This window comes from Labrus bergylta, chromosome 2 (genome assembly GCF_963930695.1).
Source record: "Labrus bergylta chromosome 2, fLabBer1.1, whole genome shotgun sequence".
Classification (NCBI taxonomy): Eukaryota; Metazoa; Chordata; class Actinopteri; order Labriformes; family Labridae; genus Labrus; species Labrus bergylta.
Window position 1 is genome coordinate 5,182,254 of NC_089196.1, and position 122,009 is coordinate 5,304,262.

The 122,009-nt window shown below is 40.4% G+C and overlaps 3 protein-coding genes across 8 annotated transcripts in view; 2 read left to right on the forward strand and 1 right to left on the reverse strand.

The window, feature by feature from the left end:
• The window catches only part of nr6a1a (nuclear receptor subfamily 6, group A, member 1a), a 20,332-nt gene extending 12,063 nt beyond the window's left edge, over positions 1-8,269 (forward strand). Inside the window, exons 3-8 of the mRNA XM_065961946.1 lie at positions 668-893; positions 2,370-2,600; positions 2,710-2,967; positions 4,848-4,969; positions 5,084-5,236; positions 6,101-8,269. Coding sequence (XP_065818018.1) covers positions 668-893; positions 2,370-2,600; positions 2,710-2,967; positions 4,848-4,969; positions 5,084-5,236; positions 6,101-6,231 — 1,121 coding nt within the window. The 3' untranslated portion in view covers positions 6,232-8,269. The remainder of the gene's footprint in view (positions 1-667; positions 894-2,369; positions 2,601-2,709; positions 2,968-4,847; positions 4,970-5,083; positions 5,237-6,100) is intronic.
• Positions 8,270-41,180: 32,911 nt separating this feature from the next.
• LOC109992742 (nuclear receptor subfamily 5 group A member 2) lies at positions 41,181-65,012 on the forward strand. 2 transcript variants are annotated; one of them, XM_065963165.1, is made up of 7 exons: positions 41,181-41,416; positions 43,534-43,655; positions 44,061-44,202; positions 45,489-46,144; positions 56,748-56,867; positions 58,094-58,241; positions 60,914-65,012. In XM_065963165.1, the coding sequence occupies exons 1-7, from the start codon at positions 41,395-41,397 to the stop codon at positions 61,165-61,167; spliced, it is 1,464 nt and encodes a 487-aa protein (XP_065819237.1). In that variant the 5' UTR covers positions 41,181-41,394; the 3' UTR covers positions 61,168-65,012. The 2 variants fall into 2 exon arrangements, with proteins under 2 accessions (XP_065819237.1, XP_029135443.1); XM_029279610.2 differs by having other exon boundaries at positions 43,537-43,655.
• Positions 65,013-65,310: 298 nt separating this feature from the next.
• Positions 65,311-111,996, reverse strand: adgrd2 (adhesion G protein-coupled receptor D2). Of its 5 annotated transcripts, none has more exons than XM_020645486.3 (25): positions 111,473-111,996; positions 111,170-111,227; positions 110,780-111,019; positions 110,068-110,697; positions 104,974-105,096; positions 104,735-104,829; positions 104,148-104,435; positions 99,902-100,013; positions 97,783-97,917; positions 97,340-97,448; positions 96,445-96,550; positions 96,305-96,360; positions 95,970-96,096; positions 95,747-95,850; positions 95,382-95,484; positions 93,729-93,882; positions 88,530-88,663; positions 86,910-87,025; positions 80,714-80,834; positions 72,276-72,317; positions 72,081-72,134; positions 71,730-71,877; positions 71,491-71,549; positions 71,317-71,389; positions 65,311-69,221 (listed from the first exon to the last, which is right to left on the reverse strand). In XM_020645486.3, the coding sequence occupies exons 1-24, from the start codon at positions 111,563-111,565 to the stop codon at positions 71,333-71,335; spliced, it is 3,264 nt and encodes a 1,087-aa protein (XP_020501142.3). In that variant the 5' UTR covers positions 111,566-111,996; the 3' UTR covers positions 65,311-69,221; positions 71,317-71,332. The 5 variants fall into 5 exon arrangements, with proteins under 5 accessions (XP_020501142.3, XP_065819220.1, XP_065819230.1 ...); XM_065963148.1 differs by having other exon boundaries at positions 93,702-93,882; XM_065963158.1 differs by having other exon boundaries at positions 104,974-105,099.
• Between the last annotated feature and the right edge of the window lie 10,013 nt (positions 111,997-122,009).

Here is a 122,009-nt window from a genome sequence, read left to right on the forward strand (position 1 = left end):
GAGAAGCATGGAATGAGAGTGGACCCTGACCAGCTGAAACTCGCCGTATAAGGCAGTGTAATCATATAGCTGCTGATTATTTCCCCATTCAGCGCCGGCTCCATTATGAACACTAGCCAGAGAACAAATGGTCAGGAAATTGCGTGACATGAAGCTAAGTGCCGCTGAGCCTCCCATTCAGGGGGAGGAGAGAGCTGGTCAATTAATTCCAGCTCATTTCAGCAAAGTCAGGACACAGAAAGGCCCAGCTTTAATGAAAGGAGAGACCTCTGTTTCATAACATGGACTGAATTACGGTTTCAGTGTACATGGGGGTGTGATGGAAATGAAAGGGAGTTGACCCGAGCCACACATACAAAACACCTACATTTGCCTGCATGCTAATAGCTTTTCTAAATGGCTTTTGTCTGTGTGTTACCAGCACAGACCCTGCAGAGATTCTTTTTATTTTCAGTGTTTGTATCAGCTAATCAGCTACACACACACACACACACACACACACACACACACACACACACACACACACACACACACACACACACACATACACACACACTCCTCCCCTGTTTGCCTGCCTTCTTTCATTCTGTGGCTCCCTGTTTCATTGTGTCATTGCGTCCTTGCTTGTTTTTAGTGAAAAGCAGCTAGTCATTGCTAATCAAGTGAGTTGAATCAAACTGTGTGTGTGTTTATTTTTTTATTTTTTTTAACAAGTCCTTCTGTGTGTTTCAGATCACAGAGGAGGAGATAGAGCGGATCATGTCGGGGCAGGAGTTCAAGGAGGACGCCCCGGAGCACACCTGGGGCAACAACGGCGACGGCTACCACAGCTCGCCCAGCAACGGCGTCTCGGAGGGCAACCAGCCGTCACCCGCCTCCACCCTGTCATCCAAGTGAGTCGTGAACCCCCCGCCCTCTCTCCACCCACAGCGCCTCCACTCGCTCCAAACGTTTGAGATAATGTGTCGGCCCTGACAGTCTTGCACTGCGTTCCCGTCTCACCCAGACTTTTAGTGAAGGTATTCAGTGAGGGGAAGAATGCCTGAATGTGCAGCTCCTCAGGCTCGCTGATGATGATAAGCAAACACTCGCCAGCGCTATCTGCTGTGCATACTATGGAGACGAGCGCATTGTCTACCTGCACTCCTCAAGGACAAACATTGTCTGAGTACTCGCGTGACGCATTTATTTTAGTGTTACACAGAAAAAAAAAAATGTTTCACAGCCCAAAAAGCTATGCAGAGAAATACTCGTATTATCAAATGATATCTGAGCAGAAATGAACAACAATGACAGAAAACCTTTTCAGTGTGGAGTGTCTGCGCCGTGCTCCCCTAGATACAGGGGTCAAGGGAGAAGTGTTTCTGTCCAGTGAAAAACATATTGATTGAATGAACACGGTTAAGTTTATGTCACGCACTGTAAGGACCCGTTCCTCTGACCAGAAGTACATTTATTGCTGCGATCAAATAATGTGTCGCTTCAGTATTGGAAAATAAAAACTGGCTATGAGACGAGACATAACTAAATCAGCCGGGAAAAAACAGGTGATTTTTCTGAAAGTGTAACACTTAACAGCGTCACAGATAGGAAAACAAAAACATATGACAAACCGCATTGTCAATTTCAGCTAACTCTTAACTCAGTGAACAGACAATCTGATCAGTCGTAGCAACTAAAGGTGGGCAAAAAGATCAATATCTGTAAAAAAATCAAGATTCTTATCTTTCTGAGATTTTAAATAGATTCAAAATCAGGCTAATCAGTCACTCCCGTCTAAGTGCTAATGCTAGCTCTTTAAATCAGTAGAATGCCAAATAGAGGGAAATTCAGCCAGTCTCACAGATGACTGGAGTAGATCCTGAAGTATGTACCAATTCAAAAATAGATTTTGATTCCATGAATCCGGAATCGTTTTGAATCCAAAAATAGATTCTCAATCAACCTTGACCCCAAGAATCAAATCGTGAGACACCCAAAGATTACTCGAAGGGCTGGCAGGAAAAGTTCTGGGTAAAGTCAGAGTGAAACATTCATCAGTTTATGTTCACACACACACAGCTCACCCTGAACTTCAGGACGTTTTCAGGGTTTTTGTTTCTTAAGTGTGAAAGCACAGTGACAGTCAAAATCTACAGTTTCAGGAGCTCAATGATGCAAAGTGATACAGCTTGTCTAAACGTCAGGGACAGAGTCAAACACAGGACACTCACAAGAGTTCTACAGAGGGAAAAGTCCTCGGATGCTTTAAAAAAGATATCAAATCTTACTCTTAGTAACGCGGTCACTGAGTGTGTTTTCCATTTATTGTGGGGAAAAAAACCATGTAATCCAACTGAGTGTAATCTTTGACCGTCTGTGCTTTCCAGTCGCTCTGTGGAGTGGAACGGCTACACGGCGGCCCTCAGGGACCAGTACATCAACACCTCCATGTCCACACACTACCAGCTGCTGCCTCACCTGTTCACCTACCCCGCTCAGTCTGGCCTGCTCGCCCCCCAGCCCCGCAGCATCTACCCACAGTCCCACCCACTGGTGCTGCAGCTGGTGGCCGCTGAGGACCTGGCCCCCCTGGCGACCCCCATGCTCATAGAGGACGGGTGAGCTGCTGCATAAAAACAAACAGCTCATCATATTGTAACCATGTTCCAGGTGATCCGGAGTGAACCTGACAGTTTCCTCCTGTGTGTGTGTGTGTGTGTGTGGCAGGTACAAAGTGACACAGGTGGAGCTCTTTGCCCTGCTGTGTCGCCTGGCAGACGAGCTGCTCTTCCGCCAGATCTCCTGGATCAAGAAGCTGCCGTTCTTCTGCGAGCTCTCCATCGAGGACTACACCTGCCTGCTCAGCTCCACCTGGCAGGAGCTCATCCTGCTCTCCTGCCTGACTATCTACAGCGCGCAGATCTTCGGAGACCTGGCCAACGTCACCACAGCCAAGTACACGCCGTCGGACGATGAGCTGCAGGGGTGAGTGGAGTGGCAGAGACCCAGAGAGGGGAAAAAAAAATGTGTCAGGAAAACGACTGTCGGCAAGCTCATGCCAACAGTAGAGAGAGACGTTTAGGAGAAATAGAGAAAAATACACTCACACCTAACCGTCTACTTCCACTTTAAAACCAATTAAAAAGAAGAACTGCGGTAGAAGCGTGACCATAACACTACTGCTACTTAATGTTTATCTCTGCACTGATACACTCTCAACTTAGAGTGGTTGCACATTAAGGACTCAGGCTCAGATCCGAGGACTTTGACCCCAAAGTCCGGTTCATTCGGTCAGTGTGAACACAAATGTACTCGTACTCGGGTTCGAGAGAGTCCGCTTGAAGAGGTGGTCACGGGCACGATTCATGTGTTCTTTAGTACGTTCCGCGGGAGATGTGAACGCAACCGTGCTCAAACAGTGCAGTGGACCGCTATAAGACGTAATTCTAACCGGCTCCTGATGCTTCAAAAAAACGTTGCATCCGCGCAGCACAGGTTAGCACCGTTTCATCCTCTGAGCTGCACGGTACATGTGGACGGAGGGGGGGGGGGGGGGGGGTGTCTTAGCCTCAAATGACTGTGTGTGATATGAATAGCGATGTGTGTCCCCTCTACTCTGAGGAAGCTTTTAAACTCCTTGTTTGGTTTTATCGCCCCAATTTGACTGATTTGATGAATTGTTTGCCTCTGCCTCCGTTTCTTTTTGAAACCCCCAGACCACATCTGATTCACGTTAAAACAAGCTCTAATAAAAGTCTGATAAAGTGAGAGGTGAACAAAGTCTGAGTCATCAGCTAAATGTAACAAGGTGCATCATCTATTTGATTCTGAGTTGGCCCACACTTCTACTTTGTCTTCATAGTTTATGGTTGTAACATTTCAAAAAGAGCGACTGGAGAAATGACCCTCATTTATAAATGTTTAGGAAAGGTGATATCTCACCTGCACTGACTCATGCTGCCTCCTACCTCTCCTTCATGGAGGCTATCACACTCTGAACATAGAAGAGATAATAAAGGTGATAAATCCCCCCCCCCCCCCCCGAGCTTCACCATTTTAATATTTCACGCTGAAGAAAAGGTGGATATGAGGGGTTAAACGCTGCTCGCTACACTGACGGTAGACGAGCTGCTCCACATGGGGTTCTGTATAACAGCAGAGGGGGGGGGGGGGGAGTTTTGGTTGGACGGAGGCCAGTGAAGCGGTCCGTAAACGGGAGGACTCCTTAAGACAGAGCTGAGGCTAGCACGGTCTGGCATGTGAAACACACACACGTCCTACATTGTTGTGTGAGGCTTTGACTCTGTGTAAATCAGAGCAGAGTTATCTGACCTCATGACACTTTTCACTCCTAATACTCCTAATATACGGTGCTGTTCTGCTGCTTCGCTCAATTGACTCTGAGCTTAGGAGCGGATATCTGATTGCGCGTGACTTCTTTAAAGTTTTGTTCGAGAGATTGGAGCTGTGGGAGCCGGGAAATTAGGTTGTGTGTGTGTGAAATGAAACTTAGCGAATGTGTCCAGCGTCTCTCAAAAAATCAGTGGTATCACCAGGACGTTTGTTCAGCTAGTACAGTAGATCCGACTGATTCCCTCCCTCATTTTCCCCTTGTTCTTTGAAGCATAGAAGCTTAAGATAATAAGGCTTAAGGGTTGGTTGACTGTTCTGCATTTCATCTAATGTGAACAGGAGGACAGTAAAGCTTTAAAAACAGCCTATCATCTTCTTTTATTTTTAGAGAAAACTACATAAACTCAACACCCCTGGAAGTCTTTTCTTAATATGATTATGAAAGTATTTTAGAACGTTTTAGGACATTAAAAAGTTTCCAGTTGAATTGACAGTTCTGTGTGATTCTTCAGTTTCAGCGAGGACGGCATGGAGGTGATGGAGAGGTTGATATATCTGTTCCGCAAGTTCCACACGTTGAAGATCAGTAACGAAGAATACGCTTGTATGAAAGCCATCAACTTTCTCAACCAAGGTAAAAAAAAAATTAAAAAGTACAAAAATGAGCTTTGCTGTTTCTTCGTCCAAAAGTTTAATTTTTTTTACCGTTTTCACTCACATGACTCTCTTCTCACTTGTTTCACCGCAGATATCCGAGGACTGTCCAACATCTCTCAGCTCGAACAGCTGAACAAGCGTTACTGGTACGTGTGTCAGGACTACACCGAGTACAAGTATCCGCACCAGCCCAAACGCTTCCCTGAGATCATGATGTGTCTCCCAGAGATCCGCTGCATTGCTGGTAAGATTTCTGCCTGCTGATAAAAATAAATCTTAAAAAAATAAAATAAAAATGTACTGTACATCCCAATGTAAACCCAATCCCTTTTAGTAGCCTGGTGATGCACGTTTTGACAAATATTGTAAAGACATATTCCTCGCTGTTTGTGGATTAACTACAATTAATGTTATTAAATTATGTAATTAAGTTATTTCCAGCTGTTAATCTACAAACAGCGAGACCTAAGTATTTACAACATAAACAAAGCATTATGATAAGTTTACCAACAGCTACAAACTTAATCGACATCTACTGAACAAACAAAAAAAACAGTGGCATCTATTGGTGAAGTCTTAAACTACAACACAAGGTATTTTAACGGTAATCTGCTGTTGGATTTATTGAATTATCCCCGCTAACAGAAAACAATAAATCAAAGTCATCGTACTTTTCTGAGGGATGAAATCTATCCTTGAGAATGCTCTGCTGCACCTCGTCATCCCCCAAATTATCCCACCTTTCAAAACGATCACCATGACAACCGTCTTTTGAGGAGGACTTTGCAGCTTTTAGGAGCTAAGTGTAAGGTTAGAGTTATACCTGCACAGTTTAAATGTTAGTAATGCATAAACTCCATACCACAGACTGGCTTTTAATTAGAACATCAAATATAGAAAACGGCATCTTCATATAATGTGATGTGTTGAGTTTATTTTCTCCTTTACACTGACCAACGATAAGAATGCAAATAACTGAAACTATTCAGTGATTTTCTTAACGAAGCAGAGATCTGAGTATGAAATTCAATAAAAATGTAGCACAAGCGAAAGCTAAGCTAAGCTAGTCCTGAGCTAATGTTTGGTTTGGTGCTCGGTGTGTTTTCAGGGAAGCTGGTGAATGTACCTCTGGAGCAGCTCCCCCTCTTGTTCAAAGCAGTCTTGCACTCCTGCAAATCCAGCCTGACCAGCTACAGGACCGGCCCGTCGCCCTGCGTGACCACCTCATCCGGGAACTAGGACCCCCCTCTCCACCGGACCCACCCACGTCGAGGGACTGGTCGTCCCTTTTTGTGAATGTGACAAGCAGCTAGTATTTTTTTGTAACTTTTTCTTTATGTATTTATTACACGACAGAGCTGAATGTATGCTGATTTACACTGTGCACATGCTTCTGTACAAAACAAATGCTCGTAGATGCATTGGTCTTTGGAGTTTACAAGTGTGTTTCCAGTTTGCTCGATGTGTCAGTGTTGCTATTGTTAGAGCTAGACTTTAAGAGAGTTTATTTTATTCAGACGGGGACAAATAGACACATGTGACGAGTGTTGTGAGACTACCTCAGGAAGATGTTGTTGCTATTTTCAGGTACCTTTTCTTGCTTTCCAATGAAGAGTTGCCCGGTCGAAAAAAACCAAATCCCTGTGGATGCTTTGGCACCTCAATCAGAGACTGAATGTTCAAAGGAGCTGCATAAATCAAAGATAGAAAAAAACAGTGTCTTGTCACACTGAAAATGCAAAATTGATTATCAAAAGTGAGCTACTTTATCTGCACCGACTCTCAGAAATCCCGCTACTGGGAGGCAGACTTGTCAGTTTAACATTCCATGAGTTAAGGTGACAGTTGTTTGAAAAAGGAGCATACGGGTATTTTATACAATCATAGACTGGGGATATAAGGCTTTATTGCAGGGGAAGGGGAGGATAGCTAGGTTTGCTGTTTTTAGTTATATTGTGTTTTTTTTTTCTTTTTTGACCAAAGTGTTATGCAATGCGTTTCTCGAAAACACACCCATTGATGGGTAGGGAGCTGAAAAAAAAGATTTCTTATCAATGAAGGATCAGAATAAGAGATGAATCAATCTGTGTCAGAGGGGGGAACCCTCTGCTGTGGACAGACGAGTATGTCGCTGGATGTTGATTCTAAATCCTGCTAAACATGCACACTTGATTCTTGAGCACACATGTATGCACAGGGCAGACGGGATCCCACTCTTTGTTTTTTTTTGTTGTTGTGTTTTTTTCCCCCATCTGATTCTCGTCCGATGGCTTGTTTTTTTTGGGGGGGTGGGGGGGGGGTGACTTTGCTGCCTTCAGTGCCAGGAACTTGATGCATTGTAGCCTTTTCTCAACACAGGATCAGCTTTGTTTACAGTCCACTGTGCTGGCTCGGTTCGGTTAAAGGGATAGTCCGTCAAAACTTGTGTTGTTTGACTTTTTGTAGAACAACCAGAGAGACACCAGTTGTTGTTTGAACTGTGAGGAACCAGCAACAGATTTGGTTTGGGGTTTGGATTTAGGACATTCAGTGTTTGCTTACTTTCCTCAGAAATGAAGGAAACTCCAGATTAGAAACCAGTCGGTCCATTTCAAATCTCTTGTGGCCAGTTCTTCTTAGTTTTAGGTCTTCTCAGGCTCAATCAAAATTTTGCACAGACCCTAGACGAGACTTGTTTCAGGTCTGGTCCTCCAGGTTTTTACTGGCTAAGGTTGTCAACATCAAGTTTTTGGGGATTATAACTTTAACTAGGCTAGGAGTGGATTCAGTGTGGTTGATCCGGGCTTAGTTTAGAGAATTTAGATGACTTTCCTCCATCTTGCATACCCTCTGTGACAGATATGCACATGTTTAAAAAGAAGAGAAAAGAAAGAAAAAGAAAAAAAAAAATGCCATAGGAAATGGTCTTTATTTTTGAAGAATGAGATGATCGTTTTCAAACCGCTTGAAGTGTCTTCTTGGATTATTCAAGTTTTTAAGCCATTTCACGACAACAAGATCGATTTCAGATGCAGACAAAAAAAAAAATGCAGTCCTCACAACGACTCTCTTTTTTGGCACACGACGGTGAGGTTCGGAGACCTCGGCCACTGGCCCACCCCGGTGTGTTCCTCTCTCTCAGGTCCCTGCAGACCTGGATCTAAACAGGGTAAAGTGAGTGTTATGTATTGCATTCAGGAGTTCCTCAGTGACCACGCTGATGTACTTGTAGTATACGTAGATGTAGGTTCCAGGACATTGTAGGTCCTCGGTAGAAAGTGTTCCCCCCCCCCCCCCCCCCCCCACCTTAACCCCCCCCCTCTCTCCCCCCCATCATTCAGTGACAGTGGATGTAGTTTAAAGGTGACACATGCAGGGTGGATGTTTCTCTTGGTAGTCTCTCTGTGTGCAGCCTTAAAAAGCACCACCAGTCTGATGCAGTGTTTCCTCTTGAGGTGTTCCAGTTAGCCTCTTTTCATCTTTTGATTTTTATACATTTTCATGTACCTTTGTAGTTATTGTGGATGATGTTTTGGGGTTTTTTCTTGTTCTTTTTCTTTCATGTATTCATTGTCTTTTTTTTTTTTTTTTTTGGGAGTGAAGACAACCCTATCATTTTCTAAACTTGTTTTTGGACATGATTTGAAGACCTCGTACCGTTGTCCACAGTGGTTTGATTAAGTTGGAAAAGTATTACTCAGGTGACGTCAGTCTGGTTTTTAGACCAGCTGACACCCTTTTATGTATCATTTGAATCTTTTCTTTTACAATACAAATGTGATGGTTTGGAGTCGTGTTCACTTCCAAACTTGAATGAAATGACACATGTTTTATTATTACCACTAAGATTCTCAGAGCAGCTACGATGGAGTTTGAAGAGCATCAAGCATCACTCAGGCTTCAGAGGTCAAAGGGTCATTTTAGCTCAATCTCAAAAGACCTCCAATCATTCCTCACTCACCTTTATGGTGTTAGGTCAGATTCAGTCTCCGCCTCTCCAAAAACAATCATGAAAAGCAGTTATGGCTTCACATGCTATCATCCCTGTAACATCATTGACATGCCTCAGATCATGATTTTAGTTTTGAACTTCCTTCTTGGTTTTTAATGCTTTTAGCTTCCCACTTTATACCTACAGCCAGGGACTACAGATTAAGATTAATGATGATTAAAATGCACGCTCACTGACATATAGGAGGAATGATATTCAGATTTTAAAAGGCCATCTTCATATTTGTGTCTTTGCAGTAGAAAAAAAATCATTAAAACAGCCCAACTAACATACTGAGTGCTTAATTTAAAGAGGAAGGGTTTTTCTTTTTTAAATAGAATTGGTCACTACTGTGAGCACCAGCATGAATTCTCCTCCTCCTGTTTCGAGTCAATCTTAGAGACAGAGGCGTCCAAAATGTGAGCACATGAAAGCATCGATTTCCGGCATGTAAGGAATGATTCTGTTGTTTTTTGTTTTGCTGAAGTGACCCTTTAAACCACATAATCTCAGGTATATTATTTTATGGAACAGAAGTCTGAGTGATCCGATGCATCATTTAAAGGAGAGTTGAAAAAAAAAAAAAAGATCCCTTACAGTCTTTTCACCACTGCTTCACTGGAGTTACATCGTGAATTAAAAACAAACAACTTCAGCGGTCAGATGTTGGGCGTCAGAATGTAACGAGATTGCACTGCCGATCCCACTTTTCTGCACACGGGGACACCCACTGGAGGAATGTGCGCTCATGCTTAGTGTAAAAGTTAGCCGAAAAAAAAAACGGTTCAGGGTGGCCCCTTCATCTCCCCGAGTAGCTCCAGGAATGCACTGAACATCACAGACGGCTGAGATCTGACAGTGGAAGACGATCTGACGGGGATCTGTTTTTTTTTTTTTTTTTTTTTTTAACTTTCCTTTAATGTAGCCGTAATATCAATACTGGCTTCTGCTCATCAACACAAAAGAAAAACCTCACCTCGGCTACCTTACTGCCTCTGCTCTGGACTCTTCACTCAGACTATGATACTAAAGTGTTCTTTTTAATTTCCTGTATTTGTATTATTTTGCAGACAAGGGATATGTCATTTTGCAATTTCTCTGTACTAAAACTACCTCTTTATTTGTCATCATGTCGCTTATTTTCAAATAGGTGATGTTTTTTTTGTCTTATTTATTGGTTTCATTGCACCAATGTTCTGTTGTTTTTTGTGTCTCTTTATTTCACTCAGTGACCTCTCAGATTTATAATAAGCGCTGTGACCTCTTTTCTTCCTCGTTGATTTTTTTGCCTCGTAATCGTCTCTACCTCACTTCACCGGCCCGGCTGTCAGCAGCTCGTCTTCTCTCTGACCTCTTAACACCCTTCATCTTTTGATTTAGGGATCCTCTTCCTCCTGTTTTCCTTGTTTTTTTTCTTTATTTCATGTCAAATTAGCATCGCCACTCATTTCACTCCTGCCCTGTTATCAATACCAAAGATGAAAGAATGACAATGTCAGCTTGCCGATAAGGTGTTCTCGCGATGCATTCATGCTGCAGTTAACCAGTGCTTTATTTTCCTGTGTTGACCTTTTTGGAATACGTCTTGTTATCTTGTGAATGTCTGTTTGCTGTGTACACTATATTCACCACATCATGATGTACTTGTGTGTGTGTGTGCGTGTGTGTGCGTGCGTGTGTGTGTTTTATCCCATTGTGCTCCATGATTGTTCACTGTTAAGGCGTTTCATGGTCACATGGAGCGCTAACAATGGGACTACTATCATATCTGCTGATGCAGCTTGATGATCGATTGTCAATCAAAGAATGTAACTGTGGTCAAACTGACATAATCTTTGTTGTTTACATGCTTTATGCCAAGTCACGGGACCCCGACGCTGTGGCACGTGACCACAGACAGACGGACCGCTGCGGCGTTATCAACGCTGCAGTCCAACTCGCTGATTTGGGACGTAAGGACACCAAACAAAGAGGGGGAATCTGAGGAACAGTTCTGCCTTTAAACTTAAATCCTGGGTCTTATTTAGATACTTTCTCACATCACTCCTATGACTTGTTTTTTTGGGAATGCAAAGTTCACAGGTGATCCGAGTTTTTTTTAGTGAGGACAAGACAGAGCGGATGTTAGTTTGAAACCTGATGTCCCCTTCTGCTCACTCAGCGCTGCTTCACAAGAAGTATTTCTGCACAATATGTTTACGATCTGGTCGTCTGACATGGAAGCCCCTTTGAGGCAAGTAAGACAGAAACATATTGGGTGATCTTCTTCTAAAAAGTCTGGTAGAAATGTATTTTAATGAGAGCTGACGGACTAACACAAGTTATTCTGTTTCATCTCAGTCACCTAGAAGAAAAATTTAAAACCCAAAACACCCAAGCCCAGACTTTTTTTTTTCAAAGAGCAAAAAGAAAATTCAAATAATCATGAAGGAAATCACTTTTGTGGGATGTGCTCCTCTTTCTGTTTAAACACACAGCATTAGACAGATTGTGAATGTAAACAGCACTCCTACCTCCATAATGTCGGCCAGAATTTGAAAGTTGATCACTAGATTTCTTTATTTGGGCCTTCCATGTTTTGGACTTCTTCTGTAATTGTCACCACTCCCCCAGATCTCATTGATGTAAACTGATAAAAAATGTCATCATGATTAGTAGGAAGACCTAAAATAAAAGAAAGACCTCTCCTCGTTTGGTCTTGCTTTTAAAGAACTCGTCAGGGCTTTAAGTTTTCTGAAGAGCCCCCCCCCCCCACCCCCACTTTTTAACCCTGTTGTACAGGAGCACAAGATGAGTGAAGAGTGAGGGAGGAAGTGAAAGAGTGTTGACATATCTCAGGGAATAAATCGCTTTACACACTGTTATCATCTGTGAACAGACAATTGAAACGCCTTCATGTTTTCTCTCTTCAGAAATCTCTTGTCTGCTCTTGTTACTTTAACTACCTGTGAAGAATGTGATCCATTACGTGTTGAAGCATGTTTAGAATGTGTTAGGACTTGAAACCAAATAAATGTGAACATTATGCAAGTACAATGATTGTCCTCCATTTGTGTCTACCTTTGACCTTTTCAGAGTGTAGATGATCGTAGAGGCTGATATAATGTTTATCCACTCAGTGGGTGATACATGGAGGGAACACTTGTTTGTCTCTGAATGACCGCTTACTGAGATATCATCATTAAAAAAACACTGTGTGCACGTCTGTGATCCGTTTGAAACGTCTGAAGACATTCATTCACTCAACGCCATGGCAACACAGCTGAGAATAATTCAAACTATTAAAGTATGCCAACTTGACTGCTGTCTGAAAATCACAGGCCCATGATAGGAAAATATTACACATTTATTTAACCAATAGACCAGCTTTTTATTTTGAAATTCCTTTTTTTTTTTAAATATTCTATGTTGAAGTATTTGAATCAGAGCCCAAACCGATTAATCATCCAGCCAATAATATCGTCTGATATTAGCATATCAAGTGGATATATTGCCTGAATTTAACTGAGATATGTTCTGATATTACTACATTTATTCACCAGTAAAAATGAAAAATAACATTTAAATTGTGTATCATTGCACTAAACTGGCATTTCTCTTTCTGGCTGTCCCCAGCAGAGGGCGGTATATGGATTACAACAAGCATTATCACTCTCTAGACTAGAGTGTGAAGCGGTGATGCAGTTTAGTGATCGTCTTGTCCTAATTATAAACATTGCACAAAAAGTAAGGAAATTTGTGTTTGGTAGATTATTTCTTTGTTGTAACAAAGCTTCTTGGCAATACATCTTATACCGTTGGAAGGCCTGTTTATTTCCCTTTAAAATGGTGCCACATTTGTAAGGAACATGCATTTGTGGGATGAGCAGCAGAGCTGAGTATGTAGGTTACGGCCATGAAAAACTTGCCAAATCTTCTCTGCCAATGCCAAACCGATAACAGGGTAACAGCTTTTGGTGGTGTCAGTGTGATGGTGTGGGGTGGCATCTACCTCACTAGAAAAACATGGCTTGTCATCATTCTAGCAATCTCAATGCAGACAGATATGGAGATGAGATTCTGCAACCAGTGGCAATCCCATATCTCCACAGTCTGGGACCGAACTCTATCCTCCAAGATGACAACGCTCGCATTTTAGGGATAAATGCAGTGTGTACAGATCTAGATCTAGATGTGTGTACGTCTAGATCTATCTATCTGTACAGATCAAACCTAGATCAAAGAAAGATATCGGCCAATATGTTGGTATCAGATTTATTTTCTATATTGAAATATTGATATCGGCCCCAAAACTCACATATCGGTCGAGCCCTAACTTGATTTTTTTTTTGCCAGTCTGTTTTCTGACAGGAATTTACAACATGCTAATTCCTTCAGGAAGAAATCTCGGTATCAGTTGTGTAAATGGCCATATGTGTTGTAATGTCTGTAAATAGAAGACCTTAGTGGGACTGGCCTGCGGTGCTGTGCATTCTGGGAGTTGGTGTCTTTCATCCACGAGCCAGAAAGACACTTTCTGCCATTTCTCAGTCAAGAAGGCACCAACTTCAAAATTAATTTCACATTTCTACTACATATATGACCCAATGTCAATACAGATTCATGTTTCAACGGGTGAAGTATCCCTTTAAGTCAACTTGTCAACAGATAGTTGTGCAGTTAAATATCTGACATTTCTAACTCTCAGTTTTGGTCATTTCAGTCTAAAGCTGCAAAACTTTGATATTTTTTTATACTTTTGACAAATTCAACAAATTAACAGAGAAAAAAAATCGTTCAAACAAGATCCAAGAGGCAAGAGATCAAAAGTGTTACAGATGCATTTTTCTACCTAAAAAAAGAAAGAAAGATAGTTTCGCTATTGTACACTCAATGTCTTCAGGTTTTTAATTTCACACACGAGAAAGTTAGGCAACCTTTATTTCCCATCTGTTGAACAGACGTAATAACATCGATGAACTTGGAGAGAAAATGCTATATATAAAAATAAACCTGTTCTTAAGTCCTTCATACAGGAGAGAGAACAAGATCAGATTTAAAACAAAGACTCGCCAGATTTGATTTCACACATGTCTCTCAGGGCTTCCGTATGGCCCGGTCTTTGTGAAAGTAAGCCAGCACATGTCAGGGACAGCTTCTCTGGGCGCAGACATTATCCATTTCTTTGTGTGAACTTAAACTTTCAATTAATTTTCTCCCTTTCACACATGTTCTGATATTCCTTTCGATTGAATGAAGGGAACCAGGTCGAGGTTTAGATCATAGCGCGTTAATTTCCTCCTGCTTGCCCTCTGCCCTCTCTTTCCACTTGTTTGGTGCGCACACCGCACACTTGAGGAAAGTCAGAGTTAATCGTTTTTTTTTCCACAGCCAACCCATGTGACATCAATATTTTCCCCCTGCTGTGAGAGGTGAAATGTAGGAAATGATCAACAGTCAGGTAAAAGTTAATTAAAACTTTTAATAGAAGTGTAGTCATGGCTCCAAACAGCCAGCAGTAAATGTACAAGTTTATGAAAAAAACAAGAGGACCCTCTGAAAGCAGCTTCTTTTTGGTAGATTTGGTGACCCCTTCGGACATTGCCATCATATCTCTGAGGCTCCTGTTCGGTATACAAGCATTGATAAGTCTTCCTTTTAACTAACATCAGTTCAGCTCAGGATATTATCCAGACAATTCACCATTATAGCGTCGTATATTGGACTCTGTTGCTTTGTCCGCTACTTCCACGTTGTTTTTTTTACATCATTTCTTACCTCAAGAGACCCCGCCCCCCCCTACTGTCTGACAGGGATAGTCTCCAGCTGTGAGGAGCATTATGTGAACAGCCAGGTCAGGAGAATATCCGTCCTCCTGAAATGATCTAGATATTTTCAGGAGAGCATATGAAAACAGCCTTTAGGTACAAACTAATATATTCATATATTCCAGCAGATGAAAAGGTTGAACAAGCCAGCTGGTATTTTTTAATGCCAATGTTGCAAAAAAATACATTTAATTAATTGTAACACTACTTTTGGCATGTCCTGTTTGTCTTGTCCGTGTGTCAATAAGCAGCTAAAGGTGGAAGAAAGAAAACATCCACAAAGAAACAAACTGCAAACATCTTTTAAACAGAGTAAAATAGAGCCTGACTGTACGCTGGATTGAAAGAGATATTGTGAGTATTAGATCGTTATCACTCAGTCCAGGATCAAGGCTAAGCTTCCTTTTACAGACGCTAACACTAAAGACATGAAAGAGTCTCAATTTATATCACTAGCTTCTTTCTGCGTACAATGACACGGCTAAAAGAAAACGTGCAGAGATTTAACTGACAAAACAAAAGTCATCTCAGGACCTTCTCAACTGATGATTGAAAAATGTCTAAAGCACAAGGTCTAAACTGTTGGCACGAGGACATGTGAGGCATGTCTGACTACATTTTCATGTCGATTTATTTTGTTATACCAACAAAAACTGGACTTTTAAAACACATGGGTTGAGTTTCTCAAAGTGGGACTGAAATAGCTTGATAATGCAGATGAGGGTGTTTAGCCTACATGCTAGTGTACATCTCAAAGTTGAACCCCATGAATACATAAAACTGGGGGGAAAAAAGGCAAAGCTATCAACATGGACAAAATATACCATCTTGAGTTCATATATTCTGTTTTATTTTGAAATTGACCAGACGCACGCTATTTCAAATGCACAAACATGCTAACAAAGATAATTTCTTTCCCATACAAAGACTATGAGGTGTTCAAAAAAACAAAACAAAGACAGGCTAAGAGCTGAAGCTGAGGCGGGTTTTAAGCCTCCTTGCACAATTAAAAAAAATAACTATTACCCTGTTGAAATGTTTAATTTATAAAGTAATATCACCTCCCAATCTGTTTGCTGTAAGAACTAATCAGACCAAATTAGTTTTTGAACCAGGATGTACATTTTTTTAAAATTCTGCTGTCATAATCAGATCCATTTTTTTAGTGGGTGTGTATGTGACTTCTGATGCTTCTGCAACCAGCCTCAAGTGGACATTTGAGGAACTGCAGGTCTGCATTGGCTTGATTTTTCAACACCCAAGGTTGCCACTTGATCCCTTCACATAAAACACGCACGCACGTACGCACACACACACACACACACACACACACACACACACACACACACACACACACACACACACACACACACATACACACACACACACACACACACACACACACACACACACACACACACACACGTTATCTGGTCAGTGAGTGATGGTTGTCAACCAAGCAGCTGATTGCATCATAAGTGTGGAGCGGGCCGGAGGTCCAGGATGCAACACTTTATCTCCTCAAGGCTGACAGAGGGCCTTTTGACAGGCTGTCCTAACCCCTCCGACCCCCAACAAGCCTCTAATCAGATCAGAGCGTGTCAAGGCTGCCGATCCCCTTGGGCACCACAACACCACTGATGGGCTGGGGTGGGGATTTGGATGAATTTCTTACATGATTATATAAAAGAGCAGGACCTGAGCCTCAATATGTCCCAGGAGATATCCCTCCAGCAGCAGGACGGGGAGTGTGAGGGGTTTGTTTATTTGCCTGGTGTGTTGGTGTTTCTGGTTTCACCCTGGCGCAAAGCAAACACTGCCCTTCACAAATGCCAACTTCTGTGATTATGTTATCTGTACCTCCAGTACAACTTCCTGTTTGTGATGATAAAACCCCAAAATGTTTCATTCAAAGAGATGAAAACCTGGACTGGACCTCAAACTCATAGTGGAACCATCACTTTAATTTCTATCATCTATAGTTGGAATACAATGCTGGTAATAGGTAGGAAATACTGAAGTACAAATACTTAAAACAACTTACATTTTGAACTCAGGCTTTCTACTTTTCGGTAATGCATTCTTGGGAAATGATTGATTATTTTCTTATTGCTTAATCTATTCAATCTGAAGAGTTGCTAAAGTAGAAAAGGAAGAGAGGATTCCTCGGCGCATCCATCAGTGATCTCACACATGACAGATGTATCAGAGGACATTCAAATTCACTGCCATTCAGATGAAGGGATGCTTTAAGAATTAAAAAGAAAAGGTAAATTGTGCATATGTTTTGACAGTTTAAGTAATTTTATGCTTTCAAAGACAGTTTAACGATTGTATTGCTTGCTAAAAGGATTAATTGATCAAAAAGTTCTATTTGTGGCTTTTACATCCAGACTTTGAAGAGATTTTGACAAAAATTCCTTCCATTGTTTGACCAATAAAATGAAAAATAATATATAATATTTATCTAATAATCATTGTACAGGGAAAGACTTTTTCAAGATGAGTGGAGACGTTCTGGAGTGATGACGCAGGTTGATATGAAGGTGTCATTTTAACTGAAGGAGCTGCTCTAGCTGCCTCAGGCTGAAGTGAAGAAGCTGTTTCAGTGAAACTGATACCACATCTGTCCTCAGCAGCTTTCACAAAATACACAAAAAGGGCTGTCAGCATTAATGCAATGGAATTAAGTTCAGAGATTAATGCATTCATTGTTTTAAATGTGCATTAATAGCGTGGAATTTAGTTCCTTAAGCCACTGCAGTGTCTTCCTGCAGCAGCAGACAATAACAACACAGCTGTGCCTTTGAATGTGTCATTACACTTTGAAAAACATCCCAGATAGCTCAGCCGACGAGTTTTAAGAAATCAACATTTTTTGATTTCAAACATTTCACTTTTTCACCATTCCCTTTCTCTATTTTCATTTACTTTCAAATCTTTAGCCAGTTACTTCTTCCATGGTTAAGGTAATGCAGTAACGTTCGATCTATCAGAGGTTTTGTATTTTCTTTCAAAATAAAAGCATAATTTTTTTGTCCAGACAGGAAGTAAAGCAAATTAAGCTTAAACAAATGAAAAATGAAAAACTCTTTAGAAATTCAAAATAAAGTCATTTTAATATATTTAATAAATAAATAAAATTCACAATTATTTGTTATTAAAAATGAACCGATTGACACCCCAACAAAACCGAAAAATAAAAGTGGCACCCTCCTCTCTCAGTGCATCGTCAGTCTGGATAAAATCAAACCCAGTCGAGCGATTTGAGTGATTTTACTTTGTTTAACTCACTTTTCAAGTTCAAATAAAAAGTCCAAAACTTTATCTAGTCCAGTCAGATTTGTGTTTCACTTTTTAAACTAATGTAAACTCAGTGTGCTCATGTTTTACAGCCCACATGAGGAAATTTGATCCTAAAATGTTTTGATATTCTTTTAAGAATTATGATCTAAATAATACCAGTATTTATATTATCTAATGATCTAAATAATAATAATAATACTAATCTGGCTTCACTAAAGGACAAAATCATTAATTTACACATTATTTTCAAGTTTCAAATAACTACTGATTGTCTACGGAAGCCCTAAGCGGACATAAATCCATACCCAACCCCCCTGTGTTCCCTTGATCTTGAGTGATTTGTAGACGTTTTTTGTGATGTCGACTTACAGTGCTTCTTTACGTTCACATTGGTTTCCCTTCAAATGTCAGCGGGTTCCGGTTATCACATCACTATTATAATAATTTTTGCTGACGTATGTCACAAGTGTCATTGATAACAGTCAACATTTGTCATCACGTTGTTGCAGTAGTAATGCAGTGAGGATAAAGAAAGCTGATTGTTCAAGGTTGTCTGACACACCTGAATCACAGTGGAGAATAATCTAGCTCAGTTTCTACATTAGCTTCCTGAATGGTACCTACACAGTGAAGTAACACACTGGTCTGTTTGTACACAGTGAAACATAACACCCACCACCCTAAAAATGGGGGATTATTTCTGGGTTTTATAGTTAAAGTTATTCCAATCCCAGTAATTTCTTTAAAGAGGACATATCATCCCCCGTTTCCACCTTTTCAAACAGTCCTCTGTGGTCTGAATGAAACATCAGTGCTGTGCTTTGGTCAAAAAATAACATGAATCAAGCACCAGAGGAGGTTTGTGACCCTGTATTAACCAGCTCTCTCAGAACGCTCTGTTTTGGTGTGTGTGTCTCTTTAAATGCAAAGGGGGGGGTGGGGTCCCTGAGTTTTCCCTGTAGACATCAATCCTTCACCAGCGAGAATAAAAATGGCGGACCTGGAGGGGAGGGTATTTTTTTACCAGAACCCCACGATGATGTCACAAGGAGAGCAAATTATACACAGAGCATTTTTCTCTGTGTTGTAAGACTTATGCAGACCACAAACAAAGGACTGGATGGATTTATTTCACATTTTGTGGGTCAGTGGACACTCAGGTTAGCCAAATATATGTTCAGAAACACTGTAGAAGTGGATTTTTCAGAATACACTATGTCCCCTTTAAGGATAATTTTGGGGCTTTTAAGCATATCTTAGAGATAGGACAGTGGATACAGTCAGAAATCAGGGAAAGAGAAGAGTGTGGGGAATGACATGCGTGAAAGAAACCACAGGTCGGATTCGAACCCAGGCCCCCGCCTGAAGGACCACAGCCTCCGTACATGGGACTATCCCCAACCACCATGCCACTGGCATCCCAAATTGCAATACTTTTAAGCCCTTCACTCAATGCATAATTTAAACTCAACTCAGTGTTGTCTGTTAAATTGCCTTGCTGTTCTGTCTAATTGTCTAAGGGCACACTCACACTAGACAATCCGTACCATGCCCAAGCATAATTCACCCCTAAAGTCCAGTCCGTTTGACTAGTGTGAGAATTCTGATCCGTACACTTCCTTGGCCCTGGCACGCTATGAAGAGGTACAATTCATGCACGAGCACAAGCACGGGAACACAACGTGGACAGCCTTCATTATGGAGAAAAGTGTTACGGCTGTATCTGACTAACATGACTCAAAATAAGCCACAAAGTCAGGAAAGCCGTCATTTTCTCTGTGTTGTTCTCTGATGTACGGACGCTGACTTGACTGTGCGTCCTATCATTTTAAACATACGGCCTTATGTACAAGAGATACGTGGCTTAGGCTCGGTTAGTCCTGGAGCAGTGTGAGTGCAGACTAGTGGGGGAATGGGGAGGGGGGACAATCGTACTCAAGCACGGTACGGGACAACTTTGCCTAGTGTGAGTGCGCCCTGAGAGGGGTAGGCAGAACGGGCCTAACAGCACTGTGTGTCTACGCCCAAACTGAATTCCTATTTTGCTTTAATCCTCTGTCGTGAATCTCAGCCTCCTGAAGACAAGCTTTGTTGTTTTAATTCATTCTTGGATGTTGGATAAAATGTCAAAACCCCACAAAGAAGTGTTCCCCAAGCTATCCCAACACCAAATGGAGAATGACAAAGACTTCATCACTGCCTTCCACATAAAAAAAAACATGTCCATGTGCGGCTCTTAATGACGTAGCCACTATAACGTCACATGTTTGTTCACTTTCTCTGCGTGGTGTAAACACTGAGCCTCACTGGGTTAATGTTGTTTTAATGAACAACCTTGTTTCAGAACAGGAAGTGTTCTGCGTCAATAGTGTCCCGCTTATGAAACAGTTTTGAAATCAAATCTATGTCATTTTCTAACAGCGCTGATTCAATAAGTCGAGTTATTTGCAGATAATTTGTTCTGCAGGACAAAAAAAACACCACTGTGTGCCCGTGCATCACTCATATCAAATAAAGGAAAAGAGGCCATGCGTTGTGTTTGACTTCGTCAAGCTGTTATGTGATGTTGAAGCAACAGCAACATTTGGACTGAAGCTGTAAAATGTACAGGACTGAAACTAGATATCATGGTGAAATGGTGGTTCGATTGTTTCACTGGAAACTTCTGTTGAGGGAGAAGAATATTGGGAGCAAAAAAACCTGAAATCCTGGGTGAACAACTTTAAATGCATTAACCTCACTCTGCTGCTCAGAGAGGAAGGATGTAGGGGTTAAACTAAATTCCACAAATCATTTTTATTTTATTTATTTTATTAGGACAGTGCACATTAATCAACATATCAGCAAATAGCATCCATGTAAATATGCTGGAATTAGCACCAAAGCTAAATTTCATTCGTAGTCCTAAAGCAGGTACTAACAAAAAAAACACAAAACAATTTAACAATTACAGGACAGCTCAAATAACAGTCTACAGAACAACTCACAGATAAAACTCACAGATAATTTTACAAACACATTGGACACAGTTGCAGCATAAAAAAATAACAGACCCCTGTGTAATTAGCTATTTCAAATTGCAGGATGAGCCAGATGCCACCTAGAAAGGGGCACCTGAAGGGGAGGACAGATCTTAGACATGAGTACATGATTGATTTGTTTTTATCCATTGGTTTGAGTTTTTTACAATGCTTTTTTATTTTAATGTTTAAGTAGTTCTCTCAATCCCTGATATGTGACGGTTATATGTTCCAGGGATGTGTGCCTCTAATAGACGCCTCTTTTTGACTAAATTCACTTCTACGCCTCGGTAGCCTATGCCTTACATTCTCCTCTAGTTTTTGATCTGGTATTTCATAAAGGTGAGAGAGAGATATTCTCCCAGAGGCCGAGGGTTTTTATTGGCTTATATTACAGGTATTTCTGTTTGTAGAGATAGATCAAATGGTATTGTGATTTCAGAAACTCCAAGAATTCTACATTTGTGTTTTTAATTTTACAGTGATTTTACAAACAAGTGTCACATAGTATCCTTCCAGTGTGGATGAAAAGGGAAAGTATTCTTTTACTTATTGATACAATATCGATAAGACTATTTCGGCATCTCCCTGAGACGTGGTTTCCTAATAACACATTTATTTTACTGACAGCTGTAGCCTCACATATTTCCTCTTGTGAAATGTTTCCTGTGATGATGACTTTGCTGAAGTAGAAATAGACACTTATATCTCAAAATGTTTAAACCTGTTCCAGGATTTGAATGATGCTTTGAATAACAAGGTGAACTTTCTTATAAAGTGAATTTATTTGACTGAAATATGAGAGAAAAGTGCAGGTTACTGAATATGAGAAGTAGCTCGCCCATTTTATCATCATTTGATCAACAATTTTTAAAAACTCACATCAAATATTGAGGTCTACAAAAGCTTTGTAACAAGCTACTCTGCAGTTGAAGCGTTCAGGGTAGAGATTACCATAACCCCCCTCCTCCCCCCTCCTTCCTGGTGTAAACACACAAGTTTGGTTGGAGCTTACTGTATTTGCGTCAATCGAACACATGTCAAGGCTGGAACTGGCCGCGCAGCTCTGCCTAAACTCTTCCCCTCTGGCTCTCTGGCTCTCCCTGGCTCGGGTTAGGCGAGCGCGTGCTCCACCACAGTCCTGGAGCGTGCCTTCATCAGGTGTGGTCCTCCTCCCTCCAGCCTCCCCAACCTCCGCTGCCCGTCCTCCCTCCCCTCTGCCTCTCATCTCGTTCCCCTTGACCCTGACCCATTGCAACTTTGACGCTGATAACGGCAGAACGGCCCCGCCATTCCTCACCCCTCGCCAACTGACACACTTCCAGAAGAGGATAACCTTGTTCCCTCACATTTCTCTGATCCTTCTGCTGCCATTTCCTTCTCTCCCGCTCTCTCTCCATCTGCGTATTCATGTGTCCTTCCACACGATTTGTACTTTTACTGTTTACACTTGTTGATGTAAGGTACAGCTGATCCTGATTTGTGTATAGGACTTTTGACTTACTGGCAAACACACGGTTAAGTTTTTGTGCAGCGATCCAAAACCTTGTATTGTAATGGAATGGCGCCATCTTATCTTGTTGATCTCCTGCAGTTTTACAATCCAGTAAAACCATTTGGATTGACCAACCACTTCCTCTTGGAAGTCCTGAGATTGAGTTTCAAAAACAGAGGGGATAGCGCCTTTGCCGTGGCTGCTCCTAAATAGTGGAACAGTTTACCTATCCACATAAGAATGGCCAATCGCTTGACACTTTCAAGTTGATGCTGAAGACCCATCTCTCTTTTGATGGCTTGCTATCCAATTTGTACGAATGAGTATTAGGGCCCCATTAAGGGGAAAACAAATCTGAGATTTCAAGATTAAAGTCATAAATTAAGTAGAATAAAGTCATATTTACAAGATCAAAGTTGTAAATTTAGTAAGATTAAAGAAATAAATTTACCAGAATAAACTCGGAAATTTATGAGAATAAAGTTGAAAGAGAAGAAAGTCATACATTTAAAGTTGAAAATTCTCAAGATCAAAGTCATACATAACGTTTGTAAGATTAAAGTCATAAATTAACAAAAGTTTAAATTCAAATTGATTTCCGTATTTAATATAGTAAATTTACTACTTTATTTTTGTAAATTTACAACTTTGATCTTTGCATTTTGGATTTTTCTTTTCTTCACGTGGCCTAATACTCCACAGTAAATTTGATCTCGGCCATTCCCATTTTTTAAAATATTGCCCAGGTATTCTTTAGCTGTCAATCTGTGTCTGGTTTTATCTCTGTTCTTAGTTCTTCTCATTGAATTCTTCATTTTGAATACTTGTTTTTTTCATGTAGTATGTGGGTGTTCTCGGCCTTTTATTGCAGATTTGTTTTAATCTTTCTACCTGCCTCGGTTGTTCAGGCACTTTGCTTTTTAATGTGCTTTATGAATACATTTGACATGACTCACATTCTTGTAGACATTACCTCGTCCATTAAAAGGAAAGACTCTTCAGTAAAAAACTTTTTTTTTTTGAACAGCTAATTACTAAACCAGCCTGTTGTGGCCTTGGAGTGAATGGGATTTTGGCATATATCTTTGCCTTAACATCTGGTGCTGGTTAAAAAAAAAAAAAAATCTCCCAAAACGAAGCTCATAATAGTAAATTCATGTTCAACATAAATAGTGATAAGACCGGCAATTATCTGGTAGGGAAAATACTTTTAATGGTGCCAAAATGAGTTCGTTTTTTGTCCTTTATTTTCATGAAATGAAACCTCACATTTAAGATCTCTCTCCAAATTCTCAGAGGGCAGGGTTTTTGTCAAGGATTATTTGAAGGGGGTTTGGATAGAGTGTCCAATATTTACACTGTAAGAGGTCTGCAAATGTTTTCAGACTGTGGACATCATCGCACACAGGTGTCAAAAGAAGGGTTTGTAAAACACTGTGAGTCTACTTATGTCAACCTGCTGCTCTTTGTGGTCTCAGTTAATCTATAGCTCATCTTTTGTTCTTAGACTATTATTTGAATAAATCTAAAAAAAAGAAAAACACATGTTGGCTTGTTTGTAATGTATGTGTATCAAACTGTGACATGTTTCTTCCTCTGTGCAAAAGAGCTCCAAGAACAGATTGGATTGAAAAATGAATCTGCAACAACTCCTTCCTCTAGTTTGAGTAAGTACTCTGTTTATGTGTTTCTATATTTCATATCCCCTCACAGTATGCTAGCTGCAGTCATATAGATGCTAACATTTGTAAAACTGGCCCTACAGGTTCCTCATTTGGAGCCCCTTCAAATTTTGCTGACCCAATAAACTGTTTGTGTAAAACTGCAAAAAAGGCAACGTGATACAAATATACACAGCATATCTTAATCGTGACAGCTTGTTATGTGAAGACATATAACAAAATATGACTCATAATAATGTATTAAAGAGGACATAAACAGTCCGACTGTGTTCAAAAAAGTGGATTTTTCGTAATATGTCCCCTTTAACATGTAAAACTGGTGATGTTTCCTGGTGAAGTCCCTCAGTTATAAATATCTGAATCACGTTTTGATGGTGGTTTCCTAAAATTCCTATAAAAACGATTACAATTTGCAAACTGAATAAATTATTCTACTCTGATGTAACGTCATTCAGTCCAGTCAAAGAGTAAAGCCTCAGGTGCTGGTAGCGTAATGTTAAGTGTGTGCACCCCATGTACAAAGAAGGCTATAGTCTGGCTTTCAATCCATCCTGTGGCTCCTTTCCTGCATGTCATTCCCCACTCCCTGATATCTGACTCTATTCACTGTCCTGTCTCTAAGATAAAGGCAAAAAAAGCCCAAAGAAAATAAATCTCGGTGTACTTACTTACTTACTTAATTACTGCCCTTTATGCTTACTGGCATGTAGGGCAGCAACAAAGGATCTCCACTCCTGTCTGTTTTGGGCGAGCTTTTGGATAGAACTCCAGGTCTGCTTCATGTCTTTCAGTTCTTTCTCCACTGTTCGACGCCAGGTTTCTTTGGGTCGTCCTCTCTTTCGTTTGCCTTCAGGTGTCCAGTGTAGGGCGGTTCTAGTAATGTAATCCTGTTCTTTTCGCATGATGTGTCCAATCCATCTCCACCGCCTTCTTTTTATGATGGTCTCTATACTTGGTTGGTCCGAGCAAGTGATTGCAAGTAATTGCTGGTTGGAGATGGTGTTAGGCCAGAAGATACGTAGGATTTTTCTGAGGTTTCTTGTGTGGAATGCCGAGAGCTTGGAAAGGTCTTTCTCTGTCATCCTCAAAGCTGTATAGTAAGGTGGAGAGAACACAGCTCTGGTACAACTTGAGTTTGGTGTTGATGCTGTACTTTGTGGACTTCCACACATTGTTCATCATTCTGAATGTGTTTCTTGCCTTGTTGAGTCGGCTTTTGATGTCATTGCCTGTTCCTCCATCATATCTAACAGTGCTTCCTAGATATGAAAAACTCTTCTGTTGTGGATATATTTACTCCATTTATTTGTATAGGTGGGGGATTTTGTGTGTTTAAGGTCATCACCTCTGTTTTCTTCAGGCTTATGTTCAGTCCTATTTGTTGTGCAAATCTGTTGACACAGGATGTTTTTTCTTGCATATGTTGGTGGGTATGGGAAACCAGTTCCAAGTCATCTGCAAAGTCTAGGTCTTCAAGTGTTGTAAATAGTGTCCATCTGATGCCTCTAGGTTGATCTTCGGTTGTTCTTCGCATCACCCAGTCTATGACGGCATTGAAGAGTAATGCTGACATCACGCATCCTTGCCTCACTCCAGTCTTGACTTCAAAAGTGTGGTTGCTGTTTCCTACTTGGCATGTGAGGATTTATGATGAGGATGATTTCTTGTGGAATCCCATACAAACGTAGAATGCGCCATAAACTGTCCCTGTGGATGCTGTCAAATGCTTTCTCGAAGTCTACAAAGTTGATATATAGCTGTCTTTGCCATTCTGTGCACTGCTCTATGATGTTGCGCAGAGTAAAAATCTGATCGGCACACCCTCTTCCTTTCCGAAATCCTGCTTGCTCTCTTCTGAGCTGCTTGTCTATTGCATCTGAAATTCTTTGTATGATGATTTTTGCAAGTATTTTGCTTGGAATTTACAAAAGGGTAATTCCACGCCAGTTGTCACAGTTTTTTAGGGAACCTTTCTTGGGGATCTTTACGATTACACCCTTTGACCAATCGTTTGGTATCGTCTTCCCCTCCCATATGGATGTGAAGAGTGTTTGAGCAGTTTTCCTGAAAGTTCTGGATGTACTTTGAACAGTTCTGCATTCAGGTTGTCTTGCCCGGAGGCTTTTCCATTTTTGAGTGATTTGATGGCTGAAACAATTTCTTTTTCTTCTGGTGGTGTAGTGTTAACATCAAGGGCAGTCTCAGGTTCCTGTATCTCTGCTTCTGCTGTTGGTGGGGGTCTGTTTAGGACCTTGTTGAAGTGTTCTGCCCACCTTGCCTCTACTTCTGCCTCTGATGTAAGAGTTCGCCCTTGTTTGTCAGTGATCGGCGTATCTATAGCTCTATGGTACCTAACGCAGACCATTTTGGTAATTTTATGAACCTTAAATCTCAGTGTAAAGCCTGATTTATGCATCAGTCAAGTCTATTCGGTGGCTAACATCGCAGGCCTGACGTGCTTCTCATCCAAAACGTCACTATGCGTCGAAACGATGCAGACCACAAGCCCTGTATCTGGTCTACATTTTCCTCTCCTGACTCAAATCACATTTAAAACATTGGGATACTGGGTCTAGTTATAACGAGAAGGTGAAATATTCATTCTTTGTATCATGAACGTCTGTGTGATTAACTTTTAGCCCGAGCTAACAATGCTATTGAGTTTAACGATCCATTCCAATGCCATACATTCATCTCCTCTGATGTTTTGTAGTTTAATCAACTGCTGATCGATATTTATCAGCTCCAACACTAACCTTTAGTGCTCAGTTTCAGTCGGCATGGTTTGCTGTACACGAACAATCAGAGAACGAGGCTAGTCAGAAACTAGCAATAAAACTAGCGCATAAATCACACAGCCAGCTAGCATGTGTACGTAGTGCTCACAACAGTGAGTAGAGTAGATTTGATGTCGGTGTATAAATCAGGCCTGGGGTTATTCTGAAGCAGGAGGTCATGAATGATGCCACATCTGTTGAATCCTGTAGTGGCTGTAGCCCCCACCTCTTTATACCAGCTCATATTATTTAGGGAAAGGTCTAGTCTCTCTAAATGACATGTCAGTCCTTATCAGGGGGGAGAGCAAGACTTGAGGCTTAAAGTAACAGACAGGGGGTCACACACTGTTAAGAGATTGATGGGCTTTATTGTTTGTTTTGGTCTTTTAAGGCTTTTTTAGACTGTATGGCAAATATAACACAACACTACACCGACTGTATATGTCGTAAACTTCAATTAGACCTTACACTTCATGACCATGTGTCCTTGCAAGGATTCACTCTTTGAGCTGAAACTATTTATGTGAATTCCCTGAATGTTTAAGATTGTTTTCTTCATTCTGTCTGTGTTTTATTTCTAATATTTCTTCTGTTACATTGTCATCACAACCTTATGTCATCCTTCAAATCTTACAGGCTTTAAAGTTTTATACCCTTTTCTATAGTGTTGTCTTGTCTTGAATTATGTTGTTAAAAAAAAGTATTTTTAAGGAGACAAAAGAGGAAAAATAATTAGATGTTTCAATGGAGATAGAGCAGCAGATGTACTGGTATCGACTGAATGCTGTGGACCTACCAGCTAAATATACTAAACGGTGTTGAATGGGTGACAGGATAAAGGGTGGTGGATTGGTGCACAGCAGATATATACAGAAGAGCCAGCAAGGTTGCAGTTGAGTTTAACCTATTGTTAATATTAGTATCCTATTGTTAACCAACACAAAAGCTTTGTTCAAGAAAAGGGGCCATTCAAAAATCAGGAACTTTGTCAAGGGCAAAAAAGAGAGGGTGATTTATTATGCACACCAAGCCCACCCACCACAGCGATGAACTGCTAAATGACTTTGGTTTGTTCTCTTATTCTTTAGTGTTCACTCTATCAAAAATCTGTCTGCTCCCCTTTTAGGAAAGAAATCCCTGCCACAGTAAACATGTTTATGTCAAATGTTCAAAAAAGAATCTGAGTGTGTTTTCTTGAGATCTGTGTATTTGTGTGTGTGTGTGTGTGTGTGTGTGTGTGTGTGTGTGTGTGTGCTTGTTTATCTGAGGCTGGGTTTGGAACCACACACTTTTCCACCAATCAAGCTACTTATCTGTCGTCCCTCAACCACCGCCATCCTCATTCATGCACGGCCTGCTCCAACCTCCACCTCAGCGGCAAGGAGTGTGGACAACAAGAACGCGAGGAATACAAAGGAGAAATCCTTCCTGCATATTATTGCATATGCAGTTTTGTAAAGCGTCTTGAGGTAACGGTTTTTATGAATTGACGCTTTACAAATGGTTGTATATTACACATTCTGCAGTATAAAAGCCCCCCGCAGTCTTTGACTCATTGCCAGATTGTCCGTTTACCCACAGTTGTATTAGATCAGGCACATTTTCTTTTATTGTTTTCATTGTTATTAGATATATTTTGGTTCATTTTTGCCTCCACTGGACTGGGCAGCTGAAAGGACACAGGAGTGGGGGACGACAAGCAGCTATGGGTCGAGGCTGGAACAGAAATCTCCGCTGCCGTAAAGAGGACCTCTGCACACAGGGCGTGCAACATAATCACTACACTATCCCGGGCCCTGCTCAGACTCTTTTTATAAGCACTAATTTAGAAAAATTAATCTTGTAAAATGTTAATCTTGCCCTTTCCAATTTTTCCGATTTCAACACCACCAGCCTCCCATATTCCAACACCCAACTCCAGAAACTCAACCTCTGCAACCCTGACAGCATCTGTTTCTGAAGACTCTGAAGAAACTCTGAAAACCCAGGCACTGCAAACCCCACTCTAACCACTCCGACCTGCCTGCCAGTATCCAACTACAGTTACAGACTTTGTACAATAAATCCCTGCTTAACCTTACTCAAAGACCGTCCATGTCTGTATTGTGGGTCCGTCTGCGTTTGTTATAACAGAAGCGTGTCTCCTTAGAGCAGCTCCTGCTCATTCTCTGGCTCTCATAAGTCAGTCCCTCACCCTATGGACCCCCCGGTCCTTACCTCCCTTAAGCTACCTATCCTAACACTCCTACTAACCCTGAACTGCCTCTTCTGACAAATGTGCTTAACAACAAGAAATACTAAACTTTGTCCTGATGCAGGTCACGGACAAACTGCATATTTTGTAGTTAGTTGCTTTTATGAAATTGTTGTTGTGAGTTGTTGTAAGGAATTTGATTCAAAGAAAGAATTTTGTTCCTTCAATGAAAACTGATGGAGAAGATTGTTGTCTGCAATTTTCAGTTTTTTTTTCCCCCCGATCTGAAATAAAAACATGTTAGCACAGCACGCATACTTCTGCTCTTGACAGGCAGGAGGCAGAGCCATTGAAAGATTGTTGTTTGCATTTTTTTGTATTAACTGATTTGAGCAGAAAGCATTTTAGCCCTGCACAGCCTACATTAGTTGAATGACCTTTATGTTGTACACATGTTCTGGGTTTGGGTTTCTTTTGGATAAAAACAATTAAAATACCTTTACAATCTCCTCATGAAGATTCCCTCAAATTTTTCAAAAAAAGTTCCTTGTCCAGATCATAAGAGTCCAGTAAGGAAACAGATGCAGACGTTCCTACTCTGCCTGCTTCTCCTTTGGCTATCTTTATCAATAAGAGACCACCACAGGGAGCATCTTGCTCTTCACAGTGAGTCCTTTAGAGATCACTTTGTCCCTGGGGATATGTTTGATGGCCACAGTGAAATGGTCTGCTCTCCTTAGACCTGAGTATGGGTTTAATGTTTCAAACACTCTTCATTTAGGCTCCAGGAACCAAACAGTGTACAAAACATTTAAGTTGGAATTCCCGCTTTAAATTATGGATGCCTAATCATTTGGTGATACTTTTGAGACTGACAGCAGAGGTCAAGACATATAATATGAATACATACCTTTAACTGTAGAGATCTATGACATCCTGGAAAATGATATTTAGCTTATGGTCTTGCCTTACCAATGATATCCCAACCAATCATCTGCTATATTTGAATGGAATTGTCGTAGTTACAGGTGCTGGCACTCAAACAGCACTATTCAGCCCAACTGCAGGTGTCCAAACCAACTGATGACTTATTTCACGACATCAGAGGTGAAAAGGCAGGTATATGATATGGTTACGTTGTTTTATTCTGTAAAAATAAATCATAAAATATATGACAAGAAAATAGCTAACTTTGGCTATGTAGCTGGAATGCTAATCCACTTGTTTTCAAACTGTTATCAAATAACTTCTGGAAATGAATTATAAAACATGTTTGCAAGTTAGTTAGCTTATGTCATTAGCTATTTAGCTAAAAGTTTAATGCCTTTCTTATAAATTGCACACCTGTTGACAGTGATGATGAAGGACTGTGTACCAGATTCACACTAAGAAGATTATGAAATATTACAATATGACAGCATAGCTCTACCTTTTTTTTGTGTGTCAGGTACACAAGTCAGACTCAAAGACCGCCTGGACTTATGAGGTTGAAGTTACAACAAACTATAATGGGGCTGCAGTAGCTCAGTCTGTAGGACTCGGGATGTAAAACCAGAGGATTGAATATTGTAAATATGTTCAGTTCTTCTTTTTTTACGAGGAGACATTGATCTCTCTCTCCGACTGCATCATCATACAAACGCAGGCGAAGGACCCCGAGCAGATTTGACCACCCGAGCGCATCCTGTACCTTAACCGGCATTGTACGTTTTGCAGATGTTTAAGCATGTAAATGCCTGGATGTTGAATATTGTGTGGTTCAGTTATTGTTTACAACAAGCAATAGTGTCAGTCAGCGGTTAAAATAAACCAGCAGATGGCATGAGTCGATCAGATGATGTCAACAGCTTTGATTTAACATCCTCTTCAATCCTCACCAATCAGTGCAATGCCAATGCAGGTCAGTTATTCACTGAATTCATTTTCTTGTGTAAAATTGAAGGAGCGGTTTGTTAAAGGGAACACAGAGATAGATTAGGGTCTTTTTTGTTTCGACCTTGTAGGATGACACTGAGGAAAACCCCTGCCATGGCTGCTTTCTCTCCATGCTATTGTAGTCATTCTGTTTAATTTCCCTTTTCCTAAGTGGTTTGTTGTGGTTGCGTCCCGGCTCGGTCAAGGCCATGCAGGCTGTTCAGCACAAAATCTTGCCATTCCTCCTCTCTCATTGTGGAATAACCGAGCCCTTGTGTTCTCACCTGTTCACACAGCTCCCGTGTGCTGTATGGATTTACCAATTAGCTGAGTCTGAAGGTTGTGACAGGAAGACAGGCCTTTCTTGAGGGTTTCAAAATCTTTTATTTCTAAGGTACATTAATTGGATCAGTGATTTTTGTTAATGTTCCACTGATATGTGTCTAGAGACTGTGGGTGTCAACCTGAAAAACATACATAAAGGTTAATTAATATATTTTTTTTAATTATACGTAGGTCAAAACTTGAGCACACACAGGATCACATTCAAAACATCGACTGTATATCCAAAATTGCCTCAGGGACTGAAAGGTGAAAATGATGCGGAGGTTCCTTTAACCTGCATTCTTTCTCATGGCCAGAGGGGCACGCCTCCACTGGTTCATTAAAAAAAATAAATAGAAGGTGAAAAGAAAAAGACTTAATTTATTAACTCAGAGAAATCATTTTGGTACTGAGTTTATAGCTCAGTCTCTAGTTTTGAGTCTGCTTCAATACAGCATTAAGTTTCTTTTACAAAGAGTAAGATAGACAATGAGAAGGATATGTTGTCGTGTGCAGCAACAAAATTGGAAAGCTGCTCCCAAACTCCCCAAAAAGATGGCGATGACAAAAAAGGACCACATCATAATGAATCCATACTGCTTCCTGCAAACCACGCACACAAATCCTTTAGGATAATGGTTCCCCAGCCACCAAGAGAGGGGGCTATTTTTTTGTTGTTGCCATTTTTGCGTTTATTAGATAGGATAGCCAAAGAGAGACAGGAAATGTTGGGAGGAGATAAGGGGGGTTGACATGAAGCAAAGGGACCGAGGTCGGATTCAAACCTGGGCCGTCAGCTTGGAGGACCACCGCCTCCGTACATGGAACACTCGCACCAACAAAACAAATGACTTGTTTTCTGCTTCGAGCCTTTCCTACGATAAACTACTATAAATAATGGTGTTGTTTTAAGGCTGTTGTACACTTTTGTTTTTTTCATTTGGATAGGTCTATTAGTGTGTGTGTGTGTGTGTGTGTGTGTGTGTGTGTGTGTGTGTGTGTGTGTGTGTGTGTGTGTGTGGCAGTGCTTTACATTATATGCTTCAACCACTCCCTCCAGGGACAGTGGAGGTCCCCAGTCTCTGGCACCCTTATTTTGGGGGCCGCGAGCTGAAGAGTTTGGGATCCTCTGCTGTTGGGATCATTGGCTTCCTTTATATGATTTTGATTCAAATTGCTTTGTCTCATGTCCAGTAAGAAAAAAAAAACTAATTTCTGACAGTGGTTGAAGAAAGAACAGATGATGTTGCTGGTTTTTTTTTTTAAAAAAAGGTTATCTTAGGGATAATCTTCTCAGTAAGAAAAAAAACTGCTGATTTATATACTGACATTATGTTGCAATGAAGCCCAGACAGACATCCTTGGGCTTTTTATTCCTTTATTTAGAGACAGGGCAGTGGATAGAGTCAGAAAAGAGAGAGAGAGAGAGAGAAAGAGAGAGAGAGAGAGAGAGAGAGAGAGAGAGAGAGAGAAGAGAGAGAGAGAGAGAGAGAGAGAGAGAGAGAGAGAGGGGGAAATTACATGCAGTTAAGGCAATTTTGGAAAAAATGAATTTTACAGTTATTTTTTTTTTTTTTTAAAGTAACTTTTTTTGTGTGCCTTTAATTGAGAGATAGGACAGTGGATAGAATCAGAAATCAGGGAGAGAGAGAGTAGGGAATGACATGTGGGAAAGGAGTCACAGGTTGGATTTGAACCTGGGCCACCCGCTTGGAGCACCAGCAGCGCTCCATGAAATACAATTTTGCTTGGCGTTGAATGCTTTGCTCAAAGGATGCTGCATGGTAAAAGCAAGTCTGACAAACTTTCTTTACCTGATTATCAAAGGACAGATCAGAAGCCAACACAACACCTAAAGGTCCTAGCAGATGACTTGTGATTTAAGGTTTTTAATTATGTTGCTCCAGGGGTTTTGGGCGTGGTGAATAAAATAATTTCTGTTTTGTCATCATTCTGAGACGTCCATCAGTTTATATAGGAAACGCGTGCAAAGGGTTGTTTAATCTACAGCCAACATGTAAGAGTGTTTTTTATTATTATTATTGCTGAAGAAGAAAAGTATCTCCATGGCTCCTTTAGAGAATTCAACAGGTTTGACTTTCTTTCATTTGCTTCACTTTCACACCCGGAGATTAGGGTCACTTCAGATATAGTCTAAAAAGATGATGATGGAGCTGTAAAGTTCTGCACCAATTCTCAATGACAGCTGCTTTAACATTTTTATTTTTTTTTACCTCTCATTTGTTTCAGTGTTTCTTTGGGTGACTCTTGCGGAAAACTTAAAAAAAAATGAAGCCCCATGGATAAAAAAAAAAAATGCATTAAATACTCCTTAAAGTTGACCGCTTTAATACTTGAAGTTGCTTTTTTGGCCAATGAAAATATTTCTGCTCTTTGGGGAGCTCAAGGGTGTTTCTTTAAAGCTCAGTTTTTATCTGCAGGATGACTCATTTAAATAACCCTAACCCTACGTGTTCTTCACGGTAAGACATCTCACGCTAACCTTCATCTCCTAAGGATCAGCGAGCACAGATCCTAAAATCTAACAAATTATCTTTCAGCTCTGAACGTTAAAAAGACGTCCTCCTGGAGCTTTCACCCAGATTGATTGCGACGCTATCTTCTGTTATCCGCAGAGATCCTGCCTCGGCAGCAGAAAGCTGGTTGTCAGTGTGGGGGTACAAAATGAACCAAATGTAAATGATGAAGTCAAAACATGAGGCGGGCCTTAGCCCTTCCCCTTTATTTATTGTACAAATATATCTGGGAGACAGAGACAGAGCTTGTCTGATGCCGGGGCTCTGCTGACGTGTAGCCACAGCACACTTTGCAAAACAAAGTTGTGTCAGAGACAAACAGAAGATAGGCCATGTAGTGACAGAGGGCCCGACTCAGAGGGGGGATTCCTGCTGCAGTCAGCGGGGCTCGTTCTCTGGCCTGTGCTCCCTCGTAGCAGGATGAGCAGATATAGGCTAATCAAGGACCTTGCAGTGAGGTCAGGGGTGAAACAGATTGATAGATAGAAGCTGCAATGTGCCTGCATGTGCTGAGCAAACAGTCTAATGGCAGGAGATGTGCTGTGTACGTTTTTTTTTCAGAGGCCGGGTAACTTTGTCAGGGACAGGCCACGGGTTCACTGAGATTACTAATCTGTGCTTTAAACTCTCATTATATTAGAGCTTCTACTCTCGATTATAACACCAAGATATGAGTTTTAACGTTGTTTTCAGGAAAGTGTCGCCGTGATCGATGACACAAAGGACATTATTGAGTATTGGATTATGTAACATGAACACTTACATCCTTCTTCCGATTTCTTTGTCATCCCACACTTTAAATTACAAAGTGGAAACACAAAACAATGCTGCAGGAGACATGTGTTATATTTTATTTTGTCAGAACATATCTACATCAGTGTACATGGACTGTTATAAACATTTGCAATGTATTACTGTACTACAGATAACTTAGAACAATATGGCTGTTTTAAATGGTTGATTGTTCTTATGTCAGGTCTCTGGATTGTTATATTCTTAATTGTTTGTAAGCCTTTGCAGCACTTGTAAAGCTGCTTTTAAAGGTGCTGTAAAAATGTTTGTTATTATTATTTTTAGTATTAATAATAATAACGTACTTAAAGTCAAACCTAAGTTGACCTTGTTTTTGCACAGTATGACTTCAAATCGGTCACAGTTGTGATTCAAAATGTTCTCTCATTAACTGAGCTGACGTCCTGACACAGCGGCACCGGGGGGCCTAGCTGCTGGTTTGCATATGCAGAGGCTGTCGTCCTCTGCAAGCTGGCGACCTGGGTTCAGAATCAGGTCTGAATTGTGGTTCCTTTCCTGATTTCACTATCTCTCAATAAAGGCAATAAAGGCATTAAAAGCCAAAAAACAAGTTTAAAAAGTAAAGATCTGTCTAGATTTCTGTTTAAAAAGTCTCCAAATATCAACGTTGTTTGTGTTTGTGTTCCCACTGGTCGCTCCTCTGGTCTGGCTGAGGGCAGTTAAACTCCACTTTCTGCTCATACAAATCTATGAACCGCAATGCATGATGGTATATATTGCTTGGAAAGTGACCATCGATTGTACACATCTTTTCACAATGCATTGTGGGATATAATGAGTCCACAATATAGGGTATGATCATGCTCACTCAGAATTCAGACACCACTCCAAAATGGCATGTCCACTATAAAGTACACTGTGCAGTGAAAAATGACTTCAGACACAGACATAGTTTTAAATCCCAGCATGCACCTGTGCCCTCTGCTCCTACATGGTTACCAAAGACATTTTGATTGGTGCACTATGTAGTGAAATAAAAAAAAAACAAATCCCAATCTGAGTTCATTTTATTGCAAAAGCACATGACTGCAGGGTAAAATCAATTTATTTTGAACTGGTCATTTCAATACATCTGCAACCTACTACTGTATGTTGACCCTTTGAGGGTAAATATGAGCCTTTAAAAAACAATATAATATAACCCCTCACACCTGTGAATATCGACACATGAAGAACATCTACAGTGTGCAGCCAGCCAAAGACATTATGTCAATGATTCTGCTGCTGATTGTTACAACAAAGAAACACGTTTTTATACAATCAAAGCAACATCGTAACATATTCTATAAAATTAAATGTGTAAATCTGTTTTAAACTTGTTATTTTTGGTCAAATCTTTTTGTTTTCCTGAGTGGTTTCTGTTCGGATTTAACACAGAGCAAGTGATGAGGCCTTTTCATTTTAGTCTCCTGTAATGAGAGTCACCAGCAGGGGGTGCTCAAATGATAAATGTAACAATTATAAAGAGCTTGACAGTCCTTTTTTGTTGCTTCTTACTGATAACATCTACAACATACAAAATATAAAAATGCTTCTTAGAGCACTAAACATCTAAACTCTTGTCAGATTGAATAAATTCAACCAGAAGCCTGCTGAGAAATTCTCGTCAAGTCCATTTTTAGCTTTGATTGGATAGAAAAGTGACAGGGTTAAAAACTTAAAATAATGATAGGGTTAGAAGACTTGATCTTTAAAGACAGGAGGACGTTGAATCTGTCCTCTGCACCAGGATAAGAGACAGTTTACCCTACACCAAAAAGGAGAACCCCTTTTTTAAAAAAAGTTGAAACCTCCGTGTGGCCTAAACTAAAATAGATTCTGGAGTATTTATCATACTGTCTATATTTTTTTTTATAGCTACTTAGAATTTTTCATATTGTAGTGGCAGTAGCTCAGTTTGTAGGGACTTTAGTTTGAAGTCTGAAGAGTCTTCTGCTGAAGGACCAAATTATGAAATTTCTTTCATGTTTGTCGTTGGGCCTTTTCATGCCCCACTTTTAGAGAAAGGACAGGGTATAGAGTCAGAAACCAGGGGGGAGAGCGAGCGGGGAACGACACCCTGGAAAGGAGCCACAGGTCAGACCCAAACACGGGGCCGGGGCCGCACGCCTCGGGGAGCACAGCCTCTGCACACAGGGCGCACACTCCAACCACTTTTCCACCCGTGCCCCAAAGTATGGAATCTTTGGAATTTTTTGGTTGCTGGAGAGGTGCCGATTAGACCCTGAGCAAGGCGCAGAACCCCCAACTGCTCAGGTGCTCTTTCTTGTGTGCAGCCCCTCACTCTGACGTCTCTCTGTTAGTGCATAACTACAGCATCCTGTTTGTGTATTCCTGGACTTTGCATAATGTTTGTGTAGCAAAACACAGTGAAAACAATTAAGATTTAACCACAGGAATTAATGAAGTAAATCATGTTTTTCTTCTTCTTCAGCACTGAGAAACTACCTCGCTGGGGGCATCTTAACTGTACACGCGTCACTTTCTCTTCTTTCTGGGGTTGACCTCTTAGTGAATCGAGAATTAACAGTAATTAAGATCAGTCCTCTAAAATTACAAACTCTAGCTCAGGCTTTATTTACTGCAATTTAAGGGTCAATTGGTATCAAGGTTTGCATGTGAATGGTGTGCTTTAACACTTCAAGGCTGTGATGGATTATTATCATTACCTTGGACGGTTAATAAAGTTTTGTTTTTGACTTCTGTCTTAGCCACGAGAGTCATTTGCGACTGTCATAGATTTTCTAATGAAGTCTAGTGAGAGCTTAAGAAACATGTAGGGGCCCCAGCTCCTCGAGGGCCGTCGGGGACTCAGGGAAGAAGTTGTGAAGAGGGCCCAGCGGAGGAGAGAAACCTTCAGGTTATACTTCATACTTTGAGCCAACAGTCCATATGATGACAGTAATCAAAGAGAGTGACTGTTTGTGAATGCTGCGTTTCCTGTCTTTACAATCGTACAGCGCTGTGGACCCTCAGCCTTGTTCGTGTTTCCACACATTGACCCTCAGCGGCCACCCACTGCTTCCTGTTCCAGCTAACAATAGACGGTTTGACTTCCCACAGCGCTTACCAAGCAAAAACGTCCTGTCAGGATCAATTAATATTAAAGCCAATAGCATCAAATCTGCTGAAACACGGTGTAGCAGCTGTGACTATAGTCCACATGTGGGCTATAAATACATCCACAATCATTGTTTCCATAAGCAGTGTAAAAATAAATCCACAAGCTGTTAATGTCGACATGTCTGGATGATTAAATAGTAATAATAATACATAGTAGGGCTCTCGGATTCAAATAAACAAACAGACATATCGATTTGATGCAACGCCACAGTGTTCATAAAAGGCAAACTAGAGGGCGCTGTTTCATCACATGGAGATTAAATACTTGTGTGTGACTTGTTGACTCGTTACAGACAGCACAGAAAACACAAAAGTTCAGCAGAAATGTTGTCATGTTGTAGAGAAGATCTGGGGCGACATTGAGATATTTCAAGACACGATATATTATTAAATGTTTCCCACATCACCATCCCTCAAGTATGACAAAACAACTAACACCCTAATTATAGTTGTATAGAATAAGACATGTTCATAATTATATTTAAATTCAGTTGGCACACTGTTGTATTAGATTGAAAATAATACTCCAAATAAGACCAAAGTATGGAAGTTGGTCTGTTAGGCCACTTGAGAGCTGCAGAGGCTCCCTTGAGCTAGGCACCAAACCCTAAACAGCTCTGGCGCACTTCCTGTGTAGCAGCCCCGCTCTGACATCTCTCCACTACACGTCCACAGCTCCTGTTTGTCCATGTGTGAGATTCAGACCTGTGTGTGTGTGTGAGAAGCATGTCTCTCAATAACCTCAGTAAACCGGAATTTCTGCGAGATTAATAAAGTATGTAAAATAACAAATCAATATAATGAAAAGCTTTGATTTTAATGTTTTTTTTTTGTTTTCAGTCACAGCACATGTGCTGATATCAAACCTGATGCTTTCTTATAATTTGACACTTTTTATAGGTGCTACAAATGTTTGGACATTGAGGTTGTCGCAGGTCCAGTTTGACCCGTTTCAAATCAGGGAACATGCACTGCAAAAATTCAAGTATGTGTATATTAGTTTCTCATTAGGAGCACCGGTGGCCGAGTGGTTAGGGTGTGCACACCATGTACAGAGGGTACAGTCCTCAATGCAGGTGGCCCAACCTGTGGCTCCTTTCCCACATGTCATTACCCTCTCTCTCTCCCTCTCCCTGATTTCTGACTCTATCCACTGTCCTAACTCTAAATAAAGGCATGAAAAAGTTAAAAAATAAACCTTTAATAAATACATCTCATTACACTTATTTTAAGCCACAATCAGCTGATAAGCTGACAAGTCCAGATACAAATCTTATTTCCAGATTTAAAAGGCAAAAAAATAATTATTAATAGTCCATTTATTAATGGACTATGTAAGGGTTAATTTTCATTCTCAGATAAATGATAATTCATACAAATAATCATGAATCCCAATAATGGGTTAAACAAAAAGCCTACAGAAAAACACATACACAGGCCAAGAGTGTGTATGAGTATTACAGACGAGGGTATTCTAATTATCTTAATTTTTGTTTTATCTTAAAAACCTTAAAAGGTAACAAATAATATTTTAAGGAGCGGCTGTCACTCAGTGGTAGAGTCGGTCACCGGGGTTTCGATCACAGCTGCAGTCACGTGTTGTCTCCTCGGACAAAACACTGCATCCCTCCTGCTGCTGCGTCATGTGTGTGAATATATAGGTGTGACAAGCTCATGTCCATTTACCATTTTATGATTGAACATAATGTGTTTTTATTTTACACATAGAACACAAAGCTGTGACGGCCGGTTGCCAAAGTGTTAGAGTGCATTTGGTTGTTAATAATGTGGTTTTAAGATGAATTATAGGACATTGATTTCTGCTGCCTCTGTACACGAGCAGCTGATCTGCCATCTGAACAAACTGAGGGAAGTTTTAGTTCGGACAAACCTGAGGCCACATGTATTGACCACTTAAAGAGAGCAGTGATAACACCTTTTGTTGTATTTATTTTGGTGCATATTATAACACTATAAAAGATGATAATGACATGACACAGAAGAACTCCCAGGAACATTTAAACCTTGAACACTTTTTGTCCTGTATAGTTTTCTATGCATGTTTTATTAAATTATTATTAAAGGGTCCTTCTGTATAATCAAAGACATCAGGGCACTTCATAAATATTCAAACTGAAAACACTCCCCACAGATGTTCAGACACAAACGCTCTTTATTTGATCATGAAGCTTGAAGTGAAGCTTTATCAGTGAACTGTATGAACACACGCAGCCTGGAGTCATGACAGAGTGATAGCTGTATAGGTCATATGAAATCCCACAGGATGTTGAACATTGATTTGCAACGTATTAGCCTAAATGAATAAAACAGACCCATTCAGAAGCCACACATCTTAAGCAATGAACACCTTAGTTTCAATGATGAACTTAAAGCTCCTGTGAGGAGTTTGTAGCTGCTTCTGAAACAGACTGAAAATTAAAAGTGATGCCTCTTTTTGACCTTCAACAGTAAACAAGACCGTCATCAACACGATTGACGGTTTCTTTTTTGTTATTTTTAGAGCTGTTACTGCTGTCAGGTGGGGGGTATGTGTCAGACGAGATGATTTACAGCACGCTGTGGTAACTGCCTCAAATTCACACGGAGTGATACATTTGACTCATAAAAGAAACAGGATATGATGTTTTTTTGTGAGTAAACCCTAACTACAGATGTACAGGACAAGATCAGTGAACAGATAAGAGGTACTGCTGTGGTCACAGGGGCTGAAAACGACACAGACCCCCATCCTCACAGAGGCTTTAACACCAGATTAGAAGGTCTGACAACCCAATTAATTTTACCCTATAACTGCTTAAATATCAATAATAATTATCCTGGTAAGAATTATATATTTTAGTTATTTATGAATAGGCCTAAATAATATTGAAATACAACCATGAATGATTGCTTTATGCTTTAACTAGTAGAGCTTAGTTTAAAATAAGGCCTTCTGCGGTTGTTAATCTGAAATAAAACTCTAATTTCTTAGTTTTCCTTCTCCTGAAAACAGCTTCATTTAGCAGTTTCTGTGAGTATTAATTCTCCTCCATCAGCACCGCTCTTCCTCTATCCTGTCCAAGCATTTCTCTCCCGGAGGAGGCAGCGAGCATCCGTCACGTGACGCCGCGTCCACCAATGGCGTTTCAGTAATCTAACTTTAGTGATAAGGGAATCAGAGTAAAGAGCGAGCGGACTGAGGGAGTTTCACTCTGAGATCTTCATGGTCATCATCACGCTCGCAGGCCTATTCACCACAGATCCGCCGCTCTGAGGCAGCATTGTTATAGACAGTGGCCATCCGGATTTGTGTCTTTTTTTTTTTTTTTTTTTTTTTTTACATTTATTTTGTCCTCCTCAGCGGCCGCTGCAAGGCTGCAGCGACAGCTACATCCAGATTGAAACTATCAGACAATCTTCACCGACTGGCTTTTGATCAGATGTTGGGAGATAAATCTCACGGTAAGTCTCTTTCACACAGCGTGTTCACAGCTTCAGTGTCCGTGGAAGAAATGACAATTAATAATGTTAGAGTCATGAAACCAATTTAAACTTCAATCAAGGTAGATGAAAAAGAGCGTGTAGTTTACAAAAAAGGATCCCTCACCTGATTTTTTTTTTTACAATCTATTTAAATTAGTAGTTGTCAAATGAGAATTAGACTATCAGATTATTTTAGCAGAAATTACAGCAACAGTTAGGCCCACCTGAAGCAGCGAGCCACCTTAGAATAAGACGACTCTTTCATTTTTAAAGTAGGCCTTTCAGTTCAATTCAATTTGAAACCTCATTTAAAAAAGAAAAGTTGTGCAAAAATAATAACATCATATATCATTTAAAGAGACGGTAATTTACTCGCAATAGCACTTAAACATAGCCTAACACTTTGTAACACAACAAGAGTTTCAAATGAAATACTCGTTTAAGAAGGAAATAGCGATAATAAATAAATAAATAAATAATTACAATAATAATTTTCATCTTATTCTGATAACCTTTTAAGATGTTCTTTTTCTTTTTCTGATATCTGCCGCTTAATACTCACTCCCTCTGTGTGTGTGTTTATGTGTGTGTCAGTACATATCTGTTCAGTTCAGTTCATTGAAACTCTCTTTCATATGACGTGCTGTGAGCAGCAGTGAAGTAACCCGCTGCGTGTCACTAAGCTCCGCTCCAGACTCCAGGCTGAGTTTAGCACCACAGCATGGTGTGCTACAGGCCTATTTTATTTATTTATTTAATTGTACTGTAATTTCCCATACATTGGCTGAACCTTCTGGGTGAGATGTTTGTGTTTTCTTCTTGCCTAATAAAGGCTTCACCTGCCATCTGTGGTCGGTGCTTGCTAAAAGCAGCACATCGTCCACGCAGCTCTAGCTGATGGATGGATCTAAGAACAGAAATATGACCACGTGTGAACGTGACAAATGATCGTAAAACCACCTACAATTACTTTTTAAACATTTCTCGAAAAAAACATATCAATAAAAAGTTGAAGATTAAAAATTGCTCAGCAGATCCAAAATCAAACGAAAGTGTTCAAATGTATGAATATAAAATCACAGAGAGAATGAATTGTGATTTTTAAAATGTTTGTGGCGTGGATTCATTGTGCGCGCTTGTCTTCTCTTCCTCGCTGCTGTTTTTCTTTTTTGGTTTTTAAATATCCTGCACGTAGCCTATATCTGACCTGATGTGCGTGTACCCCCAACTGCTTTAAAGGAGAAAAAAGTCTATTTATGGAGGCAATAATAGCTTACCCTTTCATTTCGAGCATATAAACGCAGCAGTTATAGCGATCTTTTTCATTTCTAATTTCGTCATTTAATTAATCAGGCTGTTGATTTTTTTATTTGGTTTGTAAGCCCAGAATAACTCACAGCCTATAGTGTGACTCTTTTAATGATGTCTGAAATAATATCCCATCATTCAGATTTACTAAATCTAGAGTCATATTTAGGACATAGACTCAAATGTTCGAGTTCGTATGGCCTTAAATTTAAATGTCCATAAACAGGATTTTCCTTCTTATATGACGTATATAATATATGCATATAATTATAAGTAAGCCTATATAATATAATCGTTCAATTAAAAAAACATTGCTATAGGATATAGAATCGAATGAAGAATAAATATGGAATAAATGAAAGACAGAGGCGTTTTACAAATACATTTCATTGAAAATAGTTTCAACAACAAAAATAGTTTTCACATCAGACCTACTGTAGGCTATGTGTAAAAATATGAAAAACAAGACTATGAAGCTATTTCGCAAAAATAAAACAGCCTAGAAAACGATATTCGGATGACGAGTATTTTTTTTATATTGAATCATAACAGAGGCGCAATGTTTAATTTTAATGTGATAAAGGAAAATTCCATCAGTCATCTGAAATACGAAACATGTATTTAAATCTTCTTAAAAGTCAACGTTAGGTGTGTCATGCATTTCTTATGTAGCTATATCTCTTTATAAACGAGTATAGCGATAGATAGGGCATTATTTGTATTTTACTCTTTAGTCTGTCAGTTGGATTAATGTGTGTGTGTGTGTGTGTGTGTGTGTGTGTGTGCAGCAGGTGTGACTCTGAAGGTTATGGAATACACATACGACGATGACCTGGAAGAGCTGTGTCCTGTGTGCGGAGACAAAGTGTCCGGCTATCACTACGGTCTGCTCACCTGCGAGAGCTGCAAGGTAACAAACACGGAGGGACCCGGAGAAAAAATACATTATTTATTATTTATTATTCATTTTAACCTTTAATGCATCGATTTCTAAAAGAAGCGAATTATTAGTGGCCGTTCACATTCGTATTTTGGTAAGATAGATTACCACCAACTATTATTGTTGTATTTATTATGCATGCCGAAATGTTTTTTTTTTTTTTTTAAATTCCCGTAACTGGCAGAATTTCAAGAGATTGCTCCGTGTTTCTTTTTTGTTTTGTTTCTATCGTAAATTTATTATTGACTTTATTTATGATAATTCATAAAAAAAACGTTGCGTTCTCCCGCAATGCTTTCTCAAAGGCATATTACTGAGGTTGAAGTATTCAAACGAGGTGCATTTTTCTGAAATGTCCTGTCTCTTTTCTAACAGGGCTTCTTCAAGAGGACAGTGCAGAACAACAAAAGGTACACATGTGCGGAGAACCAGGAATGTAAAATAGACAAAACCCAGAGGAAGAGGTGTCCTTTCTGCCGCTTCCAGAAGTGCCTCAGCGTCGGGATGCGACTAGAAGGTACAGGTCACTCTATACGTATACCGCAAATAATAATCATTTTGGGCCTTTTGTTTTTGCTAATATTAGGGGAGACCAGGGTAAATTGTAACAAGGGGTAGCCTAATTGCAAAATACTCAATCCCTCCAATAAGAAACAAGATAGTGATGACACTCTCCCTCTGCCTGATATAAAGAAGCAGGATCATGTCACCATGATAAAAGTTTCATACAAACATCATCTTGAGGTTTATCTTTTTTTAGCATTATTCTATTAATGTTAAAAGTTCAAACTATGATACATTTTAATTTCCAGACCAATAGTAAAAAAAAATTGTCATCAACAATATGCTAACATAGTCTTGCTAGGTTGCTCATTAGCTGATCAGTTTATTTTTAATAAAATCTGGGCTACCTTTGACTCAAATAAAATAACTAAGATTTATTAACCACCAGAATAGTAGCATAGCTTTCTGCTAAACATGAAATCTGCTTTGAATTCAGAAAATACCTGAAATCTAACATTATAAGATAAAACAGCAGAAATGTGATTAATTTAATGTCTGCTTTCATTTAAGTTACAATCAGTTAATATGACATTAAAATTGTCCTGTCTTTTTTTAGTTTATTAGTATTTTTTAGATTATGTATATACAATACATACATTCCACTTTTAATGTACGGAAACACACACACACACACACACACACACACACACACACACACACACACACACACACACAAAAGTTACAATTGCCCCAGTCTTTATGTGACTGGTGTATGATGTATTAATTGCATTAATTAATGTTTAAAATGTAAAACTATGTAGGCCTATTTTCTAGTTTCCATTAAAGCCCATTATCATGGAATAAAATATATAATACCTTTTTTTTATTATTTCTGGGCTGGTGGCTCCCATATTGTGTCCAACACATGGGATGAGATTTAATTCCCAGACAGCAATGCAGGAAAGCACCTGCTTCCGTAGCAGAGAAAAGGACACATTCTTGACTTACTGATAAAGCCCGGGAGACTCCCCTGTTTTAAATCAAAAGCTCTATTTAGGCTACAAGAAGGAGGAGAGCTGCACAGACTCTGGGGAATCTTCTCAGCCCTTAAAGGGAAGCAAAAAATGGCCAGCATGTCTGTTGTTTACTCTGTTGGATACCAGGATACTGGTGGAAAAGGGTGATTATTTTACTAATGCTCATGAAGGAGTGCTGCACAGAGGATCTTGGCAATAAAGGATATTTTAATAGGGTTTCATTTGTAAATCTGTTTTCCACATCTCCTCTCTTGTGTGACAGCGGTGCGCGCAGACCGTATGCGTGGGGGGAGGAATAAATTTGGCCCAATGTACAAGAGAGACAGGGCCTTGAAGCAGCAGAAGAAGGCTTTGATACGATCCAGCGGCTTCAAGCTGGAGAGCGCAGTTCCTCCACCGACCTCTCCTCTGCAGACCGACTACAGCTTCAGCGGCACCCTGCACAGCCTGCCCACCATCTCCAAAAGCCTGCTCCCCTCCACCCCGAGCTCCATCGCCCCCACAGACTACGAGGCCAACCTCTATGGACCCCCCTCCCTGGGCATGGCCATGCAGTCCCACGTGTCCATCACCACTCAGTACCAGTACACAGCCTTCCCCAGCAGGGCCATCAAAGCTGAGTGTCCCGACTACACCAGCTCCCCCGAGTCTCTGACAGGATACACCTACCCAGACATGTACCCCTCTGCCTCACCACAGCCCCCCAGCCTTCCTCCGCTGGTGCTGGAGCTGCTGCGCTGCGATCCAGACGAGCTGGTGGTGCAGAATAAGATCGTGACTCACCTGCAGCAGGAGCAAGGGGGCCGCGGCCGCCTGGACAAGCCCAGCAACTTCAGCCTCATGTGTCGCATGGCGGACCAGACCCTCTTCTCCATAGTGGAGTGGGCTCGGAGCTGCATCTTCTTCAAGGAGCTCAGGGTGAGTCTCATATTCTGAATCTTCATACTGACACATGAACACATGCATTTACTCCTCCTCCAAGTTTTGTTGTGTCACTCAAACATCAACCCTGGCTTATTCTGATCGAGCACAGTCCATCATTTTTTGTATAACATCCTTTCAAACAGTGACATTAGTTGAACCAGTTAATAGGAATTTAACTTTTGTTCACACATTGAGAAAGTTTTTTCAGGAGTTTAATGAAAGTTTAAAAGCAGCTTATGTGACTAGAAACAATGAGAGAGAAGCCATTCAGAATTATGTGTCCCTCTTTTTTTTGGCTGTTGGGCTTTTTTTTTTAACTTCCTAGTTTATCCGCCTGTGTAGAGTGAAATCATCCAAAGTATAACAGCGTTATTAACTTGTATTTTTCATGTTAGAAATTCCATTATTTTGCATTTTATTTAAAAATTGTTTGCTTTTATTTAGAATTTTTGTACTGTCTCAAGCTCAAGGTTTACTTCCTGTTTGGAGACAGGCCTGCAGTAATTAATGAGTGACATCACTTGTTTGTTATTATTATTATTATAATTATATATTACAGCGTTAACCATATTGTTATATGGTTAACGCTGACAGCCCTGATATTGATTGTTTTGTTGTGTTCAGTAATGACTGACCTGAACAAAGACAGATGTTTTTATTTTTCATTCTTACTTCACTACATAATATTTACTGTTTTGATATTTCTGCTCTGAAAAAAAGCAACGATGCTGCAGTAAGGTTGAGCTGTGCTGGAATACAATCGGCCTTGTAAGGGTATCATTACTCACTGTTGTTCGCTGTTTGCTGAACAGCTGATCAGACTAGACACACACACACACACACACACACACACACACACACACACACACACACACACACACACATTGGGATAGTAATTGGACATGAATCACTGTCTCACTCCATCATCTTTGTCGTTTGGTGGTTTTGTCTTTAGCCCCTTTTCAGACTGCCGAGTCAAGCTGGGATATTTATGCCCCTGTGATGTTTCGCCTTCAATCTGAATGTTGCTGAGGCGCAATGGGGGGATGGAGTGATCCCCCCTTTCCTTACTGTCTTGGGAGGTAGTAACAGAGGCGTTACAGGGGTGAGATGGGATCAGCTGAGTCAGCAGGGGGGCACAGTGCTGTGTGTCTATGTGGAGCCCCCTGCTGTGCCGTGCTTCTGCTTCTGCGCTGAAATGCAATGTGAAATCACAGACTGGGGCAGCAATATTACAGCATCGCAGAATCTATATGACTGTACAAAGACATAATGAGGGCTGAGTTTAGTTACGACACTTTTGTAAAAACACAGGCTGAAAGGGGCTTTCATGGCCAATGATACGAACACTCTGCAGTGTGTGTAACAGTTGAAATGATTCACTGAAGCATGGTCCTTTGCTTCATAATCCTTTACTGGATAAATCAATAGTGCTCCTCCTGTTGACAATATGGTTGATTACACTCAAAATAAAAATGGAAGATTTTAATTATTTGACAAATCAGGCAAGTTACATAAGAATTAAAATATTTCCTTCCTCAGCGACTCAATGTAAAAAGGGCCAGCATTGACAAAAAACAAACGTCTTTTAAGATCTCATGGTCAAAGTGATTCAGGCAAATTAGACAGTTCATCTAACAACAAAAGCGCTGATTGTTGCCTTGGATCCTTCCTGTGTTTGGATTCTCACTCCAAACAGACTTGCTCCATTCTGGCTTAAAATCATTCATTGCAAAATGTATTCCGGCTCGGACATGTTGTCATTACTGCTAGTTAGCAGAGGGAAGAAGAAGGCGATATCCTTTATTAATACTATGAGGGAAAATTACTTTGACAACCTTTTATTGAGACATGATACACACACACACTCATAATATATAAATCTGCATGCTTACAACCTGTCTTTGAATGTAATCCAAGCGTAGCCTATAGTGTTGCATCACACCATGTTGTATTTCATCGCATCAGAACATATGCTATCGTTTCCTATCCTATAGTAAACATAGGTTTGCAGATATCACTCTTGTAGCACACTATAAACCTCAACCAGTTTCTTTCTGTTACGGCTATAGCATGCATAGTGTGAGATTTCTTACACCAATACAAATTACCCCCAGATTTTTTGGTTAAGGGATATCATTGGCAGCAAGTATAGTGATATTTTTCAGCTAAAAAATGAGTAGACCATTCCTTTTTGGATTGTACAACATTTGTTGCTCAGATATCGATCTGCAAATGTATTCATGAAGCTGCATAACAATGTCATTTAACGTGATTTAACACTGTCGACCACTTCTATGTGTTGTATTCACCTGCTGCAGAGAGTGCTGAGAGCATTGTAAACTACGAAGGTGAAGCTCAATCTTCTGGACAAACTGAGTGATGACACCTTTCAGTCAACACCTGAAGAGAATTAATGAGTCTTGTTTAATCTGCAACACTTTATTATTCTCTTCTGAGAATACCGGCTGGCTGATGTATATCGCTCAGGCTCTTGTTTTGGATTATCTGCTTCAACAAAATGTCAGTGGAGAAAAAGAGATGCCTCTGTGGAAAAAAATGCAGCATTGACTCAAACAAAAAATAAACAATGTGATGCAAAAAACAAAAGGTTTTCCACATTTTTGCACCCTGGCAGCTTGTGTTCCTGTGGAATAAATGTAATCTAAAAAAATGATTTCACAACATTTAATCTGCCCTTTGTGCCTTGATACCATCCTCACCCAAAGAAAAGACAAAAAAGCGATAATTGAACTCTTCATTTCTGAGAATAATCAGGAGGATGAACACTTTCAGTTTTTGTTACTTCTGTAACTTTCCTTTCCCAGAAACAAAGAACACATTGTTTTACTCAACAGATTTGTTGCATCGTCTTGGACCAATGACAAGAAGGTATCGTCATGCTGCAGGATGCTTTGCTAAAATACTCCTCAGAATCTTTCATTGTCATGGAGATGACAAATCAGATGTGTTGTTTCCAGCTCATATTCAAACGCCGCCCACTGACAGTTTTAGATTTTTATGTAAATTTCCCGACATTACAGAGAAAACTGCCACAGAAGCAAAACTTTCTGTTGAGCAGTAAGATGCTTGCTAAATCACAAACAACAGAACTCTCTCATAAACACAGCCTCCTTGGATGTTTTGCAGAAATGTTACGTCACAGACACACAGGAGTTGCTCGGCCACAGCTGCAACTAACCAATCACGGTATAATAACAACCATGTTGTGCAGGTTGAAACGAATGTTTTAGTCGATGTTTTCTTGTGTCTTTGAATGTTGAGATGCAACAGCTGTTTCACCTTAATTTTTTTTTAACTCTTTAAGAAAAAGGTCTTCCTGGAGGGATTCTTTCATAGACGCTTAGAACAACAAATCTGAGCCTCATTTTCTCGGAGGCATCGCTTCTCAGCATCTTCAGTCCTCTCCAGGCTGACAGCTGGACTGATTCAACCAGTGGTTTTTGTAATAATGGTCAAATCAAAGCAATAATTACAGACTTTATATGCAGATTATTAGTTTTAAAGTCATTCAGATGCATAATTGTTTTCCTGATCACTGGAATGTTTGCGTCACACCTCTGATAACTTAACCTTATCTCAGCAGACCGTTTTTGTTCCACCTTGTTTGTGGCGATGACGCTGGTGAATTATTTATGAATATTTGCATAAAAAGAGGACAGTTTATCCCTGAATGACTGCCTAACAGCTAATTTAAATATACGCAGCACCGACGCACTGAAACGATGTTTACTTTGCAGAGATGTCAGGGTGCATGAAACCCCCTGCATGTGTTTTTTGATTTAGACAAGGTCTCTTTTGATTCATTAACACAGGTTTAGCTGGTGCAAAAGCAGCACAGTCATTTAGTGACTCAGGCCCTGAATTTATCAACAACAGCTTGTGTCACCCCAATATTGGTTTTCAATAATGTTCATGGAAAGTCGGGTCATTATGACTGCCTTTACAGTGTTGATCATCAGCCCAAACTCAGTGAACCTAAATATCTGAAAGGTTCTTACACACGTTTGGGTGAAGGTATCTTATCAATATGTTTTTTGGTGTCTTGGGCTTCTCAATGTGTCACTGTTTCACGCGCTGCATCACGTTGGCTGTGCTATCTGTAACGGTCATCAGTCTCTCGCCGTATTTGAACGCTGTTTTTGTTGCTGTTTTTTTACTCCCCTCGCTTTAAAACGAGATCGCATTCTCAATCTTAAAAACCTCACTTGCCTTTTTCTTGTCTGCACTTTTCTCTTCTTCTTCAACCGACTTTGACCAAGAGAAGCCAAAAGCAGGCAGCGCCTTCTGCTGGTGAAGGGTCTTGAACAATACAAATCATAGATTTTAACGGTCCATATTGAGAATCATTTTTAAACATAATGTGAGGTATGGTTGCATCTCTGCTTGTTCAGTCATAAAATAGGGCTCAGGTTTGAATAAAATAAAACATTTTTTGAAGTCTAGTCAGTAAAATACTTTGGTTTAGAGATTTGTGAGGGAATTCATTTCAGTCAAAAGTCCGAGCAGTGATTATGTTCTGTTCCAAAGAGGATATTGTTCTGTTTCTGTAAAAAAATAAAAAACTACAACCATCATCTTCCCCTAACATTAAGCATGAGCCTTCTGGGCTTCAAAACATTTCTTTTTTAATTACATTTTCACCAAATGTGTAGTTTGAATGAGAAACATTTATACTAGAAGAGTCAATTTTTAAACGGCAAAAAGTATGAGTTTAGCAGACATGTTCATTGAAAAAGCCTCCTTAGCTTTTGAAAAAGGAACATGAAAAAACATCAGAGAACAACCTGTTGAACTTTTGATCCAGCTAACTGTTTGAATATATTCATGAATCTTAAACTGTAAACACTTGGAAGTTTTAATGTGCTGTGTGAGGTATTTGACATACTTAAAAAAAAGCAAATGATAGCTAATCTACCCCTGACAGTCAACATGAAAGTTTACTCCCTCAGAGAAGAGAATAACTTTGGTGTTTTGTTTACTCCTATTTCAAAAATACCTGGATCTGCTCATTTGTACGAAAGACTCATGCCACATAATAACCTCCTGACAGGAAACCACAGCAGGCTTAATGGGAAAAATGGTCACATTCATCGTTTTTCCATTCTTCTAACCTCACTACTCTTCTTTTTTGTATCATCAGACACAGAAACTTGTGTATTCCTGATGCATTTCTGATACAAGTCAGATCATTTTTGTGCACAGTGGACAGCCAGCATAGACAGTGAGAACAAAGCGTGCATATTCTGCCTCACAGAGATAGAGCTGTTGTTCCCTGCGCTGGATAATTACATTCCATGCAGACGATAACGGGGAAATGTCGGCTCTCTGCTGCAGCTCGGCGCTGCACTCGTCTACATTGTTGTTAAATCGTGAACAGAATGGAACCTATTGATTGCGACGGTTCACCAGACGTGGCCTTTGTCCTGCGTTATGATTAGGGCTGGGCGATATGGACCAAAACACATATCTTGATATTGTTTAGCTGAATGGCGATACTCGATATATGTCGATATGTATTTTATTAACAGTGAAAACACATGAAAAAATTAACTACCTGTTTGTGAATTTAAAAAGTAATATTATAAAATAAAAATGTTCCTTAAATACAATAAAAGAGAGAGAGAGGAGGAGCAGGGTTAAGAGGGACAGACAGACAGTCATTATCAGTGAGATGAGAAAAAGGCGACCTGGCACCTCTGTAATGTTATTTTAATGCAACATAAACTAGATCCATATTAAAGATATTGTCTTACCCTATATCTTGTTTGAAAATATATTGATATATCTTAAAAACTCGATATATCGCCCAGCCCTAGTTATGATTGACCTTCTGTTCACCTGTTAAGCAAAGAAGACGATGCTGAGGAATAGCAAACAATGAACATCACAAACGTTCAGCTGCTTAAGGAAATGTACGTGAGACAGTCAATTAAAAAAATGAAAAGAGTTCAAAGAGTTACGCCCAAAAGTAGAAGTCATCAATATCTACTCTGAGCAACAAAACAGAGACGCATCTGACAAATACTTTATATACTTAAGGGGAAACTCTTCTTACAGCGTGTCCTAACAGCATGCAGTGCAAGTCATCATAACAGACAAAATCAGCTCGATTCCATTGTTTCTTACTAGAGTATCCTAGCAGAGTTTTCCCGCCCCCTTTCTGTTCGTGTAAACATGTGGGAGGAACAAAGAACGAGTGAGCTCATCAAGGTGCTGGGATACAAGATTTTCTCTCCACTTCCTCACTCAATAGAACTTGAGATCCAATCCAATAGAATCGGATTTCGTTTTCTCCCTGATATCGGTATAGGTCCCAAAAATCCTGTATCAGTCGGGCTGTAATACATTTATACCGATGCTCAGTGGCAAGGCACTATCTGCCCGATATATCTGTTACTACCAATACATAGTTCTGTTGTTTGTCTCCTGTCTTGTTTTTGTTTTTGTTCAACCCATTCAGACTATTGATGATGTTCAGCACAGCGTAAATTTGTTATTCTGAATCTTAATTTGCTCTTAGCTCGTCCTGTGGCTATTACAGTATGTTTGTAAATGAGACTAGTTAGAGCAGTTTATCATGGCTATCACTGATTATTGATCTCCAAAAATGTCTAATATAAATTTAATGTGGCTGCCTGAATAAATACTTTACATTGTCACCGCTTTTTAAGCTAGCTGAACAGCACGCTGTCACGATGTCTTGGAGAGTTCCAGTTTAAAGATAAATATAAAAATATAATGTGAATGCAAGACTTTTATGATGATTAAATTTCCCAACTGCCGAGGTGCCCTTGAGCAAGGTACTGAACCCCCAACTCCTCTGGTGCACTCCCTGCATAGCAGCTTGTAACAGCTTCACTCTGACATCTGTCCACCAATGCATGTCCACATCCTGTTTGTGCATGTGTGTGAGAAGCATGTCCCTAAAATAACAGAATGTAAACCCGATCAAAATAAAAATAAATCAAAAGATTACATACATAGCATACAGGATCAACACATCATACCATTATGTTACATCCTGATCTAGTTTGACCTAAAGTCTATAACCTTTGAAAATGAACTAAACAATGTTTGTGTGTGTTAATAAGAAACGGGTGAATAGTAAGTTATAAAACAAAATTGTGTTATAATTGGTTAAATTTAGGATGGGTTATGTTATTTCTAACTGTCATGCAGCTGGGCCCCAGAAAGCCCCCCCCTTATTGGTGGCCTTGCACTAACTGATGACATCATTATTGGTGTGGTCTTGTGCCAGGAGATCAATATTTGTGAACAAAAAAAAAAGATTGCTAGGGTAAGTAACTCCAAGATTAACATACTGTAAAAAATGTAAACATACTCCCAATGTGACAAAAATGGAAACTCAATGAACAACAACATTATTTAACACAGATCATATATGGACACTTTATTTCCATTGATGATGACACAACATCAAAAATCCGAACACCTTGAGCAAAGAAACACAGAAGAAACATTTAAATACGAGGGTTTATTGGATTACTTTATCTCTTTTCTTATAATGCAGCATCAAACAAAACAAACAAACAAACTCCAGCATACAAACTAAAATACCACTTTAGACACTCGTGGAGCATTTGTATTGCAGAGTACCACAGCTAGAAGAAAGTAGCTACCCATGAGACAGAGAGACTGATAACATGATAATCAAACAAAGAGAGGCATGATGGGAAATGAAGTCAGTGTAAACCTTCAGAAGAAATGCTCAGGATCAACTTTCTGAAATACTTGATTTTTTGGCCTTCATTAAGCTGACAGCCATGAGAGAGGCCATGACAGTCCAGTGTTCATCCTTTCACTAGGTGTAGCATACACACTCTTTTTTTTAATATCTTTTAATATTTTTACTTAATGGCTGTGAGAGAAAGTGCGAGTCTCACGCGGACAACATGACGCCTTACAGATATACAAACTGATATATGAGGTAAACCCAGTTCTACACTCTTAAGATGGACAGTTATATTGGAGATTAAGTAAAGCCTCTCTCTTAGGGCGCCAGTAGCCTAGTGGTTAGTGTCCTCCAAGCTGGAGGCCCCGGACTTGAACCCGACCTGTGGCTCTTTTCCTGCATGTCATTCCCCACTCTCGCTCTCTCTCTACGATTGCTGACTCTATCCACTGACATATCTCTAAAGTAAAGGCTTAAAAAGCCCCCAAAATAAACCTTAAAAATAGAAATAAATATAGCCTCTGTCTCTCTCTGCGCTCAGCTTGTTGAAACGTTTTCAGAGGGATTCTTTGGCTGAGTGTCTAACTGCTCTTGGAGAGGAAGCGCAGGAGGTCGCTGAGACCTCTTGCTTCCTTAACCCCCCTCCTTTATCACCGTACACCCACACCCCCACCACAGCTCCAGTACAGATGAGTGTGTGGCCAACAAGATTGGACCCTCGCCTCCGCGTCTGATATATAGTTTCATTCAGGTGGACAGTAATTCTGTCAGCTCCGTGTCAGACAAATGTGTGTCTGGGCCTATTAGCAGCTGTGGCTAGAGAATTACATGGCGGCCGTGTCCTTCAGTTTACAGACAATATTGCAGCGAGAAGGAGGGAGGGGAGGCTCAATCTGAAAACACACACACACACACACACACACACATACACACACACGCACACACACACGCACACACACACACACACACACACACACACACACACACACACACACACACACGCACACACACACACACACACACACACACCCATCCCCCCAATGTAGAGCAGATGTGACCAGGAGAGGTGGGGGTCGAGGGAGAGGTGAGCAGGTTGATGAGGTCTAAGACGATGCTCGTAAATACACGACATCTCAATAAGTAACTCACACGTTTACAAACTCCCGGGAATCACGTTGTCTTTTTACCGTCTGTATTTTCATGGTGACATTTTGATAAAAAGGTTCTGTATTTCTGGACTGCCTCTCAGAAATTACATTCAGAACGGTTGTTTTTAGAGAGAAGTAATTCAAACGTATATAATGAAAATATGTGGCATTATCATAATCTGGAAAGTTGCAAATGTGTGTTTGATACGTGAGAGTCAGCAGTGACTTGAGACCAGAGCTGCATGTAAGGGTTGGTATACTGTAGGAAAATGAATAGCCAGATTCTGTGATCTTATAATTAACTACCTTCAGCTACTTTTCAAGCAGGAATATCAGGGATTGATTTGCTGCATATTTGGCCTTTATGAAAGTAAGGGACAAGTGTTTTGACTTTGTGGTGTGTGTAACCAGTTTTAAGATGCCACTTTGGGCTCATAAAATACAGACAAGTACGGACATTTTACTGAAAGAAAGATCAAGTTGTGAAAATGATCGGCAGATTAAATCACTGGTCAAAATGACCATGAGTCCCATGTGGTTGGTAGAGTCGTCGTCTCTCAATTGGAAGGTCAGGGGTTCAATCCCCAGCTCCTGCAGCAACACGTCCAATGTGTCCTTGGCAAGACACTTAACCCTGAATTGCTCCCTAGACTAGAAAAGCTCTCTGCAAGCTGAAGTCCATTTACCATGAGTGGTTGCCATTTTATTAACGCAGCTTCCATGACTTTAACCAGAGTACTGTTTTTGCTTGAACCCCAACTGGCCTGAGCCTGGACTTGAACCTGGGACTGTGGTGTGACAATTTGTGACAAGCCATCCACAAAAAAAACAACAAAAACTGTGAAGAACAAAAATCTAGTACTTCAGTGAATTTAAAGCCGCTCCCAGATTCCAGTTCCAGATTCCAAACAGCCCTGTATCTTATGTCTCAACATAGTTTGGCCTTTATTACGCCTTTGTACTAAGACATTGCATCTGTAATGCAGTGATATTGGTTTCTCAGTGTTTAAATTGAAAAATGCATTTGAAGCACAAAAGGCACAGCATGTGAGCACACAGGAGCTTCACGTACACACAAACTCAGGCACACACACACACAGCTCTGTTCCACTTCACTGGCCCTGATGTCACACATAGCTTTTTTCCCTCTTTACGTTTCTGTCTCTACCTCCTACGTTGGATCAGGGGCAGAACGACTTTCAAATGGCACTCTGTAATCGGCATAAATAACTTCTGTAATCTTTAAAAGAACGTGTTTAGGATATCAAGTTAAGAATTAACAAAAGCCATTTTGAGGAGACAGGTTTAGTTTTTGCCATATATGGGACACTATTAGAGTGAATATATGCATGGACAAAGTAAACCTCAGACTAAAAGCTAAATGTCTTTATAGCCTTTATCAGATTGTGATTACACAACAGACCCGTTATGAAGCCCCATTTAACATCGCTACAAACACTTTGAAGCTCTTTTGGCTCGCTGTTTTTGATTTGCCTATATTGCATCTACCCCCACACTAATATTATTGTGTTTAAAGAAACAGTACCCCCCCCGTAATGCCTCTGTTAATGCCTCTCTTGGCGGTGGTACAGAGGTGGGACGACTTTAACTCGTTTTTAAAGGCAGGATGTCACAGTAGCGTTCAACAGGCAGTCTGAACTGGGCTCATGTCTCTGTGATTCTGACTATGTGTGTTTGTGTGTATGTGTGTGTGTGCGTTTGCTTCCCGAAGGTGGGAGATCAAATGAAGCTGCTCCATAACTGCTGGTCTGAACTTCTGGTCCTGGATCACATTTTCAGACAAGTGCAACACGGACAGGAAGACAGTATCCTGCTGGTGACCGGCCAAGAGGTAACACCTCCCTCACGCACTTCCCATCATCCTCCTGCACAGTGTCCACAAATCTTTGAAGTCATACGAGTCTAAAACTCAAAACTAAACCAGTGATTGTTTTACAAATTATTTTGTGTTTACACTGATGGTATTGATACGTTTTGATCATCTTTTTCAAAACTCAAAACATCGGCAGATATGGATGCTTTTATGCAAAAACAAAACATGTTTATACTACATCAGAACAGCTTCTTAGAGCAGCTCTGACATGCACGATGACCAAACACTAATAAGGTTATAGGAAATAATAAAGACTTTCGGAGACCTTGATGTTAATGTGCCACATTTAAAGCTGCACCAATGACAGGAAGTGGTTAACACTGGCCATCGTTTAAAACTTTAATTCAGACTGACTTTATTAGTCTATTTGGCTTTAGCCTAAAGATTTCGCTTTAACCTCAATATGTTTAGGCACTAGTGGCCTAGTGGTTGGTGAGCGCTCCCCATGTACAGAGGTGGAAGTCCTCTAGGGCCAACGGTGCAGGTTCAAATCCAACCTGTGGCTCCTTTCCCGCATGTCGTTCCACACTCTCTCTGTCCCTGATTTCTGACTCTGCCTCTAAAGAAAGGCATAAAAAAAGATCAAAAATAAATCTTTAAAAAATCTCAATGTTTTGACTTAACGTTTGACATTCTGAAATCTTCAATCTGGATTTTTTTTTTGTCTCTTTTGGGAGTAATTTGAATGTATTTGTAACAGTTTCACTTTTATATGACTCTTAGTGTGTGGACTGGAACCTTTGGAACTAACCACAACACATCAGTTTAACCCTCGTTAACATTTTGACTTCATTATGAAAATGACAAAACTACCAAAAAAAGTAACTGTCTCATTTTTTGGAAATATTGTAAACATATATTAGACATACAGTATATATTTAGTGCTTGTTTTATGTGGTATGTGTAATGGTTTAAATGTGAAGTTCAAAATCGTCATTTGATTGATTTGCAAGTTTAGGAATTTGTTCATTCTTGATTATTTTTGAAATTTCAAAATGTTCTCCAGAAGCAAAATAAATAAATAAATAAAGAACTAACAAACAAACCTTTCATTATTTGTGATGATTTGATGATGGCTCTCAGTCAACAGCAGAGAACAGAAAACTGAGAAATGTAGAAACAATTCCTCCTTCAGTTGACATTTTAATGAATTGAAGAGAAAATAACCCGGACTCTGTTTCCAGGTGGAGCTGTCGTTCGTCCTGTCCCAAGCTGAGGCCACTCTGTCCGGTCTGGTCCAGAGGGGTCAGGAGCTGGCGGCGAGGCTGCGGGCGCTGCAGGTGGACCGCAGAGAGATCGCCTGTCTGAAATTCCTCCTCCTTTTCAACCCAAGTGAGTGTGCCTCACGTTTGTGCTTCATCACGGTGATCACACGGAGTATACTCCATTAAAAATGATTCAAACTCAGTGATGGTCATCGGCAAGAAATGTGACGTAAAGAAAACAGAGGCTGCAATCAGAGCTGATTTGACCTGAGGTTTATATTGAGATGCTGAAAGAGCTGGAACTGTTTCAACATTTAATTATGATATATTCTCTTCCTTTATATATATTTTATGTGAGAAAACATTCAGCATTGATTGACCCGTCTGTGAATAACTGAGTTTACATGTGTGTCCTGCTGATGATTTGTCAGAATAAAAGAGTGTTTGGACGTAAAAAAATCAATCAACCCGGTCGGGCTGCGGGGGCCATACTGATGCTGTCCTTTAGAGGAATTTGAAAAGCAAGTCTGACATCTTAATGAAAGAAATGTCACAATCGCAGATTATCTGCCGTACCTATTTATCTGTAAGGTTACGAGTGTTTTCCAAACTGGCCTTTTTTCCCCTCCAATAAATTCACTTAATTAAATTTCTCGGGTTGACAAAAGCCAATATTAACAAAGACATCCTCCTCCATTGTCCACTAATGGCATTCAAAAGAAGCCTAATGGATGGCTCTCTCACTCGATGGCAGGGCCGACATTCACGTGGCGGTTTGTGCAGATGGAGAGAGCATAGATGTGGCTTGCCCAGATTCCCAGAAGTGTTTGCTGTTTAGCGCTGGCAGAGCAGGAACAAAGAGCTTTTGAATGGTGAGAGCACTTGTCATATATGGGCAGAAAATATTTGCTGTCTCTGCCTGTGGCTGCTTTGCTCGCGCGCGCTCTCCCTCATCTTCAGAGTCAGGTTTTCGGGGGTAATTTAATTGCCCTCAAGCGGTATGAAAAGATGATTCAGAACATTGATTCAAAACATTTAATTACTGTGTGAATGGACTCTCAGAGCTGGGCTCAGCTGATGCTGAATGCTGGTCCACCGGAGGGCCGGGATATTGTCTCACGCACGCACACATCCACCCACTATTTCTTTACATAAAGAATAAACACAGTAAATACTGGATATAAAATCTATAGCATCAATGAATGAGTGCATACCACTATTAAACAGAGACCTTTTAGTTCCTCTTTCAGGCTTCCTGACATAAATTGTAACGTTAGTTTCATAACATTGAAATACATTAAGGGTCATTCATTGAAGAATTTCTCTGAAAGAAAATTTGACCATGATCGTTGAGTGCAAATATTTCACTTTTTAAAGGTCTTAACCTAAACGGCCAAAAGTGCTTTCCATCCAAATGTGCAATACAGCAAACTGTTAAACAGTAAAAACAGTATAACTGTTACAGGTTAGTAATATTAAAATGCATGAATTAACAAATCATCAAATATCCAAGTCTTAATTACAGTAGGCCGTCACTTAAGAAAAGTTGATTCCCAATAAATTGATAAATTTATTCATGAGCAGTTTCATAGTCACATTAACCTCTTTTTCTTTTTGTTTCATAGAATGGCAAAGCTTTGTTTTGAGTCAAAATGTATGTCAGACGCAAACACCAGCCTGACGTATTTAACATATTTTGACATTTTGCCGTCACCAGCACATACCTGCTACCACTCCTGTTTCTCCCGTATTTCAAGGCCACCCCCAACCCCCTCCCCCGCCCCCCCCCATGTTTTGTTATTTCTTGAAATAATCCATTTATACTGTACATGGATCCATACGTTTTGTATGTTTGTCTGAAGACACCAAAGTTGCCAAATAATCAGCAAATCATCATCCACACACAAATTACACACACTCTCAACCCTCTGTCCCCTCGACTTGGCAACCCACCTCCTGATTCAAGGGGCTGTGAGCACAACTGCACTCTGCACGAGCCGAAAGTTAAAACGACAAAATGATTGCCTGTCATCAAGCTATCAACACCACTGCACAGATTATAACCTGGATCTATAATACTCTATACTGGATCAACTGAATGTCTGGACAAAAACATAGAAATTTAAGGTGAATCCCCCTTTAATGTTTAAATGTGGAGAATCAAAAATTAAGAGGAAACTACCATTTGAATGATGTCACAATAGACGATTTTAGACCCATTTTAGGATCGCTTCGGCACCTCTAAATTTCATCTCAGCACTCCTCAAATACTGAGAGGGTTGTGAGCCCAGACTTTTGGAATTTGACATACATTTTTCCAATATCTTGATTTTTATATAAATGAATTAATAATTAGTTTTATGTTTTCCTTCACCAAACCAAGGACAATTTCATGACAAATAAATGCATAAAATACACCAAAATACAGGAAGTACACTGTTTGACGCTTAAAACCCAAGCATGTGACCCAGGATATCAGCTCTGGACTTCACAAGTGAGTCGTCAAGGCACAGCCCCCCCTGTGGGCTTGTGAAAGCTAAATGTTGGCAGGTATATTTGGCTCTGCCACGTTCACTACATTCTTGAATAGTTTTTGTCTTGACACCTCTTTGACTGTTAGTAGGTTGACCAAAAGTTAGGCTGAGATACTTTTTTTTAATACGGCGACCACCAGAGATTGACTTCAAAATTCCCCTTTAGTACCTAATGGGTGACGTCACGGAGACTTTGTCCATGTTTTCTACGGTCACTGAGGCTTTTTCATCATTTGCCCGTGTGTGTGTGTTTGTTGTGTTTCAGACGTGAAGCTCCTGGAGGACCAGGCGTTTGTGGAGGGCGTCCAGGAGCAGGTGAACGGGGCTCTGCTGGAGTACACTCTGTCCACCTACCCTCAGTTCCAGGAGAAGTTCACCCAGCTGGTGGTGCGTCTGCCGGAGCTGCGCTCTCTGAGCTCGCAGGCCGAGGACTACCTGTGCTACATGCACCTGAGCGGAGAGGTGCCCTGCAACAACCTGCTCATCGAGATGCTGCACGCAAAACAAGCGTGTGTGTGAGGGATGCTCTGCTGTCATGTGTGTGTGTGTGTGTGTGTGTGTGTGTGTGTGTGTGTGTGTGTGTGTGTGTGTGTGTGTGTGTGTGTGTGTGTGTGTGTGTCTGTGTGTGTGTGTGTGTGTGTGTGTGTGGGTGTGGGAGGGTGGGTGTGAGTGCAATGAAAGAAAGTCATATAAAGATTGGCACAATAGATCCTCTTTGAAAGGGCTTTTGTTTGGGTAAAAAAAGGGTAAAAATGTTCTTTAGAGTTTGAGATTAAATGAGATTGAGATGAGATTTTCATAGTCAGTGTTTTCATATCCTGCAGAGCTTCATAAAATATGACCTTTAGAAACTGAATTTTTGTACCCTGTTTTAAAAAAAAATCTCAATTCAGATCTGCTGTTGGATTTATGTAATATCCTCTATTGACAAATATTGATCCGGCATCACAGACGGCCAAGCTGCCCAGCTAACATTTACACTGGGAGGAAGATGCTCCCCCAGTCTGCATCAAAAACATGTTGTCAAGGTTACATGTGACAAGACTGTCCACAGCTATTCTCACGTCCTTATAAAACATCCACACTTTCTTTCTTTTTTTTTTTTCTGATGTCCGAACAGTTTCAAACAACACTTTTGGGTGAGCAGATGTTGAACAAACACAGTCTGCAAAACAAAAACAGCTCAGAAAAATTACCCAAAAGGCTCATTGATGAACTCTTCACTTGAAATAGGTCGCTTACATTTTACCCATGCATCCTTTCAGTTGGGATAGACATTACAAAAAGCATCCACTAGAAGGCGCAGTCTGGCAGGGACCTCCACTTCTCTTTAGCTGCCGTCCAACTGACATTCAGTTTCCGTCTGATCTGCGCCCAGCTCTTCAGGTGTCGTTGTCTGTCCCTTTGCTCGGGCAAGAAAAAAATAATTTATGTTTGTAGTTCCTAACCAACTACACAATCTTTCCTGAAACATTTCTGCCCTTTTTCCGAATAATCTGCTTCATTGTGTTTTGCTGGTTTGGCTTAAACTGTTGTCTACACTGCTCCACACTGCCCCCCCCATGGTTTCCGGTGGTATTGCAGCATTTAGTCTGTATCCATAAGCTTCCAAACCGTGCAGAAATAAAGACAACATGATGGCAGAAAGCTCCTTCTGTTTCCATACTGTATGTGTATCGGACATGGAGCATAAATGACCCTACACCTCGAAAAATGGCTGACCTAGGCACCCCACTGGTGACGGATATTCACCCCAAGGCTCTGAGGTCACAGACTGATTATAAATCATGTTGATTGTTGACCTGTTGGAAGTGCAACAGTTATTAACAAGGTCACAGTTTGGACATTTTTAAGCAACAAAATAAGTGGACTTTTACGTACAGCGTCATTTTTTCGTCCACCACTGACCAAGTTTGGCTATTTGACAACCTGGGAGTGAGAGCATGCTGGGTAAAGTCTCACACCAGAGGATGACACTATAGTTGTGGGCACTTTTGTTAAATTCTTGTCGCTCGAGCTAATCTTCACTTTTCATGACAGATTTTGAGACTTCTTTCATGACGCTATCTCTCGATTATTATCAGTGAGAGTATGATAATATAGTAATATAATAGTAAACGATGGGGTTCAACTTAGATTTGTTTTATTGTATAGAGTTGTTAACGTATTTATATATTGAGGTTGGACAAGATAAGGAAAACACATTTTTATTCAGTGAGTCATCAAAACCTTTCCCAACATAACGAGACTGAGAGACAGGAAGAAGGGAAAACTTCAAAAGCAGAAAATAAAGAGAGAGTGTGAAAATGATAAGAGAGCGATGAGAGACAAAGACAACAGTGTTTGCCTCATCATCATTTGATGTGAGGTTCTTTTATTAAATCGTTTGTATTTCCAACACCTTGAGAAACAGTTGACCCTTTCACACTGCGTTATTACTCTCAGCACACTGGATGCTGTGCGGACTGACTGATCAGAAAATTATTTCATCCTCTATGTTATGTTATGTTGATAAAAAAAAACACATTTCAGGTGGCGATTTGAAATGTCACAGACGTCAGCTTTGAGTTTCTTTTAAGCCCTTTACATATGGCACCAGAACGAGTTTGTAATACTAACAGAGATCTCTGATCTGCATCCCAAAAGTAAATCTCACTGCACGTTACCTGCAGCAGTTAGGCAAGCGACGAGGTAATGTTGATTGCGTGACATTACTTATTGTCTGTGATTTGATATTTTTTCACTCTTTATTTTTCTAACTTCACATCACATGATGAGACTGATCTGTAGGAATTGCAGGCTCTAAAACTTCATAGGATTAAAATGTGAACATGATTAGATGGATGAAATGATTGGCAGCATGTGTTATGGAACATTTTCTATCATTCAACAGGTTTGATGATTATAATCTGGTGGTAAAATAATAGCAGAAAAACATCACAGAGCCTTGACATCATGTCCAGAGTATGATATTAATAAATCTTTGTCATATCCAGACGAGTACACTTGCAGATGGGACACACAAAATGCAAGCATGTGGGGTCAATTTAAATTTCACACGAGGTCCCCAGGTCGTGCTGACCCCACGTAAAAGTATGAAGCCCTAAGAGGACACGTTTCAATGAAAGGAAAAATTTACTCTGTGTTCCCATGATGATGAAAATCTTCTCAGCCGTTTTCTCGAGATCCCGCCTTATCAATCAAGTTATCTTTGGATGACACTGCTGGTTGTCGTGCGAAAAAGAGTTCATTTCAGCCAGTTTCTTGAGATCTTAAAAAATTAACTTGTTCTGACGGGAAAACCAGCGTTGTTATCCGATCATAACCAGATAAACAAGTCGAGATCTCAAGAAAACATCTGAAATTTACCAGGAAAACGTAGTAAAATAGAATTTAATGGATGTATATCCACTTAGGGCTTCTGTAGATAAGGTCAATTTAAAACAAACAGTTACAACGGTCTCGCCTCTTCGACATTTGTCCGACATTGCTCTCGGTTGTTGCTGGGCAGCTTCTTGTGTGGGCGTCTCTTATAGTTAACAGTTGTCTACTGCGCTCTGATTGGTCCATTTGTTTTTCAAACGGCCAAACAATTAGCTATCAGTGTGCACAACACAAACGATTTTATTTATTGGACCAATTTATGTCCAGTTGAAAAGTGGAAAATAAACAAGTGAGCACGTTTAATCCAGATTATCTCTGACTGTACGGTCACCAAACTCTCTTCTCGTGATATCTGACATTCCTGTGCTTAGTAATCTCTATCAACAAAATATTTTTTTTCACAAGACACCAGTTCCTACCAGCACAGGCCTTATCAGCCCTACACACAGTATCAGACAGCTGACCTATAGCTCCAACAACACCTGGGCTGCATTTTGTAGCCGTCAGTGTTATCTGTGTTGAAAAGTATCAAAGTGGATTTCTAAAAGTGACCCCCTCCCTTTTTTTATAAAGCACATGACTCTCAGCGATGAAGACAATGTAACTGATGTTGACTGTCACTGTCATTACAGTCAGAGCAGTGTGTGTGTGTGTGTGTGTGTGCGCGCGTGTGTGTGTGCGCGTGTGTGTGTGTGTGCGCGTGTGTGTGTGTGCGTGTGTGTGTGTGTGCGTGTGTGTGTGTGTGTGTGTGTGATGAATATTGTGCAGCTCAACTTTCTCACTGTGGACATTTGAATTTGTTCATTCATGCATTGAATTTACTGTATTGTAGACAATCACTCCGCCTGCCTTAACTTAATGTCTGCCTAATACACACTAATACACACACACACACACACACACACACACACACACACACATACACACACACACACACACACATACACACAAACACTCATACAAACACTCATACACACACACATTACTTCATACATGTTTTCCATTCGAGACAGCTGTTGTGTTTTCACTTTGTACAGTATATTTATGTTGTGAAGTGAAGATCTACTGCAAAAAGAAGATAACATTTCAACTCTATAAAAAAAAAGTTCTCTGCTTTATGTCGAGGTCAAATGGCTGATGTTGTGGAGCTGATTCTCTTGGTATCGCTTTGTTTTTTGCTCTTAGTTCACTTTTTTTATTTCCCAGTGAGTTGACAGTCCATCCCGTCTTAACCTGAAGTGTGCCCCCCCCCCAACAAAAGTAAAAGTGACCAAAACATTCTGTTTTTCTTTGAATTTATTTCATTGTAATAGCATCAAACCAATAAAAATCAGTGAACAAAAGCTCCACTTTGTGTCGGCTGTTATTGCGTAACATTCATCCGCTGTGCAGCGATGATGAAAGTGAGTCTCATAAATAACACAGGCGTCAGTACAGCAGTCATTGTGTGGCCGTTATTCAGCCTCGTCCGACTTCATTATTCACTTCAGTAATAGACTCTCAAACAGTGAGCATTACTTTGAGAAAGTCGACATGCAACATCTTGAAAATAGACATCAATCTCACTGAGACATTCGTTATTTCTTGTTAAGACATTCTCAGAACCTTTTTTTAGATTTATTTTTGGGGCTTTTTATGCCTTTATTGTAGAGATAGGATAGTGGATAGAGTAAGAAATCAGAGAGAGAGAGAGAGAGAGAGAGAGAGAGAGAGAGAGAGAGAGAGAGGGACAGGTCGGATTTGAACCCGGGCCGGGGAGTGAATGCTGAGTGGACATTTTAGGTTAAACATCATTTCTCCGAGTCTGATCCAAATTGTTGTGAGAACCAACCAGAATGAATATTAGTCACACATAAAGCCTGAGAGGAACCTTGTGTTTATGTCAGGGCATTCAGAAAAAGGCAACATGTGGCTCCACAAAGGTTTCAACAATTGATCATAAAGTTTCATAGACTGTATATAAGAAGCAGTCATGGTTACTCAATTAAGTCAAGCTTCAGTTTTAGCTGGATTATTTAAATAGACTAATGTCCTTGTCAGCTACAGTAGGTGTGGGATAAACCCACTTTCAGCTTGTTATTATTAGACCTCTCTACAGTAGATCTACTTTGTCACATACCAAAAAATCGACAAGTTAGCAAGCGGCCAACAGTCAAACGGTGAGAACATTGATGACTTTACAGCTCCAAATAATGCATGCTATCCCTCCTGCTTATAGCGCTTATGATGCTTATGGTGATATCCGCTGGTAGCCAACAGCACCGCATCCTCCTGAGGTGTGTCTTATTTCAGGGATAGCATCATTCGATGGACGCAGCCTACGAAGGGCCCAGCCTTTGTAGCCTGCGGGACCTCTCAGGCAGATGTGAATTATCTACGGAGGACCCCCCGTTTGCATCCCCACCTGTCTCCACCCTTACCCTTCAGTGTCTAAATGCAACCCCTGTTGCCTAGCAACCTCGTCAGCTGAACAGGAACTAGCTGATGTGACTTACTCTGATTAATATCGCCAAATAATTCATCAACTAATGATGACAAATAAAGACCAGACCACAGGTGTTCATCTGCATGAATGAGCAAACAAACTTCCAGAAAACAATGATGAATTTCTTCAAACTTAACATGCGTTAATGATTGACAAAACCGTACATATCTTCATTCCTTATTTGACTTCTGGCTGTTTTTCTTTTTCTTTAGTTTTCTCTTTCTTTATTTTTGCTTCCATTTTGTCATGTTTTGTTTTTTCTACTAGACTGTAAGTGAAGCCTGTAATGCTGTATGCTAGTTCATAATTAAAATGTCAGACTTTGATTATAAGTAAATGTTTAAAAAAATACATGAAAAATACAAAAATGGTATGCAATGAATCTAGGGTTATGTTGGGCCACAAAGGATGCACCTGATGGACCCTTCAAAAGCCAAAGATTGAAGAATGCATTTGAAGGATCCCTCAGAATGGGAGAGCCTTCGACCGCACCAGTCCGCAGGCTGCAGCCCTTAAACTGGGACACACCCCGGGAATGGTCTAACAACAAGACTTGCGTGCTGTTCAACTTATGGGTCAAAGCCCAGCATGGGAACAGTGAAGCATGCTCAGAACGCTGAGGCTAATTTGTGTCCCATTGAGGTGCAGGCATGCCAGAGTAAATCAACCCCCCCAAACCACGTCATCTAGGAGTGTAAGTTCAATTTTGAGACATTTTAAATGTCCAGTTGTAGTCAGACTGACACAATAAATCTGCTTTTATAACATCATGTCAACCTACTGAATGTCATTTTTGGGTTTTTGGACCTCTTTTCTGAAGCATGAAGTTTTTAATTTACCATGACTGTTTTGATATTTGAAGCACTTAATGATAATTTTATTTTAGAGAAAAAAAAAGGATATGTTATATACAATCTCACCAAGTAACCATATCCTTTAGCCTAGCCCCCCTTTGTCGACAATCAATCAACCATCAATATTTATTTTGCATATTAAGCACAAATCAAATCTGAAGTTTTCTCCTGACTCTAAACAGCAGGTCTAGACCATGCTCCTGGTTTTATATTAATATCAACATTAGATTACTTACTTTAAAAAATGGACACCACCAAGAAGACTTCAAACAAGCAACTGAGACCATCAAATCATTACAAAAATGTTTACTGAGGTATTACATCAAATGAACAAAATAAAGCTCATTTTCTATAACACAGTCTTCTTTCCTCTGTACTCTAACACATCTTTTTAAAACCAGTGGAGTGGATTCTTCATTGTCATTAAAGAGGATGAAGGTTTAAGGCTTCACTTTCTAAACCAAGACATCCATTTCTTATATACAGTTCATGCAGAGGTCCAGTACAGATCTGCACATGTGTACCATGTCTTAGATAAAGATCTTTAAGAGCAGGGGAAATCAAATATATTGTTTTTTAATTTAAAAGAAACCAAAGCGAATTTAGAATTACCATTCCCCGACCCCTCCCGTCATCCCCCCCCCCCCCCCCCCCAGTCGTGTACCGTCGTCTGCTGGAGGTTACACACAAGGCGACTACCTTTGTCTGCCGCACTGTTTTCACAAAACACCAGAGAAGAGGACTGCAGAGTGCTTCCTCGTCACCCTGCTGGGATGCTGCTTTGATATGCTGCTACTTGTTGCTCGAGGGACTCTCTGACCAGAAGCTATTTCACCTACGAGCACATGCCACCGCTGTTCCTGTTGGTTTTTTAAAATTCAAACCATGAGCTTGTCCTGAACTAAAATCTTTCAGCCTAAACTAAACCAAAATGTGACGGTATGACATCGATCTCATGTTTCAGACATGACATGAAAAGCAGTCTGCTTGATGAAAGGTCTGTCTTTTTGATATTTTGTCTTATTAAGCCAATCACAGCACAGGAAGCAAATTTAAAGTATCTCTTAACCCTGTATAACTAGTTTTAAGTGTCTTTCTCATTTCTCTCTAGAAGTGTGAGCAGAAAGTCCACAGGCCACAAAATCATTTCTTGTCGTCCTACTAATAACAAGCCTGTGACAGCCACTGGTACTGTTTTTTACATCAGAGAATTTAAAATACTGACTGCTGTTGAGATACAAAGGATTTTAACAAATATAAAACGGCACTATAATAAAAAGCCTAACCTCGCTTTAGAGGTTTGGTTCACACATTTTGCCAAACAACACTTGCTCAAGTTATAGCACATACAGCTTTGTTTTATTTGCAGGTTTTTTCAAATTCACGCTTCAGTGGATTCGGTGTGCTGAGCCAATGATCGAAAAATCCATAATTCACTAAATGTTTTTCAAAGATGAGGACCTCCAACATTGCTGCCAAAGAAATCGGTTAAATCAGCCCGTTTAAAAAAAAAAAAAACAACAACACACACACGCACACACACATGCTGTGTGTTTAAATAGTGAGGAGTTCTGCGATCAAAACAGGGAGAGTATTATCAAATACTCTGTGGACTTTTATCTTTTATGCTTCATATTCTTCCACTCTTGTCGCCTCCTGCTTTGCTGTGTGTGTGTGACTGTGTGTGTGTGTGTGTGTGTGTGTGTGTGTGTGTGTGTGTGTGTGTGTGTGTGTTGGTACACTTCTTCGAGATGGATCTGTGTGTTTCCACATCCTCCTTTCTGCAGCAGCGTGGTGCACGGTTTATTGTGGCTGAGTATCGGGATCCACTCCACTTGCAGTTCAACAACCTGCGGTGAAATAAAGTGAAAGGCATTAGCTACGACTCGGAGCTCCTGGTCTGACGTTGAATGTTTTTGCATTACAGGAGACGCGTGTGTGTTTGTGTACAAAAGGAGAGGAAGGAGAAAGGAGGAGGAAATGAAAGGCAAAGAGAGTGAGAGAGAGAGAGCAGGTGTTGAAGTGGTTAATGGCTGATAGTGTGAATAGCCAGCGCTGTCTGTTCCTGATTAAGGGAATGAACTTGTTCTTTGTCTCGCCGGTCAACAATGAACACCCAGCAGCACTCAAACACCCTCCATCAGGCGTTTCTCACAGACGCCTAAACATTTAATGAATCTATTGCAAAAACTTCTGTCAACATACTGCCAGGCAATTTAGAGACACTGAACATGACTTAACCCTCCAGAGACACTGGGACCATCTGTTGTGTCCACTCGCACATTCAAACCAACAAAGGACACGGGGGCAGTTTTCACACAGGCCCCATGTTGAACACTGTGCAGGTAAATGGAGAAAATACAGAAACAAATTAAACCCCTATTTGCTCTTTCTCTACCTCTCCACTCACTTCTTTGTTTCGTCTGTGAAGCTTCCCTACATGTGAGTGCTTTGCGACTCCTCGCACACATCTATCCGCCAGATTTTTGAGATTTCAGTCGATACCACACAATGTTCTCCACAAAAGATCAGAGACTCTAAGAAAAAGGTAGAAGCATGACAACTATTCTATGTTTACTCCTGCTTTATGTAGTAGGGGACTTTAAGATAAAGCATAAAATACTCGCAGCATTTATTCACACCATTATGGACGACCTCCACTAGTAGTGGCAGAAATATGCGTCGGTGCATTCAGCCTACTAAAGCGAGGAATTTCAATGAGAAAATATGCAAATGAATATTACTTTTGTCCCTCGACTCAGCTTCAATATGCACCATTTGTAGTGTTATCACAAAGTATCTCATAGTATTCAAAAAATTCCCACTATTTGGTAACCATGTCGGAGCAGATGGCAGAGGTGCATGCTGGGATTTAAAATGTAAAAAAAAGAATGCTGTCTGTGTCTGAAGTCATTATTCCCTCTATAGTGCACTTTATAGTGAACATGCCATTTTATAGTGGTCTCCGGATACTGAGTGAGCACGATTATACCCAATATAGTGGACTCATTGTATCCCACAATGCATTGTGAAAAGATCTGGACAATCATTGGTCACTTTCCAAGCAATATATACCATCATGCATTGTGGTTCAAATATTTGTACGAGGCGTTGGACTGCCCTCAAAGAGACAAGAGGACAAACCAGTGTGGACATTGACACAAAAACATTTGAAAGGTAAAATATCATCTTCCTTCTTAACAAGTTAAAAAGATATTTTCAGGAGTGCATATGTGAAAACGGATGGACACTTAGCAGCCTCATGAGTGTGTGATTGGGTTTGATTTGCAACAATAACAATCTGAACACCTGGAGAATAACAGTAAGACACGATGACAACATTTCAGCTTCCCACCCTGTGCATGAGCAGCAACACTGTATCCAGGTCTTTATGATATTTATCTGTGAATCAGCAGACTTCCACATGATAAACAGGCACAGACATCATTTTCATCAGCTGGTCGGTGTCACAAAACGTGAGAATGGAGTTGAACTCAAGGGAAAACATTAACGACCACATTTCAAAATGAAATATCTGTTAACAGAGATTCATATTGAGCTTTACTGATACACTTACAGTCAATGTGTCCTGGGTTTACATTTAACCATCTTTAATGTCTCTTTTGCTCTCCACATGAGCAGTTTTTCTGCATACAACACGAGCCTGCTGCATAGGCATCACTGACTACAATTGTAAACGAGTATGCATCTGTATAATGAGTCAAACGTAAAAAGATAAACTTGACAAACTACAGTAGGTGAGTCTGGGCGCTTCCATAGACTCCTTACTTTATTTGAAACCATGTATATGTCATCACTATGTGTTCCTTATCCATGGAACACACTTGCATACTTGCATTCTGATGCTGTGATACTTTTCTTTGTGTGTTTTTGACTTTGTGTGTTTTTGACTTTGATTTATTTCAAATTAAATTCAACCCTAACCTTAAATGAGTACAGGTCAGCATCGGGTTGTTAGAGTTGTACCTGAAGGCTTGAATCCGGTCAGCTGGACCACCTGTTTGAGTTGAAAAGACAAACAATACATTCAGTCACAAACCTGAGTATTAGTTTTGACAGTGCAGAGATGACACATACCTGTTTATCCATGTTACTTACTTGGTTTCCTGATGCTGGTTTCAAAGAGAATGTCACAAAGCTTTCCTTTCTGAAGCTCTCTGAAAGACAACAACAGAACAATTCATTTGTAAAATAGTGTTTTTCTTTTGGGACTGAAACCAAGCGGAAACCTCCGGTGTTAAAAAATGAAGCCAATGCAGAAAAGAAATGTAGTTTCTCGTATGTCCACCTGAGGCTGGTTCCAACATCTCCCCACACAAAGCCCCAGGTTTGCTTACCGTTCTTGATGACCAGCGATGTGGAGGCGGAGCTGGGGGGTCCAGAGGTCTCACTTGTCTCAGGGCTGGAGGGGGTCAGAGCACTGTGGCCCCAAGAGGAAATGGGGGCCCTCTGGGAGGGAAGGAAACTAGTTGGCTGCGAGCAGTTCTGAAATAAGGACACAAATCAGAAGTGCAGCAAAGTGATGAATTTAAAGTCTGCTATGCTTGCTGGTCTACTTCACTGCTAAAGACCTGCCCACACAAAGCAAAGTCTGGCTTCGGGAAAAATTAACTTTTATCAAAAGGGAATGTCTCTTCTGCACCGTACTGATGGATCTGACCATTGCTATGTACTTTAAACTCACTCACCGTGAAAGATAAGGCCTTCCTTTTTTCTTTGATCCTCTTTATGGCATTCCTCACCTAAATGAGAAGCAGCGTTTACACCCACTGGTTAGTCCAAAAGGCTGGCAGCCTCACATACCACACAAAGATACATTCTGAGATTCTGCCGCAGTGACGACAGCAGCAACAGCACTGTCAGTGAACAAAACACATCCGTACCTCACTGTTGTAAACAGCATACACTAAGAAGATGTACAGGCCCTGTGGAGAGGAGAGAGATGCATTAGGAAGCTCATGAGAAGGAACAGAAGAGGAGCAGAATAAACTCTATTTATACATTCAGTACTCCATGTTGTCATCTCTGTCAAACTGCAAAACAGAAACATTTAGTGCAGACCTTTAGTCTGGGAGACTCCCTGTTCAGTGGGCTTCAGTTAGGCTCAGCAGGGTGTGACTGAACTGAATCCAAATGTGATCTCTCTTGTCTTACTGTCTATTTTCTCTGACATTATAGCTTCTGGTTACCACCCTTTATCTCCTGTATTGTAAGTAAAGTGCTTCACTTAACTATTGCACCTTTGAGGGACAGGTTATGCTTTAATGGCATTGTGTTTACATCGGACATGTCAGAAGGCAGAAGTGTTTGTGGGGGTTTCCAGCAGTCATACTTAAAGGTTGTGTAAAAAAGACATTTGGAGACAGATGTGTCTCAACAGTAAGATAATTATATAGTCTCTGTATCAGAGACCTTGAACATAAATACAAAAAAATGTCAACACCTGAAAATATTTGGTGGAAAAAAAAAAGATCTGCAGGAGGGGAAAAAAAGACATTTCAACAACTTTTTAAAATATATTTGTGAATCCATCTTTTTTTTTGCTAGGTCAATTTATTTGTGGGTATTTGTTCTACATTTGTAGATTAAAGGGTTGGTCATTTTTTTTTAAACTAGCATGAATTTGAAAGTAGCATTCCCTCAGTGCTACGTCTACACCCACCCTCTCCCCTCTTTGCTCCCTCAAAAGCCACTTTCAACCAAAATCTTAAAATGTGGGTCTGGAGAAAATGGCCTTGCCTATAACACAATACACACACACAGAGCGTGAGGATATGGTTATGATTTCATGGGCGAGACTGATCTGACTTGTGGACACGTTGTAGATGTTTGTCAGGAGGCTTAGGGCCCGCCTCAGCTCCAGGTTTTGACCTAATGTTATGCTAAGTGAAAGTTTGATATAGTCAGCATTTACATTATTGCAACTGTCATCGTCAGATTTCCCAAACAGCCCTTCATAAACCAATGGGTGACGTCACTCCGTCCATGTTTATACAGTATACAGACTATGATCACACAATGCTCTGTGTCTCACGGGCTTACAAGTCATCTTGTGACTTGACAGATACACCATGAGGAATAATCTAAAGACATGTTTATAAACCTATAATGTTTGCATTAAATACAGGATTAATCACATTTGTTATTTCAGTCATAGAGGATTCTGCATTTCTGATTTTTAAACACAGTCTTATGATTTTTGCCCTTTGTAGGTTCAATGCTGCCATGGCTTTAACTGATCCTTAATAATAATGAACTGTTAAATAAGTAGGATGTCAATATACTGTATGTCATTTCTGGATGGACTTGAATAATTCCAATTTCTGATGGCCACAGTAGGTTTAGAAAACAGAACATAATATGACAACTAAAAAACACATGTTAGCTTGTTACTAGCTTCCTTTGATAAATAACCAATATTTGTTGAAAATGACCAAGGTATCAGTATTTACCTGTCTAATACACATTACATCAATAGTTAGCCATGTTAAACGCACAGTTTGTAAATTCTACTGCCAGGGGGCTGCCAGGGAATCATGGGAGTTCTTTCCGCTATCCAACTTCAAGATCACATTTTTGTGTTTCAGAGCATCTGGCTAATGACTAAGCTTCTATGGTTGACGAATGGATTGAAAAACAAAACTTCATTAAACTGAAAGAGGTTTAGATATTTTTGTCTCTCAAAACACCACGTGTAAGCATTTTAATTATCTGGTGCCCTTATCCTTCAGGTAACAAGGTTAGCTGTTCTCTCCCTGATCACTCACACTTACCTCTACAAAAACAATTTGGACAGCTTTTCTGATCTCCTTAAAGCTGAATATATAATGGTCATTATAAATAAAAACTGTGTTGAGTGTTGGTATGGGACCTTCTTCAAACTGAAATATTCTGTTGTCAATGATTTCTGTAAAATAAATCAGACAAACCGCACTCTTCCTAATTGATCTGAAAATTCCCAAAGTTCGAAGTACATAGAGGAAAGGAACAACTAAGAGGGGAGTTTCCATTAATTTACGGGGTAAGCTTCTGTCAAGTGTTTAGTCGGAAGACTGAGATCACAGGACATCAGTACCTCCTGAGTCTGCTGTTTTGAGCTGTTTCTATGCATACTGTGATTACTGCAGTGATATGAGCGAGGTGGAGCACGAGCAGACACTGTGTTCTGACACCTTTGGGAGATAATGCTTTTAATCAGAGAGCTTAAAAACACAGTCAGATATTGTGGGACAAATTAATCTGACAATGACTCTAATGCCTAAGTCTTCACTGCATTGTTATTTATAAATTCTCCCCTTGGCTACAGACAAGCCTCCTGCTTCATGTGCCACCATATCATGTTTGATTGAGTGTTGTCTTTCTCTGGGAAAACAACTTTTTTAAAGCTGCAGTACACAAAGTCTGGACTTTTATGTTGCATTAAATGTTGCAACATTTGAACATTCAACGTAAAAATAATTGATCCTGAATCAGTACAATTATAGAGTCTTTGAGTGAAAAACTATTTCAAATATGATAACTGGTTAAAATCTATTGTCTTTTTTAAAATAAAATGTGGATGTAGCCACCATGACGTCATCCTTGGTTACTGTTATTACTCTTACGTTTGCCATTTTGGAAATCACCATTCTGTTTTTTTAACCAATCAGTCAATTACAGCTAACCCTAGCCATAGTATGGTCAGGTTAAGCGGGGTACACACTGCAAGATAATCTGCCCGATTTTGGGCCCGATTATCTTTTTCTCTTTTAGCTTGACCATCATGTTTGTTTACTCTTAAGTCGCTGTTAGGTTGTATGTTGTTTTGTCCCCCTCTGCTGGTTGTAATATGTAACTGTTCGTAACCTGTTGACTGATTGCTTTTGTCTCTTCCTATAGGGTGTGTATGGTTGGGGGTAATTGAGGATAAGGAGGCAGAAACTGCCCGGCTCTCTCTCACTCTCTCCTTGGCTCCTGAGAGTCCCACCCAAAATGTCTATTCTGTGTTATTGTGGGCTGAGTAATCTGGTAGCATGTTTATCCCTTTCTCTCGGCTTTGGTTCAGTGTGTTAAGGGATCCTGTAGCCTGTAGTAGAGGGTCAGTACCCGGTCTGAGGGCCCTGTGTGGGCGGGCTCGGGTGACTGACCTTTCTTTTTTGTTTTGTTTAGTAAACCAGACTGCCAGCTTACAGTTGTGTTGTTTCTTGGTCAACTATTAATGCTGTTACTAATTTCGAATTGTAAAAATAAACCTTTTTCTTGAAATGATTTAACCTGACTGGTTGATTAATTAATTATATAATAATAATAATTAATTCTTTTTTTTTTTTTTTTTTTATGTGTGTGCCAGGCATTAGTGCTGTAACTTCACAAAGTTAAATTACTTTGATATTAATTTGAAATCCTAAAACCTACCAGTGCTGATGATTTAAACTAAATGTACAACTGATGTGAAATAGACCGCTTAAGATAACGCCCTAAAGCAACACCCTTTTTAAAAGTCTAGTTTACCCTAAATGTAGTCTCTATTTACAGATTCTACATAGAAATGTCTGCACACAGGAGGTCTGGATCTCAGCATGACATGTGTTCTAGTTTCTGTTTGTACATTTGTAGTCAGGGCTGGTCTTGACCAATTACATTTCAGCTGGCTTTGGTGTGTGCATGAGAAACAGTCCATCAATGTTGACAGCAGAAAAACAAACAAACAGGCAGAACCTTTATCAACACTTTAGCATACCGGCTCCCACCGGCGGCTTTCTAACAATGATTTATTTATTGCTCATATATTTGCATAAAAGTGCAGCTTACAATAAATTATAGAGAAAACATTTCAACTTGAGTCACAAATCTGCTTAACGCTGTGTTGTGAGAGCCAATCAGCAGTCAGATTCTCCAGAAATTATCAATCCAACCTCCACTCAAAATAATTTTCTTCTCTTGAGGACAGACCTTACAAAGCTCAACTTTTTATTTTTTAACAAACCCTGCATCATGATGTTTTTATTTCTGCAAACGTAAGACCCGTCAATTAGTAGTAAATCACAAGGAAATTGGTTTCATTTTCAGGGTCATACTGCTGAAGCGAGCCAGAGGGAAGGCGTTGTTTGACTCATATTCTACTGACTCAACAGATGCTGCTGAATGTTATGGACCAAGAAATGACAGTGGTTGTGTTGCAGACATAAACACCACATGTAAAAGGAAGTCTTTCCTGGAAGCTGATTACACTAAACTTCACCGGAAATGTGGAGAGATTCCCAGAGGGAAGAGAGGGAGAGAGAGAGAGAGAGAGAGAGAGAGAGAGGGAGCAGCTGCAGTCCTGTGTTCGCAAAGCAGACAGTGACAATCTTTGCCTTCACCTGTGTTTTATTTCACCCTCGCAGCTGCCTGTGCAGCTCTGTGTTGATTAATTTGTATGTGCGTTTGTTGAATTTGTGCACACAGAGTTGTATAGTGTGTGTGGTAGTTCATATTAGCGCTTGTGAAAAAATGTAATTTGCTTATGTTTAAATGCATTTTCGAGATTTGATATACGTAAGTTTGACGCCATAGTGAATACGTGATTGTGTACAACTAATGATAAAAATATAAATCTATAGGCTACATGTTTCTAACAAATCCAAACTACAAACTCTACAGAAATATCATCAACAGAAGAAGAACCTCTGCTGGATGTCGTTATTCAGCCCTACAAGCTCTCACTCTGCCCTCTGAGTCCTCAGACTCTCTCCACCATACTGTACCTTTTTCAACTTTTTAAGCAGCCAAGTAAAACGAGAAGAGCAGAAGCACTGGAGTAGCGTCTTCCTCCTACCCACATGAGGAAGAACTCCTACTGTAGTGTTATCTGCCCTCAGCTGGACACTGGCAGTAAATCTAAATTAACTAGCAGCCCTCTGGGGGTCACTCAGGGGCCGGCTCTTCTTTGATTAATTAAAGCCCGAGGAAGAGCACAGAGGGGGTGGGATGGGATAAGAAAAGACAAGGGGGAGAGAGGAGAGGGATGAACAGAATGGACGGAAGGTGAAAAGAAGAACGGGGACAGTGTTTGGGATAATGTTGAACTGAGGAGAGCGTGACTGAGAGAGGAAGTAACTCCTTCTTTTGTTATCAGGGGAGGAGAGATGGAGGTAGATGTGGTATGACCTGTCGTTCAAAAGCCTTACCACCTTCTCCCCCACACACCAGCACACTCACACACACACACACAATACACACACACTGGCTGGCATGACTTCTTATAAGTCCTCATATCATGCTTTTTTTGTGCCAGACTATATTTAGTTAATAATAGTTACATTAGTTGGTGGGTTATTTTACATTTCAAGAGACATTCATGAGCATGAGAAAACTGTTAACTCTTAAAGACTGCTTAGAACATTTACATCCTTCATAGCATTAAAAACACATTCATATCAGTTAAATATGCATTGGTTAACAGTTTACTAAGCTGTTTGTTTTAAAGGCACAGCATCTAGATTCCACCACCAGGGGGCTCTCAATCAATACCATAACAAAAGATGACGTTGAGGCTGTTATCATGGCCATTCGTACTTTCTCTAGTAAAGCCATACTTTATATTTTCTGGCTCATACCAAAGAGTTTTAGAGTCCCAGATGGTATTCCCCTGGTTGTAGCTGTACAGCAGTCGTGTCATTTTCAGTCTTGTTGTCCTTTATCTGTTTATCAGAAATGTTTCCATCTTAAGAGGAGGCAGGTTGCTAGTTTTCATTAGTACAGAAACTGATTATTCAGTGTCACTCACTGTGACTGCTGTCCTGATTGGCTTAAGTGGTGTGTGTGTGTGATTTTCTTTTTTACGGAAAGATTGGCATAGAAAAATATTTCAATATATGACGATTAAAGGAAGAAAGTGCAACATTTTACACATAAATACAGCAGATTAAAAGTAAATGTCTCTGAGTCATGACTGTCTACAATGAGTGAGAAGCTCGAGTCAGTCAGCTGTGTTGTTGTCGGCTGTGTTTACATAAAGTTGACATGTATGGGATGGCCTTGTGTATAAAAGCTGTTTTAGTCAAGAACTAGAGAAAAGAAGAAGAACATACTGCTTATTTGGATGTCATGTGTCTTTAGATCTCGGTCATTCAGTGTCAATTTATGACAATTTATGAAACTACGAGCTAACTAAGTGTGCTAACATTAGCGTGCTAACAGCAATGCAGACCACGGGCAATCATCTTAAGCAAAGGACAACTTTGACCGCCGTTTGCGCTTAATGGTGCTTAATTATGATGTGTTCTTATTCATAACTATTTCATGGTAACATGAGGGGAGGGGGGTTGGAGGTGTGCTGCTGGAGGAGAGTGGAGGTGTTGCCAAACAGCAGTTTGTTTTTGTTCATGCTGGTGGAAAATGATGATGGTAGTGATGGTAATGATGGTAATGATGAAAATGATGATGGTGGTGATGGTAATGATGAAAATGATGATGGTAGTGATGGTAATGATGAAAATGATGATGGTAGTGATGGTAATGATGATGGTGGTGATGGTAATGGTAGTGATGGTAATGATGGTAATGATGATGGTAATGATGAAAATGATGATGGTGGTGATGGTAATGATGATGGTAATGATGATGGTAGTGATGGTAATGATGGTAATGATGATGGTGGTGATGGTAAAGATGGTAATGATGAAAATGATGATGGTGGTGATGGTAGTGGTAGTAGTGATGGTAATGATGAAAATGATGATGGTGGTGATGGTAATGATGATGGTGGTGATGGTAATGATGATGGTGGTGATGGTAATGATGATGGTGGTGATGATGGTGGTGATGGTAAAGATGGTAATGATGAAAATGATGATGGTGGTGATGGTAGTAGTAGTGATGGCAATGATGGTAATGATGATGGTAATGATGGTAATGATGAAAATGATGATGGTGGTGATGGTAATGGTAGTGATGGCAATGATGGTAATGATGATGGTAATGATGGTAATGATGAAAATGATGATGGTGGTGATGGTAATGGTAGTGATGGCAATGATGGTAATGATGATGGTAATGATGAAAATGATGATGGTGGTGATGGTAATGATGATGGTAATGATGATGGTAGTGATGGTAATGATGGTAATGATGATGGTGGTGATGGTAAAGATGGTAATGATGAAAATGATGATGGTGGTGATGGTAGTGGTAGTAGTGATGGTAATGATGAAAATGATGATGGTGGTGATGGTAATGATGATGGTGGTGATGATGGTGGTGATGGTAAAGATGGTAATGATGAAAATGATGATGGTGGTGATGGTAATGGTAGTGATGGTAATGATGATGGTAGGGATAGTAATGATGATGGCAGTGATGGTAGTGATGGTAATGATGATGGTAGTGATGGTAATGATGATGGTAGTGATGGTAATGATGATGGTAGTGATGGTAGTGATGGTAATGATGATGGTAGTGATGGTAATGATGATGGTAGTGATGGTAATGATGATGGTAGTGATGGTAATGATGATGGTAGTGATGGTAGTGATGGTAATGATGATGGTAGTGATGGTAATGATGATGGTAGTGATGAAAATGAAGATGGCAGGCATGGTAATGATAGTACTAATAATTATTGTTGTTATTATGGTAAAAATATATTTAAAAAATAATAATAATTTACACCGGTTATCTCTTCCGACAGTAGGTCAACAGACGACCCAACACTGGCTGTTACACACTGATGTCACTGCACTGAATGCATCTTATCATTAATGCTGCCAGGAGCTGTCCTTGCTGTGTTATTGTGTTCATGTTTTGTCACATCTGTTATTGTTGTAATGTTTTGTGTTATGATGTAAGTTGTTGTATTGAATGTCGTCTTGTTTATTGTTATGTTGATTTTAAGTGTAAGATGTCATGACACAGTTATTTAACAGGTTGTTGTGGACCCCAAGGACAAATGTGCTGCAGCTAATGGGGATCCTAATAAACTGTACTTAACTAAAAACAATAGGGCTTTCCCGTCATAGCCAATGATTTGAAAGCACAGGTGTAGAAGACCCTCACTCGACTACCAATTTGTCTTTTCTCTTCACTTTAGTTTTTCTGTCTTCTGTCAACGTGAAGAGAGAAATGCAGGAGTTGCAAGTTTTCTACAAGGAGCTGGAGGTCTCCTCTCTTGAGCAGATTAGTTAAAACCATTTAAACACTCAATGGAATATATATAATTTTATTTTTTTTACAGACCTTGGTACATTAAGATTAGCTTCACTTTGTAAACCGAGAGGTTATTTACACAGTCCACACATTCAGCTGATCTCTGGAGGTTCATCAATAGGAAACTTAAATACATATAGGAAGTGTCTTTGTTTACCTGGAATGCATTGAGAGCTATGAAGACATAGGCGATGACTACAGACAGATGGACGAGGACTCCACACAGCCAGGTCAGACCCAGCACAGGCAGCAGGATGAGAACTGGCCGGGTCACAGCCCTGCACGCACAAACACAACAACACATGAGCAACTGATACATACTGCCACAAACATAAAATAAGACTGAGGCCTCAACAGATCTATGCAATAAAACTTTTCCTCTGTGTTGTGTTGATGCGCCTTTCTATTTCTCAGTTCTCGGTATACCTTTTCTTTGTCGACTGTTTTGAAAACAGGAGTATAGATTGACAGTAGGAGCCAGGAGAGTTTTTCAAGGTATTTCGCTGACATTCTCTACTCTAATATGTCCCCCTTGAATCCTCGTCCAACATCCCCGCACAGCTGTATAGATTTTACCGCCTACCACAGTCATCATTCCATTCTTTGCAATCATCTTTTCAATGATACTGTGTTTATACGGCCAATAACCATTTCATGGGGCAAGGCTAGAAGGTTGCCTTTGTTCAAACCGCCATTGTTGTCAGGCTGCTGCACCTGGGTAAAAAAGATTGAGTTTAAAGACTGCGCTCTGTCTGCAAGGACAAAGCCAGCACCCACTTCCCTCTCTTCCCTTTTATATTTGAATGTTGAGTTTTTCCTCTAATCTCCTGAATTCACACAGCAGACTCGAGCTGGCACAGACTCTGCTTTCAGCGTGTTTGTGAGGGAATGAAGGCAGCCGGCGACAAATGGAGTTCTTGCAAAAGCATCAGGCTAAAACAAATGCACGAGAGAATTAAAAATCTGCTGCGTACTTAGCTGAAGGACAGTTTACCTGAATATGAAAAGAGATCCAAGTCTCCAAGACTTCCTCTTAATGCCTTCTAATCCTAGTGTACTGACTCCCAAATGGCACATTAGCATTCAACAATACTGACAGAAAAATGTCCTTGATACTCTGAAATCTAATTTGTTCAAAGCCAGCATTCTATTTTAAGTACAAGATAGAGAAAACATGGAGATGGCTTCACACTGTTCATGTTTTGTCATAGTGATGGAGGCAATAACAGCCAGTGACTCTGTTCACTTCAGCTAGATTTTGGCTTCATTTGTTCTGGTATTAGTCTATCTGTCTTTAGGATTTCTGATTCCAACTTATCTCAGTGTAGGCTGGACAGATGTCATTTATGATGCTCACAGATTTTTCATTTATTTATGTTTTCAACCCATGTATTTATTCTGATTTTGCAATATGAAAATAAAAAGACAAGACAGCCCTCATGTTGAATGGACTTGAGCTTGTTAGCACCTTTCTGAGTCTAAACACTCAATGCACTTTTGCACCGCCAATAATTGGATTTGTATCCCCTGGCCGCAACCTTTTTGCTGTTCCGGTGAGAAGTGAGTGAAATGCTTTCTGCACACAAGATGACTTTTTTTGTGACATCTATGGTCTTGTTCTTGGTCTTGGTCTTGGTCTTGTCTTGGTCTTGGGCTTGGTCTTGGTCTTGTCTCGGTCTCGCCCTGCCTTAGTCTTGGTCTTGATCACTAAATGTCCTGGTCTTGTTTTTGTCTCGGAGCACCCTGGTCTCGGTTATTGTGGTCTTGACTACAACACTTGCTCACTGTTAACATTTGATCTTTGAACTATTGGTAAAAGAGAAGTTTCAAATGAAAAAATTATCAGTAAGGCTTGTGGATGGAAACATACCTCCTCTTACAGGCAGATGGGGGGGGGGGATCATAATGTTTTTTTTTTTTTATCACCCAATCATCACCCCCTCTGGTGGGACAATTTTTTGGCCTCCCTTTTCTTTCACATTGCGAACGTTATGTATTCAACATTTCCTTTTCTTGGGTTTCTTTTTTTCTTTTCTGTTTTAGAAGTGGAGTTTAAAGTAGGAAGGTTGTGATTACATGTCACACAAAAGATACACAACAGCATCCTTCCATCATCATCAAACAAACAAAAACAACAGCAGACAATAACTAGACAATGCAGTTCATACAACGCGGGGACAAAAAAATCATCCAAACTGGCTCAACAATACAGATACATGAAAAAAAGTCATTTTTAAAGAGGTAAGAATAAAGATCAATCACTGTTTTCATTAAGGTAGCATCGCTTTCCTCAACACCCCTCAGCTTCAATGAACTTTTCACATCTATCTCAATAATACTTTTTATTTTTTTTACAAAGCTTTATGAAGACAGATTTCAAAATACAAGTTGTATCTGGTATATGTCAGTGGTTCCCAAAGTGGGAGTTTGGACCCCCTAGGGGTTGCGAGACACAACGACGGGGGTCATGAGGTGCCCTCCAAAAAACAAATACAAATTTGAAATGACTTACATTATTTGACCCATTATTTTGAAATAGTCCTTAAAGGTATAATATGTAGAATTTTCTGACAATGTTTACATACAAATATGTAAATTAATTAATTATTTACCTCAAGTACTTCCAACAGTTATCAAAGCCAGAGAAATCCATAATTTTATAGTTGTATCAGGATGTGTCTTCGTTGCAGCCGCCATGATGAGCCACCATGACAGACACAAAATGTTTATCGTTGCCAAGGAAACACCAGATGTTACGTCAAAGACCGCTACATAAGGAAGTAGGAGCTGCTGCTGAAAGCTGCCGTACTGTTGCTGTATGTGCTGCTGTGATCAAAACGTCATGTAAATTATACTTGGATACATCGTCAGTAACCATAATTCTCTTTCTCAGGTTGGTTTTGCCCGTTTGTCTTCACTGCAGTCAACACAGAGTTTGTTTTCACCGGGGGTCGGGGGTAGCAGAGAGAATCACTCCCATGATGCTCCTTCAGCCTCGCTGTTAATTGCTTTGATTAAGATTTTACACACTGTGCGTTTAAGTGAGGTTTGTGGTGAAATTAAATTAAAAAATGTGACTGTAGCAATGTTTGTGCTATTTGTCAATAAAAAAGTAAACACACTCACTGAAATAATATCATTGTATTTAGGCTGCTGTATTCTTTAGAGTTCTTCAAATGGCAATGATTGGATAGGCCTATTAGTGTGTGGTGCAGTAAGACGTTAAATGCTTTAACCATTTCTAGGGACAGAGGGGGTCCCCAGTCTATCACAGTGTTATTTTGGGGGTCACGGGATGGAAAGTTTGGCAACCCCTGGTATATATGGTATACCCTGTACCATCTACTATGTAGGCACTTCCTGCAGTTTAAATCCTCTAAATGTCTTTACACTCTGTTGCTTTGTTTTTGTTTCAGAAGATGTTTGAGCTTAAATGACTTCAAAAGAACATCCAGAATTTGATTGTTTTGATCCATGTTCAGCATTCAGGGAATTAGGATCAATAAAATGTATATTATTTTTATTTTATCTGATATCTAATATAATTGAAATAGTCTACTTAAGCTAATTATAATGGTTGATTGACCTACATTACAGCTACTGTTGTCCAGAGACTGATTTGAATGTAGATATTGACGTAACACAAACATGAATATAAGCAGAGAAAGCACTGCATGGTTTTACCAGAAACACTCTCCTTGCACGTCTTTATGGTTTGTCAGATTTCTTTAAGACCTTTCTTTATGAAGCAGCTGTAATGTAATGTGCTGCTTCAAATGTTCCTTGCATACAAAACTATAGCATAGAAGAATTTCTAGGTATGTTAGTGCTCTCCTCTGGTAGCCATAGCAACATGGACACTCTTGATACAAAGAAAAATATGTATGCTGCTCAACCTTTGACTGGCAATCATGCATGACAACTCTGGTGATATTCTTTTTTCTTTTAATGTAAAAAAAAAAATCATGCATATGCAGACCAAAATCAATCATGAATGTATCCAACAAGTACTGTGTGTGTGTGTGTGTGTGTGTGTGTGTGTGTGTGTGCGTGTGTGTGTGTGCGTGTGTGTGTGTATTCATCTTTTTTGTTGGGCACAGTGAACCACACCAATACTAGGTGATATGAACCTTCTTTAAAGGCAGGGTTGGTAATTACTTCCAGATACATTTTTTAAGATTTTGGTCTAAATTGTCTTCAGGTCCTGACAGTAAATTAATCACTCACACTCGCTCTGAAAAAGGAACAAAGAATATCTGTCATCTGTAGCATCTTGTAAGCCTGTAAAAACTTTGACCAATGTCTGCCTCGAGGTACCAATCTGATGAACCAATCATGAACCTTCTTGTCTCCCTGCTCGTTTTCTACCTTTTGCATGCACAAGCCCACACTCAAAGTTTTGTACTGTGAGTTTGTCGTTGGCTGTTGTGAGTAGTAAAATAGTTGTTTTTTTACATGTATTATAATAAAGTTTAGTGTTTACTTACAGAATGAGACGTGAGATGACGTAGTTTCTACACAATGTAAGATATGAGCTGAGGTCCGCTTCTGGAGCAACGGCGCTCGTGCATGTAAGAGAGGGGGCGTGGCTTTAGAGGGAGCACAGAGGGGAGGGGGTGCAGACGCAGCACTGAGGGAATGCCACTTTCAAAATCATGCTAGTTTTCAAAAATAACCAACCCTGCATTTAACTTGAACACCAAAGTGTAAATCAGTCCAAAATGGCCCTCCTCCTCCTGCTGCTGCTGAAGAACTACACACCGATCAATCCACTGCTCAATACAGTCCCCAACCAACACAATAATCCCAGCTTGTTATTATTCAAACGTGTCACAAATATCTAGCTCCATCTTTCAACATGGCTTTGCATTTTGAGGGCGTGTTATGTTACTTTGAAACCAGGGTCCCATAGTAAAACTTCTAGTGTTTTTTTTTCCAGGCAGAAAAGCGCTGGAGCGCCTGCATCAAGCATTTGTGCGCTGAGAAGAAAAGTGCTGCACGTCCATCCTGTCTCTATGACAACAGTCTGTTGACAACGGGTGCTGTATGACTGACACTGCTCTGTTACTTTTTACTGCTTGTTTTATATTTGAGAACATTTATTTCCCGATCACACACGGAGCAAACAGGATGTGGGTGCAGGAAACAATCTGTAGGCGGCAAAACTACAAGAAATATATTTGGAAACGAGCGCCGAAAAGTTGAACGATTTTCAACTTGAATGATCCGAGCGGTCGCACAAATAAGGCGCTGCGCTTTTTCTCTCTGACCCTGCTGCTCTCTACTTATTGAAAACAACTGAAAAAATGACGCTGGTACCCAGAAACAATCACTAGGAGGACACATGGCCTTGATGACTAAAAGGTGGATGACCTGAAGGCGTGTGTCAACATTTGTCCCCTGAAAGTGCGGCTTTTTCTGAATGACCCAGATTGTTATTCAAACGTGTCAGACGACATTACAGAGAGGATCCTGTCAGCGTTAGGCCTTTCTGTTGAGGTAAAATATGTCTTCTTTTTATTTCTTAGCAAGAAATATCGGTTAAACTGCAACCTTCAAAAAAGTCAGACAGATGCAGTTTTGCTTTGAGTCTTTTTCTTTTTTACATGATTTGTTTCTTTTAAGGGAAATCATAGCCAGACGTATCATTTAACTTGAAGAGAAATTATAGAAGAACAGTATCACTAAGATTTGTTGATATAACAGAAGAAAAAAAAAAAAAAATGGGTTCATTTTGCCAAGGCCCTTTTACAAAGCTGAAGGATGCACGTATTTGAACGACAAGCTGCCGTTACCACGTTTTTTCAGTGAATAAGAAAGTTTACAGTCAGCGTTCTGCCTTCACTCTTATGTGTAACATCCCAGACACTGATCCTGATGCATAGCTTCTGCAAGAACTGAAAAACTGCCCAACTGATTTTGCAAAAACAGATTCAAAATGGAGTGCATGCACACACACACACACACACACACACACACACACACACACACACACACACACACACACACACACACACACACACACACACAGTGCACATACACACATGTGCACACACATACACACGCACACACACACACACACACACACACACACACACACACACACACACACACACACACACACACAGTGCACATACACACATGTGCACACACATACAGTTGTGTTGTGACCAGGTGTTGAGCTGATAAGCCCTTACAGCTCCCACAGCAGACCCGAGTCTAAACTCCCAATCTCTCACACTGCTTCTATTGACTGTGGCTGCCTCGCCCAAACAGAACATTTCTGTGTAAGAGAGAGAGAGAGAGAGAGAGAGAGAGAGAGAGAGAGAGGTAAGAAAGCCACTGAATCTCACCAGGTGAGGTCAAAGGTCTGCATCTTTGAAGCCGAGCTTGGACTGAGCATCTTAGTCCGGCGGCGAGCACTGGAAACCGTCACCATGACAACCCGACACAGCACTACCGCATTGACCTGCAGGCAGAGGACAATACTGTCAACATGGCCTCTGGTGAACAAGAGACATACCTCTGCAGACCCACTTGGCCTCAAGCTCACATGGAGAGGAGGGAGGTTTTTTCACCCTCCTGCTCAGACTGCAGAAAATCACATCACAGTAAAGAGTACTCAGCTGATGCAAATTATTATAATTTGAATTCCTACCGGCCAGGATGAAAAGACAACATAGTCTTAAAATGCAGAGTTCAATCTCCACCTGGATGTTTACAACCACAGAATGATTTTTACCCTTTTGGCATTAAGGGGAGGAACTGGGTGTTTAAGAAACATGGAATCATGTTTTATGAAAGGTTTTAAATGATCTTTTATTTGTTCATTTCTCATTTCACCTTGATTTCTATTTTTAGATTTGATAATCTTTTTGTTTTATTGTTGAACTTTTTAGTCTGGCAGAGTTGTATCTTTTAATGTGTCTGTCCGTGTTGTTATCGTCTTTATGTGAAGCACTTTGGTCTGTAAGGTTACTTGAAATGTGTTAAATAAAAAAGTCAGGATAAGTTGATTTAAATTAAAATATTACGATACTCATTTAAAGTATTTCTTTTTAGCTGCCCTATGATGGTTAACAGTTATGTGTTTGCAATGCTTTTCGTCTATCCTTGAGGCCTGACTTGTTTTCTTCATAAAACTGAGAAAGTAATCTTTGTGAATTTTCTGAAGCTAACTTAGAGCCATGTTTGACACAATCTTCTTCTTGTTCACTGACCATGGAGCAGAGAGTTCAGGGCAGGGTGCTGCTCCTGCAGGGTTGGGGGTCTCAGTAATCAAATGATGGACCAAGTTTTGTGAACAGTTTGGAAAACGTTTTTTTACATTTTCATTTTATCCTTTAAATCAAGTTATTTTCTAATTATCTCATCCTATACTGTATGTACCTGAGGAATTCTTCTAATTTGTCCCTAGTATTGACCCTCATACTCCCCTCCAGAATATAAGCTTGCATAAGAAGATTTACTTTATTGATATCTGCGAGGGGAAATTCAGTTTTTACACAACACACACATAGGCTGAAATATACACACACATCGCACAAACAGGATCCTATAGACATGCACTAATGGAGAGATGTCAGAGTGAGGGAGCTCATGAGCTGGTGGGGGTGGGGGTGTGGACTGGGGGGGTCGGTGCCTTGCTCAAAGGTACCTCAGCAGTGCTCAGGAAATGATCGGGCACCTCTCCAGCTACCAGACCAACTTCCATATTTGGTACATAACGGGACTTGAACCTACAGACTGAGCTACTGCCGCCCTGCATGACCCTCCTAATTCAAAGTAAAATACAGCTGGTGGTTACAAACGTCAAGTGATACTTTTTGTGTTATCTCCAGGAAGAAGTTTCTTTTTTTGACTTTCTTTTCAAAATGTTTTCAGATTTATTGCTTAAGTTAATGCAAACTGGGTCACACACAGCAAAAAAGGTCACATGCCACAGAGAGTTGAGCCAGTGTGAGATTACATACGGCCAGCACAAATATAACAGGTCCCACGAAGGCCCAGATGGTGTCAGTCTTCACATTGAGCCAGCAGTGACCGTCCGCCTTGTACTCGTCCACTGATACTGCCAGTGTTACACCCACTATCAGAACAGGTAGTCCTGAAAAACAGTATTGATAAAAGTCAAACAGTAGAAGACATGTAGAAGAAATGCTTTAAAAGACATATTTATGGAACAATGGCTGCAGCCTGCATAGCGCATCAGATATTTAGTCTGTTCGCTTCTCGTTTCTATTTAGTCTGAAGGGGAACATGCAGCCCGTCTGAGCCCAGAGGAACACCTGAATGTTAGGATGCTTATACACACACACTGTTCTCAGTCCTTTACGCGACATAACACACAATTACAGAAGGATTTGAAAAAAAAGGAACAGAAGCAGCTGCTGGATGTTTATTCAAAAGAAAAAAAAAACTGGGTTAAGGTTGCATCGCAAAAAAAAGAAAACACAACCTCAAATCCACCACATAATGTTTTTTGTTAAACCCACTGACACAATTTGAAGTATGCTTTGTGCCTTCAGGACTTTCTCCAAAACAGATACATTCAGCGCTTGGTAGGGTAAATATGAAAACAACTACATTTTAAGTTTAAGAGAACAAATGATGGTTTGAGCCATTTAAAGGTACACCAAGGACACACACAGAAAGTTAGTAAAGTCAAGCTTAGTGTGTGACAAATCTCATTTTAGTTTCAATAATTCAACTTGTCCAGTCGTGTGGAGGTCTGTCCTGTGTGTTTCACAGTCTAAACAAAGCCATTTTAAAGTGCAGGTTAGAAGATCCCGAGTGGCTAATCGTCTTTCTTCATTGTGTGAACATGTGTCTTATGAACACTAGTGGAGTGTATCTGGAGAACATTACCAACCCTGCCTTAAAGTGAGTCTCGCCCTGGCCCTGCAGGTGAGAGAAGAAGAAAGCCTTTCTATCATGATATCAGCAAACTGTTGCTGTTAAGGTTAAATCATCAGAACTTCATCAATGGGTTAAAATAAGATCTAAAGTGAGTAAAAAAAAAAAGAAAAAGGAATAGGCTAATATGACACGCTACGTTATGTCACTTGCATCTGTACAATACTTCTCATGGGGGAAGAGGCCTGTGTTTATTAAAAAAACTTTTTGACACAATATTATTTCCAGGCAATAGGGACTCACTGAAAATGGGTCCCCACCCACCAGTTGAGAAACACTGCTTTAGAGCGTGTATAGGATTTATTGGTGTGCTGCTGTTTTGTTAAGCTTCAACTAAATTCATATGTCACATGTGTGAAAACCAAACGCTGCGAGTCCTACACACTCTGTGGCTTTTTCAAGAAATACGATCATAGTTTGCTTTTCGAGATAGTTGGCTAGTCACAGTAAGCGACTGTCTTATAATCTCATTATTCACTCTTCCGTCTAGCTGGTCCAGGTTTGAGATAGTGTTAAACACATTTTATATCACTACCTCATTCAGTCGAGCAAAGAGGTCATTAGCCCGACGTGCTGCTCCAATAGTGTTGTAGTCAAGACCTGGTAACTGAGACCAAGACATACCCGAGAGCAGAGTGCTCCGAGTCCGAGACAAGACCAAGACCAAGACCAAGGCAGGGCGAGACAGAGACCAGAGTGCTCCGAGTCCGAGACAAGACCAAGACATTTTGAGATTGAGGCAGAGTCAAGACCAAGACCAAAAATATTCATAAAAATTAATCAACGTGTGTGCCGCGGCATGTTACTCATTTAGACCGTTAACACCAGGAAGGTTGCGGCTGTGAATTCAGTGGGGATAAAAATCTAATTATTAATGAATTGAAGTTATTTATTCTTTAAGAAAGAAGCGTTTTCCTTCTTATCACGTGGAAAAATAACCTTTCAGTGGTGGTCTTGATTTAAAATCCGGAGTCCACCCAGTCTGAGACAGAGACAAGACCGGGTAAAAATAATTTTTATTCCAAGACGAGACCGAGACCTTCAAGAAGTGGTCTCGAGACCTAGACCGATTTCGAGTACAACAACACTCGGCTCCAGCAACGACGATCAATTAAAGGTTGGTGAAGACTCAATGAAGACCGAAACTGACTAAATATAGAACCAGGATACCACAAGTGTTCAACATGTCAGTAAATATATCAACGCACATCTGTTGTTTCCATTTAATTCCTCTGTTGGCTTTGTTTGAACATCAGGGCTGCATTGTACTTTTTTTTAACTAAATAATAAACATTTCTTATCCTGTAAATTAAATAATAACATCATTTTAAATAACAGCTTTCTTTTTTTTGAAAGTCAAATTTCCCAGAAGAGCAAACAGAGTTATTATGGAGCCGCAGCAGTCGGTGAAGCTGCCTCCCCGTGCACTCCCCCCTGTGTCCCCACATGAACCCTCCGCCTCTCCCTAATCATCCGTCTGGGAGAAAGAAGGCGAGAAAACATCCCATTCCTAACAGCTGCTGAAGCAGGCTAAAGTAAATTCCACTCTCTGAGTTGACTTTAAAGTGAGAGACACACACAAGCTGAACATCTGCTTAGATTATAGCCGTGTCCTTCAGGAAACTTAGGCACTCTAAAACCTGAGACAAAAACATTTTCCTCCTTTTTATGTTGAAGTAGAACGTTTCCTTTGTGCTTTTTGATGTTCCTCACAAATTGGACAGTATCAGTTTGGTGCAAGGATAATTTTTTTTTTTTAGAAATGTTTTCATCTGAATAATGCACAAACATTTCGAAAGGCAAAGTAAGCGACGGCCTGATGTTAAAACACAGGTGAAATAGATGCACACTGTGGTGCAAAATTTTTATATGATGAGTAAAGGCAGCTCAGTCACAACACAGAAACTCCCTCAAACCTGTTTCACCCTCTATAGTTACCATAGTTAGCTATTAATGCTAATGCTACATGTACTCAGAGGTGCTGCTTGTCAACAGGCATGGCAGGCAACTGCTCGGGGCCCCAAAGGGTTGACAAACTTTAAACCGCAGCAGTAATTCAAAATGTGCAAATTTAGCAATGACGTAGTTAACCTCCCTAAGGGGGCCCCGTCTGACAGCACTCACTCTCATTGCCCTGCTTAGCATCGCATGCATTATTCCTGTGAAAACCAAAGTTTGTTAATGAAAGTCACTGAAGGAAAATGAAGAGGAATCATCGGTCTGGGAGTGAAAAAGGAAGAGCGCATTGGGACAGACATAATGGTGCTTAGGGGCTCCCAATAAATATTTGCCTAGGGCCCCAACAGACTCTAGAATCGCCACTGCACATATTTTTACCATTGTTACTGACATTGAAGCTTTAAATCTTTCTTATTCATTGTCGTTGTTGTTTGTCTCAATCATTCTTCTCCGTCCTGCATCTCTCACTATCCCTCTTTCCAAGCTCAACACAGTCTCAGTAGACAGCTGTTCATCATGAGTCTGCTTCTGCTCGAGGTGTCTGCCTCTTAAAGGAAGTTCTTTCTTGCCACTGTAACTCTGCAAAATGTGCTCATGATGGAATAATGTTGGGTCTTTGTGGATAATATAACAAAGAGTATGGTATTTTACCTGCTCTTTTGTAAGAGTGTCCTGTTATAACATTTGTTATGAATTGGCACTAAAAAAAATAAAGTTAGATTGATTGATGAGATTGAACCGGTTTGTTCAATCTACACCATGCCTCAAAAATAATGTCAGCATTGACATATGATGTAAATACTTTAAATAAGCCCAAATTTTCCTTGAGGTCAGACGGGTTTATGTATAAAGAGTAGGCTAATGTTTGGCAGAGTGTAGATGGAGTCAAAGCAGGGTTTCTTATGAATATTCTTATTTATTTATTTGTTTGGTATACCATTTAGGACTCATTTACCTGCTGTCCTTATTTGTTCTGCTTTACAGTTTTAATATTCTGTTATATGAATGGAGAGAAAGGTTCTTGCAATTTTGAGGCCTAATGGGCAGCCTGGCTCCGACATTTTATGGCAAAAGTAGATTTTTTCATAGGCCAAAGTCAGTGTAAAAAAAAGAGATTAAATTGTCAATTAAATGAAGTTGATGCAGCCTTCTTTGGATTGTTCAATAACAAAGACAGTAAGAGAGTGCTCGTTTATTTAGTATTATGTTATCAAATTGAAAACTAAAGTTTCCTGCATATATAAAGTCTCTCCTGTCACAGTCAGTGGTTCAAACCCGTTTAAAATGTGATGCATAATATATCTTTCTGTTCAGAAAATATATGAAAAAATATGTTTAAATGTGTTCATCGAATAAATTCCTTTAATTTGACACATCAGCCTTACTGAAACACGGCTGGTTGAAGTATCGTAGCTCGTTCATCGTCTCTGTGATGCTGAGCCGAGCTGAATTTAAAAAAAGTTTAACTTGGGCGCACCTCTCAGTGATGTCACCTCTGTGCGTCCTATAGGAGGGAAGATGAGATCACAAAAAATGGTGTCTGTTTACAGACCTACCAGAACATCAGAGAGAAATCTCTATTTTGAGAAGAAATGTCCGACAGTTTGGGCCGACCAGGTGTGTTTTTAACAGCAGCAAAAATGTTTGTGGTGCTTGTGAAGCGGTTGTTATAGAGCTGCAGCTTCAGGACGAGTCTAAACTCCCACAAATCCAAAGTCATTTCATGAACACACACCCTCTTCTTCTTTGCTGCTTTCTACTAAATAGTGGAGAGACACACACATGCTATGCATCCAATAAGTAGATATTCTTTTGGTCACCTAGTGCGCCTTGTGCGCTCCCCTTCTGCTCCCCTCGTCTAAACTTGGGGCTGTTTTGGCAGGCTAATAGATGACATACATGTCACTAATACAAACACAGCATCCGCCCACCTGACTGATGTGGTGTGGCCTCACGTTGCAGTTGTGGTTGTGCTCCTCACCTGTGTTCTGTCAGCGACCCACAGATCAAAAGTGACCTTTACCCTCAAAAGACAAATTCTTCACACTCTTAACTCCAGAAACAGCTCCTATAAATGATTAATTAACTTCTACCGAATTTGTTTTAATGTATATATTGTATTCTTCCTTTGTCTGTCACATGTTTTGTCTTATTCCTTCATTTATCTATTTAAATGGCCTTTTTGTGAATTTGGGCCCCAGCCTCTCTAAAATCCTCAGCACGTTCTCGTCTGCAGACAACTAAATAATCAATCAAACGTTGAAACGTACGAGCTATGGCGGGAGATGAGATTTTACCCCAGCCAATGATGTAGTACAGCTTCATCCTGCGGTCCTCGCTGATGTTGACGGACACAACTTTGCTCCAGAGCAGCAGGCCCTCCACCAACATCCAGGAGAAGGATGCCATGAAGAAGAGGTGAAGAAGAGCGGTTACCACGAAGCACGCTGCCTGCAAGGTGAAAAAAAACAAACAAATAAAGACAAAGGTGGAATATTCAGCACTGTAAATAACATCACAGATAATAAAGCAGCTTTACTACTTTGAGTCTGTATTTCATCGACAGAGGAACAAAAATATTCACTTTGTCCTGAAAAATGGGATGATGTAGCGAAGATGGTGTCATTAAGGCTGTGTAACATAAAGCAAGTGATGTGTGTGGCAGGTCAGATGCGTTGGGCTAACACTAATATTTGCTATGTACAGTCTCAGTATGTTCTGCAATGTGACGCTATAGCTCAATAAAAAATGTTCTGAAAAGTAAACGTAAGCACAGTGACGAAGAGTCTGTTGGGGCCCTAGACCAAAATGTACAGTGGACCCTCCAACCCGCAGCCATCACCTTTATGTTATATAATATTTACCATTATCAGCATTTGTAGAGGGCACTTTATCCTTCTTTTACTGGTGTCAGAAACTTAATCATCCAATGTCTGACATTCCTTTTTCCTCATTCTTCTCTGACCGATGATTCCCTTTTTATTTTTCTTCAGGGACTTTGAGAATCTTTGGTTAACATCATAACTCATGTTCAACAACTTCCTTACTATCAATAAGCAGTGATTAGGAGTTATCGAGGGCAAATTCTTAGTTAATTGTCAATAACTATAGACTATGGTCCTGTAGAATAAGGTACTAATAAACGCTCAATAATGATTAATAAGCAGCCAGTATGCTACTAATTAGCAAGCTAATAAGAAACTAGTTAAAGGAAGAATGTGTGACTTTTTAAAATCAAGTATAGCCTCTAAATGTCTCTGAGTCATGACTGTCTACAATGAGTGAGAAGCTTGAGTCCTGCCCGCTGTGCTGTTGTCAGCACTGTGTTTACATCATGTTTACGGATGGGACGGTCTGGCGTATAAAGCTGTTTTAGTCAAGAACTAGAGAAAAGAAGAAGAACATACTCACTGCTTATTTGGATGTCACATAAGTTTCTTTAGATCTCGGTCATTCTGTGTCAGTTTATGTGCAATATGAAGCTGAGTTAACCAAAGTGTGCTAACATTAGCATGCTAACACAAAAAATGCAAACCACAGGCAGCTCAAGCAAAGGACTATTTTGTCCGTCGCTTGCGCTTAATAGTGTTTAATCATGGTGCGTTCTGATTCATAACTCCTTCGTGCGAACACAAGTGGAGGGGGGTTGGAGATGTGTCTATGGAGGAGAGCCGAGGCTTCAGAATAGAGGAGGAGTGGCCAAACAGCAGTTTGTTATGGTTTAATGCTGGTGCTCAAGGGCGACATCTACTGGATCAAAAATTTACCACTGTGCCACCAGCGCCCCATAATTTTCATTTTATAAATAATAATTTTGTTTTTATTTTGTGTACATACAAATGTTAGGGTTAGGGTTAGGGTAAGCTTTCTTGTTTTCTTATTTGTATTTTTTGTGTTTCTTTTACTTAAACATATGACAATATATAATTATGACACATATGAAGCCCCACCTCGTTTGCAGATGCCCAGTCGCTGCACATCAGCAGCAGCTCAGCGATGCCCAGAGCAACGATCAGGTTCTTATGAACGGTGGTTCGGTCTGATTTAGGGACACTGCACATAAACACAAACCCATGAATACACAATAACTCAAACAAAAGAGAATATGTGAGAAAAAGATCTCACATTAGTTCTCAGAATTTAAAAAAAAAAAAATCTTCACTCTGTTGCTGTTAAAATATTTGTAGAGCACAGTGTTCTGTTTCTTTCTTTTTTTTTAAATCTCCAGTTATTGAAGTGAATCTGGCAGGGTTTTATGAAATACTTTTCACCCTCTGTGCTCTGCGGAGTGCACTCTGTGATGTTTGTGACTCACCCCACAGCGATGAAGAGGATGAAGGTGAAGAGGAGGCCACACAGAGACACTCCACAGCCGATGAACGTCAGCACCTGCAGAGCTTTTTCGTTCTCTGGGCTCCTCTGACACACACAAATACACACACAGACAAACACACACACAGGCTGTAAATAGCACACAAAGTGCGGATGAAAGCTCGCACAAAAATACAGAGTGATAGTTGCAGGGAGAGGAATGTTACCTGGGCTTCATAAACCTGAAGAAGCAATGCAAAGTTGGTGGTGTGGTTGCAGTAGCACACAGTGTATCCATGTTGTTTGGACACTACCTCGCAGCCTTTCGTATTCCACCACCCACCCGCCTCGGGACTAGTCAGACACAAACAGCACATACTGACATATCCATTGTACATACACAATGTGTCAAGAATGAAAATATTCTCCTATCTAAAAGTTTCACAACATTTTATCAGATTTCTTTCCAAATGAAACCGGTGAGATAAGTGTGGTGTTACAGAGGAATCTGAGACCTTCAAATTGCCCACGCTTTTTATGTTGTGTGTTCATTGGTTCTTACTTGAGTTCAAAATCCCAGAAGGCACACACTGGATCGTAAACGGTACCAGCAGGATTCTGTGAGAAAAAGAAAGTGAATCTGATATTGAATCAAGAAAACAATGGTGAGGGATGGCTGTGGATATCACACATTTTGCTGACCTGCGCTCTGTGCTGGAGCTTGAAGTGAACCGCCGTGCTGACCGGCTGGTCGTCTCCCAGCACTGTGGTGGAAATGACTGAGGAGCCCAGGACAGTGCCCAAATAACTAGTAATGGAAAAAGATCCATATGTTATAACAATGGACCTATGGAGCTATGAATGGAAGAACATGTTGAATATGTTCTACTCCAAGACAGATGGAAAAATAATTATCTTTACCTAGTTGTCTTTGCAAGTACAATAAGAACATCATTTTAAGTTTTCCACATGATTTTTTCACCAAATTAAGATAACATGAGATGAGCTGTAAAAGAGAGGAGATTAAATATAGCAAACAAGTGATAGAGATCGATACAGTCTAGAGAAAAAACAACAACACTATAAATAAAAATAGTAAATGAAAAACTACAAACTGTGTCAACATTTCCCCTTATAAATTACATAGATACTGATATATATATATTGTCTTCAGAACATTTTGGTTTAAAGCTTCACAATCCAGGAAGCTAGCTCTTTTTCTCAAATATGAAATAGTACCTCAATTAACCACCAATTTATATTTATTACTATTAGTTTTTCATAAAGAAAACTAAATGTGCAACAACTTGGATTTAATTCAGTTCCTCAAATCATCCCATATTGACCTCTTTGCTATATGCATGCCAGTAGCTTGGCAATAAGTCTGTGTAAGGTAAGAACTTTAGAAATACATTTTCTCCTGTAACCTGTAGTTCCTTTGTTTCTTCTTTGGGGGTCCGATCAAACCACTAATTTTATTCAGTAGACAAGGGAGCCCACATGCCATTGACAGCCTGTTGTGTTAAACATGCCACACTGGGACCCTGTGGTGATGTACATCCAGACATTTCAAGCTTTACCCGTGCTCGTACGTTACCTCTGGCTGCCGTCAGTGACAGTAGGAACCATGGTGATGTTCTCCCCCGGATTGAAAAGAGGCCGCAGCGAGCCGTACCACGTGTTAACCAACGTGAGCCGGTGGAAGCCTGCGGTTTCAACACAACAGCAAGAAGAGAGGCCTTTTGAGCTCGTGCCAGACAAGACGTCAAATGAAACATCAAGAGAAATGTGGTTCATTTAGGATAACTTATTGTTCATCGTCAATAGCTGTTGCGAAACCCAACAAAGTGGCTCCATCTGCACTTCACTTCACAAGACCTTGGGAGTGTATGTGAATCCATGCACATTCACAAGTGTGCTGTTAGTGCATTGCAAGACAAGGTAAATAAAAAGCCTCTTTGAAAAGACTGATAGTTGTGCTAGGTAAAGTCTGAATAAGTTAATGCTCTTAAATGATTGGATCTTGAAGCATTTTCCTACCGTTGTTATGGAGATCCTGTATCTTGTGATGTGGGACTGAAATGCAGTCTACACTGGTGTGTTTGTCTGTCTCAGGCCCGCAGAAGCTGGAACCTTTGGATCCGTCCTGCAGCCTCTGCTGCTGCACCTCCAGTTCTGAGAAACACAGCACAACACAGAGGGGGGTTTAGACTTCCTGCTCAGAGTCTCTGCATAAAGAAAATATACTTTATAGGGGCGTTAGTTTTTCCTGATTTTTTTATCTTATTGTTGGTTGGTTTTATTCAAATCAGATGCAATGTTCTGGACTCTGTCAAATATGTGAGAGCTCAATAACAAACGATGAGACCGAAGTGTAAATAAATGTTTTCGTCACATTTTTCTTTCTCACTCCTGTTTGGCCTTTCCTCTGCATCCATTCAGTCACTTTTTAAGAACCACACTTTCAGAACAAGAGCAATTGTTGTCTGAAAATTCAATCAGCGTTGATTAACCTGCGCTGGAACTGTGTTACCATGGCAACTTTATCATGCGCCTGCAGGATCGTTCGAAGGAGTCGCTTTTATTTTATCTGAGGAATCTACTTGAGATTCTTTTTCTTGCCACACCGAGCACAGAAAGAAATATTTTAGTCAAGATGTTCCAAGAGCAAATCCTCACAATGCGTGAGGAAAGTTCACAATGTGATAAGTCTCATTGCATAATTAAGAGAGTTTTCTCTCCAACCCTGCCCCACACACTGCTACAAATTTCTTTTTATTGAATTATTGCTGACCTAATGTTGAGGTCAGAACTGAAAGAGAGAGAACACCTGAAATGTAGCTTATGCAACAGAAAACCTGTCCATACATGCCCACTAACAGTCCTGTATTTTTGATATACTCAGACTGTACAGAGATGGAGCGTCACTAAAGTGTTTGGTTAATAATATCCCTGTTACATTCATTTTCTCTGACGAATAGGTGTGACTAATCTGTCAGTCTGTAACCAATTAGGGGTGTGAGTCTCTCCTTTACAAGACGATCTGATGCAGGGACGATTCATTAAAACACAGAATGATTCGGTATGATTCAGTTTGGTCCAATGAAATTTGATGATTGAATCCAAAGTATTTCTTTTACTTCATGGAACCCAGTGACAAATGATAGCCTCTGTGTCTTTTCAAAATAAAGTAAGAATAAAAATATGTCCTATAGTGTCTAATAGACAAGAGAATCTGCCTTACGGTACAAACAGATATTTTGTCATTGTGTATACTATGTGAAGTCTTCATCACACACCTGCCCAGGTGTCTCACTTTGACACGTAGTTGGGGGAAGAAATACATTTTTGTTACAGACACAGAAATCTTTACTCTCCTGTCGGCTGCGTCTCTCTTCATGGGCTTTGTAAAGCTCTGCTTACAATTACAAGAACTAACTTCCTCCCAGAGTTAACCCAGAAAGGCAACTGAACTATAAAGAATGAAATATTGAAAAACAAGATGCGGAAACTTATGTATTTGTCTTCTAGTAAGTAATGGATTAAACATGTCACATGTCGGGGCGCCGGTAGCCTAGTGGTTAATGGACACGCCCATGTAAGAAGACTTTAGTTCACCAAGCGGCTAGTTTGAATCAGACCTGTGGCTGCTTTCCTGCATGTCATTCCCCACTCTCTCTGTCTTTCCATGATTCATGGCACTATCAACTGTCCTCTCTCAATAAAGGCTTAAAAAGCCCAGAAATAAATCATTTAAAAAAAAAGTCAGCTTAGATCTATTTATGATATATATATAAAATGAGACGTCACATTACAATCGATCCAGCTAACAGTGGACTTCTCTCTCTCTCTCTCTCTCTCTCTCTCTCTCTCTATCAGCCGTCACTTACACTACTTTATCTATGGGTAGATGGTTTTTATTTATAAAGGATCTTAGATGGCGATTGTGCACTGAAAAAAAACATGGTCGGTAAATTTTGCAGCCAGTCCTCCTTGATGGACCCTCACCTCATCACACATGTCATTGTTGTTGTATAAAAATTCCTCTGGTATATTTGTTTCACATGGCTGTGTGTGTGTGTGTGTGTGTGTGTGTGTGTGTGTGTGTGTGTGTGTGTGTGTGTGTGTGTGTGTGTGTGTGTGTGTGTGTGTGACTCACTAATATTGGGGCTGTGAATGGTCAGGCGGTCAGTCTCTGCCATCAAGCGGGGGCTCAGGCTGGTCACCATCCGGTCGATGCTCTTGACCACATCCATGGGGCCGCTCACCACCTAAAACACACGAAGCGACGGTATCTCAGCAGAGTCGCACTCACCCAATCTGCCCCGCTGAACATGCATCAAAGCTAAAGAGGTACATTTCAAAATGACCATTCAAATGCCACACAATGGGAAAATGCTTTCAGCGCCACTAAATGTTTGCAGGAGTCCACACACAGTTTGTCTGAAAAGGGCACACACAGTTCAATGGATCAGCCTATAACGCAGGGTACAGTTGTGGATTTTGTCATTGTCTGCTTTGAAACCCCTCACTCTGAATTCAATATGCCAGTCTAAGAGCTGAGCCTTGGAGGCAGAGCGGGGAGCAGAGCGAGGGAGGTTTGTGGATGAGTACAGCCACAGCCTTTTCAGAGTGCTGTTCATCCATTGAGTCTGGGCTGAGGTGGCCTTGGAGTGCTGAGAGGACCTGAGGGGGGGGGGAGACGAGGCAAGCGCTGAGAGAAACACAACACTTGTCATAAGGCAACCTCATCAAGTTGCACACATCAATACCGCAGCGACAGAAGGGAACAAAAACAGACTTGGTACGTTAATAGAGTTTAGTGGGAAAACAATGCACCGACTGTGGAGAGCGTATTTTTCCTCTCGTTAATGTTTTTTTCTCAACATGTATGGGTTGCCGCTTAAGCGTCTGTCAGCTCTGTTCAGCTATTCTCTTGGTAACTTTCCAATTATGATGACGAGCTGGGCACTGTGACAGTGAATATAGAAGCATACTGCCCTCTTGTGCTTCAGAGCTGAAACAGCATCCATCCATCTATCTTATCTATCTATCTAAACTTTTAAAGATTTAAAGAGACCAGCTCCTAGACACAGATCATCCTGCAGGAGATTCCAGGCCTCAGCGTACCTGAAACACATTTTCCCACGCTTCCAGATGCACTTTGGGAACTCAAAACAAAATACCTTTTGTGACTGGGTTGCAGAGTGAAGATTGTGCCTTCCAGCTCTTTTCACATGAATACAATCGCACAGGTATGAGGGAAGCAGATGAAGAACAGCCTTATGAATAAGGACATGCCAATGATTTTGTCTATGCTTGGACGATGCAGGCCAGCCAACTCGATCATACAAAGTTCAATGATGAGTCAGGGCCCTGAGACTTGTTATGAACCTCAGCGCACCATGATATTGAGAGGATGCATGCATGTATGAAACATCCCCTGTAATCACTAATTTTTAGTGCTACATAACTATTATAGTCCTGATGCAATTTTTCAAGGATTTTAACATTTTTTTTATAAATCCTCTGTATACAGACTATTTTGCAATGTCCTACATTCTTCTACACAGAGAGTTAATAGATAAAAAATTCAATAAATAACGCAGGAAGGTTTGTCTAATGTGTGTGTAGGGAAAAGAGCTTAACAGTGACCGCCCACTTTTTCGGCGGCTCTGGTTTCCAGACTTAAATCTCCCCCCGTTCCAATCCTCCATTGACATTTCACAAAATCCTTACATCCAGAGATTGAAGCCTGTTACCAAGACAACAGCTACCCCTATACTCGTGACTTCAGTACATGTGATTCGGCGCCAAAAACTGTATTGAAAAACGATTGTGGGTTGTGTAGTTCTTTTCCCCGATGTTGAGAATATAGAGTTATGACATCATAGCTCATGATCAAATCTGCTATGGAGAAAATTAATGGGATTTTTTTTACTTCCAGAATCACACTGATGAGCCCTATTGGATGATTGTAGTCATATTATCAGCATCATGTGAGTTGGAGAGATCTAAAAGATGAGTCTCTTACATCTTTAACTCTTGTCCTGATGAAAGTGACAATAAGACACTGTCCTCATCATTATCCGTCTCCTCTGTCTGGATGCTCCATTGACTACCTCGCTTGTTTACACAGACTGTACAGGAGACAAACATCAGGGTATCTGGGTTCCAGCTGCTTCAGTTTTTGTTTTATTTTTTATTTTTTCTCTTAAGCAACAATGTTATGTCTCCAAATATAAGTCAATGGGTGCAGAAAGTAAAACAGGCCTGTATTACCTTAATGACACTGACTACAGGCAGCCTCGGGTCGTGACCATGGGGGTTGAAAGATGAGGAAACTTTGAAGATATTTGGCAGCTGTTGATGATGACATAAAATCAGCCTTTTATCAAAGTTTGTTCCTTTATAGATTTTAAGGTCAGATTTTAAACAGCTCTAACTAGGGATGGACAATTATTCTTTAATTAATCAAAACAGACATTCAGAACCTCTAATCGACGTTATCTTGCCCATGTCGATTATTTTGATTATTTTCAGTACAGTGTCACATGACGACACGTCCAATCCGGGACAGCAATGTCCGACACATTTTGTCTTTATGGAAGACGACACTGAACAAAAATAAATCAAATGTAAACACTGCAGAAAGACTGTTAGCAAGAAATGCAAGATATTTATTTTATAGTTTTTTGAGAAGATCATTTCTACATTAAAAGTAAAATGTGTCGTTTTCATTTCAAGCAATGCTTTAATAGTTGAACATATTCACAGTAGAGACCATGTCAGAGAACTATGAGGACAAAAAACAAAAACAAATAATCGTTCTTTAATAGTAATCGAGGTCAAATGTTAAATTAATGGTGATATTTATTTGAGGTCATATCGCCCAGCACTAGCTCTGATGTTGTTCTTTGAAACTTAACTTAAGCTTGAGCCCTTCTTCCAGAGGACACTGAGGCTCAACAGACCCCCCTGTGATCCTTCTGAAGAAACTTCTCCTGCTACACATTAGAGAGTAACCTGACATACAGCTGTACTGTCCGGTGTTTAAGCTGCACTGAAACAGAGAAGAAGGATCTTTAAAGGATCATTCAAACAGCTCAGTGGATTGTTGGCTCCCCTCTCCCATCCCTCGGAGACATCAACTCGAGCCGTCCTCACAAACTTTGCTTTGTCCACTTAAAGGGTCTCACGACACCCTGGACACTCTATGGTCACCACCCTTCCCTCAGGCAGACTCAGAACTATTCACAGACAGACAAACATGCTACGAAACAGCTTCTTTCTGAAAGCTGTGGAGAAACCATTGAATCCGTAAACCCCCGCTCTACCAAACAAGACGCTTCATACATGTGCAGTATTGACCTCACTGTTGCTAAATAGAGCAATGACTATTCATTCACTGTACAATGACTATTCATCTTATTTATTCACAATTTCATTCCACTATATCTGTTATTTATTTGTCAGTGTGTGTATGTCAGTGTAAAATAACTATTTCTTTATTCAGCAAATGCACCATGCTGTTTACCCCTTCAGTACATATATGTATGTATTCATCCAGTCACTGCACTGTAACTGTTTACTTATCTATTCACTGCACAATAACCATTTATTTTTATCTGTCTACTGACCATGTTTGTCTACTAATTCAATGTAGCTAAATGTACAGAGCTAAGGATATATGTTTATATTGGACCAGATTTTCTAACAATGCTGCACAGGACTGGTGCAAAGAAAGATTTGTTGTTCTCTTTTATACAATGAAAATAAAGTACCTCTGTATCCTATCTATCTAATGTGATTACTGGAACAATGACTGAAAAGTATTCACTGCTACATGTCCTTTGAGTCGCTTATAGAGTAATATTTCTTTAAAGGCAGGGTTGGTAATTTCATTCATTTACACTTTTTTAAGATTTTGGTTGAAATTGTCTTTAGGTCCTGACAGAAATTAATAACTCATGTAATTTGAAAAAGGAACAAAGAAAATCTGTCATCTGTAGCAGTTTGTAAGAATGTAAAAACTTGACCAATGTCTGCAAGGTACCAACCTCCCTGTCTCCCTGCTCATTCTCTACCTCTAGCCTGACACAGATGACGGAGTTTATACTGTGAGTTTGTCGTTGGGCGTCGTGAGTAGTAAAATAGTCAGAAGAACACAGAAGGGAGAGGGCGTGTGTAGACGGAGCCACTTTCAAAATCATGCTAGTTTCTTTATATCCCTGATAGTTTTGGAAGCAGCTGAATGTTTTCAGCCATTTGACCAAGGAGAAAAAGTATATCGTATTTCATCGTATCGTAAAAGCATTACATTAGCTTTAAAGGTTTGTAAATGCTCCAACAGGAAGGAGCCTCTTCAGGGCTGTGGAAAAAGTGAGTGTGTGTTTAAGTGCTACCTCTTTGATGGCCTGCCACTTGAGGGCGTTGTCTTCACTGATGATGCTGTCGGCCACACTGATGAAGTGCTGGCTGAGCTCCTGGACTCTGTCCTGGCTGTGGTTGGTGGCATCGGCGAGCGGCAGCGTGGGGACGTCGGCAGCCAGAGACAGCAGCTGGATGAGGGCCACCATGTCTGTTGGCTGCAGTTCTTCCTGAGTGTCTTCCAGGGCCTGGACAGAGACGTCCAGTAGGGCAGATGCCTGAGCCAGGCTGCTCAGCTCCGACGGCTGCTGCCCCAGTGTGGCCTGGGAGCCGAGACGGAGACATCAGGTTCAACATGGATACAAGACTTCATCATATAACATCTCATATCAATAACAAAACTTGCTTCATTTCTGTTACTGACACTAGTACTATGTCGGCTTAAGAGATTAAGCTCCAACAAATAGATGTGTTCCATCTATTTGTTGGAGCCCTGGTGTTAGGCATACTTTACAGGCCAAGAAGAAGGTGTTCAGCAAAAATTTGGATGAAAGTTTCAAGTTTCAATATTTTTGAGAAGTTGGAAAATGTCAGCTGCATGAAGATGTATGGGTTTATCTACCTGTGTTTTGTTGGAAAGCTTCATCAGATGGTTCATGAAGGCAGAGGGCTGCAGGTTCTGAGAATCACTCATCTGCTTCATCTTCAGGTAGCGCTCTGTGCCAAAAACAACATGTGGATGATGAAATAACATTTGATGCTCTGCTGCTTAAAGAGCTCATCCTTAAGGATGTCCAGTCATCATCATTGCCCCTTTGACATCACTTCTTTAAAACCCTAATAACAGAGTAAGAGACTCACCTCTGCTGCTCCTGCAGATGAACGGCAGCGAATCAGAGCACTCCGTCACCACCAAGAGAGGGAGTTGATCCTGCCAACCCTGCAGTGTCCTGCAGCCCTGCAGTGCCATCTGCTGGAGGACTACTGCTAACACATTCATATGATCCCACATTCAGACACACAGTGATACAACAACAAAAAAGTCAGCCTGAAAATGTATCATCCTCATGTGAAAAATATAAGCAATAGATGGAAACATATGCAAATTGATTCAAAAGAACAATGGAAATAAGGAAAATGAAGAGGCAGTACATTTATAAAAAAAACATATTGAATGAGAAAACACATAAAGCTTGAGATGTTTTCACAGATCGGACTGCAGAGATCTTGAAGAAGAAAAGTGAGATAGTGGGGGAGTTACTGTTCTCTGCATGGAGCTCTGTTGTTCCCCAAGCTGCCCCCGCACTGATTGAACTGTGGGAATCCCCTCGAACCATCCCTCCCTCCTTTCCTGTTTCACTCCCTTTCATTCTGACCCCTTAGTCATCCACATTTTTTTTTTACAGGTGTCTCAAACTGATTAAGTTCATCCTTACACAATATAAATTAACAGGCTTTATTCCTGAATCACCGAAAAACTCAAACACAGACACCATCGAGCAACCACAAGTTAACCCTTACTAAAACGAGTCGACGCACTACAATTAAGGTTAAGTTCAAGTTTTTACAGTGACCACTACCTAATGGAGTAAAGTCACCATGAGCTAATCCATAAGAAGTTTGCTTTATGGACAGTTTTTGGGAATATATTGGATTAGCGAGTTGGATAACTCAATATGAGTAAAGTCTGGGATCTAAGATGTACTCGTCAGGATATTGTGTCTCTTTCATAAAGTGAAAGAAAAGTCCAAACACATTTTAAGAAATGGTTGCTATGACTGTGAGTCATAAGTGTATTAAAGTGTGTTTATTATTGAGTCTGCCTTCGTGTCCTTTTCTTGTTTGTTGAGTCTGTTTTTGTGCTGCGCATCAGGTGCCGCCCGATGACTGGGGGAAACTTTGGAGGAGAGCCGAGGGCGCCTGATTCAAAAGGGAGCAAAAGGGAGAGTCATGTTCCCCTTTTGAAAGATAGAAACTTTGTGTGTTGACGTATTGTTAATGTTGTTCAGTCTTTATTCTGTTGTGGGGAGAGTAGCCTTTTTCTTATGATTCATATTTTCTCCTGTTTTCCTGGAGTTAGGCAAGATGCCTGTATTTTCTTTGATTTACTGTATTTGAGGTGAGGTAGTTTTGGATTTCACTTAGATGTTCTGTTTGTTATGTTGCCGGTGTTCTACCTGAAGTTCGATTAATTTTGTGAATATGGTAAATAAAAAGATTAATGTGGATTGTAAATTCATGATTTTTGTTAATCATTGGGAGTGAGGAAGGAGAGAGTCACATTTCTCCTAAGCTGGTTGTAACATGGTGGAAAATAAGAACAAGCAGTGATTTTGTGACTTCCTTTTACCATGTTTTCTACATGCCGGATAGTGTGTACACATGTTTTTTGGAAATCTCAGGAAATGTCATGCTGTTCCTTTTTGTGTGCAATCCCAAACATGTCCAAGTGCACAAGTGCAGTGTTGCCAAAACCCAATGTTTGTCACAGTCCCCATCCCCTGTCTTTTACTGACACACAGGTGATGTCTGTTTAAGGTCTTTGCATGGTACTCTTTGTTTTTTTTAGTAAGGTCTGCTCTCCTCCTTTTTAAATTGTGCTTCATGTTAAATAATCTGTCTCGTAAAGTTGATTTTTACACATCATACAGTAAAGCTAAATGCTGATTTGTTTCACATAGCGTTAAACTCCTGGTGTCATGGGTCAAAGTCCTTCAGCATTTGACCACTTCCCAAAGAGGACTATGTCGACCGCTCTTCTATGTCACCTCCCTCTGATCTCCAAATTCGACCAGGACGACATAAACATTATTAGAGATTACAGTGCATTACTTTCTGCAGGGATAACTACACAAAGTGAATAAGCTGGGTAGTGTCTGCTAAGAGACATAAGCAGGGCTACTTTCTCAGACGTGACAAATTCACAACTACCATAATCCCTTTCAGTAAATAATACACTCATTGGCAGGCTTTGTCCTTCATGGCTTTGGCCATCAGAAGGCTGAAGACAACAAGTAGGCTTAACATTTTAACCCCTTTCCAAATCATGCTATGTTTAGAATAACATTAGCCTATGGGAAAAAAGACGAGCTCTAAGTCTTTGAATGAGAACCCCGACTGTGTCACTTAAGAGACACAGTCAGGGTTCCAATTCAATGTTCAAGAAAGAAAGAGCAGTGCAGACTGGGAAAAAAAAGCTCAACTTGGCTTGGCTTTTAATGTAATGCAATGTCATCTGGAAAGACAACTGTGTAAGCCAATCCTAAACAGGCAACTGAACGATTCTCTGATAGTCTGTAAAATCAGATCTGAATCTCAATTGTTGCAAGAAAAGATACAATGATATTCATAGCGATATCTACAGTTGTTATATGTCGTGATTTGATAAAACACCCTGCAAAGGTTTAGGTTGGATTAACCTTTAAAGGGGACATATTATGAAAAGTTCACTTTTACAGTGTTTTTGAACATATTACCTGAGTGTCTACTGACCCACAAAATGTGAAATAAACCCATCCAGTCTGCCTAAGTCTTACAACACAGAGAAAAATGCTCTGTTTCAAATTTGCTCAGCTTGTGACGTCACAGTGGGATTCTGGTAAAAATAAAAATCCCCTCCCCTCCCCTGGTATCTCCACCCATGGACTGCAACCCAAGCCTAGAACAAAACTTTTACGCAGGTTTACCATTTTTATTCTCACTAGCAAAGGAGTGATTTCTTCAGGGAAAACTCAGGGGGGGCTCATTGCATTTAAAGAGACACACACACCAAAACGGAGGGTTCTGAGAGAGCTGGTTTATACAGAGTCACAAACCTCCTCTAGTGCTTGATTCATGTTATATTTCGACCAAAGCACAGCACAGATGTTTGGACTGACCATTGATAAATCCTAACTCTTCTCCTCATTGCAGATAAGAGTTCAAATAATAGTCAAGATATATTATTGAATAGTATCGAAATTCTGTACCTGTATGGTACTGGAACCAACAAGTCCGGTACCAACCGGGGAAAAACAGACTTCAGTGCTTCATTTCTGTACCAATCACTACATGTCAGATCCAAAGATGCTGACCCTTCTTTACCTTCTCTGCTCAGTGAGCTTTCCAATATCACCCTCAGGCGTCCAGAAACAGAAATTACAGGCAACAGAAGCATTATCACATAGGCTGAGACAAGAGCAAACATAATTAACGCTATACACTGATGGCAGCAGGTAATAGTTAGCTTTAAATTAGCTTAGCGAGTTGCTACCATCCAAAACACGGCAAAATGCCTTAAGCAAAATGGGATGCATTTGCTGAAACAACCAGCCATGGTTGTGGGTGAATAAAATATACCTAAAGGGTGATTCATGACAGCCAAGTATGTAAACTGAATCCAGGCCTGCTGCGTGTTCCACTCTGACTTTAGAGCCAGACAATCCTACGCGCTCACTGACCACAGAGTTCCGCCTCTTCGTGTCGGAGAGGGTGTCAGTGACAGACTGAGTGCAAGGCAATGTGCAGTAATGGCTTTGCTCTGTGGCGGTTGTCTCGCTTGTCCTGAGTCAAACATGATTAAAAATTTGAATTAGCAGGCTGTGGCAGGGTCTCATGATCAAAAGGGCGTCTGAAAGTGCTGTAACTCCTTACAGTGTCAATCAAAAATCACCGCAAAGTGTAGCAGTTAAAGCTTAGTCAATTTAACAATGAACACATTTTATTAACGGAACGTTCTTCACAATAAAGGTCCCAGTTATGCTGTCTTTGGAATGCTTTTATTGTGTCATATCAGGAAAGGAGGTGTGAAAAGAAACCGCAAACCAAACCAATTCCGTTCGAAGCAACTGAACACACAGTGACTTGTAAAAACATCTTCTCTGGTCTAATAAACTTAATTGGATTTATCATAACATCTCATTTAGGTGCATGTAACGGTTCTTTAATTACATGAGCTTATTTGAGATGTTCTTAAAGATAGAAGTTCAATTTCATCTTATTTAAATCATCAAAAAAGGAGAAGAGATGCTACCGATTTAGCTACAAGCTAATTTCTCTCATTAAATTGATTAGATACACATACACTATCTCTCACACATATACACATCTCATTGGAATCATTTAATCACTCAAAAAAGTTGAGAGTAGAAGGTAGAGTGGTTTGTAGAAAATTTTATTTTTGGGGGGTTAGGCTTTATTTTTTATCTAAATTTTTGTGTTTCGTTTATTTTAAGAGTTCATATATTGGGTTTGATTTGAAGTTCAAAGTCGCCTTTTCAATTCATGACATTTTGTTTAATGTTGTCAACCATCACCAGTAGTGTTGAAAATAAACCCAAGCTATACCCAACCCTAGCAGTGCTGTAGAGGGATAAAATGTTCCTCTATCGGAAAATGAAATAACACACTTTGATACTTTGTAGAAATAGGATCAAGGCAAGTGTTTTTTTCTCATACAGACCACATGTCACTTAACCTGCATCTGGACAACAATCAATAGTTTCAAAAAAGTCTGATATCTGTGGCTCTTGGAGGACTGCTACAAGTTTTTTTGTTGGATAATCTTAATTCTCCAGCTTGTTTCTCATACTTGCTGAAGCCTCTCTATGATTTGCCGATTTTCTTTGTCACTAATTACAGTAATTAAACAGTTATTGTGTCATGAGAAATAATTTGAAGATATCAGCTACTGTAGGGCAATGGGATATTTTCTGAACATTGTCCACACTTTTTTAGACTTGATTATTTGAGTAATCATAGAATTACCTTGCTGATGTATGCATTATGGAAAAAAATCGTAAGCTGCATCCCTTGTTCAACTCACTGGTAGCCTATCTAAATCACCCTCCCACCAACACGAGACGACAACAGAGATATATTCATTCCAAAGATTATATCTTTATATTATAACAAAACTTTAGGAGGACCGATTCTGAAAGAGAACCTGACTGGGATTTAGCACACGTGTGATCTTACCTCGGCAAAACAGATGGACCTGCTCCTCTTTGACCACTGGGTGTTTGATGAGGTGGTCGGGGTTCCAACTAAAGACCACTTCCTGGTCAATGGATGAACATGCGTTAAGGGCAAGGACATGCCTTGTTTCCAGAGTCATATTCCAAACATTCAGGTCAGTAATATTTCCAAAAAAGGGCTCTGTGAAATTCCCACCAAATGAGTCTTGGTCCTGACCCAAAATGAGTATCCCATCTCCGTAAATATCCCTGGAAGTGTCCGTGTCTGAGCCCAAGTCCTTTTTATCTCCATCCACATAAATAGCCCAGTGGCCACTGTTACGCCGCCACATGACACAGATGTGATGCCACGCTCCATCATTTGGAAAAGATGCCTTATAAGGCAGGTGCTTCCCATGGATAATCAGTGCCAGGAGGATGCGTCCCTGCTTGTCCACTTGGCCTCTTAGCTGGAACTCATTGGTAATGACAGGTGCAGCGTAGGAAAAGATGGTGGACACCTCATTCCACTCAGAGTTCCACTGAACACGGACACACACACTAACTGAAGACAGGGCTGGAAAAGACATGTTGACACGAACAAACCCCTCGCGGGAATCCCTTGGGAAGCTTAGAGCTGAGAATGGAGAATCTACACAAGAGCAGAAGAAGAAATTCAGCGAAGACATAAATATTCCTTTACTTTCTTTATAGCTTGGGAGAATTTTACCCACATTGCTTTGACAGGGCCACAGGCTTGTTGACCGCCTTGCTGGGGTTTCGAACCCAGATGGGTGTGCGAAGTCCTGTCTGTTGAAGCAGCTCCATCACCCCTTCCCGCTCATCTGATTGGTCGAGGTCGGCAAGGGAGCTGAACTGACCTCTGCAGAAGCTGTCAGCCCTGGAGAAGGCCAGTGAATCATTGACCAGCTGAAATGCCCAGTGAGAAGTTAGATGGGCCAGTCTGGGTTGTCCTGTTGAGGACAAGACACATTCAAAAAAGGTACCTCAAATAGATTTTCAAACTATATTTTACTGAAAGATGTTTAAAAGTAAAGAAGGCAGTACACCAGATAAAGACTGCTGGCCACTGAAGAGCCGATAAAAGCAATTTACAGTCTCACCATGCGAGTCTCCCATTCTGTCTGGCCCAGCATGTGTGGGCTCACTCTCACATACCACCTACAGGACAAGACAAGTTTGAATTATTCCAACAGAGCATTTCTCTGCATTTATTATGAGTAGCATGCACAAACTGGAGTTTCATTTCTCCTGGAATAAACTGGTCATTTCTTAAAACTTCAGGAATTTAAGTAATTACCCAAAGTCGATGTACTTTTTCAAATACATCAGTGGCATCAGGTTAAAACAAGGGACAGAAAACATTTGATACTGCTCTAGTTAAGAAGTTGAGTAAAAGTTGTTACCAAAAAAGCGAAGAGTATGAGTCCAGAATGCAGGGCTCCAATCATGTCTGAGCCAGTGTTGTCTAAAACTGAAATAAACCCACCAAGTATCATCAGAAAATGATACTCCTGCTGGATCAAAATGTACTTCAAGGTAGAAAAGGTCCAGATCTCAGTCGGTTTACAAAATAAACCCAATTGTTATTGATATGCACTCTAATATATATGTGTCAAATGTAGCCTTGACTACTGCATAGCAAGGCAGCCGGAGCCCATTTGCAAGTCGTTTTTTAGCATGTAGTTTCCAATCATCCTGGAAAGTATGTCTTGAGTCATTGTTGCACCCTCAGTAGTAGAATCCACATCTTCCTCCAAAGCAGAAAAAGGTTCCTTTGAGTAATCTGGCATCAAACTCCATGTGTGGTATGATCAAATCCAAATCGGGTCCAGACTCCACACCTAGTACCTTGGCTTCGAAGTGCAGCATATCCAGCAGAGTTTCTGGTCTCCTCAGAGTCAGTAATCCCCAGTGTGTCCGTCCAAGAGTGCTCGTCTGTCTCCTGCCTTCCTTCAGATCCCCCCACCCCTCCCTTTAGTACCCTGAAGCCATCTGCCTTTGTCATGTAAATGCAGTCATTTTTTTAAAAGAACCCTACTTGCGCAAGCAGTGTCAAGCATTTGGCACAGAGAGTAAATCAGGAGAAGCACAGCAGGAGACTTTTTTTTAACCACAGACTACTACAGTACTCTAAAGGTAATTGAAAGATTGGTTTTTATTGCTGCACTTCATAGTCAATTAAACATTAGTACTAGTTGTAAAATTAAAGTACAGTTTACTGTAGAGTTTGTCTTGGAGCACTTTCATCTGGTGGTTTTGGCAAACATGCTTGAAAAGCTTTTCTGTACCCTCTGACATCAACAGGATTAGCATTACACCCACAAAATCATTTCCTAAAGCAAGTCTTTTTACAAATGAACTTAATAGTTGTATCGATCACAGATGTCACTGGAGCCTGAAATGTAATCTTGGGCAAAAGAAGATAGTTGCACATAGCAAGACTGACTGAGAAGATTTTAAACTGACTAATCAGTTTACTAAGTTATTTTTTCAAAAAAGCTAATGACACAGCTCTTTCAGAAACGACTACACACCTAATGATACTGATGATGACGATATATAGGATGGTTTTAATGCTGATGTTTTGACGATTTATTAACATATCCCAATGTCAGCACCTGTTTGTCAGATTGGACTTTAAGCTGTTTGTTGGGTCCTCCTTTCTAGATGTTTGCTTGTGTTGTACTTACTTTTTGAAGTACCTACTTTAATTTAATTATTTTTTGATAGTATCCTGATTAATAGGTTCCCTTATAGTAATTCATCCTACACAGGTTGCCACACCTTCAAGCACATCCTGTTGTATGGTCCAGTCTATTTTACTCTAAATGGGGGCATATTGGACAATGAACATCATGCTGCACAGACGTCACTTGATACCACAGGTCATAAAACCAATCAATATGTTTACTGAGGTAACAATCTCAGAACCAATCGGCATCATCTTGTATCATCATTGGATAGACGATATATGCCTCTGGGAATGGATGCACAAATTTTTAGAAATTACAGGAAGTCAGTGGTGTTCGATGGAAGATGTGCTACATTGGGTTAAAACTGTTAGGGCTTAATAAAAACTTGAGTTACAAAAAAAAGGACTACAAAATGACTGCAGATGGAACACTTTCAATGCTGAAAATCTAGACCCCTGTGTATAGATTTTAGATTTTAATGTAGAATCTACACACACTGTATGCATTTTGGCTGACGGCAGGAACTATTTAGTTTGTTTCTGTGTTAGTCGTACTTTTTCCTGTTGTATATTTTTCACTGCTCTGCCATCAAACCAGGTGAACTGAAGAGTTTACAATTTACCGCACACTTCTCCAACATTGGCTTCTCATTTTAAATAGATTATTACTTGCTAGCACGGCTTGCAAATCCAAACTTTCCAAAGTGTCCTCTTTCTACTGAACTGATGCTGAACAGTCTCAGAACACTTCTACCGTACTTGAGCATGATTGCCCCCCCTCCCCATTCCCTCGCTGGCCTACAATCACACTGCTCCAGGACTAACCGGGCCTGAGCACTGTTACCTATTGTACATAATGTTGAAATACAACACATGCATAGATTTATGTAATTATGAAGTGTCCTTAATTTTAAGACTACAGACAGACTCAAGAAAAATAAAATTTAAAAAAGGACGTTCTGTTGGGTCTGCCTCCGCACATTGGAGAAAGAAACGAAGAACGAGACAGCTACTTTTCTGTCTTTCAGAATACTCCGGGATTTCTCCATAATGAAGGCTGTCCTCGTTGTGTACACATCTTTTGAAGCATACCTTTTCCAAGCGTGCCAGGGCCAAGGAAGTGTACCATGCTTGAACATGGATCGGAGCACTCACACTAGTCAAACGAACTGGACTTCAGGGGTGAAGTGTACGTATTGCCTAGTGTGAGTGCGTCTTAAGAGGCTATTCACAGTACAGTAATATAATATACAGTTGGATATTTTAATATGTTTAAATGCCACTGTTGCTTTTCTTTGATTTACTCATCAAAAGAACTCCATCCATCTAAATTTTCTTCAACAACCTGGCTTTGAAGAACTCTGAATTAACTCGAGAGAAAAGCGTCATCACAACCCAAATGGTCTGTTAAAGAGAACATCTTGTCTAGCGTGGCTTTACACACACCTGTCTAGACAGACTCCCACAGAGAGACTGATGGACTTAGGAGTTGGACTGCTGAAGTAAAGCCTTCACACCCCAAATGCCCAGAATCTAGTGATCCAGAACAAGATGGATTGAGACAAAGCAGACCATTAGTATTCCTCCTCGGTATCCAGTCAGAGTGTGAAGAGCTGGACGAGAGCCCACAGGAACAAAAGGTCCTGCAGACTGAGACTTCTGGACATCGCTCTCTCTCGTGCCTTACTCTCCTGTCGCCTATTCATCTAAATGCACAAAGCTTTCTCCTTCAGTCACTGTGAAACTTAGCCATGGTGTGAAAACCAACGCATTTACTTTTCAATGTTTGGACTGAATAGAGTGGGCCAGTGATCAACAGGTTTGTGAAGGGAACAATCACATGTTTATGTGTCTGTTAAAAATCCTGATTCAAGTTTTCTTTGCTCAATGTAGCTTAGGAAATGTTACCTTTAAGAAGGCCTCATCATCCGCACTACAACACAACACGCTTTCACTTCACACTCGTGGTTCAGTCTGGTTTCTGTATCTGCCTCTCATCAGGAAAGACAAATAAATTAAGTTCAATTATTTGATTATTTGACTTTATCTAATGAAAAATGTTGCAGTTTGGACCTCAGAACAACACAAACATGTTTTAAAAGCTCTTAATAGACATTGTGACACCATATTCTTCAGGCACACATGAGCAACCAATTGAAAATGGCTTTGTGACCCACTTTTGGGTCCCGACCCACCTGTTGAAGGAAACGCACAGAGCATCCAGTCAAATTCAAAATAAAACACAATATACGACCATATTTTTCACAATCAACATTACATCAAAACAGGCACCAAACGAACAACAAATCATCCTCAGAAAGCCAAAGCAACACGTTGTTTGCATGTTTTTCTCTTTATTCCCACGTGCTCTTGTAGTTCTCTTGTGATGTGTGTACAGCTGCTCATGGCTGCGCTGACATTCCAGAAACAGATCCAGTGGGGCAGGACGCGCACCGTCCGACGGATCAAAACTGTGGCGCTGATGGACCACGGACTGTGTGTGGAAAATCAGCAGTAAAGCAGGTGTGATACTAAACTGTTGTATTCAAGACAGAGCTTAGCTGGTAGACAAGCTTTCCATTGAATGCCCAATACATGCTCCGACGCTCACCTTTGATTGCTAGCTTTTGCTAGTGACCAAAAGAATACTCTGTGGATACAAGCAGCCTTAAATGGTTCTCACACTTGCACTAAACTCCTGAAAATCTCCTGTAGGAGCTGTATGTGTTAAAGCAATTACCCTAATTTTTCACTCAGACTTGACCCAGAGTTTCTCCTGCCAGACCCCTTGTATTTTTTCAACAACAAATCAGAGTGAGCTGATGTGAGAAAGCAGCAGGATATTATCCAGAGAATTCAGCTCGAGCCAATGAGAGGGGGGAGAGACGTTTATATCCTGTGATTGTCGCATGGTGCACACAGTGTGTGCACGCGACCACTACGATCCCCATGCACGTAATTAAATGGCTGCATTAAGTTTTGTGTTCTCCAGTATGTTCTCCGCTCATTTGTTGATAGTGTGATTCTGTTGAATAATGGGCGAGAGTTAGAGTAACTTAATATGGAGTTACTTGCGTATTCTGCTGCAATATAACACAGACCCAAACATGTAGGAAAATTATGTAAGCATACAAGGATGATTCTTGATACTTTTAAATAAAACCTACAGCTGGATGTGGCAGTGTGCGCTCCAACAGCCAGCTCCGCTTACTTTTCTAGTGTTTGCATTTCAGTGTTTTCTGTCATCTCTATTGTCAAAGAAAATAAATGTTTAGTTTATAGTTTTGATATGACTGAACTAGAAGCAATTAAGTTTAACTGTTTGGAAGAACAACCTCAAAGTGGCCACTTAACCCCCCCACACACACAAACACATATGCTACTGAAAAACATGCTACTATTTTTTTTTAAATATTTATTTTGGGCTTTTCATGCAGAGGGAGGACAGTGGATAGAGTTGGAAACCAGGGAGAGAGAGTGGGGAATGACATGTGGAAAGGGGCCACAGGTGGAAGTGAACCCAGGTCTACTGCTTGAGATGAGAGTCTCAATATATGGGACGCGTGCCCTAACCATTGCGCCACCAGTGCATTCACGGAACATGCTACTATTTAATGAAGTCACAGACATAGAGGGCCACTAGATGTATTGGGTCAAGGAATCTAAACTTCTTCTTTTTCTGAACATTTCAACAACAGACAAGGTTTTACTTTTCTTGCAATGACAATGAATTAATGCACAAATTAAATTTGTTCTCTTTACTGTCCTTGAAGAAGAAGACACATTTAAACTATCATGCTTTTCAACACCAACGATATTTAGCATAAAAAAATCTATTTATGATGTCTTGTGCACTCATGTATTTGAAGTAATCATTTTGGGATTTGGATTCAGAAAAAGTAATCTGCATTTGAATCTAGAAAACTGGCAGACTACTACAGCAATATTAAGAAGACTGATCGAGAGACAAAGTTGTTAACCGTCTTACATTTTGAGATTTGGAAAAAAGTTAAGTTCCTTGAACTTGTACAAAGTTCCTTGAAATTGTACAAAGCTCAGCTTGACACACATGCCACACTGCTGTGTCACCACAGTAAAACCCATTAAAGGTCGATGTATTAAACTTAACCACCATTTAAAGCTGCCACCTGGTCTTTACACACCGACAGGACAAAATCTAAATGATCCATGGACACTGGGCAGTATGGTAACACAGTATACACAGGAGGTCTTATTATCTCACTATATTTATTTTCTTTGTGAAAAAACTATCAAACATCTTTATGTACTGTACTCACATACCCCATAAAAAAAAGTTTCAACATACATTTAAATGTTCTTAAAGCAGATGGCTTTAAGTGTGTCTGATTTGAGGGGGTCCTGGTCTCCCTCAGCACTCCTACTTATGTCTATGTGCACTTTAAAGGGATTCATGCTGGACTATGATGTCGTAATAACCAGGTTCTGATCCCATTCTTAAGAGGAAGGTATAGAAAACATCTGAAATTGGGGCACCCATGTCTGAGAGGTTGTTCAGAGGCTACATAGTCCTTGAAGCAGGTGACCCGGGTTCAGGTCCAGCCTGTGGCTCCTTTCTGGATTTTCATACCCCAATTTTTTATTGGATTACTACATTGATCTTAAAGCACAGACTATCGTTGTCATAGGTAGTGCTTGGACCTGCAGCACACGGGAAACACAAGATCAATGAGAATAACCTTTACTGATTCATTTGGCATGGTACAGGTTCAATTGGCCGGTAACAGAGTTTCAAGTCCTTAAGGTGTCTCAGATAAAAAGCAGAAGGCTAGTCGGGGAGCCAGCAGGTGGAATCCAGAGATCCACACAGGAAAACAGGAAAAACTCGCTCTGTAGGAGCCGATGCAGGGAAAAGCCAGGTGACAGGCAGACAGGAACCAGGAAGGCAGAGACGGAACTCCTCGTTTGGGACAGAAGGCTGAGGCTAGTTTCAGGACACGACAGCACTGGCTGGTCAGATGACAACAGGGTCAGCAACATGTAATTGGGTCCAAGTGAGACTGCTGGAGAGTCTTGCATTGAGGGGAAGAACGATCTGACAGTGTCTAGGTGAAGACGAGAGGCTTTTAAATACTGGCCTGATTGCTGATGAGGGCAGCTGTGTGCACAGGTGAGTTGAGTTGGCGGATGAGGTGGCATTTGTGTTGTGGTAGTTACATTCGTGCTGAGGCTATTTGTGTTCATGTGTTGGTGTTTGTGTTTGTGTTTGTTTTCCTTAATTTGGTTGAGCTGTATCATTTTGCAAAGTGTTTTGGACATGCATAAGTCTGAAACTCCTGGCCATCATACATGTGCCAACAACCAGGTCAGGGTTATTCAGGAGGCCGCCTGCAGGAGTGCATATTTAAAAACAGCTTTAGTCATGTGGTTCAGCACAAAAATCTAATTTTTCATAATGACATCGCTTCTTTACAAGATAACTGCAGGATCTCTGTTTGAATAAGAATAAATACCAAAAGATAATGACTTTAACATAAAGATTAAGATTCATGTAAAGAGATAAACCAATGACTTCTTAGGTGTTTTGAAATAGTTTGAGCTGAGTTTCCCTTTAACGCAGACACTAAATGTGGGGAAGTAAACGAGCTATAAACCGGACAGCTGGGGGAGGAGCCGGGAGGAGCCGGGCTGGATCGACAACAATCATTTGACTGGGTCGTTAAAACAGAGCCAGTCAACAGAAATGCAGAGCAAGGACATGCTAAGGCATTTCCCTGTGCATCCCAGAGCAACACACAACACGGTGACACGGCTCTGACAGTACTTTACAACGTTCAATATTTGGACGATTTCTGTTGTGAAAATATGAAAAAGGAAAAAAGTCTAAAATGTATGTGTGTGCCTTCACACATGCTTAAAAGTCTTCTCTGTATCACATGTTTGGATTCACAAGGGCCATGCCATTGCTGAAGTCAAAGTCGAATACTGCTGTGTGTCCGTGTAAGCACAAGCTGAGTGTCTCTTTACACTCACAATCATCCCTGAGCTCGGTGTGCAAACTCTCGTTCAGGCCTCTTTTACGTGTTGCAGGTCAACACTACAATCTGCACACTTCAGTCTGACTAATCTTGGAGACTAGCAAACAGACTGAGCATCCAGGAGAAGACTTTTCAGGGTTATTGGAGACGGTTCAACACAGTCAGTAAAGCAGCGTGGATGTAAAATCTTTGACCCATGTGTTGCTAGCACATTGAAGAGTTCTGCTCCTTAACGAGACTCCTCAGTGATAAACAGCGCTCTGATTTTTATCGCTTAATCTGAGTGATCGGCGCTGCTTTTGCCTGAAGTCAACAAACGCCTCCGGTCAGCGCTCTCCTCATCAACACACACTCGGCCACAGTGAACAAGAGGCTCACAAAAGAGGGCAGGGCTAATTGACCTCCTTCTTTTTTTTTCTGCTTTCTCTTCCCTCCACTGTAACGTCACTGCCACTGCCACCCTGTGCATTTCCATGACAACCCTGGGATTGTAAGAGCGGTATGGAAACGTCAAACACTCGGTGGGCTCGCATCGTCGCACACAAAAGGCCAGTGACCTACATGTGGAGCAAGGATGAAGGCTTTTCCCAGAAGACCGGGCCCAGCAGAGCAGTAGAAGACAGAACAGAAACACAGTGACAATCCCCCCACTCTCTCTTTTTTTTTCCCTCTGCCTGATGCTCAAGTTGCAGAACAAACCTGAAAGTAGTGTGTCATAAATATATTGCATCTTGATCTCACAGAGCCGTACGCACAGTAGGAAAACGTAAATGAGAAAGCAGCATGTCTGTTTGATAAAGTTTCTCAAAGCAACAATATGTAGTAATGTAGTCTGGTGCACTTTGAACCTGTACTGTCGTGAGACACACACAGCGCTGCTAACGTCTCCCCCTCAGACACATCTGATGACAGAGAGTAGCCGGCAATGTCGTTGTGAAAAGCCAAAAAAACATACATCGACTGACAAGATTCAGTAATTTTAAAAGTGTCTTCAGCGCGTTGATTGTAAACTGTTTGCATGTGGAGTCTTTTGTGTAATCACCTGTTACCATGGTATCCATGAACTGTGGCTAAATGGCTACATTGGAGAGGCTAATTTATTACATGTTAGTTGAGATAGGTTTGTAAGGTTCCAAACTTATAAAGCTAACTTGAAGATCAACAAGGTTATTTTTTTTTTTAAGATTTATTTTTGTGCCTTTATTGGAGACATGGGACAGTGGATAGAGTAGGGATTCAGGGTGATAGAGAATGGGGATCAGATTTAAACCTGAGCTGCTCGCTTGGAGCCTCCATACATAGCGCACTAACCACTGCGCCACCAACGCCCCAAAAAGATGACTTTTTGGTGTTTATTTTTTTATATGCAAGCCTGAGACACAATTTTGGCTATAATCTGTTATAAATAATATCTGCAGGGATGTACTCTCTGCTTCATGCTCAGTCACTCTCTCTCTCTCTTTTTCTCTTCTTAGCTTCATCCATCACCGTCCTCTTCCTCTTAGCCTCAGCCTTTGTATCAGTCCGAACAGAGACAGGCTAACTGGCTTCTTTTCGCATGGTGCAATAAAGTGGTATGCACTTCTTGCGAGATGATCTCGACCTGCTGCCAAAGTCACATGGTGCAGTAAACAGGTGAGCAGGCCGTGCTGTGGACATGAGAGAGACGCCATTGTCCCTGTTGAAAGTTATTGTGCTGTTAAATTGACTTTTGAAACGACTCTTTGAAGGTGGACAAGTTACATGTTGCTGCTTGAAACCATCATGTACTCTAAATATGACACTGTCAAACCTCTGCTCTTATAGATTTCATGTTTGTAAATCCGCACAGAAAATTCTGAACACTCTCTTGTAAACAAACATTCCTGGCTGGTCAGCATTATGGGGTCCATGTTTGTCTGGTCTAATCTGGCAACAGCAGATCGTCTTTATGGCCGCCCCTCGACCATCAATCAGGCCTGCTACTGAGGACCTGGTCGACAGCAGCAGGGGTCACAGCGTCACCACGGAGACAGTCTTTGAAAGCGGCCATATAAACAATATGGGCTGTTGGGACGAGACAAAGAGAAGAGAAAGATGGGGAGAGAGGGGACGGGGCTCTGTGTCCTCTTTGGACAGAATCGGGCTCCAGATGAGTGAGACAATACCGAGCTGAGTCAACCCCACTCTGCAGGAAGAGGTCATCCAGTGCAACACTACAACTTTCACTCTCATACATGGCTTTGCCAGTTAAAGCGTTTTATTAAAAAATCTAATACTACACAGTTAACATTGTCCACCTTTGATTAGATATGGTAGTGGAGTGGTCTCTGAAGCTTACAGGCGCAGGGAATCACCTTGCCTAGCCTCCACCAGCCACCGGGAACCACTTCACTAAAGGGGAAATAACAAAAAGTATTAAGTAAAGAAAACAAATAAACCAGTTGGTTCAATTTAAAAATACACAATACAAGCTAACCAATCAATAACACTAAATGCACAGAAACAGCCACAATAGGCAAAAAAAACTAACATGGGAAAAACGTAAACAGGCAGAACCACTGCTCCCACAGAGTACATACATTTTCTACGCATAGAAATAATGAAGGTCTCATAAATATTTAAAGCACACTCCAAAAAACCTTCAGCAGTCATTGATTTCTCATTCAATGTTTCTCAGTTTCTTGTAATGGCCTTCAGTCTGACACACAGAAAGTTTTCTCAAAGACGTTCAGATTATTTTTCACTTTTATGACACTCAGCCAGAAATTTCAATAGAATTTGTTTCTATTTCAGACTGTGCACAACTAAAAACAAACGGAGGGATAACAAAGTTTGTTTGGATGACCTTTGAGAAAACCTAAAAGGATTTTTTTTAAAACACCTACCTTGACTTAAAAGTTACAAAAATACATTTTAGATGACAAAGCATTGGCAGAAATTAAATAATAATTGGATCTTTCATTGATCATTGTGCACGTCCTCTCTTAGGGAGGTCAGAAACCAGAGTCAGGTAAAAAAAAAAACTGGCAGGGATTCTGCATTTTTTGCTCACGGACACTTCAGTAAGACGGATGTTTGCTGACAGAAGGGCTTGAACCTTTGTCCTTTGTTTGAATAATTGTCTCCCTATTCACATTGCCTCCCCACCTGCTCTAAAAAACCTACTCACCAGTCTGGTGAAGAGTAGGAAGAAAGTTGAGATAAAGAATGGTTCACACAATCAGACCTTGTGGCTCTGATAGATTTGCA

What these genes read in the sequence shown, in the direction of transcription:
- LOC109992742 (XM_065963165.1), top strand. Translation starts at nt 41,395, where the DNA reads ATGTTGGGAGATAAATCTCACG. An exon ending in CGTCGGGATGCGACTAGAAG is followed by an intron (nt 44,203 to 45,488) that starts GTACAGGTCACT and finishes CTTGTGTGACAG; the next exon opens with CGGTGCGCGCAGACCGTATG. An exon ending in TCTTCTTCAAGGAGCTCAGG is followed by an intron (nt 46,145 to 56,747) that starts GTGAGTCTCATA and finishes TGCTTCCCGAAG; the next exon opens with GTGGGAGATCAAATGAAGCT.
- adgrd2 (XM_065963144.1), bottom strand. Translation starts at nt 111,565, where the DNA reads ATGATACTTGGTGGGTTTATTTCAGTTTTAGACAACACTGGCTCAGAC. An exon ending in ATCCTCTTCATCGCTGTGGG is followed by an intron (nt 95,485 to 95,746) that starts GTGAGTCACAAA and finishes GTTTATGTGCAG; the next exon opens with TGTCCCTAAATCAGACCGAA. An exon ending in ATCGCTGGTCATCAAGAACG is followed by an intron (nt 71,550 to 71,729) that starts GTAAGCAAACCT and finishes GTTGTCTTTCAG; the next exon opens with AGAGCTTCAGAAAGGAAAGC.